Genomic DNA, 129744 nt, shown 5'->3' on the forward strand with positions numbered 1-129744 from the left:
CTAGCCAGCTGAGCTATCCTTCCGAGTAAAGTCAAACTCCTTCAGGCTTACTAGTGAGGCTTTGCTCCGCTCAGACTGTCCTTCCCGCGACCATGCATAGAATAAACTAAGTACCACGAAAACGAAACGACACTGAAGCCACACCATACGAGAATATCTTGCCGTTTTAAAGCACAACAGTTAAGTTTACCTCCGCCATTCTGTTTCCTTCTGTGTGACTCGCGCTTGTCTTTAGCATGACCTTTAGTTACCCGACACTAATATTGACGTAATTGTCATGGAAACAGAACTCCGCCTGCTACGTGGATTCGCGTACGTTCGAAAATGACCACTGAGATATAATAAGAAGTCAACGACAGTGGACAAAGAAAGAATAAAGCCACCTCTTTACCAAGATTACCCCTTTCATAAATAACATCGCAATAGGTCAATTCTTACAGTAGGACGCACAGTACATTCACACGATGATACTACAACTGACCTCAATCAATAGCTTACAGTAGCTGACTGGGGATGGTTTATGTCAAATTACTGTACAAATGTTTCGATTCAAAATCAAACACAGAAATGGCATAGGTGGAATATTTAAATAATGGTAGTAAAATGTAAAATGCAATACACACTGTAAATGTATTATCTTCAACCATAACCCTAAAACTTCTACTTACAGTACTACAGTAGCCCATACAGCCTGGTCTGTGAGATTTGTGGCATACAAATCAGTATTTAAGTTATCCTTATTTTATTGTCAATTGTTGTTCTTACAGCAAAAAGCCATACATTTTTAGACGTATTTCTTAAAACAAAACAAAATTGTTTAACAGCAACCAAAATGTAATAATTATCATGCTGATGCACTGAAAAGCCCAAAGCTACATAAAAAACATTATTAAAGGTTAACTTGGATATCTTGAGAAAACAATGATCCAACTTGTTATTAATGCAGCTTTTATAACCTTGAAGAAAGAACAACATGAACAGATCACAGGAATCTGATAATCAAACCTCATGAGTATAATATCAGGATCATATCTAGCTCACTCCAACATTTAGACCCACGTTAGACCCATAAGCACATTATCATTGCAAGCCATATGATTTTGATATCAAGTATATACATATCAACTGTTTAATGAACCAATAAATAACCCTAGTAAGAATAGTTGTTGCCCTGGAAAATCCTTGTTTCTTACTTTGATCTATGGAGCATAAGCTTGGAGTCAGTCTAATCACAATGACTTGAATGTCACTAAAGCATGCATGCTGCTGTTGTTACGCCAGTAAATGATGGTTTGTTATCTGTAAATGTCTGTTATCAAGCTGTCAGTCCTGAAACGTTGCATCCATTGATGAGAGGGTTTCAGGCTGCCAGCTCCACGGCCCCCTCTTCCTCTCCGTCCCCGCGGTTGGCACGGATCTCAACTAGGGTGCGGGCGAAGTGGCTCCAGTCCTCAGGGTGTGGCACTGCCAGCTACAGGAGACAAACACGGTCAGTCACATATCAAATCAAAGCAAATCAAATTTTATTGGTCACATACACAATGTTAGCAGATGTTATTGTGAGTGTAGCGAAATGCTTATGCTTCTAGATCCGACAGTGCAGCAGTATCTAACAGGTAATATCTAACAATTCCACAACAAAACCTAATATACACAATCTAGTAAAGGAATGGGATAAGAATATATAAGTATAAAATATATGGATGAGCATATATATGAAAAAAAAAACGGAAAAACAATTGGATAGAAACAACAGTAGGCTAACTAATGTATCACATTTCAGCAAAGAAGTGAATAAGAATCCAAGGCACAACAACAAGGCCATGAGTTCCATCTTGTTTCAGCTTCAGCACCCATTCTCTCATCGTTAGAACCCTTTAAATGATGGACTTAATTATTTCACCTCTCCCACATCGTAGATCCAGACACGCCCCTCCGAGTCACCCACGGCAACCTCTCTGCCTCCCGACGCCCATCTCACACGGTTCAGAGCACACGCCCCCTCGATCGTCACACTCGCTGTGGGCACCTTTAAAAAAAAGTGTCATATTATCTTACAACCACATACCAACAACAGATAGCTATGTAGAAATATGATCAAATCCTATTCTGCATCATACACATCCAGTCCAGGATAAAAGAAAGCTGTACAGTGGTAAACAATTAACTAATAAAAACCGTCATGGAGAAGAACGAGCTGGAAGAGTCTGCCCAGAACAGAGTGTGATGGAGAGGAACCAGCTGGAGGAGACTGCCCAGAACAGAGTGTGATGGAGAGGAACCAGCTGGAGGAGACTGCTCAGAACAGAGTGTGATGGAGAGGAACCAGCTGGAGGAGACTGCCCAGAACAGAGTGTGATGGAGAGGAACCAGCTGGAGGAGACTGCCCAGAACAGAGTGTGATGGAGAGGAACCAGCTGGAGGAGACTGCTCAGAACAGAGTGTGATGGAGAGGAACCAGCTGGAGGAGACTGCTCAGAACAGAGTGTGATGGAGAGGAACCAGCTGGAGGAGACTGCTCAGAACAGAGTGTGATGGAGAGGAACCAGCTGGAGGAGACTGCTCAGAACAGAGTGTGATGGAGAGGAACCAGCTGGAGGAGACTGCCCAGAACAGAGTGTGATGGAGAGGAACCAGCTGGAGGAGACTGCTCAGAACAGAGTGTGATGGAGAGGAACCAGCTGGAGGAGACTGCCCAGAACAGAGTGTGATGGAGAAGAACCAGCTGGAGGAGACTGCCCAGAACAGAGTGTGATGGAGAGGAACCAGCTGGAGGAGACTGCTCAGAACAGAGTGTGATGGAGAGGAGTCGTCGATGACCTATGCTCCCAAAGGAACGATGGGCCATAAATAAGTCAAGTAACCAATGAGATTGTGTGACTCACCTCAGTGTCATTGTTGAGGTTCCACAGGTCCAAACGACCCATCCCATCCACGGAGGCAAAGAGAGCCGGATGCACAGGGGACCAACTGACATCATACACATAGTCTGCATTATCCTCAAAAGAGTACAGTGGCTTGTTGTGCTGGAGAGAGAGACAGACACAGAAAGAACAACAAATTCAAATTCTATTCTACGAGAATTCTATTCCATTCTAATTCTACGGAGACAGCGCAAGAATGCTGCTACAGCTGAGGGTTCTCTTGGGCCTTAGGTGGCACTATCTTGTAATTGTTAGTTTAACATGTAGATCAGGGAACAGGGATGACACCCTGAGTAGAGTAATGTGACTTGTCTTACCTTGATTGACCACAGTTTTACTGTCCAGTCAAAGGAGGAGGTGATGAAGAGGTGTGAGAAGTCCACAGTACCCACAGCGTTATGGCAGCTGATCCCAGTCACTGGGCCCTGGTGACCCTCAAACATCTCAGCTATACCTGCTTTACTGCACACAACAACATAACAAGGCATTCACTTAAGTACATTCAATGAGCCTTAAGATAAAGCTATCATTCCAGATACAGTAGGCTGGTTGGTCGAAGGACACACACATATCGCAAACATCTTGTGCTGTTTTCATTGGAAACATAAATAACATCAACTTCATCAGGTTGCATTCATTTGTAACAATAAAAAACATTGTAAAATATAGATCATGTGAGAGACTGACATTACACACATCCCGCAGTGTCATGTGCTGTTTCTATGGAAACGTGAAGACACATTCAGGTTATAAATAACTGTCCCTGTTGCGCCTCAGCTCACTAACCTGCCGTGGCGGGACGCAGAGTACACCATCCCTTCCTCGCTTCCCACCACGTAGTTGTTAACATCTCCGGCAGGGAAGGCCATTCCTGTTACTGCTACGGGCTTGGACTTATTGTAGACCAGCTCCATACTCTCCTGTTAAATGCATGCTCATATAGTTTACCTCAATAAACATGGAACAAAGACAAATACTAGTCATTTTCTTTATGGATAACAATAATATATAATGAAATCATTTATTTAGATAAATTCTCTGATGAAAATTAATAGGAGTTGATTGCGATACATACGTCTCAAATGGCACCCTATTCCCTTTATAGTGCACTACTACCCAATGGACCCTGGTCAAAAGAAGTGCACTATAAAGGGAATAGGGTGCCATTTAGGGTGCCAGCTGCTCACCTGAGGCTGAGAGAGCATGTCTAGACTCCAGGAGCACATCTTCCCATCAGTAGACACTGTTATCAGGTTGTTGGCGTTCTGGGTACCCACCACGTTCACACAGTACACTGGGTGCTGGAGGAAAGAACAGTAGGTCGGTTCTTAGATATGTTACCACTAATCTAATGTTGTTCCCCAGACACTTCTTCCCAACGCTTCTTATACGCAATTGGCCTGGGGACAAGGTTAACACAAATCTGTTTGAAATCTTTTTGAATTTGTAAAAAATGAAAGCCAAACAAACTAGCTTGAATCAGAGATCAGGGGCCGTATATATGAAGCATCTGACAGTAGGAGTTTTCAGATGACAATGAATAAGATTCCATGGACACGGGATACCTGATCCTAGATCAGTATTCCTACTCTAAAACGTTTGATACGGCCGCAGAGGTCACACTGATATAAATACGTTACAGTAGAGTATATGAGAGGCAGAGGGAGGTGTCTGTTAACTTACAGTGTGTTAACTTACATTGTGTGGAGGGAGCTGTCTGTTAACTTACAGTGTGTGGAGGGAGGTGTCTGTTAGTTTACAGTGTGTGGAGGGAGGTGTCTGTTAACTTACAGTGTGTGGAGGGAGGTGTCTGTTAGTTTACAGTGTGTGGAGGGAGGTGTCTGTTAACTTACAGTGTGTGGATGGAGGTGTCTGGTAGTTTACAGTGTGTGGAGGGAGGTGTCTGTTAACTTACAGTGTGTGGAGGGAGGTGTCTGTTAGTTTACAGTGTGTGGAGGGAGGTGTCTGGTAGTTTACAGTGTGTGGAGGGAGGTGTCTGTTAACTTACAGTGTGTGGAGGGAGGTGTCTGGTAGTTTACAGTGTGTGGAGGGAGGTGTCTGTTAACTTACAGTGTGTGGAGGGAGGTGTCTGGTAGTTTACAGTGTGTGGAGGGAGGTGTCTGGTAGTTTACAGTGTGTGGAGGGAGGTGTCTGTTAACTTACAGTGTGTGGAGGGAGGTGTCTGTTAACTTACAGTGTGTGGAGGGAGGTGTCTGTTAGTTTACAGTGTGTGGAGGGAGGTGTCTGTTAACTTACAGTGTGTGGAGGGAGGTGTCTGGTAGTTTACAGTGTGTGGAGGGAGGTGTCTGTTAACTTACAGTGTGTGGAGGGAGGTGTCTGGTAGTTTACAGTGTGTGGAGGGAGGTGTCTGTTAACTTACAGTGTGTGGAGGGAGGTGTCTGGTAGTTTACAGTGTGTGGAGGGAGGTGTCTGTTAACTTACAGTGTGTGGAGGGAGGTGTCTGTTAGTTTACAGTGTGTGGAGGGAGGTGTCTGTTAACTTACAGTGTGTGGAGGGAGGTGTCTGGTAGTTTACAGTGTGTGGAGGGAGGTGTCTGTTAACTTACAGTGTGTGGAGGGAGGTGTCTGTTAACTTACAGTGTGTGGAGGGAGGTGTCTGTTAACTTACAGTGTGTGGAGGGAGGTGTCTGTTTACTTACAGTGTGTGGAGGGAGGTGTCTGTTAACTTACAGTGTGTGGAGGGAGGTGTCTGTTAACTTACAGTGTGTGGAGGGAGGTGTCTGTTAACTTACAGTGTGTGGAGGGAGGTGTCTGTTAACTTACAGTGTGTGGAGGGAGGTGTCTGTTAGTTTACAGTGTGTGGAGGGAGGTGTCTGTTAACTTACAGTGTGTGGAGGGAGGTGTTTGTTAACTTACAGTGTGTGGAGGGAGGTGTCTGTTAACTTACAGTGTGTAGAGGGAGGTGTTTGTTAACTTACAGTGTGTGGAGGGAGGTGTCTGTTAACTTACAGTGTGTAGAGGGAGGTGTCTGTTAACTTACAGTGTGTGGAGGGAGGTGTCTGTTAACTTACAGTGTGTGGAGGGAGGTGTCTGTTAACTTACAGTGTGTGGAGGGAGGTGTCTGTTAACTTACAGTGTGTGGAGGGAGGTGTCTGTTAACTTACAGTGTGTGCCGCAGCAGACAGAGGGGTCCTCTGGACGGGGGTCCTCCTGTGACTACGGTTATCCCACAACACAATCTGTCCAGAGTACGTTCCCCCCACCACCAAGTTAGGATGGAACTGAGCAAAGCCCACAGACATCACTGACGACTGAGACAGAGAGAGAGAGAGGGGGAGAGAGGGGGAGAGAGGGGGAGAGGGATATAGAAAGAGAGAGAGAGAGAGAGAGAGAGAGAGAGGGAGAGAGAAGCAGATAACCAGAGGAGGCAGAGACAGAAATAGAGAGAGCGATAGAAGAGAGAGAGAGAGAGTAAAATGAGATGGCCAATATACAGCAAAACTACCTAAAACAATATAATAATTATTTGAATCAAGTTAAACCATGTTAGTTTTTATTTTACCTTCATTTAACTAGGCAAGTCAGGTAAGAACAAATTCTTATTTACAATGACGGGCAGAACGATAGATTTTTACCTTGTCAGCTCGGGGATTTGATCTAGCAACCTTTCGGTTACTGGCCCAACGCTCTAACCACTGAGGCTACCTGCCATTATATCGTGTGATATTCAACAATACATTCCCTTCCATTATGTTCTTAACTTGTGGTTCTGAATGTTAGCAAATGAAATGACTTCAACGTTGTAATGATGAAATGTCATCCATCCTCTCTCAAGCATCAGTCTTACGTCACATCAGATCAACAAACAGCTGCTGACCTGGCAGTGAAATGTATACTCTGGAGTGGTCTTCTTGAACTTCATGTTCCACACCAGCGCTATCCCATCAGGCTCGTGTGGAGCATCCTCGTTGCTGTTGTAAGAGGCCACCATCAGTTCAGGGTACTGCAAAGACACAATATAGTATAGAACAGGACTGGATTGTTACTTCAACCAAGTCTTCTTCTTCTGTCTTGACCATAGAAATGGAATGAACAGAACAGGCTTGGAACCTCTGACCATGACTGGTAAACTCAGGGGTGCACTCAAAGTGGCATTCATTCTAGTTCTGTGGTCTTGACATAGACAAATAAAGGAAATGAAGGAAGTAGATGCATCAGATATGTTCTAAACTGGGAGAAAGTTCCATTGTACCTGTGGGGACCAGTCTAAGCAGGTGACTACTCGGTGTTTGGACCAGTGATCGTCATGGAACACACGGTTGAAAGACAGATTGGATCCACCTTGCATGTCCCTGATAAGGCAGAAAGGGAAATGGGAAAGATGTTCGCTCCAGTTCTACTCCGATTCTACTCCGGCTCTACTCCGGCCCTACTCCAGTTCTACTCCAGTTCTACTCCAGTTCTATTACAGTGCTACTCCAGTTCTACTCCAGTTCTACCCCAGTTCTACTCCAGTTCTATTACAGTGCTACTCCAGTTCTATTACAGTGCTACTCCAGTGCTACTCCAGTGCTACTCCAGTTCTACTCCAGTTCTATTACAGTGCTACTCCAGTGCTACTCCAGTGCTTCTCCAGTTCTATTACAGTGCTACTCCAGTTATACTCTAGTTCTATTACAGTGCTACTCCAGTGCTACTCCAGTTCTTCTCCAGTTCTACTCCAGTTCTATTACAGTGCTACTCCAGTTATACTCCAGTTCTATTACAGTGCTACTCCAGTTCTAATCCAGTTATACTCCAGTACTACTCCAGTTCTACTCCAGTTCTACTCCAGTGCTACTCCAGTGCTACTCCAGTGCTACTCCAGTTCTTCTCCAGTTCTACTCCAGTTCTATTACAGTGCTACTCCAGTTATACTCCAGTTCTATTACAGTGCTACTCCAGTTCTAATCCAGTTATACTCCAGTACTACTCCAGTGCTACTCCAGTTCAACTCCAGTGCCACTCCAGTGCTACTCCAGTTCAACTCCAGTGCCACTCCAGTGCTACTCCAGTTCTACTCAAGTTCTAATCCAGTTATACTCCGGTTCTATTACAGTGCTACTCCAGTGCCACTCCAGTTATACTCCAGTTATACTCCAGTGCTACTCCAGTTATACTCCAGTGCCACTCCAGTGCTACTCCAGTTATACTCCAGTGCCACTCCAGTGCTACTCCAGTGCCACTCCAGTGCTACTCCAGTGTAATGTGTACTTATTCCTCCCATAACATCCATCCACAGGGAACATGGTGTGCATCCTAAATAGCCCTATTCCTTGGATATCCTGCAATAACTGGGACTTTTCACTTTTTCACTTTTTTATTAATGGAAATTAAGTACAAAGCTGTGATGAGCTGATGAGCCCTATGGACCTTGGTCAAACGTAGTGCACTACATAGGGATCAGGGTGCCATTTGGGACACGGCCATGCTCAATGTTCTCACCCTTCTTTGTCCTCCAGGTCCCGGCCGCTGTAGTCGAAGAAGATGTCTCCCTCCTCGGCCAGCGCCCGCTCCACCACAGAGACCGACCGCTCAAAGAACACCAGGAAGTCCTCTGAGTGGAGGATCTGTTCCCTCTCCTCCTCCGTCAGCTCTCTGGCATGGGCTGAGAAGGATCACACACATTGTGATACCAGTGTTGAGAATATATGTTGGTTGTATATGTTTGGCTAAATCTGATTTATCATCAAATAATCCCCATGCAACAAGTCACCTCAGAGGTTGCGAGTGCTTTTCCTAACAGCAGTGTGTTAAAGAACATAAAGTCATTATTACCCTGTTTACTGTCCTCTGCCTCTCCTTCCTGTTCCGGCTGGTCAGTCTGAGGGGAAGCTTTAGGCTCACTGCTCTCCTCATCCTCTTCTTCTTCTGGGAGGAAAGACGTGTTTTATGTTCTACTGCTGCTGAGGGGAGAACGGCTCATAATAACATCCAGAACGGAGCAAATGGAATCGTATCCATGTGTTTGATGTATTTGATACCATTCCACTGATTCCACTCCAGTCATTACCACGAGCCAGTCCTCCCCAATTAATGTGCCACCAACCTCCTGTGTTACACACAAACATACAACATAGGCTTCCACATTCTTTCACTCTGTGGGGAGAGAGCATATTGAAAATATCAACCATACCCATTCATACTAACCAACCTAGAGCTCTACATTAAAAGTATACATTTCAAGAGTCAACTTCAAGAGTCTACTTCAAGAGTCAACTTCAAGAGTCAACTCAAGAGTCAACTTCAAGAGTCAACTTCAAGAGTCAACTTCAAGAGTCAACTCAAGAGTCAACTTCAAGCGTCAACTTCAAGCGTCAACTTCAAGAGTCAACTTCAAGAGTCAACTTCAAGCGTCAACTTCAAGCGTCAACTCCAAGAGTCAACTTCAAGAGTCAACTTCAAGAGTCAAATTCAAGAGTCAACCTCAAGAGTTCTTTAAGCGTCAACTCAAGAGTCAACTCAATATTCATTACCTTCAGATTGATGTGCTGCTGAAGGAGTCTGGGTCTCTTTAGTGTAGGTCACAAGCTCTTTGGGAACGAAGTCAATCTGTACTATTTTTGACGCTCCAAGTCTGTGCATCCTGCGCCTGAAAGATGAACACTCTGCTATCAGTCAAGAAAAATTTAACCTTTGTGTAAGTCCTATGGGCTCTGGTCAAAAGTAGTGCACTATATAGGGAATAGGGTTCCATTTGGGAGCAGAATCAAGAGGAAAGACATACCCCAGCTCAGAGTCTGCCTGCAGCTGGAGAGCAGAGGGGTCCGTGTCCCACTGCAGGGTCCTAAATACAGCAGCAGGGGGCGCCAAAACAACACAAATGAGTCCATACATCAACTCAAGGGACATCACTTTTAGAACATATGAATTCATGCATGACAGTGTGTACACAAAACAAGATTAAACAAAACACAGGATGGATCCCAAATTCCACCCTATTTTCTATGTAGTAGTGCACAAATGTTGACCAGGGCTCATAGGGCTCTGGTCAAGAATAGTTGACTATATGGGGAATAGGATGGCATTTGGGACAGAGACACATTCACAGTTCCACTGCCTCAATAGAAGTTACATTCACAGTTCCACTGCTGTCACTGATGTCACATAATCAACTGATGTCACATAATCAACTGATGTCACATAATCAACTGATGTCACATAATCAACTGATGTCACTGATGTCACATAATCAACTGATGTCACATAATCAACTGATGTCACTGATGTCACATAATCAACTGATGTCACATAATCAACTGATGTCACTGATGTCACATAATCAACTGATGTCACTGATGTCACATAATCAACTGATGTCACTGCAGGACGACCCTGAAGTCTCCCTGAACAGAAACATCTTCTCCATAATCACTAGTACATCGACTCTGGTTCTTACCTATATCTGATGTCCCATTACAAGATGAAAAGAGAAGGGATAAACATCAGATACTCTGTGCCACTGTGCACATATACATTGTCTGAGTCCCAAATGGCACCCTTTTCCCTACATAGTGAACTACTTTTGACCAGAAGTCCTATGGGCCCTTGTCAAAAGTAGTGGACTATATTATTTACTGTAGGGAATAGAGTGCCATTTGGGACACAGACATATCCACAGTTCTCAATGTCATATGTTCATGATGTTAGCTACATTGAGAGACTAACAGTTACGAATTGTTAGAAGCTAAGAGAGAAGCTTTTAGCATACAATATACCTCGTTGTTGTTGTATAGAATGCCAATACCAAATATTTCCAGCTGTACATCCATTTGTCTGTGTGTGTTCATATAGAAAATAATTGAACAGTACTAAAATACCTTCTGCTTGTTTGTAACAGTGAACATTTTCCATGACATCAATACTAAATCTGATAGCAGTTGTGTGTGTATCAGTGTGTGTGTGTGTGTGTGTGTGTGTGTGTGTGTGTGTGTGTGTGTGTGTGTGTGTGTGTGTGTGTGTGTGTGTGTGTGTGTGTGTGTGTGTGTGTGTGTGTGTGTGTGTGTGTGTGTGATAGAGTAAAGGGCATGTTCCATACCTTCCCACTGTCCCCCCATCTACGGACTCCTGGCTGCCAGCATCACTGGTGGTGCTCACTGATTGTGAAGAGGGAGACATAGGGGTTGGGACTAAATAATGAAAATAACAGGTATCCCATGTTAAGAGCTGCAGAGGCTGCACTGGTGGCCAGCAGTCAGAGCCCCACAGCCAAACCAGAAGGGTTCCAAATCAACAGGATGGATTGAAATGGTTCAAAGCAAAGGAAGAAGAATTCACAAGAAAAGAGGGGAAAAAATCGTCAAACGTACTTTCTGATGGAAACCCAACTGGTTTGTGACATAATAATGCACGACCGCCAAGCTAGTGTGAAATCTGTCTGTATGTTGACATAGCATATCAAACTAACCATCTGAACTGAATACATAGATTCATACCTGCAGTAGCCTCTTAAAATACATGAATATATAACCCTACCAACCAAATCACTGGATTCTTATTACTAACCTTTTCAACATGACACAATGGAATTTGAATGTGTTTATGCCATTAAGGAAAAATTAGAGTCAATTAATAATGTAAATGATTTGTTTGAATATATGATATAGTGTAAACTGAAGATCATTTCATGACCTGATTATTTTGTATGGAGACCATTACCACAAGATATACTAATTAAACAAAGACAGGCCAGTTTCCCATACACAGATTAAACCTAGTACAGGACTGAAAAACATTCTCACTGGAAATGTTTTTTGTTAGGGTAGAATGATCTCAGAAAGGTCAGTAGGATGGTAGGATAGGATGATCTCAGAAAGGTCAGTAGGATGGTAGGATAGGATGATCTCAGAAAGGTCAGTAGGATGGTAGGATAGGATGACCTCAGAAAGGTCAGTAGGATGGTAGGATAGGATGATCTCAGAAAGGTCAGTAGGATGGTAGGATAGGATGATCTCAGAAAGGTCAGTAGGATGGTAGGATAGGATGATCTCAGAAAGGTCAGTAGGATGGTAGGGTAGAATGATCTCAGAAAGGTCAGTAGGATGGTAGGATAGGATGATCTCAGAAAGGTCAGTAGGATGGTAGGGTAGAATGATCTCAGAAAGCAATAAGGATATGACTGGTATACCTAATGGTGGTTCTGGTGAGATCCCAATACTCTGCAGCAGCGCCTCCGTCTCTCTTCGTTTGCGGTCCAAGTCAGAATCTTCAGAGACATTCTCTGTTTTCTGCTGCAGACTCTCAGACTGAACAGGTGTTGGGGAGAACTTCAGTATCACTGTCTCTGTCCCAAATAGCACCCTATCCCCTACATGGTGCACTGGCCAAAAGTAGTGCATTATATAGGGAATAGGGTGTTATTTGAAGCCAAAAGTAGTGCATTATATAGGGAATAGGGTGTTATTTGAAGCCAAAAGTAGTGCATTATATAGGGAATAGGGTGTTATTTGAAGTGCATTATATAGGGAATAGGGTGCCATTTGAAGTGCACTATAAAGGGATGAGGGTGCCATTGGAAGTACACTATATAGGGAATAGGGTGTCATTTGGATCGGAGCCAGTGTAGCTCCACAAAGACTTGAGAAACACTACCAACCCAAATCAGACGTCTGATACACTGTTGTAGAAATGCTCTATTCATCCTCATTTGAGATGCTGAACTAAACCAAAGAAGTTCACATCACATTGAAATGAATAGAGATTTCTCCTCACCTCTTTCTTTTTCCTCTCCTCCTCCTTTCTCTTCTTCTCCTCTCGTATTTGAGCTAGCCTCTGTTTCTTTCGCTCCAGCTCAGCTTTCAGGTCACTTTTGTCAGACATCTTCGTCCTACTAGATAGATAAGAAAGCAGCAATCTGCCTGTTGAAACATACAGCAGTTAGCCTGGTTCATTCTGCATGTTGATACATACAGCAGTTAGCCTGGTTCATTCTGCATGTTGATACATACAGCAGTTAGCCTGGTTCATTCTGCATGTTGATACATACAGCAGTTAGCCTGGTTCATTCTGCATGTTGATACATACAGCAGTTAGCCTGGTTCATTCTGCATGTTGATACATACAGCAGTTAGCCTGGCTCATTCTGCATGCTGATACATACAGCAGTTAGCCTGGTTCATTCTGCATGCTGATACATACAGCAGTTAGCCTGGTTCATTCTGCATGTTGATACATACAGCAGTTAGCCTGGTTCATTCTGCATGTTGATACATACAGCAGTTAGCCTGGTTCATTCTGCATGTTGATACATACAGCAGTTAGCCTGGTTCATTCTGCATGTTGATACATACAGCAGTTAGCCTGGTTCATTCTGCATGTTGATACATACAGCAGTTAGCCTGGTTCATTCTGCATGTTGATACATACAGCAGTTAGCCTGGTTCATTCTGCATGCTGATACATACAGCAGTTAGCCTGGTTCATTCTGCATGTTGATACATACAGCAGTTAGCCTGGTTCATTCTGCATGTTGATACATACAGCAGTTAGCCTGGTTCATTCTGCATGTTGATACATACAGCAGTTAGCCTGGTTCATGCTGCATGTTGATACATACAGCAGTTAGCCTGGTTCATTCTGTATGTTGATACATACAGCAGTTAGCCTGGTTCATTCTGCATGCTGATACATACAGCAGTTAGCCTGGTTCATTCTGCATGCTGATACATACAGCAGTTAGCCTGGTTCATTCTGCATGCTGATACATACAGCAGTTAGCCTGGTTCATTCTGCATGTTGATACATACAGCAGTTAGCCTGGTTCATTCTGTATGTTGATACATACAGCAGTTAGCCTGGTTCATTCTGCATGTTGATACATACAGCAGTTAGCCTGGTTCATTCTGTATGTTGATACATACAGCAGTTAGCCTGGTTCATTCTGCATGTTGATACATACAGCAGTTAGCCTGGTTCATTCTGCATGTTGATACATACAGCAGTTAGCCTGGTTCATTCTGCATGCTGATACATACAGCAGTTAGCCTGGTTCATGCTGCATGTTGATACATACAGCAGTTAGCTTGCAGTTAGCCTGGTTCATTCTGCATGTTGATACATACAGCAGTTAGCCTGGTTCATTCTGCATGTTGATACATACAGCAGTTAGCCTGGTTCATTCTGCATGTTGATACATACAGCAGTTAGCCTGGTTCATTCTGCATGTTGATACATACAGCAGTTAGCCTGGTTCATTCTGCATGTTGATACATACAGCAGTTAGCCTGGTTCATTCTGCATGCTGATACATACAGCAGTTAGCCTGGTTCATTCTGCATGCTGATACATACAGCAGTTAGCCTGGTTCATTCTGCATGCTGATACATACAGCAGTTAGCCTGGTTCATTCTGCATGTTGATACATACAGCAGTTAGCCTTGTTCATTCTGGATGTTGATACATACAGCAGTTAGCCTGGTTCATTCTGCATGTTGATACATACAGCAGTTAGCCTGGTTCATTCTGCATGTTGATACATACAGCAGTTAGCCTGGTTCATTCTGCATGTTGATACATACAGCAGTTAGCCTGGTTCATTCTGCATGCTGATACATACAGCAGTTAGCCTGGTTCATTCTGCATGTTGATACATACAGCAGTTAGCCTGGTTCATTCTGCATGTTGATACGTACAGCAGTTAGCCTGGCTCATTCTGCATGTTGATACATACAACACAGTAGGACCACTGGAAAATTCACCAATTCTCTCTGAGAACTGCTATCCTGAGTGCCAGTCTGTTTGTGCTAACATGCCAACTCCTTGTCCTTCCTTGTCATGTATGTTTGGCTTGACAATGAGCAATGGAGTTGGCAAGAGCACAGACAGTTTTGGGACCAGGCTACAGAAGGAGACACCAGATCTGGGACCAGGCTACAGAAGGAGAAAACAGATCTGGGACCAGGCTACAGAAGGAGACAACAGACCTGGGACCAGGCTATAGAAGGATACAACAGATCTGGGACCAGGCTACAGAAGGAGACAACAGACCTGGGACCAGGCTATAGAAGGAGACAACAGATCTGGGACCAGGCTATAGAAGGAGACAACAGATCTGGGACCAGGCGATAGAAGGAGACAACAGATCTGGGACCAGGCTATAGAAGGAGACAACAGATCTGGGACCAGGCTATAGAAGGAGACAACAGACCTGGGACCAGGCTATAGAAGGAGACAACAGATCTGAGACCAGGCTACAGAAGGAGACAACAGATCTGGGACCAGGCTACAGAAGGAGACAACAGATCTGAGACCAGGCTATAGAAGGAGACAACAGACCTGGGACCAGGCGATAGAACTGCATGGATAACGGAATTATTATTATTTTTTATTTTTTATATTTTTATTGAACCTTTATGTAACTACGCAAGTCAGTTAGGAACATATTCTTATTTAATATATATTTTGATTTGTTTAACACTTTTTTGGTTACTACATGATTCCATATGTGTTATTTCATAGTGTTGATGTCTTCACTATTATTTTACAATGTAGAAAATTGTAAAAAATAAAGAAAAACCCTTGAATGAGTAGGTGTGTCCAAACTTTGACTGGTACTGTAGGTTCAGAAAGCTGGCTGGTAGACAAGATTAACAATACCCTTTCTAGCACTAAATATAGGTGTTCTACAAAACCCTTCAACACTACCATTAAAGTTGATTACACATCAATCCATGGGTCATGCACGGCGTCATGTCCACCTACGTCTCTCTTTATGTATTGTTGTGTTGTCTCTCTTGTCGTGATGTGTGTTGTGTCCTATATTCATATTTTATTTATTTTACATTTTTAATCCCAGCCCCCGTCCCCGCAGGAGGCCTTTTGCCTTTTGGTAGGTCGTCATTGTAAATAAGAATTTGTTCTTAACTGACTTGCCTAGTTAAATAAAATAAACAAATATAGGTTTAATCTCTGTATCAGTATCATGTCCACCTATAGGTTTAATCTCTGTATCAGTATCATGTCCCCCTATAGGTTTAATCTCTGTATCAGTATCATGTCCCCCTATAGGTTTAATCTCTGTATCAGTATCATGTCCACCTATAGGTTTAATCTCTGTATCAGTATCATGTCCACCTATAGGTTTAATCTCTGTATCATGTCCACCTATAGGTTTAATCTCTGTATCAGTATCATGTCACCCTATAGGTTTAATCTCTGTATCAGTATCATGTCCACCTATAGGTTTAATCTCTGTATCAGTATCATGTCCCCCTATAGGTTTAATCTCTGTATCAGTATCATGTCCACCTATAGGTTTAATCTCTGTATCAGTATCATGTCCACCTATAGGTTTAATCTCTGTATCAGTATCATCTCCACCTATAGGTTTAATCTCTGTATCAGTATCATGTCCACCTATAGGTTTAATCTCTGTATCAGTATCATGTCCCCCTATAGGTTTAATCTCTGTATCAGTATCATGTCCACCTATAGGTTTAATCTCTGTATCAGTATCATGTCCACCTATAGGTTTAATCTCTGTATCAGTATCATGTCCCCCTATAGGTTTAATCTCTGTATCAGTATCATGTCCACCTATAGGTTTAATCTCTGTATCAGTATCATGTCCCCCTATAGGTTTAATCTCTGTATCAGTATCATGTCCCCCTATAGGTTTAATCTCTGTATCAGTATCATGTCCACCTATAGGTTTAATCTCTGTATCAGTATCATGTCCACCTATAGGTTTAATCTCTGTATCAGTATCATGTCCCCCTATAGGTTTAATCTCTGTATCAGTATCATGTCCACCTATAGGTTTAATCTCTGTATCAGTATCATGTCCACCTATAGGTTTAATCTCTGTATCAGTATCATGTCCACCTATAGGTTTAATCTCTGTATCAGTATCATGTCCACCTATAGGTTTAATCTCTGTATCATGTCCACCTATAGGTTTAATCTCTGTATCAGTATCATGTCCACCTATAGGTTTAATCTCTGTATCAGTATCATGCCCACCTATAGGTTTAATCTCTGTATCAGTATCATGTCCCCCTATAGGTTTAATCTCTGTATCAGTATCATGCCCACCTATAGGTTTAATCTCTGTATCAGTATCATGTCCACCTATAGGTTTAATCTCTGTATCAGTATCATGCCCACCTATAGGTTTAATCTCTGTATCAGTATCATGTCCCCTTATAGGTTTAATCTCTATATCAGTATCATGTCCACCTATAGGTTTAATCTCTGTATCAGTATCATGTCCCCTTATAGGTTTAATCTCTGTATCATGTCCCCCTATAGGTTTAATCTCTGTATCAGTATCATGTCCCCCTATAGGTTTAATCTCTGTATCAGTATCATGTCCCCCTATAGGTTTAATCTCTGTATCAGTATCATGTCCACCTATAGGTTTAATCTCTGTATCAGTATCATGTCCCCCTATAGGTTTAATCTCTGTATCAGTATCATGTCCACCTATAGGTTTAATCTCTGTATCAGTATCATGTCCACCTATAGGTTTAATCTCTGCATCAGTATCATTGTGTATCTATCAATGCCAGAAACACAAACTAATGTATGGGCAAATGGTTGGGATGTTCAGTTTGACATGAAATTGTGTGATTGGACTGACAAAGCATAGTGAGAACGGAACATCATTTATTCTAATTCTATGGATGGAACTATTTACAGCACTAGGAGCCAAAGAGATGCAACTACCAAAGATGCAGTTACTACAGTGGAAAGTGGCAAGTACATTTTGAAAGCAAATTATACATTTGATACTAAATGAACAACGGTACAAATATTTTCTTTGCCTGCATGTTCAGTAAGGAGGTGCTATTAAATTATGAAAATGAGAAGTGGGAACGTAATGCAAAACATAAATAAAATGACAAAACACTATGAGACAAAAAAATTACTTTATTTTATATCCTGATGGATGACCGAGCAGACGGGGGCATGCAAAAAAACAATCAGAAATGAGGATAGTAGCATCCGGCATGATGGTCGAGAAATGTTGATATCAAGCGTTCCAAATACTGTACACCATACAGTATTTGCCTGTGTTGACTAGCCTATTATAACAACAACCAATGAATTAATAAAAATGAAAAGGCAATGGCCCTGGATGCCATGGTAGGCTTATTACGCTGTAAATACATTGAACATGTTTTGCTACATTTGCAGCACATTGAATACATTTCCTTTCTAGATTGTTCTCCCCATCACCAGTAAAACCATTTATTCTCCAGTTAAAATCGTGGTGCGCCTAGGTTCACACACAATGACCAGAACACATTTTCAACCGTTAGACTTGGCCTACATTGGGTTCCGGCTAATAAGGATGCTCATGCAAGACAAAGATGCATTTTAATTAGCCTACCGTCTGCACTGTGCCTTGCGCTTATCTCGGGTCCTTTCCAGAATGAGCTATATCGGACGTGCCACAGGCAAAAAGACCTGCGTGTTTTATATAGACAATATCACCACGGACCAGACATTTATATAATACAACAAAGAACATAGAATTTGCCGCTCGAGCTCTGCCCTCTTTCTCAATTGGAATTAGATTCCGTCCGGAAGTAGCCTGCATGTTGTTCATCATACGTCATAGTTGTACAAACAGGAATGTTTGCGATAATAAGGTGATGACCTAATCTGGAATATAGATGTTACGTGTACTATATTATTATCTCAAATTAACAATATGGTGATTGAAGAGAAAACGATTAATCTATTTCAGAAATTGCACAAACTGTAATTCAGGCCACTACTAATGTGTGAATAACTACACATGGTCTCTAGATGGCGGCATTTAGCTTGTTTTCACGACAAGGCAAAAGTGGTTGTTTAAAATGATTCGTTCTCCCACAAGTCAACTCCCAAACAAAAGCACAAAACAGTCCAGCATACTTTTAACAATTACTTTATTTCTTGTACTTCATTAACTGTGAACAATCTGAAGTGGGTTACTTCCAAGGCAGCAGATAAATGTGACAGCTTTCTTCCCAGGATATGAGTCATTCCTTCAGTACCTGTCCTTAACTAAGAATGCGTCTTGCACCCTATTCCCTATTTAGTGCACTACTTTTGACCAGAGCCCATAGAACTATAGTCAAAAGTGTGCTATATAGTAGTGCACTACAAAAGGGGAATAGGGTGCCATTTCGGAGGCAAGATGAGTGACTATATCCACACTGACAGATACAGAGCCAGGACGTTATTTCTGAGCAGACGGTTCAGTTGGCTGTTTTTCATCCCAGAGATGACTACGGTGCACCATCATGTTTACGTTCCCAAAGCATAGTACGCGTCCCAGATGGCACCCTATTCCCTATATAGTGCACAACTTTTGACCTGAGCCCATAGGGTCAGTGCGAGTCCATGTGTGTGTATATTTCAAGGCATTGAATCCCATAGACCTCTGGTCAAAAGTAGTGCACTATATAGGGAATAGGGTACCCTCTGGGACACAGTGTTGCCTACCAAGCCCACCCAGGCTCAGCTGACTCCTACATGATACACTGAGATCCTTCATGTTGTACAACAGAAGCAGCCAGTGGTGAAGAATCCTAATCCCAGAGTATTTCATATCACAATGTAAAAAATATTGCTATTTAAAAACCAGCAACTCAGCACAAAACCTTGTCCTATATTAAGTCCCATCCCGCATCCCCATATCCTCAAAAATGAAGGAGACAAGGACATGATTCTAACAAGTGTTACCTTACATGCATTATGAAACCGGAGCAAGGAGCAAGATGACTGAGCTCTGTGGATGGCATTCAATTTAACAAAGACGTTAAACTGGATTTTCTTGAAACATTGAGATAAAAACACACAGACAGCAAAAAATCTGTTCTTTTTCATGATTATTTCATTCATGTCATCATGGCTAGCAGGGGCTTTCAGTTAACATGGTGTATGGTGATGCAGACCTGTTGTGACAGCTAGTGGTGGGTCGGTGTGTTTCATTGACAGTGCTTTGGGTTGGGTCAGTGCTACCTAGCAGCAGGGAGGAAAGAGGAACGATCAGGCCTGGGACCAAGCTGACAGTGTTGCTGCTGGTTGAGGGGTTGGTCTGGTGGTCGATGGCTCTGTGTGTGTATGTCACAGTATGTCACAATCAGTGCAAAATAGTTTGTCAGTGTGTGTGTGTGTGTGTGTGTGTGTGTGTGTGTGTGTGTGTGTGTACTTGATGGAAATCGGGCTTGTTCGCTTTTCCTCTCTACGAGTTCAATTGGCCGGCAGTTGGGGACGAATGTGTTCATTCAAAGACATCAGAGAGAAGATGGTCTCTAACAGCCCTGAGAGTGAGACGCAGAAGAATCCCAACAGAACAGTGGGAACTAACTGTCCCCATGGAGACAGACAACAGGTCAAGTCCTAAATGCATCAAAGGGGGGTGTAGGTCGGTCCAATATTAAAGTTGATGTAGTCGTTCTATATGGGTCAGAACAGGCGGGCTGCGGGGTCACACTACATCACATCACACAGCACTTGTTCTTGTGTTTGTGAGGGTCTTTGAAGCGCAGTCTCTGTCTGGAGCGGTATTTCTCCAGGTAGGTCAGCTGCTTGCTGTTGATCGCTCCCCTGCGCTTCCTGAGGAGACACAGAAAGACAGGTCTACTGTTACTCCCTACAGGAACCTCTGTTGTGTCCCAATTGGCACCCTGCTCACTACCTCTGATCAGTGTCCACCCTGGCCAAAAGCAGTGCAACATTTAGAGACTCATCAACACTGATTATTCACTTTGTATCTTATATGTGAAGCGTAACAGCTTGACACTGTAGCCCCACACACACACAATGCTAACATGGATAGCTTCGCTGTATATAAGGGCCCTCATGTAAAGAGACATTTATAATTCACGTAGGGTATGATTTTCCCGCATCCACACGAAGCCTATTTATTCCTGGACTAAAAAGCACTTTCAATTCAGATTGTCCATTGAGCATGGTGCTCAGTCCGGGAGGGCAGTAGGCTTGATGTTTTTCCAGAGAACCCGACCCATAAAGTAGAGCCTATGAGTGTCAGAAGAATCCAGAGGTGTGCAGAGCCCTGGCTGAGGGAAAGACACTCCCAGCTCAAACCACATAAACCTCCTCAGTGGAGAGCGGTTCAATCCCTTTCTCCCTCCTCATGATGTCCCATAAACCTCCTCAGTGGAGAGCGGTTCAATCCCTTTCTCCCTCCTCATGATGTCCCATAAACCTCCTCAGTGGAGAGCGGTTCAATCCCTTTCTCCCTCCTCATGATGTCCCATAAACCTCCTCAGTGGAGAGCGGTTCAATCCCTTTCTCCCTCCTCATGATGTCCCATAAACCTCCTCAGTGGAGAGCGGTTCAATCCCTTTCTCCCTCCTCATGATGTCCCCATCTGAAGCTACAGCTGTCAGATGAAACAGGAACAACACTAAACAGGTTGAGTGGACTTCCACTCTCCTTAAAAACATCAAGAGACAGAAAGTGAGGTGTTAATACTGCCTGATGAACTGAACTAAATCTGGAGGTGAGGTGTTCATACTGCCTGATGAACTGAACTAAATCTGGAGGTGAGGTGTTCATACTGCCTGATGAACTGAACTAAATCTGGAGGTGAGGTGTACATACTGCCTGATGAACTGAACTAAATCTGGAGGTGAGGTGTTCATACTGCCTGATGAACTGAACTAAATCTGGAGGTGAGGTGTTCATACTGCCTGATGAACTGAACTAAATCTGGAGGTGAGGTGTTCATACTGCCTGATGAACTGAACTAAATCTGGAGGTGAGGTGTTCATACTGCCTGATGAACTGAACTAAATCTGGAGGTGAGGTGTTCATACTGCCTGATGAACTGAACTAAATCTGAGGTGTACATACTGCCTGATGAACTGAACTAAATCTGGAGGTGAGGTGTTCATACTGCCTGATGAACTGAACTAAATCTGAGGTGTACATACTGCCTGATGAACTGAACTGAATCTGGAGGTCAGGTGTTCATACTGCCTGATGAACTGAACTGAATCTGGAGGTGAGGTGTTCATACTGCCTGATGAACTGAACTAAATCTGGAGGTGAGGTGTTCATACTGCCTGATGAACTGAACTGAATCTGGAGGTGAGGTGTTAATACTGCCTGATGAACTGAACTAAATCTGGAGGTGAGGTGTTCATACTGCCTGATGAACTGAACTAAATCTGAGGTGTACATACTGCCTGATGAACTGAACTAAATCTGGAGGTGAGGTGTTCATACTGCCTGATGAACTGAACTAAATCTGAGGTGTACATACTGCCTGATGAACTGAACTGAATCTGGAGGTCAGGTGTTCATACTGCCTGATGGACTGAACTAAATCTGGAGGTGAGGTGTTCATACTGCCTGATGAACTGAACTAAATCTGAGGTGTACATACTGCCTGATGAACTGAACTAAATCTGGAGGTGAGGTGTTCATACTGCCTGATGAACTGAACTAAATCTGAGGTGTACATACTGCCTGATGAACTGAACTGAATCTGGAGGTCAGGTGTTCATACTGCCTGATGAACTGAACTGAATCTGGAGGTGAGGTGTTCATACTGCCTGATGAACTGAACTGAATCTGGAGGTGAGGTGTTCATACTGCCTGATGAACTGAACTAAATCTGGAGGTGAGGTGTTCATACTGCCTGATGAACTGAACTGAATCTGGAGGTGAGGTGTTAATACTGCCTGATGAACTGAACTAAATCTGGAGGTGAGGTGTTCATACTGCCTGATGAACTGAACTAAATCTGAGGTGTACATACTGCCTGATGAACTGAACTAAATCTGGAGGTGAGGTGTTCATACTGCCTGATGAACTGAACTAAATCTGAGGTGTACATACTGCCTGATGAACTGAACTGAATCTGGAGGTCAGGTGTTCATACTGCCTGATGAACTGAACTAAATCTGGAGGTGAGGTGTTCATACTGCCTGATGAACTGAACTAAATCTGAGGTGTACATACTGCCTGATGAACTGAACTAAATCTGGAGGTGAGGTGTTCATACTGCCTGATGAACTGAACTAAATCTGAGGTGTACATACTGCCTGATGAACTGAACTGAATCTGGAGGTCAGGTGTTCATACTGCCTGATGAACTGAACTGAATCTGGAGGTGAGGTGTTCATTCTGCCTGATGAACTGAACTGAATCTGGAGGTGAGGTGTTCATACTGCCTGATGAACTGAACTGAATCTGGAGGTGAGGTGTTCATACTGCCTGATGAACTGAACTGAATCTGGAGGTCAGGTGTTCATACTGCCTGATGAACTGAACTGAATCTGGAGGTGAGGTGTTCATACTGCCTGATGAACTGAACTGAATCTGGAGGTGAGGTGTTCATACTGCCTGATGAACTGAACTGAATCTGGAGGTGAGGTGTTCATACTGCCTGATGAACTGAACTGAATCTGGAGGTGAGGTGTTCATACTGCCTGATGAACTGAACTAAATCTGAGGTGTACATACTGCCTGATGAACTGAACTGAATCTGGAGGTGAGGTGTTCATACTGCCTGATGAACTGAACTAAATCTGAGGTGTACATACTGCCTGATGAACTGAACTGAATCTGGAGGTGAGGTGTTCATACTGCCTGATGAACTGAACTAAATCTGGAGGTGAGGTGTTCATACTGCCTGATGAACTGAACTGAATCTGGAGGTGAGGTGTTCATACTGCCTGATGAACTGAACTGAATCTGGAGGTGAGGTATTCATACTGCCTGATGAACTGAACTGAATCTAGAGGTGAGGTGTTCATACTGCCTGATGAACTGAACTGAATGTGAGTGGTACATACTGCCTGATGAACTGAACTGAATGTGAGGTGTACATACTGCCTGATGAACTGAACTGAATGTGAGGTGTACATACTGCCTGATGAACTGAACTGAATGTGAGGTGTACATACTGCCTGATGAACTGAACTGAATGTGAGGTGTACATACTGCCTGATGAACTGAACTGAATGTGAGGTGTACATACTGCCTGATGAACTGAACTGAATGTGAGGTGTACATACTGCCTGATGAACTGAACTAAATCTGAGGTGTACATACTGCCTGATGAACTGAACTGAATCTGGAGGTCAGGTGTTCATACTGCCTGATGAACTGAACTAAATCTGAGGTGTACATACTGCCTGATGAACTGAACTGAATCTGGAGGTCAGGTGTTCATACTGCCTGATGGACTGAACTAAATCTGGAGGTGAGGTGTTCATACTGCCTGATGAACTGAACTAAATCTGAGGTGTACATACTGCCTGATGAACTGAACTAAATCTGGAGGTGAGGTGTTCATACTGCCTGATGAACTGAACTAAATCTGAGGTGTACATACTGCCTGATGAACTGAACTGAATCTGGAGGTCAGGTGTTCATACTGCCTGATGAACTGAACTGAATCTGGAGGTGAGGTGTTCATACTGCCTGATGAACTGAACTGAATCTGGAGGTGAGGTGTTCATACTGCCTGATGAACTGAACTAAATCTGGAGGTGAGGTGTTCATACTGCCTGATGAACTGAACTGAATCTGGAGGTGAGGTGTTAATACTGCCTGATGAACTGAACTAAATCTGGAGGTGAGGTGTTCATACTGCCTGATGAACTGAACTAAATCTGAGGTGTACATACTGCCTGATGAACTGAACTAAATCTGGAGGTGAGGTGTTCATACTGCCTGATGAACTGAACTAAATCTGAGGTGTACATACTGCCTGATGAACTGAACTGAATCTGGAGGTCAGGTGTTCATACTGCCTGATGAACTGAACTAAATCTGGAGGTGAGGTGTTCATACTGCCTGATGAACTGAACTAAATCTGAGGTGTACATACTGCCTGATGAACTGAACTAAATCTGGAGGTGAGGTGTTCATACTGCCTGATGAACTGAACTAAATCTGAGGTGTACATACTGCCTGATGAACTGAACTGAATCTGGAGGTCAGGTGTTCATACTGCCTGATGAACTGAACTGAATCTGGAGGTGAGGTGTTCATTCTGCCTGATGAACTGAACTGAATCTGGAGGTGAGGTGTTCATACTGCCTGATGAACTGAACTGAATCTGGAGGTGAGGTGTTCATACTGCCTGATGAACTGAACTGAATCTGGAGGTCAGGTGTTCATACTGCCTGATGAACTGAACTGAATCTGGAGGTGAGGTGTTCATACTGCCTGATGAACTGAACTGAATCTGGAGGTGAGGTGTTCATACTGCCTGATGAACTGAACTGAATCTGGAGGTGAGGTGTTCATACTGCCTGATGAACTGAACTGAATCTGGAGGTGAGGTGTTCATACTGCCTGATGAACTGAACTAAATCTGAGGTGTACATACTGCCTGATGAACTGAACTGAATCTGGAGGTGAGGTGTTCATACTGCCTGATGAACTGAACTAAATCTGAGGTGTACATACTGCCTGATGAACTGAACTGAATCTGGAGGTGAGGTGTTCATACTGCCTGATGAACTGAACTAAATCTGGAGGTGAGGTGTTCATACTGCCTGATGAACTGAACTGAATCTGGAGGTGAGGTGTTCATACTGCCTGATGAACTGAACTGAATCTGGAGGTGAGGTATTCATACTGCCTGATGAACTGAACTGAATCTAGAGGTGAGGTGTTCATACTGCCTGATGAACTGAACTGAATGTGAGTGGTACATACTGCCTGATGAACTGAACTGAATGTGAGGTGTACATACTGCCTGATGAACTGAACTGAATGTGAGGTGTACATACTGCCTGATGAACTGAACTGAATGTGAGGTGTACATACTGCCTGATGAACTGAACTGAATGTGAGGTGTACATACTGCCTGATGAACTGAACTGAATGTGAGGTGTACATACTGCCTGATGAACTGAACTGAATGTGAGGTGTACATACTGCCTGATGAACTGAACTGCCTCCTCATACTTCATCCCGCCCTCGATCAGAGCCAGAGCCACCAGCACAGGAGCCCTGGAGGGAGAAACACAAAGAAACAGCCTTTACATGCTGCTGCTAATACTGGGACTTAAAGACACAGTCACGCTGCTACTAATACTGGGACTTAAAGACACAGTCACGCTGCTACTAATACTGGGACTTAAAGACACAGTCACACTGCTGCTAATACAGGGACTTAAAGACAGTCACGATGCTACTAATACTGGGACTTAAAGACACAGTCACACTGCTACTAATACTGGGACTTAAAGACACAGTCAGAACCTTATAGGCCTTGGTCAAAAGTAGTGCACTTAATAGGGAATATGGTGCCATTTGGGATGTTGCCATAGAAACTGCATTCACAGAGTAATACTGGGAATTAAAGACATCCATGAGTGTCCTTCCTGTTATGCCCCCAGCAACGTCTCTCTCTCCATGTTGTCACAACACAGCCAGTTCCCAGGGAATGGAGTTCAATCTGGTTTGGACTATTCTGGTTTGGACAAAGGAAAGCCCTGCTGCGGGGTGAGAGCTGGAACTAGTTGTGCTGTATTTGGCCACTAATATTTACAGGTGACAAATCATTAGAAAACGCTGTAGCCCACTTTCCCTTTTTCTAGCCTTATATGGGTCGTTGCTGTGGTTACGGTAAGTCAGCGTGGAAATAGAGAGCTGAAGAGCATAACACCACTAACACAAACACTGGACTTCTAGGAATCACTGAAACAGATGAGCTGCCTGCCTGGATATGAGACATTGACATATATTCATCTATCTAACTGTACCCTGTCAAGCCATATCAGCCCCCACAACACTTTGATGTTCCAGAGGGTACCAGCTGAAAGCCAAAGACTCCCCAGCTGATTAACAGGACAACAAACAGTTCAGAGTAAAGTAAACATTGGCGCCCTGTCAAAAACCACAGACGAGTCCCAGAGGAGGTCTCCAGTACGTCAGAGATAGACTGTGCTTCATCAACCCAGCGAGGGGAGGCTGGGGGGCTCCTTCAGCTTACCCAGGGAGGGGAGAGGAAGATGGGAGTCTGGGGAGGCTGGGGGGCTCCTTCAGCTTACCCAGGGAGGGGAAGATGGGAGTCTGGGGAGGTCAGGGGGGCTCCTTCAGCTTACCCAGGGAGGGGTAGAGGAAGATGGGAGTCTGGGGAGGTCAGGGGGCTGGGGGCTCCTTCAGCTTACCCAGGGAGGGGAGAGGAAGATGGGAATCTGGGGAGGTCAGGGGGCTGGGGGCTCCTTCAGCTTACCCAGGGAGGGGAGAGGAAGATGGGAGTCTGGGGAGGTCAGGGGGGCTCCTTCAGCTTACCCAGGGAGGGGAGAGGAAGATGGGAGTCTGGGGAGGTCAGGGGGGCTCCTTCAGCTTACCCAGGGAAGGGAGAGGAAGATGGGAGTCTGGGGAGGTCAGGGGGGCTCCTTCAGCTTACCCAGGGAGGGGAGGGGAAGATGGGAGTCTGGGGTGGTCAGGGGGGCTCCTTCAGCTTACCCAGGGAGGGGAGAGGAAGATGGGAGTCTGGGGTGGTCAGGGGGCTCCTTCAGCTTACCCAGGAGGGGAGAGGAAGATGGGAGTCTAGGGAGGTCAGGGGGCTGGGGGCTCCTTCAGCTTACCCAGGGAGGGGAGAGGAAGATGGGAGTCTGGGGAGGTCAGGGGGGCTCCTTCAGCTTACCCAGGGAAGGGAGAGGAAGATGGGAGTCTGGGGAGGTCAGGGGGGCTCCTTCAGCTTACCCAGGGAGGGGAGGGGAAGATGGGAGTCTGGGGTGGTCAGGGGGGCTCCTTCAGCTTACCCAGGGAGGGGAGAGGAAGATGGGAGTCTGGGGTGGTCAGGGGGCTCCTTCAGCTTACCCAGGGAGGGGAGGGGAAGATGGGAGTCTGGGGTGGTCAGGGGGGCTCCTTCAGCTTACCCAGGAGGGGAGAGGAAGATGGGAGTCTAGGGAGGTCAGGGGGCTCCTTCAGCTTACCCAGGAGGGGAGAGGAAGATGGGAGTCTAGGGAGGTCAGGGGGCTGGGGGCTCCTTCAGCTTACCCAGGACGGGAGGGGAAGAGGGGCTCCTTCAGCTTCCTACCAATGAGCTCAACCATTATTAGTACCAAAGGCCTGGTTTAACCTGGTTTAATGGCTCCCTATTGCCCACAGGGCTCTGGTCAAAAGTAGTGCACTATGTATAGAATAGGGTGCCATTTGAGACGTATCCTAAGCTTTCTCCTCTACTAGCTAGCTAATACTCCATCAGTACAGATGTGACTCATTGTCTCTCCTCTGCCATAGAGGACACCTGAAGGAACACCAGACAGGACAGAGCTAAAATGAGCCTGGTAACCAGATCAGTTTGTGCTTCTATTTCGTCAACTCCTCTGTTATGATGGTTGGCATGGCAACCATAAGAACTAATGTATGTCATGGCCAACCATAATAACTAATGTATGTCATGGCCAACCATAAGTACTAATGCCATTGCATGGCCAACCATAAGAACCACTGTATGTCATGGCCAACCATAAGAACTAATGTATGTCATGGCCAACCATAAGAACTAATGTATGTCATGGCCAACCATAAGAACTAATGTATGTCATGGCCAACCATAAGAACTAATGTATGTCATGGCCAACCATAAGAACTAATGTATGTCATGGCCAACCATAAGAACTAATGTATGTCATAACCAACCATAAGAACTAATGTATGTCATGGCCAACCATAAGAACTAATGTATGTCATGGCCAACCATAAGAACTAATGTATGTCATGGCCAACCATAAGAACTAATGTATGTCATGGCCAACCATAAGAATTAATGTATGTCATGGCCAACCATAAGAACTAATGTATTGCCATGGCCAACCATAAGAACTAATGTATTGCCATGGCCAACCATAAGAACTAATGTATTGCCATGGCCAACCATAAGAACTAATGTATTGCCATGGCCAACCATAAGAACTAATGTATTGCCATGGCCAACCATAAGAACTAATGTATTGCCATGGCCAACCATAAGAACTAATGTATGGCCATGGCCAACCATAAGAACTAATGTATTGCCATGGCCAACCATAAGAACTAATGTATTGCCATGGCCAACCATAAGAACTAATGTATGGCATGGCCAGCCATAAGAACTAATGTATGGCATGGCCAGCCATAAGAACTAATCTATGGCATGGCCAACCAAAATAACTAATGTATGGCATGGCCAACCATTAGAACTAATGTATGGCATGGCCAACCATAAGAACTAATGTATGGCATGGCCAACCATAAGAACTAATGTATGGCATGGCCAACCATAAGAACTAATGTATTGCCATGGCCAACCATAAGAACTAATGTATGGCATGGCCAACCATAAGAACTAATGTATGGCATGGCCAACCATAAGAACTAATGTATGGCATGGCCAACCATAAGAACTAATGTATTGCCATGGCCAACCATAAGAACTAATGTATTGCCATGGCCAACCATAAGAACTAATGTATTGCCATGGCCAACCATAAGAACTAATCTATGGCATGGCCAGCCATAAGAACTAATGTATGGCATGGCCAGCCATAAGAACTAATCTATGGCATGGCCAACCATAATAACTAATGTATGGCATGGCCAACCATTAGAACTAATGTATGGCATGGCCAACCATAAGAACTAATGTATGGCATGGCCAACCATAAGAACTAATGTATGGCATGGCCAACCATAAGAACTAATGTATGGCATGGCCAACCATAAGAACTACTGTATGGCATGGCCAACCATAAGAACTAATGTATGGCCTGGCCAATGGGAGTCCAGAGGCTCAACTACAGAACATACAGTACAGGTCTGGGCATGGCCAACCAGAATACAGCTAACTGACATTTCACAAGACAACTGGTTACGTCCCAAATGGCACCCTATTCCCTACATAGTTCACTACTTTTGACCAGAGCCCTATGGCCAATGTCACCCTATTCCCTATATAGTGCACTACTTTTGACCAGAGTACTGGTGAGCTGACTAGTAGAGATTCAATCTGAGAGGATACATTTAGAGACACAATAGAAATAAATGCTGCTTCAACATTTTTCAGACGTCAACCTCTGTGCTTTGAATAATAAATGGTGGATTAGTTGTGAAGGAGTGTCCCTTGGCTAACAGTTGACTTTGGCTTGGGTCTGCCTGCATGCAGAGAGAGGGCCCTGGTCAGGCTGTAGGAGAAGGGGAGAGACTGGTGGCTGCTGGGACAGTGGCCATCACAGTGGGGGGATGACACTGCAGCCTTGTGAGCTTGGTTCAACTGTCTTACCCAGTTGAACCAAGAAGCCTAAAACAGAAGAGTATTAATGATCCGCACCGTCCCAGCCCGGCAACACAGTGCACCGCCACGCAGCAGCCAGGGTCCTCACGGAACTTAGTCTTCAGCAGGTTCAGCCAATCATCTACGATCTTAGTGGGAGGAGGGGCACCGTCATCAAAGGCCCAGTCCTGGAAAATATACAAATACATTCACATTAGAAAACAATGTAATTGTCCACACAATGTGGGAACTGGTCTTCGGCATCACACATCATAAACAGTACAGTTCTGTCTCTCTGACAGAAACAGCTGATTAGCATTGGCACTCTGAGGGAGTCCATTGTTACGAGAGACAAAGCAGCTCTACACTGCACTCCTGCCTACTTCAAACTGAGGAACCAGACAAAGCAGAATCCCCTACTGAGGGTGAATGTCTTAAAAGAGTTTGTGAAGCGCTGCATGTCTGAAACAACTGTTTCCAAGCCGCTGCACACTGTGAAATGAGACATCTGTACCCACACACAACAGGGAGAAACGCAGAGTGTACCAACCTCAGTCATCCAAGCATGACTCGCAACATGAACCACAGACAACACACACAGACAACACACACAGACAACACACACAGACAACACACACAGACAACACACTGTCCTGTGTCCTTCCTACACTATTCACTGTTTCCTGCCATCTCAACAAGCACCTCCCATCCAAACAGTGGGAACATTCAGTCAGCGACTGGTGGTTTCTGAGGGCCTAGATTCGTCTCAAATGGTACCCTATTCCCTATATAGTGCACTACCATAGGGCTCTGGTCAAAAGTAGTGCACAATTCTTTTTTATTTCACCTTTATTTAACCAGGTAGGCAAGTTGAGAATAAGTTCTCATTTTCAATTGCGACCTGGCCAAGATAAAGCAAAGCAGTTCGACACATACAACAACACAGAGTTACACATGGAGTAAAACAAACATACAGTCAATAATACAGTAGAAAATAAGTCTATATACAATGTGAGCAAATGAGGTGAGATAAGGGAGGTAAAGGCAAAAAGGCCATGGTGGCAAAGTAAATACAATATAGCAAGTAAAACACTGGAATGGTAGATTTGTAGTGGAAGAAAGTGCAAAGTAGAAATAGAAATAATGGGGTGCAAAGGAGCAAAATAAATAAATAAATAAATAATAAATAAATACAGTAGGGGAAGAGGTAGTTGTTTGGGCTAAATTATAGATGGGCTATGTACAGGTGCAGTGATGTGTGAGCTGCTCTGACAGCTGGTGCTTAAAGCTAGTGAGGGAGATAAGTGTTTCCAGTTTCAGAGATTTTTGTAGTTCGTTCCAGTCATTGGCAGCAGAGAACTGGAAGGAGAGACGGCCAAAGGAGGAATTGGCTTTTGGGGTGACCAGAGAGATATACCTGCTGGAGCGCGTGCTACAGGTGGGTGCTGCTATGGTGACCAGTGAGCTGAGATAAGGGGGGACTTCACCTAGCAGGGTCTTGTAGATGACCTGGAGCCAGTGGGTTTGGCGATGAGTATGAAGCGAGGGCCAGCCAACGAGAGCGTGCAGGTCGCAGTGGTGGGTAGTATATGGGGCTTTGGTGACAAAACGGATAGCACTGTGATAGACTGCATCCAATTTATTGAGTAGGGTATTGGAGGCTATTTTGTAAATGACATCGCCGAAGTCAAGGATCGGTAGGATGGTCAGTTTTACGAGGGTATGTTTGGCAGCATGAGTGAAGGATGCTTTGTTGCGAAATAGGAAGCCAATTCTAGATTTAATTTTGGATTGGAGATGTTTGATGTGAGTCTGGAAGGAGAGCTTACTGTCTAACCAGACACCTAGGTATTTGTAGTTGTCCACATATTCTAAGTAAGAACCGTCCAGAGTAGTGATGCTGGACGGGCGGACAGGTGCGGGCAGCGATCGGTTGAAGAGCATGCATTTAGTTTTACTTGTATTAAGAGCAGTTGGAGGCCACGGAAGGAGAGTTGTATGGCATTGAAGCTCGTCTGGAGGGTTGTTAACACAGTGTCCAAAGAAGGGCCAGAAGTATACAGAATGGTGTCGTCTGCGTAGAGGTGGATCAGAGACTCACCAGCAGCAAGAGCGACATCCTTGATGTATACAGAGAAAAGAGTAGGCCCAAGAATTGAACCCTGTGGCACCCCCATAGAGACTACCAGAGGCCCGGACAACAGGCCCTCCGATTTGACACATTGAACTCTATCAGAGAAGTAGTTGGTGAACCAGACGAGGCAATCATTTGAGAAACCAAGGCTATTGAGTCTGCCGATGAGGATGTGGTGATTGACAGAGTCGAAAGCCTTGGCCAGGTCAATGAATACGGCAGCACAGTATTGTTTCTTATCGATGGCTGTTACGATATCGTTTAGGACCTTGAGCGTGGCTGAGGTGCACCCATGACCAGCTCTGAAACCAGATTGCATAGCGGAGAAGGTGCGGTGGGCTTCGAAATGGTCGGTAATTTGTTTGTTGACTTGGCTGTCGAAGACCTTAGAAAGGCAGGGTAGGATAGATATAGGTCTGTAGCAGTTTGGGTCAAGAGTGTCCCCTCCTTTGAAGAAGGGGATGACAGCAGCTGCTTTCCAATCTTTTGGAATCTCAGACGACACGAAAGAGAGGTTGAACAGGCTAGTAATAGGGGTTGCAACAATTTCGGCAGATAATTTTAGAAAGAAAGGGTCCAGATTGTCTAGCCTGGCTGATTTGTAGGGGTCCAGATTTTGCAGCTCTTTCAGAACATCAACTGACTGGATTTTGGAGAAGGAGAAATGGGGAAGGCTTGGGCGAGTAGCTGTGGGGGGTGCAGTGCTGTTGACCGCGGTAGGGGTAGCCAGGTGGAAAGCATGGCCAGCCATAGAAAAATGCTTATTGAAATTCTCAATTATAGTGGATTTATCGGAGGTGACAGAGTTTTCTATCCTCAGTGCAGTGGGCAGCTGGGAGGAGGTGTTCTTATTCTCCATGGACTTTACAGTGTCCCAGAACTTTTTTGAGTTTGTGTTGCAGGAAGCAAATTTCTGCTTGAAAAAGCTAGCCTTGGCTTTTCTAACTGCCTGTGTATATTGGTTTCTAACTTCCCTGAAAAGTTGCATATCACGGGGGCTGTTCGATGCCAATGCAGAACTCCACAGGATGCTTTTGTGTTGGTTAAGGGCAGTCAGGTCTGGAGAGAACCAAGGGCTATATCTGTTCCTGGTTCTACATTTCTTGAATGGGGCATGCTTATTTAAGATGGTAAGGAAGGCATTTAAAAAAAATAACCAGGCATCCTCTACTGACGGGATGAGGTCAATATCCTTCCAAGATACCCGGGCCAGGTCGATTAGAAAGGCTTGCTCGCTGAAATGTTTTAGGGAGCGTTTGACAGTGATGAGTGGAGGTGACCCATTACGGATGCAGGCAATGAGGCAGTGATTGCTGAGATCTTGGTTGAAAACAGCAGAGGTGTATTTAGAGGGCAAGTTGGTTAGGATGATATCTATGAGGGTGCCCATGTTTACGGCTTTGAGGTGGTACCTGGTAGGTTCATTGATAATTTGTGTGAGATTGAGGGCATCAAGCTTAGATTGTAGGATGGCTGGGGTGTTAAGCATGTCCCAGTTTAGGTCACCTAGCAGCACGAGCTCTGAAGATAGATGGGGGGCAATCAGTTCACATATGGTGTCCAGAGCACAGATGGGGGCAGAGGGTGGTGTATAGCAGGCGGCAACAGTGAGAGACTTGTTTTTAGAGAGATGGATTTTTAAAAGTAAAAGTTCAAATTGTTTGGGTACAGACCTGGATAGTGGGACAGAACTCTGCAGGCTATCTCTGCAGTAGATTGCAACACCGCCCCCTTTGGCCGTTCTATCTTGTCTGAAAATGTTGTAGTTAGGAATGAAGATTTCAGAGTTTTTGGTGGACTTCCTAAGCCAGGATTCAGACATGGCTAGGACATCCGGGTTGGTAGGTAGTGTGCTAAAGCAGTGAATAAAACAAACTTAGGGAGAAGGCTTCTAATGTTAACATGCATGAAACCAAGGCTATTACGGTTACAGAAGTCATCAAAAGAGAGCGCCTGGGGAGTAGGAGTGGAGCTAGGCACTGCAGGGCCTGGATTAACCTGTAAATCACCAGAGGAACAGAGGAGGAGTAGGATAAGGGTACGGCTAAAAGCTATGAGAATTGGTCGTCTATGACGTCCAGAATAGTGAGTAAAAGGAGCAGGTTTCTGGGGGCGATAAAATAGATTCAAGGTATAATGTACAGACAAAGGTATGGTAGGATGTGAATACAGTGGAGGTAAACCTAGGCATTGAGTAATGATGAGATATTGTCTCTAGAAACATCATTGAAACCAGAAGATGTCATAGCATGTGTGGGTGGAGGAACTGAAAGGTTGGATAAGGTATAATAAGCAGGGCTAAATGCTCTACAGTGAAATAAGCCAATAAACACTAACCAGAACAGCAATGGACAAGGCATATTGACATTAAGGAGAGGCATGCTTAGCCAAGTGATCATAAGGGTCCTGTGAGATTCAGACAGCTAGCCGGGCCATAGGTAGCAAGTTGGCAGAAGATGGAGGGAGGTATGTTTTTAGCCACCTCGCGCGTTTCCGTCTGTAGATTAGTGGGGTTTCGTGTGGTAGGGGGGACCAGTCCAATTGGCAAAATAGTTATAGTTATAGTGGCCCAAGAAAATTGTCCGATAGACCTATTCAGATAGCAGCCGATAAGACAGCTAACGATTAGCAGGGCGCAGATGGGCGTTCAGGTTACGTCGCGACGGAGGGGCCAGTTGGATAACTCCCTCGGGCAGATAACGTCGGTAGTCCAGTCGTGAAGGCCCGATGGGGCGCCGCATCGGCAGTAAAACGGTTCCGGATAGGTGATTGTAGCCCAGGAGTGGCTGATGGAACTCTTCAGCTGGCTAGCTCCGGAATAATTGATGTTAGCTCCGGGACCGATGTTAGCCAATAGTCACTCGGGAAGCAGCTAGCTAGCGGCAAGATCCAGGTGTAAATGTCCAGAGCCTGCGGTAGAAATCCGGGGATATGGAGAGAAAATAGGTCCGGTATACTCTGGTCTGAGTCGCACTGTACAAAACTGCCGATAGCTTTTCGAGCTAAAGGGATAGCTGATGACCGCCAACCGTGGCTAGCTGAACTCCAACGTTAGCCAGTGAACTGGACCAATAATATATATTTTTTTTAATTGGTGAGGCGGGTTGCAGGAGTGTTTTGAGGTTGAGTTTTTAGAAAAAAAAATATTTAAAAAGATATGTGAAGAAAAGATGTAAATATATATATACATGGGACACGACAAGACGAAGGACAAAGACGTCTGACTGCTACGCCATCTTGGATTGATAAGTATGTAGGCAATAGGGTGCCATTTGGGACACATAACATGTTCATCAGCACCCACAGCATCAGGAAAGCCTGCTGTCAACACAGACACACTATAAGGGGTTTGTTTGTAGTTGGTCCAGAACCACAACAGAGAACAGCTGTGTGGTTACCTCTTCTTCACTGAATGAACTGTGGTGAACTGTTTGACTTCAACATTTAATGGGTTTGGCAAGTGTAAATTAAATCAGTCGGTTGGATACAATGTATTTTTCTGGCAATGTTGGGCTATCATCCTCTAGAATGACAAACATTCTTCCATTGAAGGATTAGACAGTGATGGTAGATTAGCTAAGACATGTATCACCAGGTCAGATATAGACCTAATGCACCATACAGCATCAAGGATGCTCAAACCAGCTGTTTGACTCCTCCATGTGACAGATGAAGGCTTAAAGCAGAAACCATGGGTCACTCTAGGAGGGATCAGTCACACTAGAGACCCATCAGACACTATCGCATCCGGCCGTGATTGGGAGTCCCATAGGGCGGCGGACAATTGGCCCAGCGTCGTCCGGGGTAGGCCGTCATTGTAAATAAGAATTTGTTCTTAATCGAGTTGCCTAGTTAAATAAAGGTTACATGTTAAAAAAAAAAATCACACACACACACACACACACACACACACACACACACACACACACACACACACACACACACACACACACACACACACACACACACACACACACACACACACACACACACACACACACACACACACACACACACACACACACACACACACACACACACACACACACACACACACACACACACACACACACACACACACACACACACACACACACACACCTCTTATCTTCTAGTGGAGTGGGACTTCCAACAGCACAATACCTGCTCCCAGGGACAAACATCTTGTGTGTTTGACGACAATGCGTTACCAAGGCAACAGCTCCCTTCAAAAGCCCTTGGGGGCTCAGCAGAGCCAGTAGATCACAGGCCAGGCTGAGAAGGATGTTATGATGACATCACTATTTCACACTGCCATGAATAGAAGGGTGCAACTGAGACTTTCTCTAAAAAAACAAACAAGAAGCTGATCTGAAGGACTGATACTACAGGCTGAACAAGAGGATGTCTTGTCAGTACCAGTCAGTGTTTCCTACTGCTGTTTTCTTCTGATCATCTCCAGTGAAGGAACAACAGGTGTGGTGGGTGTGAACCACCTCTACATGGACACTGCAGGCTGCTTCCCAAACGGGTCATAGGACCCAGAGCCTAGGGTCGGGACCATACCAGTAGCGCAGTACTCATTAGTATTGTGACAAGGAAACAAAACATGAAGCGGATGTAACTTTTTGGGGAAAACAGCCCTAATGAAACATCATTATGTTGTCATCCAGAGTCACATTTATTTGCTTTTCAAACTACAGCCACAATATATTACATCCTCTTGGACTTACCCTAGGATAGGGGGCGCCACAGCGCATTTTGAAAAAAATGTGTGCCCATTTTCAACGGCCTACTAATCAAACTCAGAAGCTAGGATATGCATATAATTAATACCTGTGGATAGAAAACACCCTAAAGTTTCTAAAACTGTTTGAATGGTGTCTGTGAGTATAACAGAACTCATATGGCAGTCAAAACCCCGAGACCGATTGAAACAGGAAGTGGAATTCTGAATTGTGGACTCAACTTCACATCTTTGCCTATTAATCACACCGTGAGCTATGGTTCATTGAGCACTTTCTATTGCTTCCACTAGATGTCCCCAGTCTTCACAAAGTGTTTTGAGCCTTCTACTGTCGAAACTGAATGAATGAGACGCTGTGGAAATTGGTCACAGGAGGGCCATCACCATTATGACGTTGGCGGCCCTGTCTACCCCCTCCTTTCGAAACGTTTTGAAACACAATACAACCGTCCCCCTCGAATCTTATTGGCTCTCTTGTTGAAACAGGCCCTGAAGATTTATGTTATACAACGTTTGACATGTTTGAACGAACCTAAATTGGGGGAAAATGTTATTTTTCGAAACCGCTGTCCCGCGCCCGACGGAGCATTTGGATACAGCCTTCAGACGCGCTAACAACAGCAAGCTAATGGAACATAAAGGATGGACTTTTTCGACCGAAAATACATTTGTTGTGGACCTGGGATTCCTGGAAGTGCTTTCTGATGAAGACAACTAAAGGTAAGGGATTATTGACAATAGTATACAAGATTAGATGTGATATGCGATTGTTCCAAGATGGCGCCGAGCTGGGTTTACTAGCTCATTTTCTGAGTATCGCATCCCCTTTTATCGCAAAGTGTGATTACCCAGTAAAGTTATTTTTAAATCTGGTATGACAGGTGCTTTCAAGAGATATTCATCTATAAATCTTAGAATGACAATATTACATTTTAAAAATGTTTTCGAATAGTAATTGAGTAAATTGTAGCACTGTTTCCCGGGATGCATTTGAGGAAAAATAGTTAGTCAACGTCAGGTGCCGATGTAAAATGCTGTTTTTATATATAAATATGAACTTTATTGAACAAAAGAATGCATGCATTGTGTAACATGATGTCCTAGGTGTGTCATCTGATGAAGTTTGTAAAAGGTTAGTGCTGCATTTAGCTGTTTTTTGGTTATTTGTGAAGCATGTGGTTGGTCGGAAAATGGCTATGTTGCTACTTTTACCATGTACTCCTCTAACATAATCTAATGTTTTGCTTTTCCTGTAAAACCTTTTTGAAATCGGACGACGTGGGTCGATTCGGGAGAGGTGTATCTATAAAAAGATTTGAGACAGTCCTATATTTGAAAAAAATATAAATTAAATTTCGTTATGCTAATGTCGCTAGGAGTTTTTCGCTGGATGTTGATCCCGCTTACAGGACGAGACGCTCAAGAGGTTAAAGGACCAACGAGTTTGGTCTGCTTAGGGTTTAAACTTTTGCCAAGGAAAAAAAATGGTCACAGCCCTACCAGAACCTAGAGGATTCTGGTACAAAGTAACGCAACATATAGGATATTAGGGCGCCATTTTGGACGCACACAGTATCCATTCTACCAGTAACACACAGGCAAAACCCACAACAGGATCGTTTCTACCAGTAACACACAGGCAAATCACACAACAGGATTCATTCTACCAGTAACACAGAGGCAAAAACCACAACAGGATCCATTCTACCAGTAACACACTGGCAAAACCCACAACAGGATTCATTCTACCAGTAACACAGAGGCAAAACCCACAACAGGATCCATCTACCAGTAACACACAGGCAAAACCCACAACAGGATCCATTCTACCGGTAACACACTGGCAAAACCCACAACAGGATCCATTCTACTCTCTGTTCAATGTCCCAGGTATGACACTAATCCTGTACATAGCAAGGCCTGACCCTAACCTCACATGAAATGCCTTGAATTGCTCTGCATCCTGCTATGGATATCTAAAGAAGCTGTGGGCATCAAGATATGTAGAAGTCATCACAACACCGAAGATCCAGAAATGTCCATTTGCATGTCTGTTTTGACGCCACAGAACTCCATAATGGGTGAACCTGTTGTGACAACCTTGAGAGTAAATCTCTCCCTAATAGAATCTTAGACTGCAGAGAGGATGTGGTTAAAAATAACATTTACATCTACTAAGAGGTGAACAGAGCCGCCTGGTATGTCAACAGTAAGCTATTCATGTCGTGAAGCCCATTCCAAGTCGCTCCAACCAACACAGCCCAGAGCTAGAGACAAGAGCTTGGAGGAGGAGGCAGAGTTCTAATTGTGGCTGAAGAACGTCTTGGGCCGTTTCTCAGAACCCCCAGAACAGACCTTGTCACCATGGTGTCCTTCTTCCTCTGCAACTTGACTCTCGTACGGCAGGCAGCGAGAGGTTTGGCAGAGTGTAGGTCTCAAATCTGGCACCCTATTCCCTTTATAGTGCAGTGCACTACTTGTGATTAAGGCCCATACAGCTCTGCTCAAAAGTAGTGCACTATACAGGCAATAGGGTGCCATTTTGGGCCACTTCCTGAAATGAGCCCACAGTCCCTTTATATCAGCCAGCTGAACGTTATCACATGCTACAGAGGATGGTCTATGTTAAGTCAGTCACAAGGTGGATGGACGCACCTCTGGTACCACTGTTATTACTGGTTATATATGGCCTCCAAATATACCCCCACCATTACTGATACACTGGTAAGACTAAAGTAACGTGCAAAAGTAGAGAGTGTGGGAGTAACATTTCTCCATATAATGCCAATAAATAACCTCTTTGAGCAATGAAAGCATCAGGAGCCATGCCAGACAGAACAGACAGTGCAGGACATTACACAGCGTGCTGAATGAGACAGACAACAACATGGTTTTCATCTGGAGTTCAGGGAGATGTGGAGGGGAACAGGGTTTCACCTGCCAGCCAGTCTCTCTCAGCTGGTGGCTAATCTTCTGCTCTCTGCTGTGTTCCTATTGAAGAGGAGGCACTGACCCAGTCAGTCAGCAAGTGTACGCCCCAAATGGCACCCTATTACCTACATAGTGCACTACCTTTGACCAGAGCCGGACTCAGTCAGTCAGGATACAAGGCTCTCTCTCACAAGGGGAAGAGAAGAGAGAGGACTCAGTCAGCCAGGATACAAGGCTCTCTCTCACACAGGGAAGAGAAGAGAGAGGACTCAGTCAGTCAGGATACAAGGCTCTCTCTCACACAGGGAAGAGAAGAGAGAGGACTCAGTCAGTCAGGATTCAAGGCTCTCTCTCACACAGGGAAGAGAAGAGAGAGGACTCAGTCAGTCAGGATACAAGGCTCTCTCTCACACAGGGAAGAGAAGAGAGAGGACTCAGTCAGCCAGGATACAAGGCTCTCTCTCACACAGGGAAGAGAAGAGAGAGGACTCAGTCAGTCAGGATACAAGGCTCTCTCTCACACAGGGAAGAGAGAGGACTCAGTCAGTCAGGATACAAGACTCTCTCTCACACAGGGAAGAGAAGAGAGAGGACTCAGTCAGCCAGGATACAAGGCTCTCTCTCACACAGAGAAGAGAGAGGACTCAGTCAGTCAGGATACAAGGCTCTCTCTCACACAGGGAAGAGAAGAGAGAGGACTCAGTCAGCCAGGATACAAGGCTCTCTCTCACACAGGGAAGAGAAGAGAGAGGACTCAGTCAGTCAGGATTCAAGGCTCTCTCTCACACAGGGAAGAGAAGAGAGAGGACTCAGTCAGCCAGGATACAAGGCTCTCTCTCACACAGAGAAGAGAGAGGACTCAGTCAGCCAGGATACAAGGCTCTCTCTCACACAGGGAAGAGAAGAGAGAGGACTCAGTCAGTCAGGATTCAAGGCTCTCTCTCACACAGGGAAGAGAAGAGAGAGGACTCAGTCAGTCAGGATACAAGGCTCTCTCTCACACAGGGAAGAGAAGAGAGGACTCAGTCAGCCAGGATACAAGGCTCTCTCTCACACAGGGAAGAGAAGAGAGAGGACTCAGGCAGTCAGGATTCAAGGCTCTCTCTCACACAGGGAAGAGAAGAGAGGACTCAGTCAGCCAGGATACAAGGCTCTCTCTCACACAGGGAAGAGAAGAGAGAGGACTCAGTCAGTCAGGATACAAGGCTCTCTCTCACACAGAGAAGAGAGAGGACTCAGTCAGTCAGGATTCAAGGCTCTCTCTCACACAGGGAAGAGAAGAGAGAGGACTCAGTCAGCCAGGATACAAGGCTCTCTCTCACACAGAGAAGAGAGAGGACTCAGTCAGTCAGGATACAAGGCTCTCTCTCACACAGGGAAGAGAAGAGAGAGGACTCTGTGTGACTGTGTCACTCTGATAACACAATAGAGAGCTGAAGGCCTTATGTAACCCGGGCCTCTAGGTATCTCTACATCCCTACAGTCTTCTCATCTGATGCTACCCCTCCTCTGAGAGGGTACTCTCTGCTACCAACAAAGTTATTAACTCAGAGAGAGAGAAAGGAGAGAGAGAGAGAGAAAGGAGAGAGAGAGAGAGAGAGAGAGAGAGAGAGAGAGAGAGAGAGAGAGAGAGAGAGAGAGAGAGAGAGAGAGAGAGAGAGAGGAGGGGAGAAAGGCAGAGAGAGAGAGAGAGAGAGAGAGAAGAAAAAGAAAGACCAGGGCTGAGAGGGGATAGAAGAAGAAGAGGTGAGAGGATGTTGGGAGACAAGAGAGGAGTAAACCATGAGGTAAACCCTGACGCTGAGCCAGGTGTGTGTGTGTGTGTTTCCTCTACTCCAACACATGTGCAGCAGGGTGAGATCATGACATCCTCCACATGGCAGAGAGAGAGGGAACTGGCTCAGCAGGAACATACTGGAGAAAATGTTTTCAAACAGATGGAAAACAAAAGCCAGTAGACTAGTCTCAATGGACCAGTTCAGGTAGCAGTAGACTAGTCTCAATGGACCAGTTCAGATAGCAGTAGACTAGTCTCAATGGACCAGTTCAGATAGCAGTAGACTAGTCTCAATGGACCAGTTCAGATAGCAGTAGACTAGTCTCAATGGACCAGTTCAGATAGCAGTAGACTAGTCTCAATGGACCAGTTCAGATAGCAGTAGACTAGTCTCAATGGACCAGTTCAGATAGCAGTAGACTAGTCTCAATGGACCAGTTCAGATAGCAGTAGACTAGTCTCAATGGACCAGTTCAGATAGCAGTAGACTAGTCTCAATGGACCAGTTCAGGTAGCAGTAGACTAGTCTCAATGGACCAGTTCAGGTAGCAGTAGACTAGTCTCAATGGACCAGTTCAGGTAGCAGTAGACTAGTCTCAATGGACCAGTTCAGGTAGCAGTAGACTAGTCTCAATGGACCAGTTCAGGTAGAGTAGACTAGTCTCAATGGACCAGTTCAGGTAGAGTAGACTAGTCTCAATGGACCAGTTCAGATAGCAGTAGACTAGTCTCAATGGACCAGTTCAGGTAGCAGCAGGCTGCGTTTCACCTCATTTTGTACCTACTGAACACCACTAGGGTCGTATTCATTAAGGCACAGCGTACCAAAACTTTTGGCACCGTAGCAAAATTTCTTGCAACAGAAAAAAAAGAGAAGCTTTTCTCATTTGACAAATTCAGGTAGGTCCCCCTTCGTTTCAGCCTGTTTAGCTTCTGATTGGTTCCTAGTGAATAGGACCCTTGTGAGAGTGTAGAGAAGAGAGATCCTGTGTGTGTGTGTGTGTGTGTGTGTCTCACCATGACTGTGATGCCATCCTTCTCCAGAGGTGTCTTGTCGTAGGTGACCTCACACACCCGCACCACTGTTGTTGCACCATACTGCTTCAGGTCCTAGGAAAGGAAGGGAAACCATTCAAACCAGATTTCTGGGAATTAACATCTTGATAAAGGTCTGTCTGACATTTCTCTTTAGAATGTGCTTGATAGAAATCTGTGTTGCTGCCATCTACATTCTGTCCATGGAACTTGATATAAATCTGTGTTGCTGCCATCTACATTCTGTCCATGGAACTTGATATAAATCAATCAATATAATACCAATCAGACCGAGTAGGAGTTTTCCCTAGACGCTGATCTAGCATCAGTTCTGGGTTTTCCCTGAGAGACACTGTGTTCTTAGAAACAAGTTTTCAGGATTAGCCAATCACAGATTTCCATCGTCACCTAATTTAAATATTATTCCATTGGTTGTGACATTTCCATTTTCACCTAACATGAAAATTCATTAAGCTTAGCCCTGGGCTAAGAGCATGCAGTGTGAACCCGGAGGGGTAATCTGATTTTAGATCAGTTACCTAGGTGCCACTTCTAACTCAGCAGGATTAGACGACCGAAAGCCAGAACATTCGGGAAGGTTCCTCTCTGTCTCACCTCGATGAAGGTGATTAGAGTGGTGTTAGTGGTGTTGTGTGGAACGTTCCTCTCTGTCTCACCTCGATGAAGGTGATTAGAGTGGTGTTAGTGGTGTTGTGTGGAAGGTTCCTCTCTGTCTCACCTCGATGAAGGTGAATAGAGTGGTGTTAGTGGTGTTGCGTGGAACGTTCCTCTCTGTCTCACCTCGATGAAGGTGATTAGAGTGGTGTTAGTGGTGTTGTGTGGAACGTTCCTCTCTGTCTCACCTCGATGAAGGTGATTAGAGTGGTGTTAGTGGTGTTGTGTGGAACGTTCCTCTCTGTCTCACCTCGATGAAGGTGATTAGAGTGGTGTTAGTGGTGTTGTGTGGAACGTTCCTCTCTGTCTCACCTCGATGAAGGTGATTAGAGTGGTGTTAGTGGTGTTGTGTGGAAGGTTCCTCTCTGTCTCACCTCGATGAAGGTGATTAGAGTGGTGTTAGTGGTGTTGTGTGGAACGTTCCTCTCTGTCTCACCTCGATGAAGGTGATTAGAGTGGTGTTAGTGGTGTTGTGTGGAAGGTTCCTCTCTGTCTCACCTCGATGAAGGTGAATAGAGTGGTGTTAGTGGTGTTGTGTGGAACGTTCCTCTCTGTCTCACCTCGATGAAGGTGATTAGAGTGGTGTTAGTGGTGTTGTGTGGAACGTTCCTCTCCGTCTCACCTCGATGAAGGTGATTAGAGTGGTGTTAGTGGTGTTGTGTGGAAGGTTCCTCTCCGTCTCACCTCGATGAAGGTGATTAGAGTGGTGTTAGTGGTGTTGTGTGGAAGGTTCCTCTCTGTCTCACCTCGATGAAGGTGATTAGAGTGGTGTTAGTGGTGTTGTGTGGAAGGTTCCTCTCTGTCTCACCTCGATGAAGGTGATTAGAGTGGTGTTAGTGGTGTTGTGTGGAAGGTTCCTCTCTGTCTCACCTCGATGAAGGTGATTAGAGTGGTGTTAGTGGTGTTGTGTGGAACGTTCCTCTCTGTCTCACCTCGATGAAGGTGATTAGAGTGGTGTTAGTGGTGTTGTGTGGAACGTTCCTCTCTGTCTCACCTCGATGAAGGTGATTAGAGTGGTGTTAGTGGTGTTGTGTGGAACGTTCCTCTCTGTCTCACCTCGATGAAGGTGATTAGAGTGGTGTTAGTGGTGTTGTGTGGAAGGTTCCTCTCTGTCTCACCTCGATGAAGGTGAATAGAGTGGTGTTAGTGGTGTAGGTAGCCTTCCCTGTAGCTCAGTTGGTAGAGCATGGTGTTTGCAACACCAGGGTTGTGGGTTCGATTCCCACGGGGGGCCAGCACAGAAAAAAAAAAAAAAAAAAAAAAAAAAAAAAAATGTATGATATGTATGAAATTGTATAAAATGTATGCATTCACTACTGTAAGTCGCTCTGGATAAGAGCGTCTGCTAAATGACTAAAATGTAAATGTAATGTGTTGTGTGGAACGTTCCTCTCTGTCTCACCTCGATGAAGGTGATTAGAGTGGTGTTAGTGGTGTTGTGTGGAACGTTCCTCTCTGTCTCACCTCGATGAAGGTGATTAGAGTGGTGTTAGTGGTGTTGTGTGGAAGGTTCCTCTCTGTCTCACCTCGATGAAGGTGTCGAGGGTGGCGTTGGTGGGGTTGTGTGTGATGAGGAACCTCATGTTCTTGTAGCAGACCTCAACGGGGGGAGCTGGACGGTTCATTCTGGACACACTGAGGATCCCACTCTCAGGAGAAGACGCCACGACGTCGACCCAGACCCAGGGGCCCGCACCCACCCTGACAGAGAAGCACCCAGCCCACTAGCTACAGTACACTGTCCTGACACAGCAGGCAGGAAGCCAGGCAGGAAGCCAAGCAGGCAGGTCACACCTGCTAGTCTCTCTGAGGCTGAGGAACAAACCCCAGCAACAACACCCCACCTCAGGAGGACTTTACAAGGTCCTCTCAAGTCTCTCCTGTCCAGGGTGTCTTGGGGTGCTGGAAATAGAGTGGGGTTTGGAGAGGGTGAAGAGTAAGGTGCCGGGGGGGGGGGGTAGCTGAAGAGGTAGCTGTCCGTTAGCTTACGCTGCCCTTGGCCCCCGACACTCACTACCCCATCTGGTGAGTTAGTGGGCCTGCCGTCCGACGGTCAGTCTACAGTCAGTGTGGGGGTGGCTGGGTCTGGGTGGAGAGGGCGACCTGGCTGTGGGCATTCAGGGATGGGAGGTGCAGCAGGGCAGGAGGGCCATCCTCCCCCGGGGGGCCTGGGCTCAAGCGCTGAGATGTTGGGCGTGGCAGTAGTCACCGCTCCCCTGCAAGAACTCCATCAACGACTGGCCGGCCTGAGTGCAGCGCTGCAGAGACAGAGGGGAGAGAGAGAGAGTCAGCGGGACTAACAGTCAAACTACACCTACACACCTACACACCTACACACCTACACACCTACACACCTACACACACACACACACACTTGGGGAGAGAAAGTCTACCTATTCTCTATTATCCCTAGTCAGTCAGTTCAGGACATCATTTCCTGTTTTGATCAAGCTGGGCTGAAGAGCGTTTGGTAAACTTTTATTCTATCAAACTACACACACAGGGTAAGGAGAGGACCCAGACAGATAAAAGACGGTACAGTCAGTCAGACAGTCAGTCAGTCAGACACACACAAGGTAAGAAGAGGACCCAGACAGATAAAAGACGGTACAGTCAGTCAGTCAGTCAGTCAGTCAGTCAGACACACACAGGGTAAGGAGAGGACACAGACAGATAAAAGACGGTACAGTCAGTCAGTCAGACAGTCAGTCAGACACACACAGGGTAAGGAGAGGACCCAGACAGATAAAAGACGGTACAGTCAGTCAGTCAGACAGACAGTCAGTCAGACACACACAGGGTAAGGAGAGGACCCAGACAGATAAAAGACAGGTCTAGACAGGGCCTAAAACTAACTTGTTTGTATACCAGCCACTGTGGCAGGTAGATACAAAACAAATCTACCAGCCAATCAGATTTTTTACCAGCCCAAATATTTTTTTTGTACCATAAAGAAACACAAAAAAACTGATGTGCATGCTTAGCAATGTTTCTAAAACAAGAAATGTATTACTAGTAAGAAGTTATTGGTTATATTGCTCGATTTAATTTAATATTCTGTGACCTGAGTATTTTTGACATAAATATCAGACAAAAAATGTTTAGCTGCCCTTTTAAGGTTACCTTGGTAACAGGGCCACTCAAGTCATCACCTGTGCCTGTGAGTGTGTCACTAGTAGAGAGCCAACGATGTCTCTTTTTGCTAGAAGTGGGAGGAAACTCAAACATTGAAAAGGTAACCTAACTTGTGAACAAAACAATGTAAATAAACAAGAAATGACTGTAGGAGACTTGAGTAAATTAGACCAACTTTTATGCCTGTGCCCATTGCTTCTAAAAACAAATATTTCAGCCCTCACAGCCCCCAGACAGGCAGTGTTGCTGCCTGATATCTGAATCCTAATGTTATAGCTTCTTTGTGCATTAACAGATACGAAACAAAATGGCATTAATACTTTGAAAACAGCTACTGCAGCTTTTATTTAGCTAGAAATCACTCTAACTTGGGCCCATGCTTGACTATTTTGATGAAATACCCACACTGTAGAGCCTGGAGTACTGCCACGCACTAACGTAGCTGGTGAATTACACATTCTTACCCGCCAACGCCAAAATCTACCCACGTTCGCCAGGTGGCGGGTGTTAATTTTAGGCCCTGGGCCTAGGTGAGGATAACTGATACCCTAGAACTGTCAACTCCACAAATACCACACACAGTCCCATACGTTAACCACACACAGCGCCATACGTTAACCACACACAGCGCCATACGTTAACCACACACAGCCCCATACGTTAACCACACACAGCCCCATACGTTAACCACACACAGCCCCATACGTTAACCACACACAGCCCCATACGTTAACCACACACAGAGCCATACGTTAACCACACACAGAGCCATACGTTAACCACACACAGCCCCATACGTTAACCACACACAGTCCCATACGTTAACCACACACAGCGCCATACGTTAACCACACACAGTCCCATACGTTAACCACACACAGTCCCATACGTTAACCACACACAGCCGCATACGTTAACCACACACAGCGCCATACGCTAACCACACACAGCGCCATACATTAACCACACACAGTCCCATACGTTAACCACACACAGCGCCATACTTTAAACACACACAGCAGCATGTGTTAAACGTACTGCATACTTCGAGATCATAGGACACAAATGGAAAACACAGCACTGTAGGGAGACTTCTCCAGTTATTTCTCCTACTTCAGCGCTGTAGGGAGACTTCTCCAGTTATTTCTCCTACTTCAGCGCTGTAGGGAGACTTCTCCAGTTATTTATCCTACTTCAGCGCTGTAGGGACACTTCTCCAGTTATTTCTCCTACTTCAGTGCTGTAGGGACACTTCTCCAGTTATTTCTCCTACTTCAGCGCTGTAGGGACACTTCTCCAGTTATTTCTACAGTTAGACCACAATTCACAATCTTGATCAGGATGATACTAGTAGTGTTGTTTTACCTGCAGAGACATACTGTAACCTAGTAGTGTTGTTTTACCTGCAGAGACATACTGTAACCTAGTAGTGTTGTTTCACCTGCAGAGACATACTGTAACCTAGTAGTGTTGTTTTACCTGTAGAGACATACTGTAACCTAGTAGTGTTGTTTCACCTGCAGAGACATACTGTAACCTAGTAGTGTTGTTTTACCTGCAGAGACATACTGTAACCTAGTAGTGTTGTTTTACCTGCAGAGACATACTGTAACCTAGTAGTGTTGTTTTACCTGTAGAGACATACTGTAACCTAGTAGTGTTGTTTTACCTGTAGAGACATACTGTAACCTAGTAGTGTTGTTTTACCTGCAGAGACATACTGTAACCTAGTAGTGTTGTTTTACCTGTAGAGACATACTGTAACCTAGTAGTGTTGTTTTACCTGCAGAGACATACTGTAACCTAGTAGTGTTGTTTTACCTGCAGAGACATACTGTAACCTAGTAGTGTTGTTTTACCTGTAGAGACATACTGTAACCTAGTAGTGTTGTTTTACCTGTAGAGACATACTGTAACCTAGTAGTGTTGTTTTACCTGTAGAGACATACTGTAACCTAGTAGTGTTGTTTTACCTGTAGAGACATACTGTAACCTAGTAGTGTTGTTTTACCTGCAGAGACATACTGTAACCTAGTAGTGTTGTTTTACCTGCAGAGACATACTGTAACCTAGTAGTGTTGTTTTACCTGCAGAGACATACTGTAACCTAGTAGTGTTGTTTTACCTGTAGAGACATACTGTAACCTAGTAGTGTTGTTTTACCTGCAGAGACATACTGTAACCTAGTAGTGTTGTTTTACCTGCAGAGACATACTGTAACCTAGTAGTGTTGTTTTACCTGCAGAGACATACTGTAACCTAGTAGTGTTGTTTTACCTGCAGAGACATACTGTAACCTAGTAGTGTTGTTTTACCTGTAGAGACATACTGTAACCTAGTAGTGTTGTTTCACCTGCAGAGACATACTGTAACCTAGTAGTGTTGTTTTACCTGCAGAGACATACTGTAACCTAGTAGTGTTGTTTTACCTGTAGAGACATACTGTAACCTAGTAGTGTTGTTTTACCTGTAGAGACATACTGTAACCTAGTAGTGTTGTTTTACCTGTAGAGACATACTGTAACCTAGTAGTGTTGTTTTACCTGCAGAGACATACTGTAACCTAGTAGTGTTGTTTTACCTGCAGAGACATACTGTAACCTAGTAGTGTTGTTTTACCTGCAGAGACATACTGTAACCTAGTAGTGTTGTTTTACCTGCAGAGACATACTGTAACCTAGTAGTGTTGTTTTACCTGTAGAGACATACTGTAACCTAGTAGTGTTGTTTTACCTGCAGAGACATACTGTAACCTAGTAGTGTTGTTTTACCTGCAGAGACATACTGTAACCTAGTAGTGTTGTTTTACCTGCAGAGACATACTGTAACCTAGTAGTGTTGTTTTACCTGCAGAGACATACTGTAACCTAGTAGTGTTGTTTTACCTGTAGAGACATACTGTAACCTAGTAGTGTTGTTTCACCTGCAGAGACATACTGTAACCTAGTAGTGTTGTTTTACCTGCAGAGACATACTGTAACCTAGTAGTGTTGTTTTACCTGCAGAGACATACTGTAACCTAGTAGTGTTGTTTTACCTGTAGAGACATACTGTAACCTAGTAGTGTTGTTTTACCTGCAGAGACATACTGTAACCTAGTAGTGTTGTTTTACCTGCAGAGACATACTGTAACCTAGTAGTGTTGTTTTACCTGTAGAGACATACTGTAACCTAGTAGTGTTGTTTTACCTGTAGAGACATACTGTAACCTAGTAGTGTTGTTTCACCTGCAGAGACATACTGTAACCTAGTAGTGTTGTTTTACCTGCAGAGACATACTGTAACCTAGTAGTGTTGTTTTCCCATCTTGAGACATACTGTAACCTAGTAGTGTTGTTTTACCTGCAGAGACATACTGTAACCTAGTAGTGTTGTTTTACCTGTAGAGACATACTGTAACCTAGTAGTGTTGTTTTACCTGTAGAGACATACTGTAACCTAGTAGTGTTGTTTTACCTGTAGAGACATACTGTAACCTAGTAGTGTTGTTTTACCTGTAGAGACATACTGTAACCTAGTAGTGTTGTTTTACCTGCAGAGACATACTGTAACCTAGTAGTGTTGTTTTACCTGTAGAGACATACTGTAACCTAGTAGTGTTGTTTTACCTGCAGAGACATACTGTAACCTAGTAGTGTTGTTTTACCTGTAGAGACATACTGTAACCTAGTAGTGTTGTTTTACCTGCAGAGACATACTGTAACCTAGTAGTGTTGTTTCACCTGCAGAGACATACTGTAACCTAGTAGTGTTGTTTTACCTGTAGAGACATACTGTAACCTAGTAGTGTTGTTTTACCTGCAGAGACATACTGTAACCTAGTAGTGTTGTTTTACCTGCAGAGACATACTGTAACCTAGTAGTGTTGTTTTACCTGTAGAGACATACTGTAACCTAGTAGTGTTGTTTTACCTGCAGAGACATACTGTAACCTAGTAGTGTTGTTTCACCTGCAGAGACATACTGTAACCTAGTAGTGTTGTTTTACCTGCAGAGACATACTGTAACCTAGTAGTGTTGTTTTCCCATCTTGAGACATACTGTAACCTAGTAGTGTAGTGTTGTCTGTCATAATGTTATAGGTTGTAGCCTACCGTTTAAAGGTAATAAGGATGAGGTTGCTGCCTAATTGAGGTAAAGCGGACACACTGACAGTAATTGGACACCCTCTATGGGGGCTTCAGCTTTACAGTTATTATTACGCTATCTCCTTACCAAAATAACTTCCCTCACTACCTCCTTCAAACTGAACACATAGTAGCCAACTGTGAAGTACAAAATACAACTGTTGAAGTCAACTGTATGTGAAAGTAAAAGTCCAGAGTAAAACTACCACTCAGAGAAGCCACCGTATTGTACTGCTCACCTGAGCCAACTTCTTTGACAAGAAAACATCCTCAAACAGACAAGAAGAGAAACAACAAGCAGTCTTCTTTAGATTCCTTCCTCACAGCTAAAGCCCAAGAAGCATTTCATTCCTCCGTCACCACCAGTTTGATCAAGCTCATCAAAACCCAGGTCCTCCAAGGAATCTCTCCAACCTGTTACTATGCAGAGCTTCCCCTTCACACACTGAGTGTCGATCCACACTGCACAGACCCGTGAGAAAGCTTATAGTAATCTAGGCAAATAAATCTTCACTACGCCGCTCCTCCTGCGGTCCCTCCCCCAGGCGCTCTCATCTCTGTTCTGAACCAGTCGAGGCTGCCCAGGTTTGTCATATGACACTGACAGCACTCAACTGCTAATGTCACAAACAAATGAGAGTTAAATATAGTGAAGTTGGTTAGGTTTCTAGGTTATGGGTTGTTCTGACTCCTGGGGGTGACTGTTAAATATAGTGAAGTTGGTTAGGTTTCTAGGTTAACAGTCACCCCCAGGAGTCAGAACAACCCATAACCTAGAAACCTAACCAACTTCACTATATTTAACAGTCACCCCCAGGAGTCAGAACAACCCATAACCTAGAAACCTAACCAACTTCACTATATTTAACAGTAACCCCCAGGAGTCAGAACAACCCATAACCTAGAAACCTAACCAACTTCACTATATTTAACAGTAACCCCCAGGAGTCAGAACAACCCATAACCTAGAAACCTAACCAACTTCACTATATTTAACAGTCACCCCCAGGAGTCAGAACAACCCATAACCTAGAAACCTAACCAACTTCACTATTTTTAACAGTCACCCCCAGGAGTCAGAACAACCCATAACCTAGAAACCTAACCAACTTCACTATATTTAACAGTCACCCCCAGGAGTCAGAACAACCCATAACCTAGAAACCTAACCAACTTCACTATATTTAACAGTCACCCCCAGGAGTCAGAACAACCCATAACCTAGAAACCTAACCAACTTCACTATATTTAACAGTCACCCCCAGGAGTCAGAACAACCCATAACCTAGAAACCTAACCAACTTCACTATATTTAACAGTAACCCCCAGGAGTCAGAACAACCCATAACCTAGAAACCTAACCAACTTCACTATATTTAACAGTCACCCCCAGGAGTCAGAACAACCCATAACCTAGAAACCTAACCAACTTCACTATATTTAACAGTCACCCCCAGGAGTCAGAACAACCCATAACCTAGAAACCTAACCAACTTCACTATATTTAACAGTCACCCCCAGGAGTCAGAACAACCCATAACCTAGAAACCTAACCAACTTCACTATATTTAACAGTCACCCCCAGGAGTCAGAACAATCCATAAACCTAATCAACTTCACTTTGTTCTCTCCCCTTTCCCTTAACTGCTAGTACACAGAAACATGTACCACCATCTACTCTGTTCTCTCCCCTTTCCCTTAACTGCTAGTACACAGAAACATGTACCACCATCTACTCTGTTCTCTCCCCTTTCCCTTAACTGCTAGTACACAGAAACATGTACCACCATCTACTCTGTTCTCTCCCCTTTCCCTTAACTGCTAGTACACAGAAACATGCACCACCATCTACTCTGTTCTCTCCCCTTTCCCTTAACTGCTAGTACACAGAAACATGTACCACCATCTACTCTGTTCTCTCCCCTTTCCCTTAACTGCTAGTACACAGAAACATGTACCACCATCTACTCTGTTCTCTCCCCTTTCCCTTAACTGCTAGTACACAGAAACATGCACCACCATCTACTCTGTTCTCTCCCCTTTCCCTTAACTGCTAGTACACAGAAACATGTACCACCATCTACTCTGTTCTCACCCCTTTCCCTTAACTGCTAGTATACAGAAACATGTACCACCATCCACTCTGTTCTCTCCCCTTTCCCTTAACTGCTAGTACACAGAAACATGTACCACCATGGAACATCTCTCTTCAGCTGTCAATCAAACCCATAGTGGAGCTAGCTAGCTGACAGAAAACTGTGGCGGCTGAACAAAGGGGCTTGACGGGCTATTTCTGTGTAGCTGCCAGCACGCCAGCCAAGGACTTTAATGGAGCCCACAGGTCAGCCATTCCTATAAGAGCATTAACTGTGGATATAGTCCCAAATGGCACCCTACTCCCTATCGGGTCTGGTCAAAAGTAGTGCACTATATAGGGAATGGGGTGCCATTTGGGACTCAACCAGTGTGACTGTGGGTCAGGTGGGGAATGAAAGGACTACAGCTACTGACTGGCTCAATAACATCACACATGAGTCAGACTTCTATCTGCAGCAATGAAGCAGTGTTACTGATGGGCTGTTTCATTGTCACTGCTGCAGAGTGTGTGAGGGGAGCTGAGTGGTCGGAAATCCCGCTCGTCGCTCACGGGCGCCGACGCTCCACGTCCTTTCTAACCGCTCCGCTAGAAAACGCTCCTCGCTCACAGGAAATAAAAAAAACAGCTGCTCCAAATTCGCTCTATTCATAAAAGATAAAAATAAACACAATTTAACCAACACCCATCTATTTTTGTGACTACCTGGACCTACCGTTTGGTTTTGAAGTATTGAAACCAAACCATATAATTTGAATGTAAATCATTTAAACATGTAAAAGGTGACTAAGAGGCGCTGGTCATTTGAAACAGGCTGTGTGTCGTATTAAACACCATATAAACACGGTAAAAAGGTCAGTAGCCAGACAGGTGGCCTAAGACAGAACAATGTATTATTTAAGCTACATTATTAGACTATTATTACAAGGCTATAGCCTACAAATAAATCCATTGTGGAACATTAGTGAGGGTGACACACTAGGCTGGTAGAGAGGCAGAGACATAGAGCGCTCAGCATTTAAACAACATTTAGTTGGATTAAATCATTATAGTCTAGAAATTGCACATATAGGCTGTGACTTACTTAGAATTAAATACAAATTAAACAAAGAATGCCTTATAAGGCTCAATCTACAGTGCCTTTGAATAGATGTTTTGAAACTGTAGTACTGTATGTAGTAAGTACCCCATCATGCATTTAGGTAAGGTGATTTTTCAGATTCTACAATGATTCTTTAGTTGTGGACATTACATCACACTCCCTCTCCTGCTCTTGGTCCTCTTCATCTTTATAAGTCACCTTGATTTAACACCTGTGTGTTTTATCAGTTTCATAATGAAAATATTTACTGAACTCCATGACAGTGGCTAAAGCAAGGGGCTATAGCAGCACACAAGTAGGCTACAAATGCATGCTGGGCCAGGCATGCCCTGAGCTGGTGAAGTGAGCGTTACTGAGCGATATTGGAGCGGGTGAAAGGCCGACGCTCCAGCCTTTGGGAAAGTTGCTCCGTGCTCCAGTTAAATTGGGCATGCTCCGATCCTCTCTCCAGCTCCACTCACATACTCTGCATTGCCGCTGTTACAACTCCCTGCTCCACCACTTAGGATTTTTATCAGACTTTGGGTGCGTTATTTGTCACGAATACTCCAGACTGTTGGAGTACTACTAACAATAGTCCTTGGCTCAGGCTAGCTAGCTACATCACCAGTATACCATGCTCCAGTCCAGGATCAGGTTAGCTAGCTACATCACCAGTATACCATGCTCCAGTCCAGGATCAGGCTAGCTAGCTACATCACCAGTATACCATGCTCCAGTCCAGGATCAGGTTAGCTAGCTACATCACCAGTATACCATGCTCCAGTCCAGGATCAGGCTAGCTAGCTACATCACCAGTATACCATGCTCCAGTCCAGGATCGGGCTAGCTAGCTACATCACCAGTATACCATGCTCCAGTCCAGGATCAGGCTAGCTAGCTACATCACCAGTATACCATGCTCCAGTCCAGGATCAGACTAGCTAGCTACATCACCAGTATACCATGCTCCAGTCCAGGATCAGGCTAGCTAGCTACATCACCAGTATACCATGCTCCAGTCCAGGATCAGGCTAGCTAGCTACATCACCAGTATACCATGCTCCAGTCCAGGATCAGGCTAGCTAGCTACATCACCGGTATACCATGGTCCAGTCCAGGATCAGGCTAGCTAGCTACATCACCGGTATACCATGCTCCAGTCCAGGATCAGGCTAGCTAGCTACATCACCGGTATACCATGCTCCAGTCCAGGATCAGGCTAGCTAGCTACATCACCAGTATACCATGGTCCAGTCCAGGATCAGGCTAGCTAGCTACATCACCAGTATACCATGGTCCAGTCCAGGATCAGGCTAGCTAGCTACATCGCCAGTATACCATGGTCCAGTCCAGGATCAGACTAGCTAGCTACATCACCGGTATACCATGCTCCAGTCCAGGATCAGGCTAGCTAGCTACATCACCAGTATACCATGCTCCAGTCCAGGATCAGACTAGCTAGCTACATCACCAGTATACCATGCTCCAGTCCAGGCTAGCTAGCTACATCACTGGTATACCATGCTCCAGTCCAGGATCAGACTAGCTAGCTACATCACCAGTATACCATGGTCCAGTCCAGGATCAGACTAGCTAGCTACATCACCAGTATACCATGCTCCAGTCCAGGATCAGGCTAGCTAGCTACATCACCAGTATACCATCCTCCAGTCCAGGATCAGGCTAGCTAGCTACATCACCAGTATACCATGGTCCAGTCCAAGATCAGGCTAGCTAGCTACATCACCAGTATACCATGCTCCAGTCCAGGATCAGACTAGCTAGCTACATCACCAGTATACCATGGTCCAGTCCAGGATCAGACTAGCTAGCTACATCACCAGTATACCATGCTCCAGTCCAGGATCAGGCTAGCTAGCTACATCACCAGCATACCATGGTCCAGTCCAGGATCAGGCTAGCTAGCTACATCACCAGTATACCATGGTCCAGTCCAGGATCAGGCTAGCTAGCTACATCACCAGTATACCATGCTCCAGTCCAGGATCAGGTTAGCTAGCTACATCACCAGTATACCATGCTCCAGTCCAGGATCAGGCTAGCTAGCTACATCACCAGTATACCATGCTCCAGTCCAGGATCGGGCTAGCTAGCTACATCACCGGTATACCATGCTCCAGTCCAGGATCAGACTAGCTAGCTACATCACCAGTATACCATGCTCCAGTCCAGGATCAGGCTAGCTAGCTACATCACCAGTATACCATGCTCCAGTCCAGGATCAGGTTAGCTAGCTACATCACCAGTATACCATGCTCCAGTCCAGGATCAGGTTAGCTAGCTACATCACCAGTATACCATGTTCCAGTCCAGGATCAGGCTAGCTAGCTACATCACCGGTATACCATGGTCCAGTCCAGGATCAGGCTAGCTAGCTACATCACCGGTATACCATGGTCCAGTCAAGGATCAGGCTAGCTAGCTACATCACCGGTATACCATGCTCCAGTCCAGGATCACTGTTCTAATAACAGCCTTACTGTAGCCTAGCCAGACACCACTCCTTTATCTAATGTTGTTATGTGTCTATTCCGGTCTCACCTGAACACAGCAGCCTATAATATATATCAGGGCTGTTGTTGTTCTAAATAGGAGGGAGATTTACAGGGCCTCCTGTGGAGTAAAACCATTTCAGCCTATCAAGAGGTAGGATGCCCTGCTGAGTAGCTCAAACTGGACCAAAGGTTGCTTACCAAATAGCACCCTATCCACTATGACGGGCCCTGGTCAAAAGTAGTGCACTATAAAGGGAATAGGGTGTCATTTGGGATGTACACATGTCTGAGCCTTGCCAGAGGACCAGATATCATGTATATGATTACTCATATGGAGTCACACACACACACACACTCTCATCGGCCCAAACATCACAGTGACGTGCTCACAAACCCCAAACACATCATCACACACCACAGTGACACTCTCACCAGCCCAAACACGAGACCCAAACCTAAGACCTTAGAGACCAGCTAGATGTTTGTAGCAGGGACCAAGCTATGGTCCTTCCTCCTTTGAGGAGCAGGTACACAGAGTTTTAAACCCAGAGTGCCGAGCAGCCAATGCTTCAAGAGATGCAGACCAAACAGACCAGACCTGGATTTGAGGTTTGGGAAGTTGGTTTGTAAGTCTTCAGCTTCCATTAAAACTAGCACTTGATAACTGACTAAATGAATCAGGATACTATAGACACAGCAACACATAGCAGACAACAGAACAACAATTCCTCATAGCCTAACTTATCTCTCTCCACAATGGCTTATCTCTCCACTCTCCTTAATGGCTTCTCACCCGTACACACAGTCTACTCCTTCATACACAGGGCCAGGGTGTTACAAAACTAGACTGAACAGCTCTGTCTCTGGATAGGCCTAAATATAGTGGCCAATGATCCTGGAGGAGGGCAAGCCTTTTCTGTTTGTTGTTGGTTTTATACTTGGGTTATGAAGTCATGCCGTGGCTCAGTAAAGGATGTAGCTTGGCCAAGCTTATTAGCTACTATATTGACTGTCAACCACAACAAGCTAGGATTAAAAACCAATTAAGCTTAGCAGTTTGAGGGCTCAAATTGACCTCAGGGTTGACTTAGTAAACACAAGATTTATCATAAAGAGCTATTCAGGCCTAGGTGTTGTAGGTCCACTACTTTAGAGTCAGTGATGAACAACTCAAACAGCAGTATGGGGCAGATATCCACAACAACTAGAGTGCTCGGTGGTGAGGCTAAACTTCTCCGCTGGTGTTGTCACGCAGACTGACTAGATGACTGGTAAACATGTTCACACGGTATCCTAGCAGCCAGGCCACAGAGGCCAGAGCATCATTCTGAGAAGTCTTCAGAAGGCTTGGGCTGGCCTCTGAGGACGTTAATTGGATGATTATGTGGCTGGAATGGACGATCACATGACTACACTGGGTAGACAACAGAGATCACAGAGAGCATAACAGGTCAATCAATCAAATGTATTTATAAATCCCATTTTACATCAGCCGATGTCACAAAGTGCTGTACAGAAACCCAGCCTAAAACCCCAAACAGCAAGCAATGCAGGTGTAGAAGCATGGTGGCTAGGAAAAACTCCCTAGAAAGGCAGGAACCTAGGAAGAAACCTAGAGAGGAACCAGGGTCTGAGGGGAGGCCAGTCCTCTTCTGGCTGTGCCGGGTGGAGATTATAACAGAACATGGCCAAGATGTTCAAATGTTCATAGATGACCAGCATGGTCAAATAATAATAATCACAGTGGATGTCGAGGGTGCAACAGGTCAGCACCTCAGGAGTAAATGTCAGTTGGCTTTTCATAGCCGTTCATTCAGAGTTAGAGACATTAGCTATGTTTAGAGATAGGGAGTCAAACACTGATGACTTGTTGTAAACAACATGAAAGACATTGAGTGACATAATGTTACTGTATTGATACAGCTCATGATGCAGGCTATACGGTAGGGACCCCTAGTTCTAATGATCAGTCTCTACATTAATCACCGTGGTGAAGGAAGTAACTAGGTTTGGGAATTGCCAGGGACCTCACGATCACAATACGGAGGTGCTGATTCTATATGGATTGCAATTCGATACTGAGATTTTATTCAGATTCATGCTCACCATACAGTACCAGTCAAAAGTTTGGACACACCTACTCATTCAAGGGTTTTTCTTTATTTTTACTATTTTCTACATTGTAGAATAATAATACATGGAATCATGTATTATGAGAATCATGAGATTCTTCAAAGTAACCACCCTTTGCCTTGATGACAGCTTTGCACTCTCCCGGCATTATCTCAACCATTTTGTTATTCTATTACAGACACCTAAATGCATACTTTTAAATGATATAATGTGAGCTAAACATACAAAAACAATGCTAGAGGCGTCACTACAGACCCTGGTTCAGCGGTCTAAGGCACTGCATCTCAGTGCTAGAGGCGTCACTACAGACCCTGGTTCAGCGGTCTGAGGCACTGCATCTCAGTGCTAGAGGCGTCACTACAGACCCTGGTTCAGCGGTCTAAGGCACTGCATCTCAGTGCTAGAGGTGTCACTACAGACCCTTGTTCAGCGGTCTAAGGCACTGCATCTCAGTGCTAGAGGCGTCACTACAGACCCTGGTTCAGCGGTCTAAGGCACTGCATCTCAGTGCTAGAGGCATCACTACAAACCCTGGTTCAGCGGTCTAAGGCACTGCATCTCAGTGCTAGAGGCGTCACTACAAACCCTGGTTCAGCGGTCTAAGACACTGCATCTCAGTGCTAGAGGCGACACTACAGACCCTGGTTCGGATGGGGCCACAGTGTCTCCTGACCCCTCCTGTCTCAGCCTCCAGTATTTATGCTGCAGTAGTGTATGTGTCGGGGGGCTACGGTCAGTCTGTTACATCTGGAGTATTTCTCTTGTCTTATCAGGTGTCCTTTGTGAATTTAAATATGCTCTCACTAATTCTCTCTTTCTTTCTCTCTCTCTCTCGGAGGACCTGAGCCCTAGGACCATGCCTCAGGACTACCTGGCATGATGACTCCTTGCTGTCCCCAGTCCACCTGGCCGTGCTGCTGCTCCAGTTTCAACTGTTCTGCCTGCGGCTATGGAACCCTGACCTGTTCACAGGACGTGCTACCTGTCCCAGACCTGCTGGAACCCTGACCTTTTCACCGGACGTGCTACCTGTCCCAAACCTGCTATCCCAGACCTGCTGGAACCCTGACCTGTTCACCGGACGTGCTACCTGTCCCAGACCTGCTATCCCAGACCTGCTGGAACCCTGACCTGTTCACCGGACGTGCTACCTGTCCCAGACCTGCTGTCCCAGACCTGCTGGAACCCTGACCTGTTCACTGGACGTGCTACCTGTCCCAGACCTGCTGTTTTCAACTCTCTAGAGACAGCAGGAGCGGTAGAGATACTCTCAAAGATCGGCTATGAAAAAGCCAACTGACACTTACTCTTGAGTTGCTGACTTGTTGCACCCTCGACAACTACTATGATTATTATTATTTGACCATGCTGGTCATTTATGAACATTTGAACATCTTGGCCATGTGCTGTTATAATCTCCACCCGGCACAGCCAGAAGAGGACTGGCCACCCCTCATAGCCTGGTTCCTCTCTAGGTTTCTTCCTAGGTTTTGGCCTTTCTAGGGAGTTTTTCCTAGCCACCATGCTTCTACACCCGCATTGCTTGCTGTTTGGGGATTTAGGCTGGGTTTCTGTACAGCACTTTGAGATATCAGCTGATGTAAGAAGGACTATATAAATACATTTCATTTGATTTGGTTCAGCGGTCTAAGGCACTGCATCTCAGTGCTAGAGGCGTCACTACAGACCCTGGTTGGATTCCAGGGTGTATCATAACCGGCCGTGATTGGGAGTCCCATATGGCGGCGCACAATTGGCCCAGCGTCGATCGGGTTTGGCAGGGGTAGGCCGTCATTGTAAATGAGAATTTGTTCTTAACTGACTTGCCTAGTTAAATGAAGGTAAATTAAAAAAGTAGTGTTACTATATAGAGAATAGTGTCCCCATAGGGCTCTGGTCAAAATTAGTGTACTATATAGGGAACAGGGTCCCCATAGGGCTCTGGTCAAAATTAGTGTACTATATAGGGAACAGGGTCCCCATAGGGCTCTGGTCAAATGTAGTGCACTATATAGGGAAAAGGGTCCCCATAGGGCTCTGGTCAAAAGTAGTGTACTATATAGGGAACAGGGTCCCCCATAGGGCTCTGGTCAAATGTAGTGCACTATATAGGGAATAGGGTCCCCATAGGGCTCTGGTCAAATGTACTGCACTATATAGGGAATAGGGGCCCCATAGGGCTCTGGTCAAAAGTAGTGTACTATATAGGGAACAGGGTCCCCATAGGGCTCTGGTCAAAAGTAGTGTACTATATAGGGAACAGGGTCCCCATAGGGCTCTGGTCAAATGTAGTGCACTATATAGGGAACAGGGTCCCCATAGGGCTCTGGTCAAAAGTAGTGTACTATATAGGGAACAGGGACCCCATAGGGCTCTGGTCAAAAGTAGTGCACTATATAGGGAATAGGGTCCCCATAGGGCTCTGGTCAAAAGTAGTGTACTATATAGGGAACAGGGACCCCATAGGGCTCTGGTCAAAAGTAGTGCACTATATAGGGAACAGGGTCCCCATAGGGCTCTGGACAAAAGTAATGCACTACATAGGGAATAGGGTCCCCATAGGGCTCTGGTCAAAAGTAGTGTACTATATAGGGAACAGGGACCCCATAGGGCTCTGGTCAAAAGGCGTTTCCCCAGGTGGGTCAAGCCTTGGTAAGAACAGAACAGGTCTGCTGCGTTTGACAGGATGGGAGATGTGTGTTGGACACGAGCATTGTTGTGACACTACACTCCAGAGTGTCTTCACAGTGAGTACTGTAGTCAGGGCCCTCGCAGACACCTGCTGTCTATATTTAACACCACCAGCTGTTATCTAATAAATTTAGCCTGGGATGGCTGCAACCAAGAGTAGCCAGGCAACGTTGGATAACTCAGGGAGCTAGCTGGGGTGTCCCCTCCTCTGGTCCAAAAACAAAGTCAAACAGGAAGAAGATTGCAGATTTAAAAAGACACTGAACATAAAATGGAGCAGCATTGATACGTTTCAGAGGCCATTTTAGATTCCGTCTGGCGTCCTTGTGATGGGAGCGTCTTCTGGAGTACACTACTACACCTTGTTATGTCATTATATTTGGTTGTTAATAAGGTCGATGCACTGCACATATATCGCTCCATTTGTTACACTATAACTCTAAACATTTAGGCTGGACTACACGTCTAGGGTAATGAATGGTACAAGACTTGGAATAGCTACATTAGGCTGGACTACACGTCTAGGGTAATGAATGGTACAAGACTTGGAATAGCTACATTAGGCTGGACTACACGTCTAGGGTAATGAATGGTACAAGACTTGGAATAGCTACATTAGGCTGGACTACACGTCTAGGGTAATGAATGGTATAAGACTTGGAATAGCTACATTAGGCTGGACTACACGTCTAGGGTAATGAATGGTACAAGACTTGGAATAGCTACATTAGGCTGGACTACACGTCCAGGGTAATGAATGGTATAAGACTTGGAATAGCTACATTAGGCTGGACTACACGTCTAGGGTAATGAATGGTACAAGACTTGGAATAGCTACATTAGGCTGGACTACACGTCCAGGGTAATGAATGGTATAAGACTTGGAATAGCTACATTAGGCTGGACTACACGTCTAGGGTAATGAATGGTATAAGACATGGAATAGCTACATTAGGCTGGACTACACGTCTAGGGTAATGAATGGTATAAGACTTGGAATAGCTACATTAGGCTGGACTACACGTCTAGGGTAATGAATGGTATAAGACTTGGAATAGCTACATTAGGCTGGACTACACGTCTAGGGTAATGAATGGTATAAGACATGGACAGCCCTTTCAAGTGGTCATGGGAGTGCATTGCGCAACTGTAAAGGTCAAACTGACAAAAACAAACACAAAGACGCACCCCGGGATACCCTGCACCCTGGGATACCCTGCACCCTGGGATACCCTGCACCCTGGGATACCCTGCACCCTGGGATACCCTGCACCCTGGGATACCCTGCACCCTGGGATACCCTGCACCCTGGAGAAGCCTGGAAGACAACGGTGTTACACAACATCTTGGCAACCTATCTTTGGGTGGAAAGGTTATATACGCCACAGCAGTACCATTTACATCAATGGGCATGCCTGATTTGTGGTATCAAAAAATACATCTATATATATTTTGGAGAGCCTCATTTCAAACCGGGGGCTTCCTGAATGTGCCAACACAAAGGCAACATACATATGCAATGTTAACTAGGCCTGCTCTCGTTCAATTAGACTGGGGGCCGTCCTCATTTATTTGATCAGTCACGACGAACCCATAAGGAACCACTTTGCTCACCAATTAGATATGTGCTTTCTCTCTCCATGCATAAAGTATCTCTTTGATTTCCAGGTTCTCTGACTACAGGGTTAAATCAAGCCCTGTAAGAAATATTATGTAACCTTGGTTCTTAGAAAGTCAGAGGAAACCTCTCCATTAGAAACTTCTCTGTTAGAAAGGCACGGGTTATCCAAGGTCAAATTGCACAATTACTGTAAAACCACAGAGCAAAAGACTAGAAGGACAGGGACTGTTATATTGGTAGGTCATTGATTCATACAGAGAGAGAGCCCTGAGACTGATATATCCCAACATGATAAATACTGTCATAGTGATTTAGTAAACTACTGGCAAAGCAAAACCTCCTTTTGAGATGAAGGGCTATTCTTGACCTCATGGGAATCCTTTCTTGGACGTCAGAAATCAAGGTCAAGTGCATGTATAAACAGCCAGCCTGTCAGACCCCAAGGAGTCAGAGATCTCTGTCACTATAGTGACTCCTAAAGGGATAGTCCAGCTGGTATGCATCCTGCCAGGTCACTCCCCTGCAGGCACATGTGATCATACATACCCCCCAAAATCCGGGCTCTTTTTACCTTTAACATCAAATCCATTAATAATGTTTACATACCATTTTACTCATTTCATATGTAGATACTGGATTCAGTCAATGCCACTCCAACATTGCTCGTCCAAATATTTATATATTTCTTAATTCCATTCTTTTACTTTTAGATGTGTGTATTGTTGTGAATTGTTAGATACTACTGCACTGTTGGAGCTAAGAACACCAGCATTTCACTACACCCGCAATAACATCTGCTAAATATGTGTATGTGACCAATAAAATGTGATTTGATTGTACCCCACGCACTATTGCTACCCTCTTGGCCAGGTCTCCCTTGTAAAAGAGGTCTTCTGACCTTAATGGGACTTCCTGGTTGGATAAAGGTTAAATAAATACGTTTTTAAAAACCCACCCAGGGTTACCTGAAGACATGTGTACACAGTGTAACCTTGGAATCACCTCAGTGAGTGCGGTCATCAAATATCTAGCTAATGTGTTCAGCTGAGCGGACTAGATGAACTGCTCTGTATGGAAAGTGGACGTAAGTATGAGTAATATAATCACTGTGATAACATGAGCTCATCCTTTTTCCCCCTTGGTTGGCTCACAAGGTCAGAGGAGGCAACCAATCAGAGAGATTCATTATCTTTATGACATCATCACTGTTGTTATTGCTGCCAATAGGCCCTCTCCACCTGAGTGTGGCTTCTGCAAGCCTCAGCGAGCAACTACAGTCTGGTAAAAAGTAGGCCTACAAGGTATCTGGCTATGGGGACTTGTGTGTGTCGTACACATCTATAAAAAAAGGCCATCGGGGATAGGATGGATTTTTCCCGGAAAGCTCGTGCTTGATGTGGCTTCTACACAAAACCCCACTCCAATACTGTTTTCTCTTAGAGCGGGGAGTCCTGCGGAGAACATACCAGCTTCCAAAAATAGGATGAATGTTTTTTTTGTTTTTTTTCAACAGAGCCCACTCCAAAGGCCAATGTCAGCCAGAGTGGCACACTGGTTAATTTAGCTGAACTAAGGGTAACCCACAAGAAAGCTGCACTCTCATGTAGAGAAACAGGAACAGGCTGTCAGATAGCTCTACTATCTCTGCTCTGTCTGATGTACTTGCTTAACTCTGAGCCTGTCACAGATCTATGGTTTAGACATGGGGTAGGCGACGTCCCAAATGGCACTCTATTCCCTACAGTGGCCTACTTTTGACCAGAGACGTTAAAAGTAGTGTGTGTGTGTGTGTGTGTGTGTGTGTGTGTGTGTGTGTGTGTACACACACACTACTTTTAACATCTCTGGTCAAACACACACACACCACACAAAACAGGTCAAAAGTTTTAGAACACCTACTCCTTCAAGGGTTTTTCTTAAATTTTTACTATTTTCTACATTGTAGAATAATAGTGAAGACATCACAACTATGAAATAACATATGGAATCATGTAGTAACCAAAAAAGTGCTAAAGAAATCTAAATATATTTTATATTTGAGATTCTTTAAATAGCCACATTTTGCCTTGATGACAGCTTTGCACACTCTTGGCATTCTCTCAACCAGCTTCATGAGGTAGTCACCTGAAATGCATTTAAAATGAATAGGTGTGCCTTCTTAAAAGTCAATTTGTGGAATTTCTTTCCTTCTTAATGCATTATAGCCAATCAGTTGTGTTGTGACAAGGTATACAGAATATAGTAGAGGTTGACCGATTAATCGGAATGGCCGATTAATTAGGGCCGATTTCAAGTTTTCATAACAATAGGTAATTTGCATTTTTGGACACCGATCATCGCCGATTACGTTGCAGTCCACGAGGAGACTGCGTGGCAGACTGACTACCTGTTACGCGAGTGCAGCAAGGAGCCAAGGTAAGGTGCTAGCTAGCATTAAACTTATCTTATAAAAACAATCAATCTTAACATAATCACTAGTTAACTACACATGGTTGGTGATATTACTAGTTTATCTAGCTGTCCTGCGCTGCATAAAATCGATGCGGTGCCTGTTAATTTCTCATTGAATCACAGCCTACTTCGCCAAACGGGTGATTTAACAAGCGCATTTGCGAAAAAAGCACTGTCGTTGCACCAATGTGTACCTAACCATAAACATCAACGCCTTTCTTAAAATCAATACACAAGTATATATTTTTAAACCTGCATACTTAGTTAAAAGGAATGCATGTTAGCAGGCAATATTAACTAAGGAAATTGTGTCACTTCTCTAGTGTTCTGTGCAACAGAGTCAGGGTATATGCAGCAGTTTGGGCCGCCTGGCTCGTTGCGAACTGTGTGAAGACCATTTCTTCCTAACAAAGACAGCCAACTTCGCCAAACGGGGGATGATTTAACCTCTATGGGCTAGGTGGTACTCAACAGCCAGTGTAATCCTGTGGTGCGATATTCAAATACCTTAGAAATGCTATTACTTCAATTTCTCAAACATATGACTATTTTACACCATTTTAAAGACAAGACTCTCGTTAATCTAACCACACTGTCCGATTTCAAAAAGGCTTTACAACGAAAGCAAAACATTAGATTATGTCAGCAGAGTACCCAGCCAGAAATAATCAGACACCCATTTTTCAAGCTAGCATATAATGTCACATAAACCCAAACCACAGCTAAATGCAGCACTAACCTTTGATGATCTTCATCAGATGACACACCTAGGACATTATGTTATACAATACATGCATGTTTTGTTCAATCAAGTTCATATTTATATCAAAAAACAGCTTTTTACATTAGCATGTGACTAGCATTCCCACCGAACACTTCCGGTGAATTTACTAAATTACTCACGATAAACGTTCACAAAAAACATAACAATTATTTTAAGAATTATAGATACAGAACTCCTATATGCACTCGCTATGTCCGATTTTAAAATAGCTTTTCGGTGAAAGCACATTTTGCAATATTCTAAGTAAATAGCCCGGCATCACAGGGCTAGCTATTTAGACACCCACCAAGTTTAGCCCTCACCAAAGTCAGATTTACTATAAGAAAAATGTTATTACCTTTGCTCTTCTTCGTCAGAATGCACTCCCAGGACTTCTACTTCAATAACAAATGTTGGTTTGGTCCCAAATAATCCATAGTTATATCCAAATAGCGCCGTTTTGTTCGTGCGTTCAAGACACTATTCGAAGGGTAAATAAGGGTCACGCGCCCGACGCGTTTCGTGACAAAAAATGTCTAAATATTCCATTACCGTACTTCGAAGCATGTCAACCGCTGTTTAAAATCAATTTTTATGCCATTTTTCTCGTAAAAAAGCGATAATATTCCGACCGGGAGTGGTGGTTTTCGTTCAAAGAGAGAGAAAGTAAACATGGAGTCGACTCGGGCACGCGCCCCCCGACCCATTGTCCTCAGATCGCCCACTATCAAAATGCGCTACTGTTTTTCAGCCATGGGCTGCAAAGCCACGATTCAGCTTTCTGGCGCCTTCTGAGAGCCTATGGGAGCGTTAGAAAATGTCACGTCATGCCAGAGATCCCCTGTTTTTGTTAGAGATGATCAATAAGGCCATGAAATGGTCAGAGAGAGCGCTTCCTGTTTGGAATCATCTCAGGTTTTGGCCTGCCAAATGAGTTCTGTTATACTCACAGACACCATTCAAACAGTTTTAGAAACTTTAGGGTGTTTTCTATCCAAATCAAACAATTATATGCATATTCCAGTTACTGGGCAGGAGTAGTAACCAGATTAAATCGGGTACGTTTTTTATCCGGCCGTGCAAATACTGCCCCCTAGCCCCAACAGGTTAACAAAAGCTCATTTGCGAAAAAAGCACAATCGTTGCACGAATGTACCTAACCATATACATCAATGCCTTTCTTAAAATCAATACACAGAAGTATATATTTTTTAACCTGCATATTTAGTTAAAAGAAATCCAGGTTAGCAGGCAATATTAACCAGGTGAAATTCTGTCACTTCTCTTGCATTCATTGCACGCAGAGTCAGGGTATATGCAACAGTTTGGGCCGCCTGGCTTGTTGCGAACTAATTTGCCAGAATTTTACATAATTATGACATAACATTGAAGGTTGTGCAATGTAACAGGAATATTTAGACTTATGGATGCCACCCGTTAGATAAAATACGGAACGGTTCCGTATTTCACTGAAAGAATAAAAGTTTTGTTTTCGAAATGATAGTTTCCGGATTTGACCATATTAATGACCTAAGGATCGTATTTCTGTGTGTTATTATATTATAATTAAGTCTATGATTTGATAGAGCAGTCTGACTGAGCGGTGGTAGGCAGCAGCAGGCTCGTAGGCATTCATTCAAACAGCACTTTCGTGCGTTTGTCAGCAGCTCTTCGCAATGCTTCAAGCATTGAGCTGTTTATGACTTCAAGCCTATCAACTCCCGAGATTAGGCTGGCAATACTAAAGTACCTATTAGAACATCCAATAGTCAAAGGTATATGAAATGCAAATGGTATAGAGAGAAATAGTCCTATAATAACTACAACCTAAAACTTCTTACCTGGAAATATTGAAGACTCTTGTTAAAAGGAACCACCAGCTTTCATATGTTCTCATGTTCTGAGCAAGGAACTTAAACGTTAGCTTTCTTACATGGCATATATTGCACTTTTACTTTCTTCTCCAACACTTTGTTTTTGCATTATTTAAACCAAATTGAACATGTTTCATTATTTATTTGAGACTAAATTGATTTTATTGATGTATTATATTAAGTTAAAATAAAAGTGTTCATTGTTCATTCAGTATTGTTGTAATTGTCATTATTACACATATACATATACACATATATACATATACATATACATATACATATATATATATATATATATATATATATATATATATATATATATATATATATATAAATAAATACACTTACATACATACATACACACACACACACACACACACACACACACATTTTATTTGGTCCTCCAATAATCAGTGTTGAAAAATCATAAAATCAGTCGACCTCTAGAATATAGCCTTATTTGGTAAAAGACCAAGTCCATATTATGGCAAGAATAGCTCAAATAAGCAAACAGAAATGACTGTCCATCATTACTTTAAGACATGAAGGTCAGTCAATAAAGACATTTCTAAAACGTAAAAAAATTCTTCAAGTGCAGTCGCAAAAACCATCAATCGCTATGATGAAACTGGCTCTCATGAGGACCGCCACAGGAATGGAAGACCCAGAGTTACCTCTGCTGCAGATGATAAGTTCCTTAGAGTTACCAGCCTCAGAAATTGCAGCCCAAATAAATGCTTCACAGAGTTCAAGCAACAGACACATCTCAACATCAACTGTTCAGAGGTGACTGTATAAAATCAGGCCTTCATGGTCAAATTGCTGCAAAGAAACCACTACTAAAAGACACCAATAAGAAGAAGAGACTTGCTTGGGCCAAGAAACATGAGCAATGGACTTTAGACCAGGGGAAATCTGTCCTTTGGTCTGATGAGTCCAAATTGGAGATTTTTGGTTCCAAGCACTGCCATTGTGAGGCGCGGTGTGGGTGAACGGATGATCTCCGCATATGTATTTCCCACGGTAAAGCATGGAGGGGGAGGTGTTATGGTGTGGGTGTGCTTTTCTGGTGACACTGTCTGTGATTTATTTAGAGGTCAAGGACACACTTAACCAGCATGGCTACCACAGCATTCTGCAGCGATACGCCATACCATCTGGAATGGGCTTAGTGAGACTATCATTTGTTTTTCAACAGGACAATGACCCAACACACCTCCAGGCTGTGTAAGGGCTATTTTACCAAGGAGGAGAGTGATGGAGTGCTGCATCAGATGACCTGGCCTCCACAATACCCCAACCTCAAACAAATTGAGATGGTTTGGGATGAGTCGGACCGCATAGTGAAACAAAAGCAGCCAACAAGTGCTCAGCAAATGTGGGAACTCTTTCAAGACTGTTGGAAAAGCATTCTAGGTAAAGCTGGTTGAGAGAATGCCAAGAGGCAAAGGGTGGCTATTTGAAGAATCTCAAATATAAAATATATTTTGAATTGTTTAACACTTTTTTGGTTACTACGTGATTCCATACGTGTTATTTCATAGTTTTGATAGTCACTATTATTCTACAATATAGTAAAAATAAAGAAAAACCCTGGAATGAGTAGGTGTTCTAAAACTTGACCAGTAGTGCATATATAGGGAATTGAGTGCCATTTGGGACACAGACATGGCACAAATATTGGAAGAGGGTTAGACCTACCAGTGAATCTTAAGAACCTCAGCAAAAGGGTATTTCTACCCTTTTGTAGTAGGCAGAAGTTGCTGCGAACACGGCCCAGTAGGAAGATGTTGCCATGAACAACACGGCCCAGTAGGAAGATGTTGCTAGGAACAACACGGCCCAGTAGGAAGATGTTCCTAGGAACAACACGGCCCAGTAGGAAGATGTTGCTAGGACACAACACGGCCCAGTAGGAAGATGTTGCTAGGAAACAACACGGCCCAGTAGGAAGATGTTCCTAGGAACAACACGGCCCAGTAGTAAGATGTTCCTAGGAACAACACGGCCCAGTAGTAAGATGTTCCTAGGAACAACACGGCCCAGTAGGAAGATGTTGCTAGGAAACAACACGGCCCAGTAGGAAGATGTTCCTAGGAACAACACGGCCCAGTAGTAAGATGTTCCTAGGAACAACACGGCCCAGTAGGAAGATGTTGCTAGGAACAACACGGCCCAGTAGTAAGATGTTCCTAGGAACAACACGGCCCAGTAGTAAGATGTTCCTAGGAACAACACGGCCCAGTAGGAAGATGTTCCTAGGAACAACACGGCCCAGTAGGAAGATGTTCCTAGGAACAACACAGTCTGTAGCTTTCAAATCCCCATGGTAAATCTATCATCACGGGACATGTAGAGCTTGACACATGGGTTTGATCAAGGTAACAAATACACATGCACACTTGACTAATCCTTGCGCAATAGCTTTCAAGCACATGCATGCATCTTCATTCCAACTTCCTTTTTTTATTGCACTTCCTGTGTTATGAGCAGGAAGCCAGCTGCTGCTGCAACTGAACTCTTTCCTCCAGGCCACAACAGATCACATGAGGACTGGTGGCTCTGAATGGTGGACCCGCTGTAAGCCACAACTGAGACATACAGGATTGGTGTTTTAGATAGAAATAGGAGCCGCAGGGTGTGAAACTGCGGAACTGAATATCTCTTAACGCCCTGCTAGACATGAGGATTTCATACTGCATTACTGACCCCGCTGGGCTCATGGTGTAAATGTCTTCTTCCTTTATCTTTAGAGAGTAGCCGCTCGTATTCAGTTGGCCTGGATTCAGATCAGACACCTCATTGTTGCTGATCGATTGGACGTTAGGCTACAGTACTACAGGGGTTCACATGATCCATGGTGCAGCCAGCCTGCCTTTAGCCCGGGGTTGGCATGATGGCACAAACAGACTGGCACTCAGGCTACCTGCCTTTCACCCCGGATTCACTTTTCAACGTCAACGTTAAGCGACTACTTCTCATCTTCAGCCTTGCTACCAATTACCTTAGACAACATCTAACAATGAACTTCTGTTCGGCATTCTGAATTCCACTCTGAATTGAGAGTCATGCGGAATTAGGCTACTGAAAGATTAGGGCCAAATATACCAACCAGGCTGCATTCAATTGGAAGCAAGAACTGTGTAGAACTAGGCGACTAGCAGTACACATGCCCTGGGTTATTTAACACTGTGTAGGACTAGGCGACTAGCAGTAGACATGCCCTGGGTTATTTAACACTGCGTAGAACTAGGCGACTAGCAGTACACATGCCCTGGGTTATTTAACACTGCGTAGAACTAGGCGACTAGCAGTAGACATGCCCTGGGTTATTTAACACTGCGTAGAACTAGGCGACTAGCAGTACACATGCCCTGGGTTATTTAACACTGCGTAGAACTAGGCGACTAGCAGTACACATGCCCTGGGTTATTTAACACTGAGTAGAACTAGGCGACTAGCAGTAGACATGCCCTGGGTTATTTAACACTGCGTAGAACTAGGCGACTAGCAGTAGACATGCCCTGGGTTATTTAACACTGCGTAGAACTAGGCGACTAGCAGTACACATGCCCTGGGTTATTTAACACTGCGTAGGACTAGGCGACTAGCAGTACACATGCCCTGGGTTATTTAACACATGCGTAGAACTAGGCGACTAGCAGTACACATGCCCTGGGTTATTTAACACTGCGTAGGACTAGGCGACTAGCAGTACACATGCCCTGGGTTATTTAACACTGCGTAGAACTAGGCGACTAGCAGTAGACATGCCCTGGGTTATTTAACACTGCGTAGAACTAGGCGACTAGCAGTAGACATGCCCTGGGTTATTTAACACTGCGTAGAACTAGGCGACTAGCAGTAGACATGCCCTGGGTTATTTAACACTGCGTAGAACTAGGCGACTAGCAGTAGACATGCCCTGGGTTATTTAACACTGCGTAGAACTAGGCGACTAGCAGTAGACATGCCCTGGGTTATTTAACACTGCGTAGAACTAGGCGACTAGCAGTACACATGCCCTGGGTTATTTAACACTGCGTAGAACTAGGCGACTAGCAGTACACATGCCCTGGGTTATTTAACACTGCGTAGAACTAGGCGACTAGCAGTACACATGCCCTGGGTTATTTAACACTGCGTAGAACTAGGCGACTAGCAGTACACATGCCCTGGGTTATTTAACACTGCGTAGAACTAGGCGACTAGCAGTACACATGCCCTGGGTTATTTAACACTGAGTAGAACTAGGCGACTAGCAGTACACATGCCCTGGGTTATTTAACACTGCGTAGAACTAGGCGACTAGCAGTACACATGCCCTGGGTTATTTAACACTGCGTAGAACTAGGCGACTAGCAGTACACATGCCCTGGGTTATTTAACACTGAGTTACAGGAGGGCTATGCAGGCCTCGAATATTCCGGCGACATGGAGTCGAAGCCCCCTTGTGTGTGTGGCAGTAATGCCCCCCCTTGTGTGTGTGGCAGTAATGCCCCCCCTTGTGTGTGTGTGGCAGTAATGCCCCCCCTTGTGTGTGTGTGGCAGTAATGCCCCCCCTTGTGTGTGTGTGGCAGTAATGCCCCCCCTTGTGTGTGTGTGGCAGTAATGCCCCCCCTTGTGTGTGTGTGGCAGTAATGCCCCCCTTGTGTGTGTGTGGCAGTAATGTCCCCCCTTGTGTGTGTGTGGCAGTAATGCCCCCCCTTGTGTGTGTGTGGCAGTAATGCCCCCCCTTGTGTGTGTGTGGCAGTAATGCCCCCCCTTGTGTGTGTGTGGCAGTAATGCCCCCCCTTGTGTGTGTGGCAGTAATGCCCCCCCTTGTGTGTGTGGCAGTAATGCCCCCCTTGTGTGTGTGGCAGTAATGCCCCCCTTGTGTGTGTGGCAGTAATGCCCCCCTTGTGTGTGGCAGTAATGCCCCCCTTGTGTGTGGCAGTAATGCCCCCCTTGTGTGTGGCAGTAATGTCCCCATGCCTTACATCCAAAGTGGCCGTTGTGCCCTTGGGCTGAATATAATAATTATAATTCCCTTCTCCCAGGTGCCAAACCAACATGCTCCAAAGCACCTCTCACTGACATGGGTCTCTCAGATATCTCAATTCTTATTAGCCAACGCCCGTCACGTGATCGGGTCAGACACATCAGGGATGAAGTGAAGACTAACGTCGGGGATGAAGTGAAGACTAACGTCGGGGATGAAGTGAAGACTAACGTCGGGGATGAAGTGAAGACTAACGTCGGGGATGAAGTGAAGACTAACGTCGGGGATGAAGTGAAGACTAACGTCGGGGATGAAGTGAAGACTAACGTCGGGCATGAAGTGAAGACTAACGTCGGGGATAAAGTGAAGACTAACGTCGGGGATGCAACAGCGCTCTTACTTCTTATTGAATTCCGAGGCGCATAGTGAAAATGTTAGAACTGTCCACATTTTACTTTTCATCAGCCGACATCAACCAAAAGCACCAGCCAGTCAATCTACTATCCCCCATAGTACAACAGTTGATCCATTCTATTGGTCAGCTTGTCCTTCTGTGTGAGAAATAAATATTCCAAACAGACTCTGGGACAGTTGTGGGACGACAGATCACAAATGAATACAACCACTGTATATCAAAAAACATTTAAAAAGCAATGAGGCTGATGCAACGGATCACAACGTTTAGCTTAAAAATGTTGACAAACTAGTCGGCTATTTCTTCACATTATAAGCGCAGTAAGACACACACATCAGCATGAATGCTCCAAAATGCAATAAGCGGAAAACACCATTCTCAAAAGTGCACCGTGTGGTTTCATATCCTTCAGAAATTTACAAAGACCTAAAAACACAACAAGCATGGGTTGTTACCATGACTAGGGCTGTTACTATGACTAGGGCTGTTACTATGACTAGGGTTGTTACCATGACTAGGGCTGTTACCATGACTAGGGTTGTTACCATGACTAGGGCTGTTACTATGACTAGGGTTGTTACCATGACTAGGGCTGTTACCATGACTAGGGTTGTTACCATGACTAGGGCTGTTACTATGACTAGGGTTGTTACCATGACTAGGGCTGTTACCATGACTAGGGCTGTTACCATGACTAGGGCTGTTACCATGACTAGGGCTGTTACCATGACTAGGGCTGTTACCATGACTAGGGCTGTTACCATGACTAGGGTTGTTACCATGACTAGGGCTGTTACTATGACTAGGGTTGTTACCATGACTAGGGTTGTTACCATGACTAGGGTTGTTACCATGACTAGGGCTGTTACCATGACTAGGGCTGTTACCATGACTAGGGCTGTTACCATGACTAGGGCTGTTACCATGACTAGGGTTGTTAGGGTTGTTACCATGACTAGGGCTGTTACCATGACTAGGGCTGTTACCATGACTAGGGCTGTTACCATGACTAGGGCTGTTACTATGACTAGGGTTGTTACCATGACTAGGGCTGTTACCATGACTAGGGCTGTTACTATGACTAGGGCTGTTACTATGACTAGGGCTGTTACCATGACTAGGGCTGTTACCATGACTAGGGCTGTTACCATGACTAGGGTTGTTACCATGACTAGGGCTGTTACCATGACTAGGGCTGTTACCATGACTAGGGCTGTTACCATGACTAGGGCTGTTACCATGACTAGGGCTGTTACCATGACTAGGGCTGTTACAATGACTAGGGCTGTTACCATGACTAGGGCTGTTACCATGACTAGGGCTGTTAACATGACTAGGGCTGTTACCATGACTAGGGCTGTTAGGGTTGTTACCATGACTAGGGTTGTTACCATGACTAGGGCTGTTACCATGACTAGGGCTGTTACCATGACTAGGGTTGTTACCATGACTAGGGTTGTTACCATGACTAGGGCTGTTACCATGACTAGGGCTGTTACCATGACTAGGGCTGTTAGGGTTGTTACCATGACTAGGGTTGTTACCATGACTAGGGCTGTTACCATGACTAGGGCTGTTACCATGACTAGGGCTGTTACCATGACTAGGGCTGTTACCATGACTAGGGTTGTTACCATGACTAGGGTTGTTACCATGACTAGGGTTGTTACCATGACTAGGGTTGTTACCATGACTAGGGCTGTTAGGGCTGTTACCATGACTAGGGCTGTTAGGGCTGTTACCATGACTAGGGCTGTTACCATGACTAGGGCTGTTACCATGACTAGGGCTGTTACTATGACTAGGGCTGTTACCATGACTAGGGCTGTTACCATGACTAGGGCTGTTAGGGCTGTTACCATGACTAGGGCTGTTAGGGCTGTTACCATGACTAGGGCTGTTAGGGCTGTTACCATGACTAGGGCTGTTAGGGCTGTTACCATGACTAGGGCTGTTACCATGACTAGGGCTGTTACCATGACTAGGGCTGTTACCATGACTAGGGCTGTTAGGGCTGTTACTATGACTAGGGCTGTTACCATGACTAGGGCTGTTACCATGACTAGGGCTGTTACCATGACTAGGGCTGTTACCATGACTAGGGCTGTTACCATGACTAGGGCTGTTAGGGCTGTTACCATGACTAGGGCTGTTACCATGACTAGGGCTGTTAGGGCTGTTACCATGACTGGGGCTGTTACCATGACTGGGGCTGTTACCATGACTAGGGCTGTTACCATGACTAGGGCTGTTACTATGACTAGGGCTGTTACTATGACTAGGGCTGTTACTATGACTAGGGCTGTTACTATGACTAGGGCTGTTAGGGCTGTTACTATGACTAGGGCTGTTACCATGACTAGGGCTGTTACCATGACTAGGGCTGTTACCATGACTAGGGCTGTTACCATGACTAGGGCTGTTACCATGACTAGGGCTGTTAGGGCTGTTACCATGACTAGGGCTGTTAGGGCTGTTACCATGACTAGGGCTGTTACCATGACTAGGGCTGTTACCATGACTAGGGCTGTTACCATGACTAGGGCTGTTACTATGACTAGGGCTGTTACTATGACTAGGGCTGTTACTATGACTAGGGCTGTTACTATGACTAGGGCTGTTACTATGACTAGGGCTGTTACTATGACTAGGGCTGTTAGGGCTGTTACTATGACTAGGGCTGTTACTATGACTAGGGCTGTTACTATGACTAGGGCTGTTAGGGCTGTTACTATGACTAGGGCTGTTACCATGACTAGGGCTGTTACCATGACTAGGGCTGTTGCCATGACTAGGGCTGTTACTATGACTAGGGCTGTTACCATGACTAGGGCTGTTACTATGACTAGGGCTGTTACTATGACTAGGGCTGTTACTATGACTAGGGCTGTTACCATGACTAGGGCTGTTACCATGACTAGGGCTGTTACCATGACTAGGGCTGTTACTATGACTAGGGCTGTTACTATGACTAGGGCTGTTACTATGACTAGGGCTGTTACCATGACTAGGGCTGTTACTATGACTAGGGCTGTTACTATGACTAGGGCTGTTACTATGACTAGGGCTGTTACTATGACTAGGGCTGTTACTATGACTAGGGCTGTTACCATGACTAGGGCTGTTACCATGACTAGGGCTGTTACTATGACTAGGGCTGTTACTATGACTAGGGCTGTTACTATGACTAGGGCTGTTACCATGACTAGGGCTGTTACTATGACTAGGGCTGTTACCATGACTAGGGCTGTTACCATGACTAGGGCTGTTACTATGACTAGGGCTGTTACCATGACTAGGGCTGTTACCATGACTAGGGCTGTTACTATGACTAGGGCTGTTACTATGACTAGGGCTGTTACTATGACTAGGATTGTGTCTTTGGCTCCTGGACAACGAAAGAAAGTTGAGAACATGAGATAAATACTGGTTTCAATGGCATATAAGGAAGTGTTTATGAAAGAATCCCCATAACATTCCTATGCTAGTAACTCTAAGACATGCCTCATAAAATACCCCAAAACGTCCAGGTTTTAAACAATTACGTTTATGGTTAAATAGTTTCAAAATGTTGACTGCCTACGCTTAGATTGCAAGATTGGTGAAGTTGCGCAAATGGCAACTGGCCTTTCCGTCCTATCAGAACGAACAGTGCCTCAGGTATGTCGACAGAATCAAGCCTTCAGATTTTAATAACAGATTGTAGCCAATACCATAGGCTATCACCTACACTTTGACATGTAGGCTAATTCATCATTTATTTACATACACTTATGTTTTCTTAACAGAATAGCTACTGTTTTTCAGTTTTCAAATCAATTTAATTTGATATTTTGGTTAATGGCCTTGGTGCCCCAGCAGATTGCCTTGGTGCCTTGGCAGATTGGGCACCGCTTGAAGGCCATATGGCCTTGCCCCTAAAATCACTCAATTCAAGGCCTGGGCCTGTCATTTACAGTAGACTGCAGTAATCACATCTCACATGGGTTCACATTTGCTATCATTTTCCCACTACAATGACAATAACACCAGTCCAATCCATCTTACCTTTTCAGAGAAAAACAAACCTGCCAAAGACTGTTTGAAAAATCCTAACTCAAGTCAAGTGTCACTTTTGTTCCTCTTCCAGTCATCGAGCACTGCTGGAGTGTCACTGATAACACATAGGGCCTATGACCTACAATGTTGTCAAACAGCCCCTAGCGCCGTAAAATGTGGAAACTCGAGACAGAAATGGAAGTTGAGCGATCCCGGTACTAGTTAGCCTAGTTCTCTGGAGGGGAGAATGTGAGGTGATCCTGGTACTAGTTAGCCTAGTTCTCTGGAGGGGAGAATGTGAGGTGATCCTGGTACTAGTTAGCCTAGTTCTCTGGAGGGGAGAATGTGAGGTGATCCTGGTACTAGTTAGCCTAGTTCTCTGGAGGGGAGAATGTGAGGTGATCCTGGTACTAGTTAGCCTAGTTCTCTGGAGGGGAGAATGTGAGGTGATCCTGGTACTAGTTAGCCTAGTTCCCTGGAGGGGAGAATGTGAGGTGATCCTGGTACTAGTTAGCCTAGTTCTCTGGAGGGGAGAATGTGAGGTGATCCTGGTACTAGTTAGCCTAGTTCTCTGGAGGGGAGAATGTGAGGTGATCCTGGTACTAGTTAGCCTAGTTCCCTGGAGGGGAGAATGTGAGGTGATCCTGGTACTAGTTAGCCTAGTTCTCTGGAGGGGAGAATGTGAGGTGATCCTGGTACTAGTTAGCCTAGTTCTCTGGAGGGGAGAATGTGAGGTGATCCTGGTACTAGTTAGCCTAGTTCTCTGGAGGGGAGAATGTGAGGTGATCCTGGTACTAGTTAGCCTAGTTCTCTGGAGGGGAGAATGTGAGGTGATCCTGGTACTAGTTAGCCTAGTTCTCTGGAGGGGAGAATGTGAGGTCAGCTGCAAAGCAACACTTAGGGTTTTTACCCGTCTAAGAAAGCTGACAACGGTACCATGGTCTTTGTGCCAGTTTTCAAGATTAGATATCAGGTTAAGAGAGGCTGGCATTCGTGTGCTCATCTGACAGCTCTACAGTGTTGCCAGTCAAAACAGGCACCAGCAGGCACTGGCACTTTCCACCCTTAAGGACTCCAGAGGTGATCTTAAATATAGCTTCACTGCCTCAAAGCCTTCCATAAACACAGGCAAATATGCCAGTGCTCTGAGCTCTTTGCAGATGACAAATACAATTGCTTCACACACCCCCTCCCAACACAAAATTCCAAAAATATCACATCTGATTTAGCCAAGTGTGGCAGAACTTGGCGGGATCCCCCACAGGAAGCATTTCCCTTCATTGTATCTCTGTGGTGCCTGTCTATGCTATGGGGTCCTCTGAGGCTTGGCTGACACTAGCCAGCAGAGTACACACACACAGTGGCTGCGTCTCAAACACCACCCAATTCCCTATATAGTTCACTGCTTTTGACCAAAGCCCTATAAGCAGTGCACTATGTAGTTAACAGGGTGCCATTTAGGACACACAAAATCACAGCCGTCCATCAGCAGACAAGCGAGCGCACACTCTCTCGAGTAAGGGCTCACTGGCACTTCATAAATCAAGATTAGGAGTGTCTGGAGAATCCCCTCCCCAGAGTGTCATTAAAAAGGCCATGTCAGATGGAATATATCAGATGAGGGTGAGAGAACCAGATGAAAGAGGAGCCAGGTCAAGAAGACCTCTGTGAGCAACAGCAACATTTAAATGAGTTAGTATGACTCTGTGGAGTTTTCTGGAGATAATGCACGCCATGCTAACGAGCCTAAACTGTGCAGCTGCCTGCAGGCTTTAAGGAACCTCCTGAACTTCAGAGGCCTGCGTTGAGTTTTTCCTCATGGCTTGGTTGAACTTCTTCAGTCACTTGCTTGGGAATCTCTTGCACTAAGTTCATTAATCCTGCAGAAGATTACATCATACACTGGGAGACAAAGCTAGAGAAGGAGAAAACACAACAAGCTACCGCAAGCGAAAATACAACAAGCTACCGTAGGAGAAAAAATACAACAAGCTACCGCAGGAGAAAAAAAATACAACAAGCTACAGTAGGAGAAAAATACAACAAGCTACAGTAGGAGAAAAATACAACAAGCTACAGTAGGAGAAAAATACAACAAGCTACAGTAGGAGAAAAATACAACAAGCTACCGTAGGAGAAAAATACAACAAGCTACAGTAGGAGAAAAATACAACAAAGAAACATGTCCAACACGTCTCCACAATGACAAGCCTTAAATTGCTGAGGATGTTCCTAAATACCAATTGACTGACTTACCCTGTTAACAATTCATGAAGGACATCTATATCCACACAGCACAATGAGACGTACAGCTCTGTAATTCATGAAGGACATCTATATCCACACAGCACAATGAGACGTACAGCTCTGTAATTCATGAAGGACATCTTTATCCACACAGCACAATGAGACATACAGCTCTGTAATTCATGAAGGACATCTATATCCACACAGCACAATGAGACGTACAGCTCTGTAATTCATGAAGGACATCTATATCCACACAGCACAATGAGACGTACAGCTCTGTAATTCATGAAGAACATCTTTATCCACACAGCACAATGAGACGTACAGCTCTGTAATTCATGAAGGACATCTATATCCACACAGCACAATGAGACGTACAGCTCTGTAATTCATGAAGGACATCTATATCCACACAGCACAATGAGACGTACAGCTCTGTAATTCATGAAGAACATCTATATCCACACAGCACAATGAGACGTACAGCTCTGTAATTCATGAAGAACATCTATATCCACACAGCACAATGAGACGTACAGCTCTGTAATTCATGAAGAACATCTATATCCACACAGCACAATGAGACGTACAGCTCTGTAATTCATGAAGGACATCTATATCCACACAGCACAATGAGCCGTACAGCTCTGTAATTCATGAAGGACATCTATATCCACACAGCACAATGAGACATACAGCTCTGTAATTCTAAGAAGAAGCATCGGTACAATGCCTGCAATTACTTTGCCATGAGGCTAAACTTTCTATAAAAGTCAAAGACCATATCATTACAGAACAAAAACTGAAAAGCAGAAAGCTCTGCCATACAGTTTGCACTGTAACAAGCAGAAATAACAAGAATAGTTTCAAACTTAAACTTAACGGAGATCTCACCTTTCAGAGTGGTCGATCCAAATGGGTCAGGAACCTATTTGCACTTCCAGAAAAAGTTCCCTTTTAAAACAATGTGCTTCCTGCTTGCCTCTCTTTTTGAGAGTGTACGTGCGTACCAGTGGGCTTGCCTGGGCTGTGATGTCTGTGCCCAGTTAGTGCTCCAAAATGCCAATTTGAGGAAAGGGAAGGCCTGCTCCTTAGGGAATCCTAACATAACCATTTATTAGGCTCCCATACGAGTCCCAAAGCTCCACCAGTTGTATTCTGTCTCTTTATGCTTCTTTAACAGAGCGGTTGGTTGGCTGGGAGCCAGGTCCTGCATGCAGAAGGCCAGGGGAAAGTCAGATGGAGGGCCAATTAACAAATGGCACCCTATTCACTATATAGTGCACTACTTTGACCAAGGTCTATGGGCCCTAGTCCTGGTCAAAAGTGGTGCACTAAATAGGCAATAGGGTGCCATTTGAGCTGTAGCTGTGAAACTTGGCTCAGGGCAACATGGCTGGTTCTGCTATGAACCTGGGGCGTTATTATCAGCCAGCCACAAAGTAACAGGTTCCCTCACTACTGTCAAGAGTGACCTGGGGGGTATTACCAGCCACAAAGTAACAGGTTATCTCACTACTGTCAAGAGTGACCTGGGGGGGTATTACCAGCCACAAAGTAACAGGTTCCCTCACTTCTGTCAAGAGTGACCTGGGAGGGGGGGGGGTATTACCAGCCACAAAGTAACAGGTTCCCTCACTACTGTCAAGAGTGACCTGGGGGGTATTACCAGCCACAAAGTAACAGGTTCCCTCACTTCTGTCAAGAGTGACCTGGGGGGGGGGTATTACCAGCCACAAAGTAACAGGTTCCCTCACTTCTGTCAAGAGTGACCTGGGGGGTATTACCAGCCACAAAGTAACAGCTTCCCTCACTTCTGTCAAGAGTGACCTGGGGGGGGGTATTACCAGCCACAAAGTAACAGGTTCTCTCACTTCTGTCAAGAGTGACCTGGGGGGGTATTACCAGCCACAAAGTAACAGGTTCCCTCACTTCTGTCAAGAGTGACCTGGGGGGGTATTACCAGCCACAAAGTAACAGGTTCTCTCACTTCTGTCAAGAGTGACCTGGGGGGTATTACCAGCCACAAAGTAACAGGTTCTCTCACTTCTGTCAAGAGTGACCTGGGGGGGTATTACCAGCCACAAAGTAACAGGTTCCCTCACTACTGTCAAGAGTGACCTGGGGGGGTATTACCAGCCACAAAGTAACAGGTTCTCTCACTTCTGTCAAGAGTGACTGATCCCAGGGGGCTTTGAGAACAAAGCTGAATTCCCAGAAGAGGCCTCCTCATGAGTTCGGATCACTTGACTCAGCCATACGCAACCGCTTTAACTGCATAACAAAATAAAAGGGTCTAACACAACGGAATAATCCAACTCAGAAATCAAGTGCGTACAGGGATATCATTTGCAAGGGAAAGCGAGATCATTTGCGAGGTTTCCATGCTTTTAGAGCTAATCATTTCTTCATAGATTGAATTGTAGCTCTGTTTCCAGCATCAGGGAAACTGTTTGCTTGCGCCCCCCAACAAGTTCCACACAGAGTGTGTGCCAGCACATCCACCACCCACCAGTCCTTCTTGATGCATTTTCCAGGGCCTCATATTTTCCCAATAAAAGGGGCGTATCAGGATTACTTTAGCGGAGGAAGCCACCCCTTGCCCCATGGCAGCCATTTACGTCATTGGTTGTCGATGCCATGAGTGAGGACTGACACATTCAACTGTTAGGACACCCCTGCACAGCGGTGGTGGGCGTGGGCTCCCCCCTTCCCTCCCCTGGCCCTTCCTGAGCCAGCGGTGGGGGGGCGGGGGCTCCACCCTTCCCGAGCCAGCGGTGGGGGGGCGGGGGCTCCACCCTTCCCGAGCCAGCGGTGGGGGGGCGGGGGCTCCACCCTTCCCTCCCCCTTCCTGAGCCAGCGGTTGATTAGGTAGGCTGTGGCTACATCTCAAAACGCCACCCTATTCCCTATGTAGTGCCCCCATAGGGCCCTGGTCAGAAGCTGGGAATAAGGTATCATTTGGGATGCCGGCCGCTGTGTGACAAACTGGGCTGGACCTCCCTCCTCACACCTTCCTGGTTTACAACCAGCAGAGAGAAGCCGGTGTCACAGTAAGGGGGGAAACAATGAGGTTGAGCCAGGTCAGTGGGCAAAGCAGCAGGGTGACTAGAACAGGGCTTAATGCATAAGGAGAGTTTCCACTGTGACCTAGCCTCTACTCAGGACCGACATCAAAAAGAGCTGCCGTCATCACCCTCAGCACTAGAGGGACAGGTTCTTTATAATTACACATGGGGCTGCATCCCAAATGGCACCCTATAGGGATACTCTATATAGTGCACTACTTTGGACCAAGGCCCATCGGGAAAAGGATGCCATTGGGGATACACTCCAAGAAGAAGTACGCCCATTATGTCAGTGACTCACAAAAAAAATGTGGCCACAATAGAGGCTTGAGTTTGAGCCTGTCCTAAGCATGACTTCCTTTAGGAAGGAACACAGAAAACCAAGAAAGAAGAGGAGAGTTGTTCCCAGGCCTCAGCGCTTCCTGCTGTTAGGCCTATATGACAGAAGAAACATATTGGAGACCCACCAGGACCACAAACCACAGCAGTAGCCTGTAATGAAGTCAGTCTGGACAATAGTACCACAGCCTCAGTAAAACAGAGAGAGAATGCTATGTGAAAGTCTTCCTGTGGGAAAGACTGGAGAAGTAATCAACAGGGCAGATGAGATGCCCACCCTCTCACCAGGTTGCTGCTTCACACACACCTGTTCACACCTGTGACAACAGAGCAGAGTACTTTAACAGAAACATCTACAGCTACCTGCTCGCCGACACTATGCTATTCCAATCACACCCACTTTCCATAACCACTTGCAGCCGGTGAAGTAAACCTAAATGTATACAGGGGTATTTTGAAATACAGCACAATAACTTTTTCACAACAGATTTAGCCTAGTCTAACTGTTACTTGCAACAGGCCAAAAGGTTCTTAAAGCGGCAATCAGCAGTTGAAACAATAACAAAGCGACTCCCCGTCACTGTTTCACAAAAAAGCAAAGGGATGGGACAGATTTCTTTTTTTTACTCTCAAACTCATAGCCAGAGCTATGGATGCAAAGACTGACCATCCATGATATTAAAAGGTTAGTTTTAAAGGAGACCTTAATTTAACTAGGCAAGTCAGTTAAGAACAAATTCTTATTTACAATGACAGCCTACCCTGGCCAAACCCGGACAACGCTGGGCCAATTGTGCGCCGCCCTATGGGACTCCCAATCACGGCCAGATGCGATACAGCCTGGATTCGAACCAGGGCCTGTAGTGACGTCTCTTGCACAGAGATGCAGTGCCTTAGACCACTGCGCCCCTCGGGAGGCCCAAATCAGGATTTATTTCACTGATTGGATATAGAACATTTCGTGAAGTGAAAGGGATTTAGCTGCTGTACATGGTTGTATAACTGCTTTTAAAATATCAATAGTAAATCTACAATCAGCTTTGGACATTTTGAGAATGAGAAAACAGCAGCACTATGTGCAATTGTCTATATGCATAAATATAATCTTGTCTGGTGCTGTTAAATGTCATCAGTATCTTGATCTGAAATAAAACTGGGAGCAGCGCTCTTACCCTGCAGTGTATACAAGCTGGACTCGAGGTTTTAGGGAGAGTTCCTCCATCAAGTTGCATAAAAATGGGCATAACGTTAGTGTGCCATCTTTAACTAAAGTAAACAAAGGACTGGAGCAAGAATTTATTTACATCTCAGCGAGCCGGGCATTTTCAGGAAAAACTAATCATTGCGGTAGAAATAAGATTAGACTTTTCGTGTGTAACAGTATTTGTATAGCCAACCTCAATAGCAAGAAAGCTTCTAAAATTGTTTGATTCAAGGAAGAAGCACGAGGACTGCGCATCACCTTAAAAATGCTAACCTGTTGCCATCAAAACACTAAGCCTGTTTCAAGAATCTTCACATGGTTCATCGTTAGCTAGTTAGCACACAACGCAAGTTTACAGTCTGCATGGTAGCTAGTTACAAAGACCACCCTGACAATCATAAACAGACCGCCACTGTTGTTACGGGCAAGCTAACTAGCACTAAGCTAGCTAACGTTAGATAGCTACATCCGTAACGTTACTAAACCACAGTAATGTTAGACTAGCTCTTGCATGCAAATTCATATTTCATTTGATAGAGGCTTACCGTCTCCAAGCTACCGATGGTATCTTAAACTGCTTGGTCGCCAGCAGCTCCTGGATACTTTTATGAGCAATATTTGGCAATTTCACATTGTTTGTAGCTATTTTATTGCACACAGACAGAGCGATCAAAAGTCGGTCCATGTGATTTTAAAACGACAATGACATTTCTCCCTCCTCTGTCTCCATGGGGACCTAGCGTCACAGTCGTTCTGCGAGAACAGGGGCGGGTCTCAGAACCATTTAAACAGCCGGCGGGAACACACTTATGTCACATTCAATATGTTCTACCTAACCACATTATTTGTTCTCTAATATCCAGCTGCATAGCAGAATGATACGTCTACAATGCTCTAAACGTATATATTTTAGGTTGCTCTGGTACACCATCTAGCGTACGATAAAAGTGTACACAACAGCTACTTGGTGGTGATGCTACGCACAGTACTGGTATTCTGGTACGACAGACAGACAGACAGACAGACAGACCCAAGCCTCTTGACCACAGTCAAACATGTGTGACTGTATGTAAAAAAGCATAAACGCAGGCTCTGACACAGAATGCACTGTAATTTAATGCTCAGAAAGATATTAATAACCTGAAAGTAATGTGCAATAGCTTTGTCTATCTGATAAATAGGACAAGGAAGGCCTGTGATGGGAGAGGGGAATAGGGTGGGGCCCATGGGGAATAGGGTGTGCCATGTATGGGCCCTGGTCAACATTTGTGCACTAAATAGGGAATATGATCCTAATCCTCGGGCTCCTGAGTGGCGCAGTGGTCTAAGGCCCTGCATCTCAGTGCACGAGGTGTCACTACAGTCCCTGGTTTGAATCCAGCCAGTATCACATCCGGCTGTGATTGAGAGTCCCATAGGACGGCGCACAATTGGCCCAGTGTTGTCTGGGGTAGGCCGTCATCGTCATCTTAACTGACTTGCCTAGTTAAATAAAACACTTTTTTTTTCAATCCTTCAGTATATAGTGCCCTACTTTTGTATGGGTTCTGGTCAAAATTAGTGCACTATATATGACACAGGGTGCCATTTAGGATGTAGACATAGGTGTAAGCCATGGTAAGAAATAAGAATGCTTGACAGCCGTGTCATTCCAGCAGGCAGTGGCAGACTCTGTTCTGAAGCGATTACCATGGCCTAGACACTAGACCAGGGGTGTCATGTACCCCAAAGATCTGAGGTGACATAAAATATATGAGGGTGGCTGGAGGGGGTTCTAGGCCCCCGACCGTAAATTGGAGAACACCTGAAACAGCTTTTTTACTGCAATCTAGAGACATAATCATTATGCTTAATTCTATGTTAAATCCTCCTGACTGGTGGATATTTTTTTCAAGAAACGAAATATGCTACTCTGCATCTCTGCTCAAATCTGGGTAAAAGATTGAAAGGAATGTGAGTCTTTTTAAGTATATTTAGTTATTGCATGCTTTTGTACCAACCTTTCCAACAAGAACACCAGCTAAGATAACTACTCTAACTTAATTGATAACCTGAAATGGTTTCTTGGTAGCTAGTTATGAGGTTAGGAGATTGGGAACCTATCAAAGCTAGCTAAAGCCAACTTCATAAAATTGCTAGGTGGCTAGTAATGTTACAGAGAAACGACAACAACAAAATGTAATAAAAAAAAAACAGGGCTCTGTTCTAGACCAGGGATTTTTATTTTATTTATTTTTATTTATTTCACCTTTATTTAACCAGGTAGGCTAGTTGAGAACAAGTTCTCATTTACAATTGCGACCTGGCCAAGATAAAGCAAAGCAGTGTGACACAGACAACAACACAGAGTTACACATGGAGTAAACAATAAACAAGCCAATAACACAATAAACAAGTCAATGACACAGTAGAAAAAAAGAAAGTCTATATACAGTGTGTGCAAAAGGCATGAGGAGGTAGGCAATAAATAGGCCATAGGAGCGAATAATTACAATTTAACAGATTAACACGGGAGGTGGATGAGGTGGATGAGGACCCGCAGTGGCACACGCGGGTCTGCATTCCCACATCCATACCCACACATGCAGTCAAAGGCCTCAGCCTTTTTTGGCGCCCACATTTTAGCTGCACCCCTCTTGACAGCAGAGACAAAAAAGTTAAGTTTTAGAGTTAATTTCCTACAATTCTACACATTTTGCCTTGGGGCGCAGAAAGTAGATTTTGAAATGTTCTAACCCATTTCATGTAATTCTACTCATTTATCCATGGGGAGGAAGTACGCGTTTCACTGTTAGTCTGCACCTGTTATTTACGAAGTATGTGACAAATAACATTTGATTTGATTTGAGGAGAGACATTTTTTGTAGTTTCACAGCAAATTTTTTGCAATTCTACACATTTTGCAGTAGGGTTTTTGTTTGCGGTTTTTAATATGATATCTGCCCACGCCTGCTCTAGACTTACATCCTAAATTGCAACCTATTCCCTTTATAGTGTACTTCTTTTGACCAGGCCCTATACTATATAGGGAATAGGGTGCCATTTGGGATACATATTCTCTCTAGTCTTTGGCATTGACTGATTAAAACAGATCCCCTGCTGCACCTGCTGCAAAAGATTTATGGGCTTTTTGGCGTGCCAGGCATAGGCAGCGACACACACCCCCTGATTACTGAACCAGCAGGGTATACGGCTGTGTCCCATAGGCAGAGACACACACCCTGATTACTGAACCAGCAGGGTATACGGCTGTGTCCCATAGGCAGCGACACACACCCCCTGATTACTGAACCAGCAGGGTATACGGCTGTGTCCCATAGGCAACGACACACACCCCCTGATTACTGAACCAGCAGGGTATACGGCTGTGTCCCATAGGCAGCGACACACACCCCTTGATCACTGAACCAGCAGGGTATACGGCTGTGTCCCATAGGCAGCGACACACACCCCCTGATTACTGAACCAGCAGGGTATACGGCTGTGTCCCATAGGCAGCGACACACACCCCCTGATTACTGAACCAGCAGGGTATACGGCTGTGTCCCATAGGCAGCGACACACACCCCCTGATTACTGAACCAGCAGGGTATACGGCTGTGTCCCATAGGCAGAGACACACCCCCTGATCACTGAACCAGCAGGGTATACGGCTGTGTCCCATAGGCAGCGACACACACCCCCTGATAACTGAACCAGCAGGGTATACGGCTGTGTCCCATAGGCAGAGACACACCCCCTGATCACTGAACCAGCAGGGTATACGGCTGTGTCCCATAGGCAGAGACACACCCCCTGATCACTGAACCAGCTGGGTATACGGCTGTGTCCCATAGGCAGCGACACACACCCCCTGATCACTGAACCAGCAGGGTATACGGCTGTGTCCCATAGGCAGCGACACACACCCCCTGATCACTGAACCAGCAGGGTATACGGGTGTGTCCCATAGGCAGCGACACACACCCCCTGATCACTGAACCAGCAGGGTATACGGCTGTGTCCCATAGGCAGCGACACACACCCCCTGATTACTGAACCAGCAGGGTATACGGCTGTGTCCCATAGGCAGCGACACACACCCCCTGATCACTGAACCAGCAGGGTATACGGCTGTCTCCCATAGGCAGCGACACACACCCCCTGATCACTGAACCAGCAGGGTATACGGCTGTGTCCCATAGGCAGCGACACACACCCTGATTACTGAACCAGCAGGGTATACGGCTGTGTCCCATAGGCAGCGACACCCCCCTGATTACTGAACCAGCAGGGTATACGGCTGTGTCCCATAGGCAGCGACACACACCCCCTGATTACTGAACCAGCAGGGTATACGGCTGTGTCCCATAGGCAGCGACACACACCCCCTGATTACTGAACCAGCAGGGTATACGGCTGTGTCCCATAGGCAGCGACACACACCCCCTGATCACTGAACCAGCAGGGTATACGGCTGTGTCCCATAGGCAGCGACACACACCGCCTGATCACTGAACCAGCAGGGTATACGGCTGTGCCCATAGGCAGCGACACACACCCCTTGATCACTGAACCAGCAGGGTATACGGCTGTGTCCCATAGGCAGCGACACACATCCCCTGATCACTGAACCAGCAGGGTATACGGCTGTGTCCCATAGGCAGCGACACACACACCCTGATCACTGAACCAGCAGGGTATACGGGTGTGTCCCATAGGCAGCGACACACACCCCCTGATCACTGAACCAGCAGGGTATACGGCTGTGTCCCATAGGCAGCGACACACACCCCCTGATTACTGAACCAGCAGGGTATACGGCTGTGTCCCATAGGCAGCGACACACACCCCCTGATTACTGAACCAGCAGGGTATACGGCTGTGTCCCATAGGCAGCGACACACACCCCCTGATCACTGAACCAGCAGGGTATACGGCTGTGTCCCATAGGCAGCGACACACACCGCCTGATCACTGAACCAGCAGGGTATACGGCTGTGCCCATAGGCAGCGACACACACCCCCTGATCACTGAACCAGCAGGGTATACGGCTGTGCCCATAGGCAGCGACACACACCCCCTGATTACTGAACCAGCAGGGTATACGGCTGTGTCCCATAGGCAGCGACACACATCCCCTGATCACTGAACCAGCAGGGTATACGGCTGTGTCCCATAGGCAGCGACACACACACCCTGATCACTGAACCAGCAGGGTATACGGGTGTGTCCCATAGGCAGCGACACACACCCCCTGATCACTGAACCAGCAGGGTATACGGCTGTGTCCCATAGGCAGAGACACACACCCCCTGATTACTGAACCAGCAGTGTATACCTCTGTGTCCCAAATGGCACCCTACACTCTTAGAAAAAAAGGAACTATCTAGAACCTGAAAGGGTTCTTCGGCTGTCCCCATAGAACCCTTTGAAGACCCCTTTTTGGTTCCAGGTAGAACCTGTTCGCTTCCAGGTAAAACTCTTTTGGGTTCCATGGACTGTAGGACCCTTTCCACAGAGACAGCTGAAGAACCCTTTTGTGTGTTCCCTTGATAGTGCTTGGACTTTTGATCAGGGCCCATCACTATGTAGAGAATAGGGTGCCATTTGTCTCGCTGCCCCAGGACATGAACAGTTTGTTGTGAGGAGTTTATGACATGTGAATGATTAAAACGGTGAGGAGTAGATTGTGATTGTTGTGATGTAACCCTATCACATGTTGTATTCAACCTGTAAATCTGGGTTAGAGTGATACCCATGGAGAGGCTTAGCATACATAGGCTTACCATTTCTTTCATAACCCGCCTATAGTTGTATTAATCGGAACATTATATAGCCTACTGTAGGCTATGCACCTATATTTTGAGTTGTTTGCATTGAGCACCACATATTTGAAGTAAAATACACTATAGGGCAGGCTATACAATCCAAATTAGAAACCAGTCATATGATTAAAAAACACTAGGTCATCATGATGAGGCTTGGTCAAAGGGATTTGCCTTTCATTTGAAGTGGCAGACTATGATGACCATTATGACAACCAGATATTCCAAACTCTTTGTGACGTCTGAATGAATGTTTATTAGGCTATGTGTCTCTGTCAGAGTTGCCAAGGAAACAATTGAGGAAGTTAAGAATCTTGGTGCCTTTTCGATTTTCAACCAACACATCCGTACCACCATCGACCGAGCGTCATGTCTAGGAAGGTGGGTATGTGTCACTGAGGTATAAAGAACGGGTATGCGTATGTATGTGATGATGATGATGAGATGATGAGGTACTGGCAGGTAGTAGTGATGATGGGTCCTTTGCGAACGAACGGCTCTTTTTGAACGGTTCTTATTGGAAAGAGACGTTATTTGGGCTCCCTGATTTGCATACTGCTTATTGAGCTAAAAATGTTTTCCTAAAGACAGTGAATCTTCACCGCAAAAAACAATAAATAGTCGGGAGAGCGTGTCAATCTGGTCATTTTTTTGCAGGCCATCTAATAATTTGGCCAGGTAAAAATGTACTTGATCTGACATAATGGTAACCTACCTTTTCTGCTTTATATTGGATATTCGCACCTTTTTCATGGTTCTAGGTCGATTTTGAAGAATTTTGAACGAAGAGCTGTTTGAGAGACAAATGAACCGGTTCTTTTACGTGAACGGAGACAAATGAGCCAGCTCACTGAAAAGACTCGGAATGCCGGTCACAAGCCGAAAGTCTCTCATGCGCCGGAAACTTTTGCGCGCTCACACGTGCGCAATGGCTGACAAACATCAGGATGTGTAGTAGGCTACCCTTTTAGCTAATTCATCAAATAAACCCAGTGTAAATAAACACATTTGCTGTAATCCGTTCACTGATACACTGACACATATGGTCCGCAACATCATGGCAAATGGGTGTTATGGCAAATGCCACCTGTACAGATGCTGCTTGATGCTTCCGTTGGTTGACATGGGCAAATAAGCCTACAGCAGCGTTACAGAATAATGCAGCCAATTTAATACCTAAATCCCCACTGTATAACAAATCCAAAAGCTTTGCTATCAATTTAAAATGTTAAATTGATGTTTATTTTATATGTTGGTTAATAGTTTCCTTAGGTGTCATCCCAAACTGCACCCTATTACCTATGAAGTGCACAACTTTTGACCAGAGACCATTTGGCCCTGGTCAAAAGTAGTGCACTATATAGGGAATAGGGTGCCAGTTGGGAAGTAACTATGAGTATTTTGTGCAACATTTTTTTTTCCGTTCAACAGGGTGCTCATCAACATCAACAGGCTTCTCAGCAGATCCCCTCTTTGGTGGAGCTGGATGAGGTTGACCTGGAGGAAAATGAGGCGCAGGTCAACGTTAACCCACTTCCTGTGAGTCGTTTAGTTGTTTATACACCTGGAAAGTTCTGGACATCAGTTTAGATTGAATGGTGCACAGGTCATTCAAAATACATAGGCAGGAATAAAACATTCAGAACAATTATATAGGGTGCCATTTGGGACATTTGGGACGAAGACTTAAGTTTCTGAACCATACTGTTGCAGATTATACAAAGATCTCATATGTTACCCTATTCCCTTTCTAGTGCATGACTTTTGACCAGGGCCAATAATGCTCTGGTCAAAAGTTGTACTCTCTAGGTTATCATTTAGGATAGACTCTCTATCTTTTTCTGTTGATGGCCATTTTGATAAAACAGAGTTTAACAACTCACTCCAACAAGTTGATTTATGATGCTGTAGTCTGTGGTTAATGAGATTGATTTTGTTTTGTCCTTCAGGGGCTGACAGGGGCAGTTACTAGACTTATGGTTGGCTTTAGGGTACGTATCAACACCTAAAACATATGTATTTACATCATGGTAAGTAACAGCTGCAAGTAGGTTGGTGCTCTGTAACAATGTACCAGTTATGTACAGTATGTAACTACACAGAATGTAAAGAAGGACTAATTCATGAAGAGAAAATCCTGTGCAGAGCAGTGTGTCTTGAGATCCAGGTGCTGGTTTTGGTAGGAACAACTTGTTCATGGGTGTTAAGGTAGGTTAAATATTTTTTATTTTACTAGGCAAGTCAGTTAAGAACAAATTCTTATGTTCAATGACGGCCTAGTTCAGGGGCAGAACAACAGATTTTTCCCTTGTCAGCTCGGGGATTTGATCTAGCAACCTTTTAGTTACAAGTCCAACACACTAACCAGTAGGCTACCTGCCGCCCCAGTATTCTAAATGTACTGGGTGAGGTAGGAGCTGACATAGGAGCAGGTGTCCTGGTTAGAGGATAAGGAGAGAGACTTGAGGTTGTGTTTTAGAGAGTCTATGCTCCCGTTTATTTGCTCTTCTTTAAATCATAATCCATTCAGTTTCCATTACTGACTTGTTTGTGTGGTTGGATACTGTGAGGCACAGATAACAGAAATAAAAGGATAAACGCAGGAGAGTTCTTCACAACTACACGGGTTGTTTGGCTCTGAACTAAAGGACAAAGGAACTCCGCTATTTAACAAATGAAATGGGTTGCAGGTGTACACAGAGCATAGAGATGTATAGAGATCTCTAATGCCCAAAATCCTGAATAACATGGGCAGCGCCATTGAAGACTAATACGTAGAGACCTCTACACATCTCTATGGCTTAGCCTGTTAACTAAAGAGTGTGAGAAAAATGACAGCCTTTTCTACAATGGGACCACATTGGTTGGTGGCACCTTAATTGGGGAGAACGGGCTCGTGGTAATGACTGGAGCGGAATCAGTGGAATGGTATCAAATACATCAAACACATGGTTTGATACCATTCCATTTGCGCAGGGTCAGCCATTATTATGAGCTGTCCATGTGTGGCTGTGCGGTCTGTGTGGTTTCCAGATGTAGAGTAACCTGTCAGTAGTTTAGGATCAAGCTAGACTAGAGAGAGGCTATAGATCACTGAAGGTTTATGAAGGTTGGTTTTGTAGAGCAATGCTGATGCACTTTTGACCTTAAAGTGGCAATCTGCAGTTCGAACAATAATAAAGCGGGCGCCCCGCCACTGTGTCGGCAAACCGCTGAGGGTTGGGGCTGGAGAAATCTAACCACCCTCAAATTCATAGACAAAGCTATGGATGCAAAATACTGACCATCCAAAATGATAGTTTTAACCATGTTTTGAGGCTATACAGTGTTCGTTTACAATTACCGGTAATGAGTGCAGGAATACACCCCCCAAAAAACTACAAAGTACAGTACAGACATAACACACCAGAGACATTGTGGATTTTTACATCATGGCTTTTGGTGGGAAATATGGACTTAGCTATGTATATCTGTTGAAATGGACACGGTACAGATGATGAAGTAACAGGCCTCCTTGTGTCTGCACTGTGTCTTGGTACAGATGATGAAGTAACAGCCCTCCTTGTGTCTGCATTGTGTCTTGGTACAGATGATGAAGTAACAGCCCTCCTTGTGTCTGCACTGTGTCTTGGTACAGATGATGAAGTAACAGCCCTCGTGTCTGCACTGTGTCTGCACCTTTAGAATTATGACCATTGACCATTGATAAGATCAGGTTAGATCTTTCCATTTAACATTGATTCAATACTAGAAACCCAGAGTGAAGTTTTGAATCCTTGCACTGATTTACTACTATATATTTACTACTATATATTTACTACTATACATTCACTACTATATATTTACTATTATACATTTACTACTACGTATATATTTACTACTATACATTTACTACTACGTATATATTTACTATTATACATTTACTACTACGTATATATTTACTATTATACATTTACTACTACGTATATATTTACTACTATACATTTACTACTACGTATATATTTACTACTATATATTTACTACTATACATTTACTACTATATATTTACTACTATATATTTACTATTATACATTTACTACTATATATTTACTACTATACATTTACTACTATATATTTACTACTATACATTTACTACTATACATTTATGACTATACATTTACTACTACGTATATATTTACTACTATACATTTACTACTATACATTTACTACTATATATTTACTACAACATATTTACTACTACGTATATATTTACTACTATATATTTACTACTATACTTTTACTACTATATATTTACTATTATACATTTACTACTACGTATATATTTACTACTATACATTTACTACTATGTATATATTTACTACTATATATTTACAACTATACATTTACTACTATGTACATATTTGCTACTATATATTTACTACTATACATTTACTACTATACATTTACTACTACGTATATATTTACTGCTATACATTTACTACTACGTATATATTTACTACTATATATTTACAACTATACATTTACTACTATGTACATATTTGCAACTATATATTTGCTACTATATATTTACAACTAAACATTTACTACTATATATTTACAACTAAACATTTACTACTATACATTTACAACTATACATTTACAACTATACATTTATTACTATACATTTACTACTATATATTTACTACTATACATTTACAACTATACATTTACTACTATATATTTACTACTATATATTTACTACTATATATTTACTACTAAACATTTACTACTATACATTTACAACTATACATTTACTACTATATATTTACAACTAAACATTTACTACTATACATTTACAACTATACATTTACAACTATACATTTATTACTATACATTTACTACTATATATTTACTACTATACATTTACAACTATACATTTATTACTATACATTTACTACTATATATTTACTACTATAAATTTACTACTATATATTTACTACTATACATTTATGACTATACATTTACTACTATATATTTACTACTATATATTTACTACTATACATTTATGACTATACATTTACTACTATACATTTACTACTATATATTGAGTACTATACAACAGTTGTTTCCATCTTTTTAAAGATTTTCTTCTTTAATGAGCCCAATATGTAAAATTCTACCACTCCACCTTAATGCCTCAGATATTTTAGAAATGTCATTACACACTGGTCTGGAAGTACTATTTTATTCACTTTTTTGGACTTGGCCTTAAACCAGAAAGGGGGGCATGGCATGCTTAACATCATTGGTTCCCAACGAGGGCTACTAGGACCCCTGGGGTACTTGGCCTATCCACAGGGGTTACTTGAAAAGCTTACTGGTAAAATGCATGAGGTACTCCGGGCAAAGCAAAATTCAGTTGGTGGTACAGTAACCGAAAAGGGTTGGGAACAGTTATAGTTGTGGGGTTTGTGTAACCAAAGTTGTTTTGCCATGGCAGGAGGATGACGTGGAAACTCAGTTTGGACAGGTCCACTGCACCATGAAGGGGGTTCCCAAGGGCAGCCGCCCCGTCATCATGACCTTCCATGATATTGGACTGAACTGTATGTTTTGTTGTTGTTGTGAGAGAGCCCTGTCTGGGCTATCCAGTTGATCTTAAGTTTAGTTTATTGTTATTGTGCACATCTGGCTAAGAGCTAAGTTCCATTCCATATTGATATGTATCTAAACCAGTGAGTGCACAGCGCTTTGATGACAAACAGAACTTTAAGCAAATTACTTGTTTTTAATATGTTAATTCAGGCTTGCATGTCATGATCTGTATACAGTCCCATATGGTTGTTCTATTCAATTCAATGTCAATTTCAAAAGCAACAATGCACAATAAAAAAAACATTTAGGAGCACTTGGCTGAACTTGTCTTATATTCTCCTGTGTGTCTAGACAAGTCGTGCTTCAACCCCCTGTTCAGCCACGAGGACATGCAGGAGATCATGAGGCACTTTGCCGTGTGCCACGTTGATGCCCCTGGGCAGCATGAGGGTGCCTCCACTCTCTCCACTGAGTGAGTGACCAGTGCCAACCTCAATTAGCAGCATGAATTTGTGCTTTGCAGGGGGGTTATTGAGTTGAAGATTCTCTGCTGGTTGCCGTCCTCAGTGTACCATGAAAATGAATAGAAACAAATTAGTCAGATCCAATGATTTCACATGGCACAGATCCCATCTGTTGTTAATCTTAGTGGACACTGGGATCTAGTCCCATCTGTTGTTAGCCTTAATGGAGACTGGGATCTAGTCCCATCTGTTGTTAGTGGAGACTGGGATCTAGTCCCATCTGTTGTTAGTGGACACTGGGATCTAGTCCCATCTGTTGTTAGTCTTAGTGGACACTGGGATCTAGTCCCATCTGTTGTTAGTGGACACTGGGATCTAGTCCCATCTGTTGTTAGTCTTAGTGGACACTGGGATCTAGTCCCATCTGTTGTTAGGGGAGACTGAGATCTAGTCCCATCTGTTGTTAGTGGACACTGGGATCTAGTCCCATCTGTTGTTAGTGGAGACTGGGATCTAGTCCCATCTGTTGCTGGTGGACACTGGGATCTAGTCCCATCTGTTGTTAGTGTTAGTGGACACTGAGATCTAGTCCCATCTGTTGTTAGTGAACCCTGGGATCTAGTCTCATCTGTTGTTAGTGAACACTGGGATCTAGTCCCACCTGTTGTTAGTCTTAGTGGACACTGGGATCTAGTCCCATCTGTTAGTAGACACTGGGATTTAGTCCCAGCTGTTGTTAGTGAACACTGGGATCTTGCCCATTTGTTGTTAGTGGAGACTGAGATCTAGTCCCATCTGTTGTTAGTGTTAGTGAACACTGGGATCTAGTCCCATCTGTTGTTAGTGGACACTAGGATCTAGTCCCATCTGTTGTTAGTGAACACTGGGATCTAGTCCCATCTGTTGTTAGTGAACACTGGGATCTAGTCCCATCTGTTGTTAGTGGAGGCTGGGATCTAGTCCCATCTGTTGTTACTGGACACTGGGATTTAGTCCCATCTGTTGTTAGTGTTGGCAATTGATGTTATTCTTCAATAACACAAACTACAAAGCAGATCAGGGGGAGAAAAATAGGTTTATTTGAGAAGGACAAATCAAACATGTTATGCTGAGAGTTAGATGTTCAGTCTCCCCTGTCCTCAGCTTTTCTCCACTGAACAAAGGAACAGGATGCCATTTATAACCCCCCCCCCCCCCAATCTAGCCTGGGGTTGACCAATCAGAAGTCCTTGCAGTACAACTTGGCCAATGGCCAAATAACAAGTATCCTGCTCCCAAGTCAATGTACAGACCAATGAAAACGTGGCACACGTAGCTCCGAGTTCAGGAGTGACATTCCACAGATTCTAAACAGATGTTGAACTGAAAACCAACTCCTATTGATCTCGTCCTCTGTGTTGTGTATTTATCTTCAAAATATTATTATATTAGTGAACACTGGGATCTAATCCCATCTGTTGTTAGTGTTAGTGGACACTAGGATCTAGTCCCATCTGTTGTTAGTGGACACTGAGATCTAGTCCCATCTGTTAGTGGACACTGGGATTTAGTCCCATCTGTTGTTAGTGAACACTGGGATCTAGTACCATCTGTTGTTAGTCTTAGTGGACACTGGGATCTAGTCCCATCTGTTGTTAGTGAATACTGGGATCTAGTCCCATCTGTTGTTAGTGGACACTAGGATCTAGTCCCATCTGTTGTTAGTGAACACCGGGATCTAGTCCCATCTGTTGTCAGTGGACACTGGGTTTTAGTCCCATCTGTTGTTAATGGACACTGGGATCTAGTCCCATCTGTTGTTAGTGAACACTGGGATCTAGTCCCATCTCTTGTTAGTGGACACTGGGTTTTAGTCCCATCTGTTGTTTGTGGACACTGGGATCTAGTCCCATCTGTTGTTAGTGAACACTGGGATCTTGTCCCATCTGTTGTTAGTGGACACTGGGTTTTAGTCCCATCTGTTGTTAGTGTTAGTGGACAGCAGGACTAAGAGCAGCTGCCTGCCATGCAAATCCACTGTCACATGGCACCTGGTCCACAAGACTCTTAAACAGTCAACATCGGGGACTGGGTCACTGATAGGCTACTGTAGGTCACTCTACCTGAATGTTCAGGTAGAAGAAGTATCCAGTGAGAAAAGAGATGATATTCACAGGGTAGAAATACAGTGAAAAGGCACCAACAGATAATAACAAATGGATGATACATTTATTTGAAACATGTCAACAACAACCACATGTTTGAGAGACTAGTTTGACACAATAACATTATGGCTGTGTCCTAAATGGCACCCTATTCCCTTTATAGTGCACTACTTGTAGGTAGTGCACAATATAGGGAATAGGGTGCCATTTGGGACACATCCATGACTTGTATCGTGTTAGTGATGATGAGGAGCACTTGAGGTAACTTGTGTTCTGGTCTTGCGCTGCAGGTACACCTACCCCTCTATGGACCAGCTCTCTGAGACTCTCCCTCAGGTCCTCAAGCACTTTCGGTAAATCACAAATCAATGTTTATTCGTCATATACACAGTTTACAGCAGGTATAAACGGTGCAGCTAAATGTGTACTGACAAGCTCCCGCAACAGTGCAGTCCAAAATCAATATAAATATTATTTAATATATACACTACCGGTCAAAAGAGTATCTGGAGCATCAACATTTGTGGGTTCGATTACAGGCTCAAAACGGCCAGAAACAAAGACCTTTCTTCTGAAACTCGTCTGTCTATTCTTGTTCTGAGAAATGAAGGCTATTCCATGCCAGAAATTGCCAAGAAACTGAAGATCTCGTATAACGCTGTGTACTACTCCCTTCACAGAACAGCACAAACTGGCTCTAACCAGAAAATAAAGAAGAGTGGGAGGCCCCTGTACACAACTGAGCAAGAGGACAACTACATTAGAGTGTCTAGTTTGAGAAACAGACGCCTCACACGTCCTCAACTGGCAGCTTCATTAAATGGTACCCTCAACACACCCGTCTCAACGTCAACAGTGAAGAGGCAACTCCAGGATGCTGGCCTTCCTGGCAGAGTTGCAAAGGAAAAAGCCATATCTCAGACTGGCCAATAAAAAGAAAATATTAAGATGTGCAAAATAACACAGACACTGGACAGAGGAACTCTGCCTAGAAGGCCAGCTCTATATATTCTGGTTAGAGCCAGTTTTGCTGTTCTGTGAAGGGAGGAGTACGAGATCTTCAGTTTCTTGGCATCTAATGATCAATTAGCCTTTTAAAATGATAAACTTGGATTAGCTAACATAACGTGCCATTGGAACACAGGAGTGATGGTTGCTGATAATGGGCCTCTGTACGCCTATGTAGATATTCCATTAAAAATCAGCTGTTTCCAGCTACAATAGTCATTTACAACATTAACAATGTCTACACTGTATTTCTGATCGATTTGATGTTATTTTAATGGACAACAAATGTGCTTTTCTTTCAAAAACAAGGACATTTCTAAGTGACCCCAAACTGTTAAACGGTAGTGTATATTTAACCTTTGTTTAACTTGGCAAGATTTCCCTTATGATTGATTTGTTTTACAATTGAGAAACACCTGTTTTAATAAATGCTTTCAAGTGTTACCCTACGGGATCAAAAACACATTTATTATGTGGATAACTAAATATAAATTAAATTACATTCACATAGAGGTTTACATCCTCTTCCTATTAGAAGCTTCAAACTCCCATCAAACCTCTTCTTGTTTCCCTTCAGGTTTAAGAGTATCATTGGACTGGGCAGCGGTGCTGGTGCCTACGTCCTCGCTAAATTTGCTGTGAGTGGATTTTTTGTTGTTGTTGAACTCTTCTGTTTTTGTTAAATTGAACAGCCATCATTTAACTAGGATTTAAACCCAGTAAAAGTCCTTCAACATACCACAGTGTTGATACTGACAACACAATCTTGATCATTTTTATTGCCAAGCAAATCAAATCAAATTTTATTGGTCACATACACATGGTTAGCAATGTTATTGCGAGCGTAGCGAAATGCTTGTGCTTCTAGTTCAGACCGTGCAGCAATATCTAACATGTAATCTAACAATTCCACAACAACTACCTAATACACACAAATCTATGTAAAGGAATGGAATAAGAATATATACAGTACATATAAATATATGGATGAGCAATGACAGAGCGCATAGGCAGATGCAATAGATGATGTAAAATACAGTATATACATATGAGATGAGTAATGCAAGATATGTAAACATTATTAAAGTGGCATTATTAAAGTGTCTTTTGGAATGTTCTTTTGTTTGTACACATCTACACTGTTCTGTACTGTACAGACACTGAATAGCCTGTGTGATGGTTATCCTCAAGTTAGACTAACCACTGAAACAATGAAGCTTATAGTAGATATCACAACAAAGTTAATGTTGTGGTTGTTTCCTGCTCTCTGAATCCTAAATATGTCCCAAATGGGTTGCGCTATGTTCTTCATTTCTTTATTCTTCCTGTCTACAGCTGAACCATCCAGATAAGGTTGAGGGACTTGTCCTCATCAACATCAATGCACGTGCCGAGAGCGTGATAGATTCACTTACACACAAGGTAGCATAGCATAGCATAACTAACATAGCATAGCATGACTAACATAACATAGCATAACATTACATAATTAACATAGCATAGCATATCATAACTAACATAGCATAGCATGACTAACATAACATAGCATAGCATAGCATAACTAACATAGCATAGCATGACTAACATAACATAGCATAGCATAACTAACATAGCATAGCATGACTAACATAACATAGCATAACATAACATAATTAACATAGCATAGCATATCATAACTAACATAGCATAGCATGACTAACATAGCATAGCATAGCATAACTAACATAGCATAGCATGACTAACATAACATAGCATAACATAACATAATTAGCATAGCATATCATAACTAACATAGCATAGCATGACTAACATAACATAGCGTAACATAACATAATTAACATAGCATAGCATAACTAACATAGCATAACATAGCATAGCATAACTAACATAACAGAGCATAGCATAACATAGCATAACATAACATAGCATAACTAACATAACAGAGCATAGCATAACTAACATAGCATAACATAACATAGCATAACTAACATAACAGAGCATAGCATAACTAGCGTAACATAACATAGCATAGCATAAGTAACATAACATAGCATAGCATAACTAACATAACATAGCACAGCATAACTAACAGAGCAAAGCATACCATAGCATAATTAACATAACATAGCATAATTAACATAACATAGCATAACTAACAAAGTTAAGTGCTTTAGAAAATGTAAATAAAAGAATATGCAAGATCTGTATTCGTTTTTTTTATTATTATTAAGACCCTCCAACATAACAATCCACATTGTGGTGGGTCTTTCAGGCTAAGCTCATGGTGACATGCTGATTTACTCTGATAGAGTTAAATTCTTAGGGGATTATGTAGAAATATGCTTTAATGTCCTTTGTGTTTGCTCAGAGCCTGGCTTGGAGGAGCCTGCACACACCACTGTAAACTCCCAACTCTCTCTCTGTTCAGATGACTGGCTGGATCCAAGCACTGCCTGATCATGTTCTAAACCACATGTTTGGAAAGGTAAATGTTAGATAGAAAGAGGAACTATAGTAGTACTAACACCTTAATGACTATTTCATCTACTACACTACAACCACTGACAGTCCGTATGGAAAGAGCAACATATTGTTTTGAAACATCCTAAAGATGTAGCTTTGTTTAATAAACTGTCAATATAAGACTTCTGTCCCCCTCTGGAAGCTACACTTCTGTCCCCCTCTGGAAGCTACAGTATATGCATGATTATGAATGATACAATTACATTTATATTTAAATAGCTATGAATTGTTGTGAAACATCAACCCTTTGTTATGGATGTTTATAGTCAGTGTCATAACATATTACATGTGTATTATAAGGCATTATAAACTATGTTATAATGCATTCTAAGTATGTACATCATAGAAAGCGTTACCATTGAGATTTGTTCTTTGCGCAATAGGAGGAGATCCAGAACAACCCTGATCTGATCGCCACATACCGCAACCACATCACCAATGATGTCAACCAGTCCAACCTGGCCCAGTTCTTCAAGTCCTACCAGAGCCGCAGGGGCCTGGAGATCGAGAGGCCTGTCCCAAGGGGAAACATTAACGCCAGAACTCTGAAGTACATCACACAGACCGACTCAGCATCAGGACCCGGACTCTTACCTGGCCACATGACCTGACTAGGGAAACTCAGGGCCCTAGCTACTCATGATCGTTTCAGTTATGATATTGACTACGAGTATTAGTTATAATATTGACTACGAGTATTAGTTATGATATTGACTACGAGTATTGGTTATGATATTGACTACGAGTTTTAGTTATGATATTGACTACGAGTATTAGTTATGATATTGACTATGAGTATTAGTTATGCTATTGACTGAGTATTAGTTATGATATTGACAGTATTATTTATGATATTGCCTATGAGTTTTAGTTATGATATTGACTTGCGAGTATTAGTTATGGTATTGACTACGAGTATTAGTTAAGATATTGACTACGAGTTTTAGTTATGATATTGACTACGAGTATTAGTTATGATATTGACTACGAGTATTAGTTATGATACTGACTACGAGTTTTAGTTATGATATTGACTATGAGTTTTAGTTATGATATTGACTACGAGTATTAGTTATGATATTGACTATGAGTTTTAGTTATGATATTGACTATGAGTTTTAGTTATGATATTGACTATGAGTTTTAGTTATGATATTGACTACGAGTATTAGTTATGATATTGACTATGAGTTTTAGTTATGATATTGACTATGAGTATTAGTTATGCTATTGACTGAGTATTAGTTATGATATTGACTGAGTATTATTTATGATATTGACTATGAGTTTTAGTTATGATATTGACTACGAGTATTAGTTATGATGTTGACTACGAGTATGTCACGTCCTGACCATAGAAAGCTTTTATTTTCTATGGTAGAGTAGGTCAGGGCGTGACAGGGGTTTTTGTCTAGTTTATTTATTTCTATGTTGGTTCTTGTTAATTTTTTCTATGTTGGGGTTTTGTCTAGTTTATGTATTTCTATGTTGGTTCTAGTTTCTTTTTTCTATGTTTTTTTTTTTTTATGATTCCCAATTAGAGGCAGCTGGTTATCATTGTCTCTAATTGGAGATCATATTTAAGTTGTTTTTCCCACTAGGTTTTGTGGGAGATTATTTTGAGTTAGTGTATGTTGCACCTCTTCGTCACGGTTTGTTGTTTTTGTTTATTAGTTTATTGTATGTATTGCATAGTTTCACAGATAAATAAAGATGTGGAACGATACACACGCTGCGCTTTGGTCCGCTCCTTTATACAACAAACGTGACAGAGTATTAGTTATGATATTGACTGAATATTAGTTATGATATTGACTGAGTATTAGTTATGATATTGACTGAGTGTTAGTTATGATATTGACTGAGTGTTAGTTATGATATTGACTGAATATTAGTTATGATATTGACTGAGTATTAGTTATGATATTGACTGAGTATTAGTTATGATATTGACTACGAGTATTAGTTATATTGACTATGAGTATTAGTTATGGTATTGACTGAGTATTAATTATGATATTGACTATGGGTTTTAGTTATGATATTGACTGAGTATTAGTTATGGTATTGACCATCAGTATTAGTTATGGTATTGACCATCAGTATTAGTTATGGTATTGACCATCATATTAGTTATGTATTGACTACGAGTATTAGTTATGATATTGACCATCAGTATTAGTTATGGTATTGACCATCAGTATTAGTTATGTATTGACTGAGCAGTAGTTATGATATTGACCATCAGTTTTAGTTATGGTATTGACCATCAGTATTAGTTATGATATTGACCATCAGTATTAGTGATGGTATTGACCATCAGTATTAGTTATGGTATTGACCATCAGTATTAGTTAGGGTATTGACCATCAGTATTAGTTATGGTATTGACCATCAGTATTAGTTATGGTATTGACTGAGTATTAGTTATGATATTGACCATCAGTATTAGTTATGGAATTGACCGTCAGTATTAGTTATGGTATTGACCATCAGTATTAGTTATGGTATTGACTGAGTATTAGTTATGGTATTGACTGAGTATTAGTTATGATATTGACCATCAGTATTAGTTATGGAATTGACCGTCAGTATCAGTTATGGTATTGACCATCAGTATTAGTTATGGGTATTGGCCATCAGTATAGATATGGTATTGACCGTCAGTATCAGTTATGGTATTGACCATCAGCATTAGTTATGATATTGACCGTCAGTATTAGTTATGGTATTGACCGTCAGTATCAGTTATGGTATTGACTGAGTATTAGTTATGGTATTGACCGTCAGCATTAGTTATGGTATTGACCATCAGTATTAGTTATGGAATTGACCGTCAGTATTAGTTATGGTATTGACCATCAGTATTAGTTATGCTATTGACCATCAGTATTAGTTATGGTATTGACCATCAGTATTAGTTATGGTATTGACCATCAGTATTAGTTATGGTATTGACCATCAGTATTAGTTATGGTATTGACCATCAGTATTAGTTCTGATGTTGACTATGAACATTATTAGTTAATTAACCTGCTGACTCCTGCAGGTGCCCTGCTCTGTTGGTGGTGGGAGACAGCTCCCCTGCAGTCGAGGCTGTGGTCGAGAGCAACGCAAAGCTTAACCCAACACAGACCACACTGCTCAAGGTGAGTTTAATGTGTGGCTCAAACAGAAGTAACACTTAATATTACTGTCAAAAGTACTTTGTAAGTAAAGATCCGGAACTACAATGTCATTGACCATCCAAGAACAATACATGTGATTGATAGTGAGAAAGGGTTGTTAAGTTCAAATGACGGTTTTTCGGCCAATGATCTTTTGTCTCTGTCCAATCAGATGGCTGACTGTGGAGGACTTCCCCAGGTGAGCCAGCCTGGCAAACTGACAGAGGCCTTCAAGTACTTCATCCAGGGCATGGGTTACAGTAAGTATCATGGGTTACAGTAAGTATCATGGGTTACAGTAAGTCTCATGGGTTACAGTAAGTATCATGGGTTACAGTAAGTATCAGCTTAGGATAATGGGTCTAATTGGAAGATAATGTTCACCTTAGTGCATGTCAACAAGGGGCGGCAGGTAGCCTAGTGGTTACAGCATTGGGCACAGTAACCACAAGGTTTCTGGATCGAATCCCTGAGCTGACAAGGTAAAAATCTGTCGTTCTGCCCCTGAACAAGGCAGTTAACCGGTAGGCCGTCATTATAAATAAGAATGTGTTCTTAAATGACTTGCCTAGTTAAATAAATGTAAAAATATATATATAAAAACAAGGCATCACCTGTAGTCAGTGGCATCCACAGAGTAAAGGAATGAGAGACATGGAATATTGCTCCTCCACATTATCCCTGCACCCAAACACACAATGTTTCCACTATCCCTGCACCCAAACACACAATGTTTCCACTAACCCTGCACCCAAACACACAATGTTTCCACTATCCCTGCACCCAAACACACGTTTCCACTAACCCTGCACCCAAACACACATTTCCACTAACCCTGCACCCAAACACACAATGTTTCCACTATCCCTGCACCCAAACACACGTTTCCACTAACCCTGCACCCAAACACACAATGTTTCCACTAACCCTGCACCCAAACACACAATGTTCCACTAACCCTGCACCCAAACACCACAATGTTTCCACTATCCCCTGCACCCAACACACGTTTCCACTAACCCTGCACCCAAACACAAACGTTTCCACTATCCCTGCACCCAAACACAAAATGTTTCCACTAACCCTGCACCCAAACACAGCTGTTGTCAGCATGCACTGAGAGAGAACTGAAGAACAATAACTAAAATGTAGCTACCAGCCTCCTAGTGTACCCAGACTTTTTATTTATTTTATTTATTTCACCTTTATTTAACCAGGTAGGCAAGTTGAGAACAAGTTCTCATTTACAATTGCGACCTGGCCAAGATAAAGCAAAGCAGTTAGGGATTAAGATTTCATAGTTTTTGGTGGACTATTCACTTTCTATGACACTGTTGATCATTGTTGTCCCCTCCACTAAGACCAGGGGCTCTATTCAAACTGTGTCGCTGAAGCGTTACAGATTGCGCGTTAGCAATGTAAGGTGATTCCAGTTGAGGCAACGTACTGTGTGTAGCATTTACCATGAATGCCGTCTCCGCTAATGTGGAAACATTGCCTTTAAATTTCAATCATGCTGTAACACGGAATTTCCGTGATACGGACAGAATAGAGCCCCCAGGCTCTGGTCAAAAGCAATGCACTATATAGGGAATAGGAAGTGACAATTGCAATCTATCTGCAGTATTAAAGCTGATCTACCCCCTAAACATTAAAAAATATGTATGCTATGCTAGTTATGCTATGTTAGTTATTCTATGCTAACTGTCTCTCCTTCCTTCCCTTAGTGTCCTCAGCCAGCATGACCAGACTGGTGAGGTCCCGCACCGCCTCAGGCTCCAGCATCGCCTCCTGCGACAGCAGCAGGAGCCGCTCTCACACCAACGACAACCAGCCCGCCCGGGAGCACACCGACGTGTCCATGGAGAATGTATCTAACAGCACCGTAGATCAGACCGTTGTCATGTCCCAGCAGCAAGACTGAGGACGCCTGCTAGTGCCCTGGTCACTGAAAGGTCATAGGTTGTCTCCTAAATAGCTCCCTATTTCCTTTATAGTGCACTACTGTTGACGTCAAAGGTAGTGCACAATATGGGAAATAGGGAGCCATTTGGGACACAGCCCCAGTGTCCCAAAACCCTGACCTCATAACCCTTGTCCTGTCTACCCTACTGCCTGTGTTGCTGCTGACAACACACCTCATAACCCCTGTCCTGTCCTGTCTACCCTACTGCCTGTGTTGCTGCTGACAACAAACCTCCTAACCCCTGTCCTGTCTACCCTACTGCTTGTGTTGCTGCTGACAACAAACCTCCTAACCCCTGTCCTGTCTACCCTACTGCCTGTGTTGCTGCTGACAATAAACCTCATAACCCCTGTCCTGTCTACCCTACTGCCTGTGTTGCTGCTGACAACAAACCTCATAACCCCTGTCCTGTCTACCCTACTGCCTGTGTTGCTGCTGACAATAAACCTCATAACCCCTGTCCTGTCTACCCTACTGCCTGTGTTGCTGCTGACAACAAACCTCATACCCCTGTCCTGTCTACCCTACTGCCTGTGTGCTGCTGACAACAAACCTCATAACCCCTGTCCTGTCTACCCTACTGCCTGTGTTGCTGCTGACAACAAGCCTCATAACCCCTGGTCCTGTCCTGTCTACCCTACTGCTTGTGTTGCTGCTGACAACAAACCTCATAAACCCCTGTCCTGTCTACCCTACTGCCTGTGTTGGCTGCTGACAACAAGCCTCATAACCCTGTCCTGTCCTGTCTACCCTACTGCTTGTGTTGCTGCTGACAACAAACCTCATAACCCCTGTCCTGTCCTACCCTACTGCTTGTGTTGCTGCTGACAACAAACCTCATAACCCCTGTCCTGTCCTGTCTACCCTACTGCCTGTGTTGCTGCTGACAACAAGCCTCATAACCCCTGTCCTGTCCTGTCTACCCTACTGCTTGTGTTGCTGCTGACAACAAACCTCATAACCCCTGTCCTGTCTACCCTACTGCCTGTGTTGCTGCTGACAACCACCCTCATAACCCCTGTCCCTGTCTACCCTACTGCTTGTGTGCTGCTGACAACAAACCTCATAACCCCTGTCCTGTCTACCCTACTGCTTGTGTTGCTGCTGACAACAAACCTCATAACCCCTGTCCTGTCTACCCTACTGCTTGTGTTGCTGCTGACAACAAACCTCATAACCCCTGTCCTGTCTACCCTACTATGCCTGTGTTGCTGCTGACAATACACCTCATAACCCCTGTCCTGTCTACCCTACTGCCTGTGTTGCTGCTGACACACACCTCATAACCCCTGTCCTGTCTACCCTACTGCCTGTGTTGCTGCTGACAACAAACCTCATAACCCCTGGTCCTGTCCTGTCCTGCCCTACTGCCTGTGTTGCTGCTGACAACAAACCTCTAACCCCTGTTCCTGTCTACCCTACTGCCTTGTGTTGCTGCTGACAACACACCTCATAAACCCCTGTCCTGTCTACCCTACTGCTTGTGTTGCTGCTGACAATAAACCTCATAACCCCTGTCCTGTCTACCTACTGCTTGTGTTGCTGCTGACAACAAACCTCATAACCCCTGTCCTGTTACCCTACTGCTTGTTTTGCTGCTGACAACAAACCTCATAACCCCTGTCCTGTCCCTACTGCCTGTGTTGCTGCTGACAACAAACTCATACCCCTGTCCTGTCTACCCTACTGCTTGTGTTGCTGCTGACAACAAACTCATAACCCCTGTCCTGTCTACCCTACTGCTTGTGTTTGCTGCTGACACACAAACCTCATAACCCCTGTCCTGTCCCTACTGCCTGTGTTGCTGCTGACAACAAACCTCATAACCCCCTGTCTGTCTACCCCTACTGCCTGTGTTGCTGCTGACAATAAACCTCATAAACTCCTGTCCTGTCTACCCTACTGCTGTGTTGCTGCTGACACAAACTCATACCCCCTGTCCTGTCTACCCTACTGCTTGTGTTGCTGCTGACAACAAAACCTCATAACCCCTGTCCTGTCTACCCTACTGCCTGTGTTGCTGCTGACAATAAACCACAAGATACTGCTATGATACTGTCCTCTATCTGTACTCTGTCTCACTGCATTGTGGGTAATAGAGTTTATAACCCAACGGTTGTCACACTGTATGTCATTTCGGTGATATGTAATCTGTATGGATGTTCCTCTGTGGAAATAGATCTCTGATATTTATTGTTTTTATTGTTAGAATGTCACAATGCCGGGGGTTTTCAACCATAAACATGTAATGGACAGTTCTGATGTTAATGTCATCTGTGGTGATTGTCTGGCTGTTTTTAGATGATGGATCAAATTGACGACTCCCTATTTTATTTTTTTTATAACATGAGATATCTGTAATACATAAAGAATCATAATGACTGTAACTATCAGTGATCCTAGGATTTTTGTTTTTTTACCTTTATTTAACTAGGCAAGTCAGTTAAGAACAAATTCTTATTTTCAATGACAGCCTAGGAACAGTGGGGTAACTCCCTTGTTCAGGGGCAGAACACAAGATTTTTACCTTGTCAGCTCAGGGATTCGATTTTGCAACCTTTCGGTTACTGGCCCAGCGCTCTAACCACTAGGCTACCTGCCGCTCTAAACCACTAGGCTACCTGCCGCTCTAACCACTAGGCTACCTGCCGCTCTAACTACAGGCTACCTGTCTCTCTAACCACTAGGCTACCTGCTCTCTAAAACCACTAGGCTACTGTCTCTCTAACCACTAGCGATACCTGTCTCTCTAACCACTAGGCTACCTGCCGCTCTAACCACTAGGGCTACCTGGCCGCTCTAACCACTAGGCTACCTGCCGCTCTAACCACTAGGCTACCTGCCGCTCTAACCACTAGGCTACCTGTCTCTCTAACCACTAGGCTACCTGTCTCTCTAACCACTAGGCTACCTGTCTCTCAACCACTAGGCTACCTGCCGCTCTAACCACTAGGCTACCTGCCGCTCTAACACTAGGGCTACCTGTCTCTCTAACATAGGCTACCTGTCTCTCTAACCACTAGGCTACCTGCTGCTCTAACCCTAGGCTACCTGCCGCTCTAACCACTAGGCTACCTGCCGCTCTAACCACTAGGCTACCTGTCTCTCTAACCACTAGGCTACCTGCCGCTCTAACCACTAGGCTACTGCCGCTCTCTAACCACTAGGCTACCTGTCTCTCTAACCACTAGGCTACCTGTCTCTCTAACCACTAGGCTACCTGCGCTCTAACCACTAGGCTACCTGCGCTCTAACCACTAGGCTACCTGCCTCTCTAACCAACTAGGCTACCTGCCGCCCCAGGATGACGCTAAATAAGCCCGGAGATAAGAAGATCGTGTATTAATGTTTGGTCAAATCTTTCAAATTATGAAAAGTTGATTATAAGATTTAAATGATATAGAAATGCAATGTATGTATAGTACCACTTTGTATTAGAGCAATAGCAAAAAATTATGCTGAAATATTTTTACAAAATTACTTTAAAAAGATTTGTCACTACCCAAATCTTAATACTTTGTATTTATTTGAACCAATCAAATGTGACTTCCTGGATGAGTTTGTTGTTGTTTATGATGACATGGATATGGTACATGGTTTACTAGAGTATTTACCAATGAAATAAATGACAACACTTATTGAGCTGATCTCAATCAAATTTCAATCTGTAAAAAGTTGATACACTTTAACCTCGTAGAGCTCAAATAAAACTGACAGACATTGAGGGCAAACACTATTGTTCACTAAGAGTCAATGGAAATCAATGCAAAACTGAGAAAAATGTGAGAGACTCTTGTCTGATATACTGTACACTTTGCAGTAAACTACAAAATACTTGACATAATGTTTTGAGCACAACAGTACATACACAGTAAGCTTAATGACATGACACAAAATGAGCGAAACAGAAGAGTATAAAACAGGATGACCACTCGAGTGGTTAATGCCCTAATTTGGTAGAAGATTATCCCCATATGAATATGATGCATAATTACAATAGGTTTGACCCCTGTGTCCTACTACGGTATCATCAAAATACATGATCAGCTTCCGCTAATATACTGAGTGTACAAAACATTCCATGACAGACTGACCAGGTGAATGCTATGATCCCTTATTAAAACACTTGTTAAATCCACTTCAATCAGTGTAGATGAAAGGGAGGAGACAGGTTAAAGAAGGATTTTTAAGCCTTGAGATATGGATTGTGTATGTGTGCCATTCTTAGGGTGAATGGGTAAGACAAAAGATTTAAGCTCCTTTGAACAGGGTATGGTAGTAGGTGCCAGGTGCACCGGTTTGTATCAAGAACTGCAACGCTGCTGAGTTTTTCACGCTCAACAGTTTCCCGTGTGTATCAAGAATGGTCCACCACCCAAAGGACATCCAGCCAATTTGACACAACTGTGGGAAGCATTGGAGTCAACATGGACCAGCATCCCTGTGGAATACTTTTGACACCTTGTAGAGTCCATTCTCTGACGAATTGAGGATGTTCTGAGGGCAAAAGGTGTACTTAATGTTTTGTACACTCAGTGTATATTTAGATGTTTAATAGACAATTGAAAAACAACTACATCCCTTTTCCCTTCATTGAATGGAGGTTAAATAATTGATAAACCCTGTGCATAAAAATAGTTTTTTTTATCAAGATCATAATGAAGAGTTTGGGCAGGGTTCAACTACAATTTTCTACAATCCTACTCCTGGGGACATTAGGGGTGTGCAGGCTTTGTTCCAGCCTGGTACTTGAACATCTAATTCAACTAACCACAAATCATCAATCCCTTTATTCCAAGGAATGTAAAGCTAGGAGTCAATAATAACCTAAATGAATCTGTCCTCTGCTCAGTCCTCCCCAGTCGAATCATACCAAGACTTCTAAAAACGCTTGACATTCAGCATTAAGGAGATGGATTTGGGTAAGGCCCTGCGGCAGACTAGCGTCTTACCCAGGGGTTGTACTTGTACACTAAACTGCCTCATGCAACAGAAACAGGAGATGGTCTCCTGCCCTATGGGCCGTATGTTCAGGCTCGGACAAGGCTGCTCAGTTGTCAGTTGATGACCTCATTGTGGTCGTAGTAGTGCTCCAGCTCAGAGAAGATGTCATTGGGGTTCCTGCAGCTGAGGTTACAGAAGCAGGCGTTGATCCACATCACCTGCCATGTCAGCGTGGCTCCGTTGGGACACTCAAACTCCACCTCGATAGTCTTGGACTTGTAAGGGATGCAGCAGCGATCGTCTGTGGCCATGCAGACACCACAGTATTTTGGACGGTAGGGCTTCTTGCTGTTGCAGCCTGAGATTGTGAAGTTCTGGCTCTGCTCCTCCCTGTAGATGTTCAGACACTTCTTCCCTGGCTGAGGGGTCATAGGTCAACATGGGCCAGAATCAACAATTGATTGGTTGACATGGGGTCAGAATACTGTTACACTGTCAAAATGGTCAAAAGGATGTTCAACTGTATTGAGAAACATTTGTCACCCATGTGATTTTAAAACCATGTTTATATGCACAATACATGAGTTGATGAAGTTGGGCCTGGTTTGAAAGCAAAAGTGAGAGATATTGTGTGTGTTTATAAAGTGTACTACTTTTGACCAGGGACCAACTTATTCCCTATATAGTGCACTACTTTTGACCAGAGCCCTATGGGTAGTACACTTTATAGGGAATAGGGTGCCATTTAGGGCAGAAGGAATGACAGATGTTCTCACCTTGATGTGCTTGGTGATGTCGACGTCACAGGGCCGGATGTTGCAGAGGCGTGACTCCTTGATCAACTCACACTGGTCGTTGGCGTTGGAGATCCTCAGGGACAGGCCACGTCCACAGGTCTTGGAACACGGGACCAGGAGGTGGTCTGGGTAATGCAGTTCTTATGCCAGACCTCATTGTGCTGGCGCGCACTGCAAATAAACAGAAGAACAGACTCCTGATTAGGGATGCCAAAGTCCCGGTAACTTCCCTCCTCAAAATGCCCAGGTTTTCCAGAAATCCTGGTTGGAGGATTCCTGGATTCCCTGCTTATTCCTTCCTGATTTCAGGAATCTTCCAAACGAATTTAATGGGAAACCAATGGACCCCATAGTGCTCTGTCTAAAGTAGTGACTACATAGGACATAGGGTACCATTTGAGATGCATCCCATAGAAGGTAGTAGTGTACCTATCTCTGCATGCTGGGGGCTGCCTTGCGCGTCTTCCTGGACTCAGTCACAGATCCACTGCTCACAGCATCGGCCCGGGCAGTTTGACCAGCCTGGGCGTCTGACACACACACCGGGGTGGATGGAGTCCGTGCAGAGCGTCACAACACCGATGGCGCCGTTACACACAGACAGCGGTACTTACAGCTGGGTTGGAAGCTCTGTCCGTTCCGGTAGATCACTCCGTCGTACTCGCAGCCTGTGCCCACCATGTCTGTTTGATCGATCATGTCAAATAATGAGAATCAGCGCTACACAGTAAAGTACATCCCCTATAGGTATACATAGGAAAACAACACGCAGGTTATAGCTGAGACTGTTCAATGTCGGCATTTCAGCTCCAAACGCCTTCCTTAAGAAAGACCAGTTCAAAGCACTGTGGCACACAAAGAAATAAATGCATCAATTCAGATGTGGAATCAGAACAACGTCCGTTCACATTACTGTATCTATATTTACAAACTGACTTCCCAGCACAGATGGAGATGGTAAACGTCACAACTCAAAGAGGAAAGTTATCTGACACTTACAGGCACATACTCCTTTTTCGTACCTCGGCTTGTCCATGCTGTAGTCACAGTACAGTCCCTTATGGTAGTCACAGACGTCAGCCTCGTTGCAGGTCTCCCCCACCTGCTTGGAACAGGCCTTACAGCAGTCACAGCCATCCATCAGCACACTGACCCCTGGCGGACACAGGGGGGCGCTCTTGGCACACTTGCACGGCCATTTTGCAGTACGCTGTACGTTGATACAGCTCTATGGTCGCCGTCAAGGGAGGGCTGGCTGTGGAATATGGGAAATGACCTGTAGGATGGACAAGAACAACATTAATGAAATACTGGTCATACTGGTGGGTTGGTCTTTGCCTGTCAGCCTTGTTGTGCTATTCCCTGCAAACCCCACAGAGCAGAGACCAGCAGCAGCTCCAGGTTCATCATCACTACCTATGTCTTGGTCATGTGCACCAACAACTAACATCCCCTCCTCACACAGCCAGTATAGTGATACAGTAGACAGGGGTTATATTGTGGATGGGGCCACCCAGCAGTATAGTGATACAGTAGACAGGGGTTATCTGGGGATGGGGCCCACCCAGCCAGTATAGTGATACAGTAGACAGGAGTTATATTGAATGGGGGCCACCCAGCCAGTATAGTGATACAGTAGACAGGAGTTATATTGGAATGGGGCCACCCAGCCAGTATAGTGATACAGTAGACAGGAGTTATATTGGGATGGGCCACCCAGCCAGTATAGTGATACAGTAGACAGGAGTTATATTGGGATGAGGGGCCACCCAGCCAGTATAGTGATACAGTAGACAGGAGTTATATTGGATGGGGCCACCCAGCCAGTATAGTGATACAGTAGACAGGAGTTATATTGGAATGGGGCCACCCAGCCAGTATAGTGATACAGTAGACAGGAGTTATATTGGAATGGGGCCACCCAGCCAGTATAGTGATACAGTAGACAGGAGTTATATTGGGATGGGGCCACCCAGCCAGTATAGTGATACAGTAGACAGGAGTTATATTGGGATGGGGCCACCCAGCCAGTATAGTGATACAGTAGACAGGAGTTATATTGGGATGGGGCCACCCAGCCAGTATAGTGATACAGTAGACAGGAGTTATATTGGGATGGGGCCACCCAGCCAGTATAGTGATACAGTAGACAGGAGTTATATTGGGATGGGGCCACCCAGCCAGTATAGTGATACAGTAGACAGGAGTTATATTGGGATGGGGCCACCCAGCCAGTATAGTGATACAGTAGACAGGAGTTATATTGGGATGGGGCCACCCAGCCAGTATAGTGATACAGTAGACAGGAGTTATATTGGGATGGGGCCACCCAGCCAGTATAGTGATACAGTAGACAGGAGTTATATTGGGATGGGGCCACCCAGCCAGTATAGTGATACAGTAGACAGGTTATATTGGGATGGGGCCACCCAGCCAGTATAGTGATACAGTAGACAGGAGTTATATTGGGATGGGGCCACCCAGCCAGTATAGTGATACAGTAGACAGGAGTTATATTGGGATGGGGCCACCCAGCCAGTATAGTGATACAGTAGACAGGAGTTATATTGGAATGGGGCCACCCAGCCAGTATAGTGATACAGTAGACAGGAGTTATATTGGGATGGGGCCACCCAGCCAGTATAGTGATACAGTAGACAGGAGTTATATTGGGATGGGGCCACCCAGCCAGTATAGTGATACAGTAGACAGGAGTTATATTGGGATGGGGCCACCCAGCCAGTATAGTGATACAGTAGACAGGAGTATTGGGATGGGGCCACCCAGCCAGTATAGTGATACAGTAGACAGGAGTTATATTGGGATGGGGCCACCCAGCCAGTATAGTGATACAGTAGACAGGAGTTATATTGGGATGGGGCCACCCAGCCAGTATAGTGATACAGTAGACAGGAGTTATATTGGGATGGGGCCACCCAGCCAGTATAGTGATACAGTAGACAGGAGTTATATTGGGATGGGGCCACCCAGCCAGTATAGTGATACAGTAGACAGGAGTATCGGATGGGGCCACCCAGCCAGTATAGTGATACAGTAGACAGGAGTTATATTGGGATGGGGCCACCCAGCCAGTATAGTGATACAGTAGACAGGGTTATATTGGGATGGGGCCACCCAGCCAGTATAGTGATACAGTAGACAGGAGTTATATTGGAATGGGGCCACCCAGCCAGTATAGTGTACAGTAGACAGGAGTTATATTGGAATGGGGCCACCCAGCCAGTATAGTGATACAGTAGACAGGAGTTATATTGGATGGGGCCACCCAGCCAGTATAGTGATACAGTAGAGTTATATTGGATGGGGCCACCCAGCCAGTATAGTGATACAGTAGACAGGAGTTATATGGGATGGGGCCACCCAGCCAGTATAGTGATACAGTAGACAGGAGTTATATTGGGATGGGGCCACCCCATCCAGTATAGTGATACAGTAGACAGGAGTTATATTGGGATGGGGCCACCCAGCCAGTATAGTGATACAGTAGACAGGAGTTATATTGGGATGGGGCCACCCAGCCAGTATAGTGATACAGTAGACAGGAGTTATATTGGGATGGGGCCACCCAGCCAGTATAGTGATACAGTAGACAGGAGTTATATTGGGATGGGGCCACCCAGCCAGTATAGTGATACAGTAGACAGGAGTTATATTGGGATGAGGCCACCCAGCCAGTATAGTGATACAGTAGACAGGAGTTATATTGGGATGGGGCCTGTAGTTGCATTCAGCCCGAATTTGTTGTGGAAGGAAGTCGTTCTTCCAGGAACATTTGTAACAGTAGTACATGACATCAGACCACAGCAAGGGGAAATATGTTTGATTCCAGAGGGAAACACTCTGGCACATTTCCAAACTAAGGCCAGGAGTTCCCCCACCAACCTAAAGATGAAGATAAAGTTGTGTATGAAGCTGCAGTATTGTAGACTGGAGATCAGTGCAGGGTAGGGATCACACGCAAAACATCCCCGTTCGTTCTTCCTTAGTCTTTACATTTATTGAATTCAATCTAGTTCAGCCAGCCCCATGGACACAAATACCAAATTGCCGCTAGTGGTTTGGTTTCCCCCTATAAAGTAATCCATGGGACTAGTGACTGACAGAAATAAATAACTCTCAGGCCAGGGTCATTTAACCACACCTACCAAATAACACACTTTAAACGATATTAGTCAGAGAGAGTACTGAGGTAGTACCTGACCTGTCATTAGCTGAGCTAAAATGAGAGAGAGAGGAAGAGAGAGTGGAGGAGAGAGTAGAGGAGAGAGTAGAGGAGAGAGTAGAGGTAAGAGAGGGAGAGAGTAGAGGAGAGAGTAGAGGAGAGAGTAGAGGAGAGAGTAGAGGTAAGAGAGGAAGAGAGAGTAGAGGTAAGAGAGGAAGAGAGAGTAGAGGAGAGAGTAGAGGAGAGAGTAGAGGAGAGAGAGGAAGAGAGAGTAGAGGAGAGAGAGAGTAGAGGAGAGAGTAGAGGAGAGAGTAGAGGTAAGAGAGGAAGAGAGAGTAGAGGAGAGAGTAGAGGAGAGTAGAGGAGAGAGTAGAGGAGAGAGTAGAGGAGAGATAGAGAGAGTAGAGGAGAGGGAGGAGAGAGAGTAGAGGAGAGAGTAGAGGAGAGAGTAGAGGAGAGAGTAGAGGAGAGAGTAGAGGAGAGAGTAGAGGAGAGAGAGTAGAGGAGAGAGTAGAGGAGAGAGTAGAGGAGAGAGTTGAGGAGGAGTTGAGGAGAGAGTAGAGGAGAGAGAGGAAGAGAGAGTAGAGGAGAGAGTAGAGGCAGAGAGAGAGGAGAGAGGTAGAGGATGAGAGCGTAGAGGAGAGAGTAGAGGAGAGAGTAGAGGAGGAGTAGTAGAGGAGAGAGTAGAGGAAGAGAGAGTAGAGGAGAGAGTAGAGGAGAGAGTAGAGGAGATAGAGAGTAGAGGAGAGAGTGAGGAGAGAGTAGAGGAGTGCCCAATCTAACAGTTTCATGACTGTCTGGGTTTTCAGCGCAGGCACAGAGACAGATTCTGAGGAGGTCTATTGTATGATTAACATTGACAACACGATTATAGCCCAGTGTCAATGCGAAACCAATAATGGGTTATTGGTAATTCGCACCGCGCACAAAATGTCTCTGTGTTATTACGCAATTAAATCATCTAATCTGGATAGATGTGCACAACCTGCGATCATGTATATGTCTCATATTCTTCTGATCTGTAATCCATAACCTGTAATCTTTAAAACTATAGATAAAATAAATCAAAAGTTAGTCTGAACGTTAGAATTAAATCAAAGAATTGATGTTTACTGATGAGTGCTGGCTACTATTAGAATCCCACGGCAGAAGCCACCTCATTACGAGATTCCAATATCAACTTCATTGAAATCAGAATGAGATTCTTGTAAAAAAACATACAACGTATTCCACGAGCTCAGATTATTGCAAAACGGTGCGGTGCAAAATGACATCAGCGCCGGTCAACGCTTCGCTACAAGGGAGTCCTTCTGTCTGACGTCACCTTTTCGGGAAAACCCTGTAGTTTTGCTTTGTGGTTTTAATCCCTTCCTCTTTCTTCAGTCCCAACCTCTCCTCCTCCACGAAAAAAAAAAAGATTTCAAAAACTTGGGCTCGACCAACAAAAATAAAACAGTTGATACAACCCTTAATATCATTTTCCTTACACTTCTCTATATGTTGATTTATTAATCAAATTACATTTTTAAACAAATTCAAACAATCAACAATGAATCAACCAACCAGCAAATAAGGTGCCCAGTTTGACAGTCTGCCTGCCTGTCTTGTTTAGCATAAATTATTTCATAGACCAATAAATGTCCAAACCCCCAATTTAACTCACACAATAAAACTTGAAGAATAACCTTGCACATACAATATGTGCTTTTAATAATCCAGTCAAAGGTCAACTATAAACTTCACTCAAAACAGTCACTCCTACAAACAGATGCTGAAATACTTAGTGAAACCCTCGTTGTTGGGTTTTCAATGAGATGGGGAATTCGCTGAAAGGGATAAAAGCACATATGTAGAGGATTTAACTAAACCACATTTGGGCTTAAATTTCTTTAACGTGTACAGTACAGCACTGGGTAAACAAAGTTATACTTTGCACCAAGACTACTGTGTTGTTTGTGAATATTCATTTTGATGCGGCGATCAGCTAGTCATTGTTATTTATTTCCAGTCTTGGATATGGGGGTTTAGTAGCTCTGCTACTCTTGAAGAGGCTCAGCGTTCCTTGTTAACAAGCCACACAGGAGCCCTGGAGCATAGCTCAGAAGTTAGAAAAGGTGCAAGAGGCATACTGTATTAATCCCTAAAAGGTTCAAGAGGAAATACTGTATTAATCCTAAAAGGTACAAGAGGAGTACTGTATTAATCGTTAACAGGTTCAAGGAGGAGTACTGTTATTAATCCTAAAAGGTTCAAGAGGAGTACTGTATTAATCCTAAAAGGTACAAGAGGAATTACTGTAATTAATCCTTAAAAGGTTCAAGAGGATAACTGTATTAATCCTAAAAGGTTCAAGAGGAGGAATACTGTATTAATCCTAAAAGGTTCAAGAGGCGTACTGTATTAATCCTAAAGGTACAAGAGGAGTACTGTATTAATCCTAAAAGGTTCAAGAGGAGAGGAATACTGTATTAATCCTAAAAGGTACAAGAGGAGTACTGTATTAATCCTAAAAGGTTCAAGAGGAATACTGTATTAATCCTAAAAGGTTCAAGAGGAGTACTGTATTAATCCTAAAAGGTACAAGAGGAGTACTGTATTAATCCTAAAGGTTCAAGAGGAATACTGTATTAATCCTAAAAGGTTTTCAAGAGGAATACTGTATTAATCCTAAAAGGTTTCAAGAGGAATACTGTATTAATCCTAAAAGGTTTAAGAGAGTACTGTATTCATCCTAAAAGGTTCAAGAGGAGTACTGTTATTAATCCTAAAAGGTACAAGAGGAATACTGTATTAATCCTAAAAGGTTCAGGAGGAGTACTGTTATTAATCCTAAAAGGTACAAGAGGAATACTGTATTAATCCTAAAAGGTACAAGAGGAGTACTGTATTAATCCTAAAGGTACAAGAGGAGTACTGTATTCATCCTAAAAGGTACAAGAGGAATACTGTATTAATCCTAAAAAGGTGCAAGAGGAGTACTGTATTAATCCTAAAAGGTACAAGAGGAGTACTGTATTAATCCTAAAAGGTACAAGAGGAATACTGTATTAATCCTAAAAGGTACAAGAGGAGTACTGTATTAATCCTAAAAAGGTTCAAGAGGAGGAATACTGTATTAATCCTAAAAGGTTCAAGAGGAGTACTGTATTAATCCTAAAAGGTACAAGAGGAGTACTGTATTAATCCTAAAAGGTTCAAGAGGAATACTGTATTAATCCTAAAAGGTTCAAGAGGAATACTGTAATTGAATCCTAAAAGGTTCAAGAGGAGTACTGTATTATCCTAAAAGGTACAAGAGGAGTGCTGTATTAATCCTAAAGGTTCAAGAGGAATACTGTATTAATCCTAAAAGGTTCAAGAGGAGTACTGTATTAATCCTAAAAGGTTCAAGAGGAGTACTGTATTAATCCTAAAAGGTACAAGAGGAATACTGTATTAATCCTAAAAGGTTCAGGAGGAGTACTGTATTTAATCCTAAAAGGTACAAGAGGAATACTGTATTAATCCTAAAAGGTACAAGAGGAGTACTGTATTAATCCTAAAGGTACAAGAGGAGTACTGTATTCATCCTAAAAGGTACAAGAGGAATACTGTATTAATCCTAAAGGTGCAGAGGAGTACTGTATTAATCCTAAAAGGTACAAGAGGAGTACTGTATTAATCCTAAAAGGTACAAGAGGAGTACTGTATTAATCCTAAAGGTACAAGAGGAATACCTGTAATTAATCCTAAAAGGTGCAAGAGGAGTACTGTATTAATCCTAAAAGGTGCAAGAGGAATACTGTATTAATCCTAAAAGGTTCAAGAGGAGGACTCTATTAATCCTAAGAGGAGTACTGTATTAATCCTAAAGGTACAAAATGAGTACTGTATTAATCCTAAAGGTACAAAATAAGTATTGTATTAATCCTAAAAGGTACAAGAGGAGTACTGTATTAATCCTAAAAGGTTCAAGAGGAGTACTGTATTAATCCTAAAAGGTTCAAGAGGAGTACTGTATAATCACACTAAAAGGTACAAGAGGAATACAGTATTAATCCTAAAAGGTTCAAGAGGAGTACTGTATTAATCCTAAAAGGTACAAGAGGAGTACTGTATTAATCCTAAAAGGTACAAGAGGAGTACTGTATTAATCCTAAAGGTGCAAGAGGAGTACTGTATTAATCCTAAAAGGTACAAGAGGAATACTGTATTAATCCTAAAGGTTCAAGAGGAGTACTGTATTAATCCTAAAAGGTACAAGAGGAATACTGTATTAATCCTAAAAGGTTCAGGAGGAGTACTGTATTAATCCTAAAAGGTACAAGAGGAATACTGTATTAATCCTAAAAGGTACAAGAGGAGTACTGTATTAATCCTAAAAGGTACAAGAGGAGTACTGTATTAATCCTAAAAGGTACAAGAGGAATACTGTATTAATCCTAAAAGGTGCAAGAGGAGTACTGTATTAATCCTAAAAGGTACAAGAGGACGTACTGTATTAATCCTAAAAGGTACAAGAGGAGTACTGTATTAATCCTAAAAGGTACAAGAGGAATACTGTATTAATCCTAAAAGGTGCAAGAGGAGTACTGTATTAATCCTAAAAGGTGCAAGAGGAATACTGTATTAATCCTAAAAGGTTCAAGAGGAGTCCTGTATTAATCCTACGTGGAGTACTGTATTAATCCTAAAAAGGTACAAAATGAGTACTGTATTAATCCTAAAAAGGTACAAAATAAGTATTGTATTAATCCTAAAAGGTACAAGAGGAGTACTGTATTAATCCTAAAAGGTTCAAGAGGAGTACTGTATTAATCCTAAAAGGTTCAAGAGGAGTACTGTATTAATCCTAAAAGGTACAAGAGGAATACTGTATTAATCCTAAAAGGTACAAGAGGAGTACTGTATTAATCCTAAAGGTACAAGAGGAGTACTGTATTAATCCTAAAAGGTACAAGAGGAGTACTGTATTAATCCTAAAAGGTTCAAGAGGAGTACTGGTATAATCCTAAAGGTACAAGAGGAATACTGTATTAATCCTAAAAGGTACAAGAGGGAGTACTGTATTAATCCTAAAAGGTACAGAGGAGTACTGTATTAATCCTAAAAGGTACAAGAGGAGTACTGTATTAATCCTAAAAGGTACAAGAGGAGTACTGTATTAATCCTAAAAGGTACAAGAGGAATACTGTATTAATCCTAAAAGGTTCAAGAGGAGTACTGTATTAATCCTAAAAGGTACAAGAGGAATACTGTATTAATCCTAAAAGGTTCAGGAGGAGTACTGTATTAATCCTAAAAGGTACAAGAGGAATACTGTATTAATCCTAAAAGGTACAAGAGGAGTACTGTATTAATCCTAAAAGGTACAAGAGGAGTACTGTATTCATCCTAAAAGGTACAAGAGGAATACTGTATTAATCCTAAAAGGTGCAAGAGGAGTACTGTATTAATCCTAAAAGGTACAAGAGGAGTACTGTATTAAACCTAAAAGGTACAAGAGGAGTCCTGTAATTAATCCTAAAAGGTACAAGAGGAATACTGTATTAATCCTAAAAGGTGCAAGAGGAGTACTGTATTAATCCTAAAAGGTGCAAGAGGAATACTGTATTAATCCTAAAAGGTTCAAGAGGAGTACTGTATTAATCCTAAAAGGTACAAGAGGAGTACTGTATTAATCCTAAAAGGTACAAAATGAGTACTGTATTAATCCTAAAAGGTACAAAATAAGTATTGTATTAATCCTAAAAGGTACAAGAGGAGTACTGTATTAATCCTAAAAGGTTCAGAGGAGTACTGTATTAATCCTAAAAGGTTCAAGAGGAGTACTGTATTAATCCTAAAAGGTACAAGAGGAATACTGTATTAATCCTAAAAGGTACAAGAGGAGTACTGTATTAATCCTAAAAGGTACAAGAGGAGTACTGTATTAATCCTAAAAGGTACAAGAGGAGTACTGTATTAATCCTAAAAGGTACAAGAGGAGTACTGTATTAATCCTAAAAGGTACAAGAGAAATACTGTATTAATCCTAAAAGGTACAAGAGGAGTACTGTATTAATCCTAAAAGGTTCAAGAGGAATACTGTATTAATCCTAAAAGGTTCAAGAGGAGTACTGTATTAATCCTAAAATGTACAAGAGGAATACTGTATTAATCCTAAAAGGTTCAAGAGGAATACTGTATTAATCCTAAAAGGTTCAAGAGGAGTACTGTATTAATCCTAAAAGGTTCAAGAGGAGTACTGTATTAATCCTAAAAGGTTCAAGAGGAGTACTGTATTAATCCTAAAATGTACAAGAGGAATACTGTATTAATCGTAAAAGCGGAGGATGTATCCTCAGTCAGAGGATCATATCCTATGATAATCAGACTGGCCAAACCTCAGTAGGGGATTGGGCATCCAGCAGGATATCTCTAGCAGAGCTCGGTATCCAACAGAGTAGATTCACTGATCTAGAGAATTACTTTAACCTTGTGGTGTGTCTAAGAAACTAGAAAATGACCATGTGGGTTTTGGTATCCTAACTCATTGCTTTATCCTTGGATGTAGGCTGTTGCTAATTGACGCTGAAAGGGTCGCTGCTTTTTGGAGAATAAAGGTGTAGAGAGTTGCTTGGTATCCTGGCAGGTTAGAAGATACTGTGTCCAAAATGGTACTCTATTCCCTACATAGTGCAGCCTCTTTTGACCTGCAGTGTAGTACTGTATGTAGGGAATAGGTTGCCATTTGGGGGCGTAGACAGAGAGGATGGGAAAGCCCTTATTTAACTGTAGCTAACCTGTTGACCTCTCTGATGAGGACCGAGAACCCTCAGAACACTGACCTGTTGACCTCTCTGATGAGGACCGAGAACCCTCGGAACACTGACCTGCTGACCTCTCTGATGAGGACCGTGAACCCTCGGAACACTGACCTGTTGACCTCTCTGATGAGGACCGTGAACCCTCGGAACACTGACCTGTTGACCTCTCTGATGAGGACCGTGAACCCTCGGAACACTGACCTGCTGACCTCTCTGATGAGGACCGTGAACCCTCGGAACACTGACCTGCTGACCTCTCTGATGAGGACCGTGAACCCTCGGAACACTGACCTGCTGACCTCTCTGATGAGGACCGTAACCCTCGGAACACTGACCTGCTGACCTCTCTGATGAGGACGAGAATTCTCGGAACACTGACCTGTTGACCCTCTCTGATGAGGACCGAGAATTCTCGGACACTGACCTGCTGGACCTCTCTGATGAGGACCGTGAACCCTCGGACACTGACCTGCTGACCTCTTCGATGAGGACCATGAACCCTCGGAACATGACCTGCTGACCTCTCTGATGAGGACCATGAACCCTCGGAACACTGACCTGCTGACCTCTCTGATGAGGACCGTGAACCCCAGAACACTGACCTGTTGACCTCTCTGATGAGGACCGTGAATTCTCGGAACACTGACCTGCTGACCTCTCTGATGAGGACCGTGAACCCTCGGAACACTGACCTGTTGACCTCTCTGATGAGGACCGTGAACCCCTCGGAACACTGACCTGTTGACCTCTCTGATGAGGAACAATATCACAAGCGCTGATATGTGTTGATTGGGAGATCGTGGATGCATCCCAAATGGAATTAAGTGCACTACTTTTGACCAGGGCCTTTATTGCTCTGGTCAAAAGTAGTGAACTACATAGGGAATAGGGTGCCATTCGGGATGTAGACCAACCTGCAACACCAGTTGCATCATAGCATGGCCTCTTGAACTGGTAGTTGAACTAGAGGACAAGGAGAGGTGTGGTGTGATATACCTAGCATTACACTGTCTGGAGGACAAGGAGAGGGTGTGGTAGGCCTAGCATTAATCTGTCCAGAGGAAAAGGATAGGTGTGATAGGACTAGCATTAATCTGTCCAGAGGACAAGGAGAGGTGTGGTGTGGTAGGACTAGCATTAATCTGTCCAGAGGACAAGGAGAGGTGTGGTGTGATAGGCCTAGCATTAATCTGTCCAGATGACAAGCATAGGTGTGATGTGATAGGCCTAGCATTAATCTGTCCAGAGGACATGGAGAGGTGTGGTGTGGTAGGACTAGCATTAATCTGTCCAGAGGACAAGCATAGGTGTGGTGTGACAGGCCTAGCATTAATCTGTCCAGAGGACAAGGAGAGGTGTGGTGTGGTAGGACTAGCATTAATCTGTCCAGAGGACAAGCATAGGTGTGGTGTGATAGGCCTAGCATTAATCTGTCCAGAGGACAAGCATAGGTGTGGTGTGATAGGACTAGCATAAATCTGTCTAGATCACATAACTCCTTTTTATTTCTCTGTTCATCTATTTGGCATCCATGAGGTGGATGTGAACAACATACATAGAACAGTGTAGTGTGTGTGAGCACCAGGAAACAAAGCTTAGCTACGTCATGTAAGGTTAGGGCCAGCTCAGTCAGTCTCTACAGTAATAAACCCTGTAAGGTTAGGGCCAGCTCAGTCAGTCTCTACAGTAATAAACCCTGTAAGGTTAGGGCCAGCTCAGTCAGTCTCTACAGAACAGTAGCAAACCCTGTAAGGTTAGGGCCAGCTCAGTCAATCTCTACAGTAATAAACCCTGTAAGGTTAGGGCCAGCTCAGTCAGTCTCTACAGTAATAAACCCTGTAAGGTTAGGGCCAGCTCAGTCAGTCTCTACAGAACAGTAGCAAACCCTGTAAGGTTAGGGCCAGCTCAGTCAGTCTCTACAGTAATAAACCCTGTAAGGTTAGGGCCAGCTCAGTCAGTCTCTACAGTAATAACCCTGTAAGGTTAGGGCCAGCTCAGTCAGTCTCTATAGTAGTAAACCCTGTAAGGTTAGGGCCAGCTCAGTCAGTCTCTATAGTAGTAAACCCTGTAAGGTTAGGGCCAGCTCAGTCAGTCTCTACAGTAGTAAACTCTGTAAGGTTAGGGCCAGCTCAGTCAGTCTCTACAGTAATAAACCCTGTAAGGTTAGGGCCAGCTCAGTCAGTCTCTACAGTAATAAACCCTGTAAGGTTAGGGCCAGCTCAGTCAGTCTCTACAGTAGTAAACTCTGTAAGGTTATTGCCAGCTCAGTCAGTCTCTACAGTAGTAAACCCTGCAAGGTTAGGGCCAGCTTGATCAGTCTCTACAGTAGTAAACACTAAGGTTAGGGCCAGCTCAGACTGTCTCTACAGTAGTAAACCCTGTAAAGTTAGGGCCAGCTCAGTCAGTCTCTACAGTAGTAAACCCTGTAAGGTTAAGGCCAGCTCAGTCAGTCTCTACAGAAGTAAACCCTGGGGCCACTAGGACTAGAGGGACCTCATGGGCACCCTTATCTTTTAGATTGTATCTCTTGTTGTCTCCTTTCGAGCAACTGGCCAAAGTGATGAATTATCCTGCGGGTGAAGAAATTCAAGAATGTGACATATATAACTGAAAGAGGAAGTAATGACAAACGTTATTGAAGTGTTGGTTTATGTGTTAATATGTAATAGTAGAAATATACACTGCTCAAAAAAATAAAGGGAACACTTAAACAACACAATGTAACTCCAAGTCAATCACACTTCTGTGAAATCAAACTGTCCACTTAGGAAGCAACACTGATTGACAATAAATTTCACATGCTGTTGTGCAAATGGAATAGACAACAGGTGGAAATTATAGGCAATAAGCAAGACACCCCCAATAAAGGAGTGGTTCTGCAGGTGGAGACCACAGACCACTTCTCAGTTCTATGCTTCCTGGCTGATGTTTTGGTCACTTTTGAATGCTGGCGGTGCTTTCACTCTAGTGGTAGCATGAGACGGAGTCTACAACCCACACAAGTGGCTCAGGTAGTGCAGCTCATCCAGGATGGCACATCAATGCGAGCTGTGGCAAGAAGGTTTGCTGTGTCTGTCAGCATAGTGTCCAGAGCATGGAGGCGCTACCAGGAGACAGGCCAGTACATCAGGAGACATGGAGGAGGCCGTAGGAGGGCATCAACCCAGCAGCAGGACCGCTACCTCCGCCTTTGTGCAAGGAGGAGCAGGAGAAGCACTGCCAGAGCCCTGCAAAATGACCTCCAGCAGGCCACAAATGTGCATGTGTCTGCTCAAACGGTCAGAAACAGACTCCATGAGGGTGGTATGAGGGCCCGACGTCCACAGGTGGGGGTTGTGCTTACAGCCCAACATCGTGCAGGACGTTTGGCATTTGCCAGAGAACACCAAGATTGGCAAATTCGCCACTGGCGCCCTGTGCTCTTCACAGATGAAAGCAGGTTCACACTGAGCACATGTGACAGACGTGACAGAGTCTGGAGACGCCGTGGAGAACGTTCTGCTGCCTGCAACATCCTCCAGCATGACCGGTTTGGCGGTGGGTCAGTCATGGTGTGGGGTGGCATTTCTTTGGGGGGCCGCACAGCCCTCCATGTGCTCGCCAGAGGTAGCCTGACTGCCATTAGGTACCGGAGATGAGATCCTCAGACCCCCTTGTGAGACCATATGCTGGTGCGGTTGGCCCTGGGTTCCTCCTAATGCAAGACAATGCTAGACCTCAGGTGGCTGGAGTGTGTCAGCAGTTCCTGCAAGAGGAAGGCATTGATGCTATGGACTGGCCCGCCCGTTCCCCAGACCTGAATCCAATTGAGCACATCTGGGACATCATGTCTCGCTCCATCCACCAACGCCACGTTGCACCACAGACTGTCCAGGAGTTGGCGGATGCTTTAGTCCAGGTCTGGGAGGAGATCCCTCAGGAGACCATCCGCCACCTCATCAGGAGCATGCCCAGGCGTTGTAGGGAGGTCATACAGGCACGTGGAGGCCACACACACTACTGAGCCTCATTTTGACTTGTTTTAAGGACATTACATCAAAGTTGGATCAGCCTGTAGTGTGGTTTTCCACTTTAATTTTGAGTGTGACTCCAAATCCAGACCTCCATGGGTTGATAAATTGGATTTCCATTGATTATTTTTGTGTGATTTTGTTGTCAGCACATTCAACTATGTAAAGAAAAAAGTATTTAATAAGATTATTTCTTTCATTCAGATCTAGGATGTGTTGTATAAGTGTTCCCTTTATTTTTTTGAGCAGTATATTTTGGGATATCATTTTGGAACATTCCTAGAGGAGGGGCACCTTGGAAAGAGTACTTAGTTGCTCTTGGCCTTTGGTTGGTTTGAAAAGTCATTGGTATGAAAAGGAAGGCAAGCATTCTGTTAGATTAGTGAGATAATTCCTTGGTTGTTACTTTCAACCCCCCCGTGGCTATGAACACCTGGAATTGTCCAACAATCCACTTTCTTAAACGCACAAAGGGTGCATCTCAAATGGCACCCTAAATAGTGCACTACGTTGGACCAGGGCCCATATGACTCTGGTCAAAATTAGTGCACTAAAATAGTAGGGTACACACAATTGGGACGCAGCCAAGTGAAACAAGACTTCACACGGATGGAAGTTTCTGGAAACTTTCACCAAACGTACACTTCAATAAGACAGCTGTTTTACACCTCTATTATCAGTCTAGTAACTGACACAGGAGATTATCCGATTTGACTAATTTAAAGTAATGTCTCTTACTTAGAAAATGTCTCCTTCGTTACCAATCCCAGCACACAGACCCAAATGAGCTAGTTGATTTGAATGTTCAGGCTATCACGAGAGATTACCTGATTACTATTCTAGACGTGAAGGAAGTGTAAACAACATCACAGACTTCAGGATTATTTTGTAATGCAATTGTTTTATTTCATTTGTATGGAAACTAACAGGCAGTTAAATGACACGACTTAATTTACAGACTACTTTGGCAGTTGAAACAACATGTCATTTCTCACTATATGTGAGTGATAAACCCTAAATGCAGATTAGACAGTACGTAGTGTGGAAGTTCTTTCTAATTATAAGCATCCTTCTCTGACTTGGGTTTGCTCTGGGTGACAGTTGTCAAGAAATCAACAAATAACTTGGTTTCTGGTGTTGGAGTTCCAGCCCCCAAACCAGCAGATTCCCCTTCCAACACAGCAGATGAAAGTTTTCCTGAAAAACAGAGAGACATCTTTCTTGTGACACCAAGTCATCCTGTGAAGTAAGAGTAGCTTCTCTAAAGTGGTGATATATGGATGTTTTTCCTAAAGCTCTGCAGACGGAGACTGGACGTTTGGCACCATCTAAGTACATACAGTAGCAAACCTCTAATTACTGGCTACATACATTGCAAAGTATTCAGATCCCTTGACTTTTTCCACATTTTGTTACGTTACAGCCTTATTCTAAAATGGATTACATTGTTTTTTTCTCATCAATCTACACACAATAACCCATAAAGACAAAGCAAAAACAGTTTTTTATAAATATTACATAAGTACTCAGTACTTTGTTGAAGCACCTTTAGCAGCGATTAACAGCCTCGAGTCTTCTTGGGTATGACGCTACAAGCTTGGCACACCTGTATTTGGGGAGTTTCTCCCATTCTTCTCTGCAGATCCTCTCAAGCTCTGTCTGGTTGGATGGGGAGCGTCGCTGCACAGCTATTTTCAGGTCTCTCCATAGATGTTAGATCGGGTTCAAGTCCGGGCTCTGGCTTGGCCACTCAAGGACATTCAGAGACTTATCCCGAAGCCAGTCCTGCGTTGTCTTAGCTGTGTGCTTACGGTCTTGTCCTGTTGGAAGGTGAACATTTGCCCCAGTCTGAGGTCCTGAGCGTTCTGGAACAAGTTTTCTTCAAGGGATCTCTCTGTACTTTGCTCCGTTCATCTTTTCCTCGATCCTGACTAGTCTCCCAGTCCCTTCCGCTGAAAACCATCCCCACAGCATTATGCTGCCAGCACCATGCTTCACTATAGGGATGGTGCCAGGTTTCCTCCAGACATGACGCTTGGCATTCAGGCCAAAGAGTTCAATCATGGTTTCATCAGATGAGAGAATCTTGTTTCTCATGGTTTAAAAGTCCTTTAGATGCCTTTTGGCAAACTCCAAGCTGGCTGTCATGTGCCTTTTACTGGCCTGATAGATGGAGGCCTGATAGATGGAGT

General features: G+C 44.0%; 5 protein-coding genes and 1 pseudogene across 10 annotated transcripts in view; 2 read left to right on the top strand and 4 right to left on the bottom strand.

Moving 5' to 3' along the window:
* Window positions 1–1357: 1357 nt before the first annotated feature.
* LOC115187789 (cytoplasmic dynein 1 intermediate chain 1) lies at window positions 1358–18645 on the bottom strand. 5 transcript variants are annotated; one of them, XM_029746821.1, is made up of 18 exons: window positions 18255–18645; window positions 12635–12776; window positions 12051–12168; window positions 10962–11019; window positions 10323–10328; window positions 9651–9710; window positions 9400–9515; window positions 8702–8794; window positions 8369–8531; window positions 7137–7236; window positions 6762–6887; window positions 6049–6195; window positions 4112–4225; window positions 3711–3844; window positions 3242–3386; window positions 2886–3026; window positions 1904–2029; window positions 1358–1471 (listed from the first exon to the last, which is right to left on the bottom strand). In XM_029746821.1, exons 2-18 carry the CDS (start codon window positions 12740–12742, stop codon window positions 1361–1363), a joined length of 1866 nt encoding a protein of 621 aa, XP_029602681.1. In that variant the 5' UTR covers window positions 12743–12776; window positions 18255–18645; the 3' UTR covers window positions 1358–1360. The 5 variants fall into 5 exon arrangements, with proteins under 5 accessions (XP_029602681.1, XP_029602682.1, XP_029602680.1 ...); XM_029746822.1 differs by having other exon boundaries at window positions 8702–8791; window positions 12635–12780; XM_029746820.1 differs by having other exon boundaries at window positions 12635–12780.
* Window positions 18646–18783: 138 nt separating this feature from the next.
* On the bottom strand, window positions 18784–84969 carry LOC115187791 (protein tyrosine phosphatase type IVA 3). 2 transcript variants are annotated; one of them, XM_029746828.1, is made up of 6 exons: window positions 84722–84969; window positions 44918–45649; window positions 42699–42791; window positions 30171–30301; window positions 25784–25858; window positions 18784–20473 (listed from the first exon to the last, which is right to left on the bottom strand). In XM_029746828.1, the coding sequence occupies exons 2-6, from the start codon at window positions 45014–45016 to the stop codon at window positions 20356–20358; spliced, it is 516 nt and encodes a 171-aa protein (XP_029602688.1). In that variant the 5' UTR covers window positions 45017–45649; window positions 84722–84969; the 3' UTR covers window positions 18784–20355. The 2 variants fall into 2 exon arrangements, with proteins under 2 accessions (XP_029602688.1, XP_029602686.1); XM_029746826.1 differs by lacking the exon at window positions 84722–84969 and adding an exon at window positions 50893–51147.
* LOC115187790 (PE-PGRS family protein PE_PGRS16-like) lies at window positions 26669–27958 on the top strand. The gene is made up of 2 exons (XM_029746825.1): window positions 26669–27772; window positions 27830–27958. Exon 1 carries the CDS (start codon window positions 26863–26865, stop codon window positions 27766–27768), a length of 906 nt encoding a protein of 301 aa, XP_029602685.1. The 5' UTR covers window positions 26669–26862; the 3' UTR covers window positions 27769–27772; window positions 27830–27958.
* Window positions 84970–90089: 5120 nt separating the features above from the next.
* LOC115187636 (protein NDRG1-like) lies at window positions 90090–106788 on the top strand. The gene is made up of 13 exons (XM_029746606.1): window positions 90090–90365; window positions 91416–91523; window positions 91934–91975; window positions 95464–95569; window positions 95910–96030; window positions 98457–98519; window positions 99752–99812; window positions 100510–100596; window positions 101603–101659; window positions 102081–102247; window positions 104747–104846; window positions 105037–105124; window positions 106592–106788. The coding sequence occupies exons 1-13, from the start codon at window positions 90354–90356 to the stop codon at window positions 106786–106788; spliced, it is 1209 nt and encodes a 402-aa protein (XP_029602466.1). The 5' UTR covers window positions 90090–90353.
* Window positions 106789–111725: 4937 nt separating this feature from the next.
* Window positions 111726–113981, bottom strand: LOC115187637 (WNT1-inducible-signaling pathway protein 1-like; annotated as a pseudogene).
* Window positions 113982–128433: 14452 nt separating this feature from the next.
* Window positions 128434–129744, bottom strand: part of LOC115187708 (thyroglobulin-like) — a 37843-nt gene continuing 36532 nt past the window's right edge. Inside the window, exon 17 of the mRNA XM_029746703.1 lies at window positions 128434–128749. Coding sequence (XP_029602563.1) covers window positions 128607–128749 — 143 coding nt within the window. The 3' untranslated portion in view covers window positions 128434–128606. The remainder of the gene's footprint in view (window positions 128750–129744) is intronic.

Source organism: Salmo trutta, unplaced genomic scaffold, assembly GCF_901001165.1.
Source record: "Salmo trutta unplaced genomic scaffold, fSalTru1.1, whole genome shotgun sequence".
Classification (NCBI taxonomy): Eukaryota; Metazoa; Chordata; class Actinopteri; order Salmoniformes; family Salmonidae; genus Salmo; species Salmo trutta.

What these genes read in the sequence shown, in the direction of transcription:
- LOC115187790 (XM_029746825.1), top strand. Translation starts at nt 26,863, where the DNA reads ATGGGAGTCTGGGGAGGCTGGGGGGCTCCTTCAGCTTACCCAGGGAGG.
- LOC115187789 (XM_029746821.1), bottom strand. Translation starts at nt 12,742, where the DNA reads ATGTCTGACAAAAGTGACCTGAAAGCTGAGCTGGAGCGAAAGAAACAG. An exon ending in CTCACCAGAACCACCATTAG is followed by an intron (nt 11,020 to 12,050) that starts GTATACCAGTCA and finishes CTTCACAATCAG; the next exon opens with TGAGCACCACCAGTGATGCT. An exon ending in TGTCTGCTGCGGCACACACT is followed by an intron (nt 4,226 to 6,048) that starts GTAAGTTAACAG and finishes TCTTTCCTCCAG; the next exon opens with CACCCAGTGTACTGTGTGAA.
- LOC115187791 (XM_029746828.1), bottom strand. Translation starts at nt 45,016, where the DNA reads ATGAACCGTCCAGCTCCCCCCGTTGAGGTCTGCTACAAGAACATGAGG. An exon ending in CCCTCGACACCTTCATCGAG is followed by an intron (nt 42,792 to 44,917) that starts GTGAGACAGAGA and finishes TTCCTTTCCTAG; the next exon opens with GACCTGAAGCAGTATGGTGC. An exon ending in AGGATGGCATCACAGTCATG is followed by an intron (nt 30,302 to 42,698) that starts GTGAGACACACA and finishes TATATTTTCCAG; the next exon opens with GACTGGGCCTTTGATGACGG.
- LOC115187636 (XM_029746606.1), top strand. An exon ending in TAAACCACATGTTTGGAAAG is followed by an intron (nt 101,660 to 102,080) that starts GTAAATGTTAGA and finishes TTTGCGCAATAG; the next exon opens with GAGGAGATCCAGAACAACCC. An exon ending in ATTAACGCCAGAACTCTGAA is followed by an intron (nt 102,248 to 104,746) that starts GTACATCACACA and finishes TGACTCCTGCAG; the next exon opens with GTGCCCTGCTCTGTTGGTGG.